This window comes from Bos indicus, chromosome 17, assembly GCF_029378745.1.
Source record: "Bos indicus isolate NIAB-ARS_2022 breed Sahiwal x Tharparkar chromosome 17, NIAB-ARS_B.indTharparkar_mat_pri_1.0, whole genome shotgun sequence".
NCBI classification, from domain to species: Eukaryota; Metazoa; Chordata; class Mammalia; order Artiodactyla; family Bovidae; genus Bos; species Bos indicus.
Genome location: NC_091776.1, coordinates 30,054,300 through 30,198,478, shown reverse-complemented (window position 1 = coordinate 30,198,478; position 144,179 = coordinate 30,054,300). Strand labels below are relative to the sequence as shown.

At 38.0% G+C, this 144,179-nt stretch overlaps 1 protein-coding gene and 1 non-coding gene across 5 annotated transcripts; both read left to right on the top strand.

Annotated features, from left to right (window-relative positions):
* The first annotated feature begins 51,395 nt into the window (after window positions 1-51,395).
* INTU (inturned planar cell polarity protein) lies at window positions 51,396-143,418 on the top strand. Of its 4 annotated transcripts, none has more exons than XM_070769141.1 (16): window positions 51,396-51,500; window positions 73,113-73,651; window positions 86,992-87,077; window positions 96,457-96,660; window positions 100,967-101,085; window positions 104,032-104,121; window positions 107,259-107,336; window positions 110,576-110,765; window positions 114,918-114,971; window positions 122,330-122,392; window positions 123,208-123,429; window positions 124,922-125,374; window positions 126,270-126,367; window positions 131,047-131,236; window positions 133,579-133,736; window positions 140,533-143,418. In XM_070769141.1, exons 1-16 carry the CDS (start codon window positions 51,412-51,414, stop codon window positions 140,642-140,644), a joined length of 2,745 nt encoding a protein of 914 aa, XP_070625242.1. In that variant the 5' UTR covers window positions 51,396-51,411; the 3' UTR covers window positions 140,645-143,418. The 4 variants fall into 4 exon arrangements, with proteins under 4 accessions (XP_070625242.1, XP_070625238.1, XP_070625241.1 ...); XM_070769137.1 differs by lacking the exon at window positions 51,396-51,500 and adding an exon at window positions 60,483-60,732; XM_070769140.1 differs by lacking the exons at window positions 51,396-51,500; window positions 140,533-143,418 and adding exons at window positions 60,483-60,732; window positions 139,494-140,503.
* On the top strand, window positions 88,871-88,976 carry LOC139176895 (U6 spliceosomal RNA). The gene has a single exon (XR_011561364.1). It is a non-coding gene; the product is annotated as a U6 spliceosomal RNA (small nuclear RNA).
* Window positions 143,419-144,179: the final 761 nt, after the last annotated feature.

Here is a 144,179-nt window from a genome sequence, read left to right as displayed (position 1 = left end):
TATTTAGTACCAATTTATATTTCAGTCATCAGTGTTTAAGAATTTCTGCTTTATCCACATCCTCAGCAATTATCCACAACCTAAGCAACTATTGGTAATGTACATTTTATTTTTTGTTATTATAATGGATACAAAACAGTGCTTCATTTTACCTCATTGTAGTTCTATTTGCATTTACCTGATTACTTGAAGTTGAGCATCTTTTCTTAATTTTTTAGTTTTATTCTGTTTCTTCTTCAGGGCAACACCTGCTCATGTTGCTGGCCCATTTTTCTGTTTGATTACTTTCCTTTTTCTTGTCCATCTTTTTAAAGGAATTAGTATATTTTAGGCAACATTTATTTGTCAGTTATACATGTTGAATGTTTAAGTTGAATCTTGTGTTTAAGATATACTTTGATAAGCAGATCTTAATTTTGTCTTTCTTTAGCAGATCTTAGTTTTAATACAAGCATTACAATTGATCTTTTCCTTTATGGGCTAATATTTTAATTCATAATATGGTGAAAGATATTTATATATAACACTGAATAATTTAAATATCATACTTTTTAATACACTACTGGATTTATAAGTCTGTTCAGAATTTTTATAGCCATTTTTAATGAATAAAATTAGCCTGCAATTTTCCTTCCTCCTATTCTCTGTTTGGTTTTTGACATCAAGATTGTACATCCTTGTAAAATAGATAAGTATGTGAAATAACTTTGTTAAGATTGCAATTATGACTTCCTTTTGCTAGATCTCAAAAGAAAAAGTCTCTGGCCTGATGCTGTCTTTGTGGAAAGATAAGTAACTACTGATTCTGAGTCAATTTCTTTACAGGTTATAAGTCGATTCAGGTTTTAAAAACTTAAGTCAGCTAGGGTAAACATTTTTCTAGGAATTTGTCCACTTTGTTTTAAAATTTATTGGCATGAAGTTGTTTGTGCTTTTCTCTAATCTTTTTAATCTGTGCTATATCTGTATTTGATATTCTCATTACTTGTGACTTTTCTCTTTTTGATAGAAATCTTGCTGTCTTTTTTATAATTTTACTAGTATTTCAAAGCATCAATTTTTGACTTCTTGATTCTCTTCTTGTATCATATTTTTAATTTTATTAATTTCTCTCTTATCTTTATTTCCTTCCTCTTACTTTATATTTATTCTCCTGTGCTTTTTCTAATTTCCAAAGTAGCCTGAAGAGGTCAATAATTTTTAAATTTCTTCCTTTATAGTACAATTATTTAAGGTTCTAAGTTTTCCATAAGTTCTCTTTTATTCCAGATCAAAATTTTCTCATTTCCAGTGATTTCTTTTTGACCAATGAACATTAGAAAGGTTTTGAAATTCCCAAATGGAAGGGGTTTATTTGGTTATCTTACTATTTCATTGTTTTATTGATTTCTAACATAACTGACTTGAAGTCAAAAATATTATATGATATTGATTCCTTGAGTTCTTGTGCTATAGCCCAGAAAAATAGTCAGTTTTTATGAATGATTCATGAGCTTGAGAAGAATGTATTTATACCAGTTAAAAAGTTCCATTTTCTAAATATGTCCATTAGATTTAGCTTTTTAATTGTGTGATTAAATACTCTATACTTTCACTAGCATTTTTTGTTGGCTTAATCTATAAATTACTGAGAGGATTATTAAAATTTCCCATGGTGAATGGTGATATTTATGAATTTGATAAATGGTTGATACACAGTAAATATAGTATATCAGTTTCTATTTCTATTAATTTTTACTTTACATACTTAAAGGTATGTTACTAGATACATTTAAGCTTGGAATGATGAATTAAACCTTTTAAAATTAAGTATATGTTAATCTATTTTTCTACGGTTTAAACTTAAATTCTATTTTGTCCAATATTTATATGGCTATACCAAGGTTCATTTCATACATATTTCCTTATCTTTTCCTACCCTTTTATTTTCAACCTTTTGGTGTCCTTATGCTTCCAATGTTGTATGTTTGTATGTATTTTGTTATCCAGTCTAGCAATGTTTCTTTTTAACTAGAGCATTTAGCTAATTTATTTTTCTTGAAAACACATATTTATTGAAAACATATATATTCAGATTTAGTTCTTATTTTGTGCTTTATTTTATCCTTCTTTTTCTGTTTCTTTTCCCCTCTTTGTCTTCTTTTGGATTAACTAATTCTCTCTGCCTTCTTTCTGCTATCCTCCTCTAAGAGCTGGAAATAAATACACTCTATTTTTCCTCTGCCACCCCATAAACTTAAAATACATACTTAATCTAACAAAATTTGAAGTTAATCAATATTTATTGTCAACCGAACAATATGTATACAATTTAGTGTGCTTTAAAAAATGATGATCACCATTGCATCCTACATTTAAATAATACCATATTGTCCAAAAGGAAAAATTAGATCAGATCAAGGAGAATCAGGAGTGCTAGGCAGAATGAGGCAGGATGCAATTTTAAATATAGAGGTCAGTTTAGGCCTCATTGAGAAGATATTGCACTCATCTCACACGCTAGTAAAGTAATGCTCAAAATTCTCCAAGCCAGGCTTCAGCAATAAATGAACCGTGAACTTCCAGATGTTCAAGCTGGTTTCAAAAAAGGCAGAGGAACCAGAGATCAAATTGCCAACATTCGCTGGATCATCACAATAAACTGTGGAAAATTCTGACAGAGATGGGAATACCAGATCACCTGACCTGCTTCTTGAGAAACCTGTATGCAGGTCAGGAAGCAATAGTTAGAACTGGACATGGAACAACAGACTGGTTCCAAATAGGAAAAAGAGTACATCAAGGCTGTATATTGTCACCCTGCTTATTTAAATTCTATGCAAGGTACATCATGAGAAACGCTGGGCTGGATGAAGCACAATCTGGAATCAAGACTGCTGGGAGAAATATCAATAACCTCAGATATGCAGATGACACCACCCTTATGGCAGAAAGTGAAGAGGAACTAAAGAGCCTCTTGATGAAAGTGAAAGAGGAGAGTGAAAAGTTGGCTTAAAGCTCAACATTCAGAAAACTAAGATCATGGCATCTGGTCCCATCACTTCATGGCAAATAGATGGGGAAACAGTGGAAACAGTGGCTGACTTTATTTTTCTGGGCTCCAAAATCACTGCAGATGGTGACTGCAGCCATGAAATTAAAAGACGTTTATTCCTTGGAAGGAATGTTATGACCAACCTAGACAGCATATTAAAGAGCAGAGACATTACTTTGTCAACAAGGTCCGTCTAGTCAAGGCTATGGTTTTTCCAGTGGTCATGTATGGATGTGAGAGTTGGACTATAAAGAAAGCTGAGTGCCAGAGAATTGATGCTTCTGAACTGTGGTGTTGGAGAAGACTCTGGAGAGTCCCTTGGACTGCAAGGAGATCCAACCAGTCCATCCTAAAGGAGATCAGTCCTTGGTGTTCATTGGAAGGACTGATGTTGAAGCTGAAGCTCCAGTACTTTGGCCCCCTGATGCGAAGAGCTGACTCATTTGAAAAGACCCTGATGTTGGGAAAGATTGGGAGCAGGAGAAGGGGATGACAGAGGATGAGATGGCTGGATGGCATCACCGACTAGATGGACATGAGTTTGAGTGAACTCTGGGAGTTGGTGATGGACAGGGAGGCCTGGCATGCTGCAATTCATGGGGTCGCAAAGAGTTGGACAGGACTGAGCAACTGAACTGAACTGAACTGAGAAGATATTTAAGCAAAGATGTGAAAGATGCAGGGTTTGGGACAACAACATACCAGTGAAGGGATCAGCAAGTGCAAAAGCCCTAAGGAAGGAACAAGGTTGGAGAGCTCTAGGAACAGCAAGGTCAGTGTGGTTGGAACAGAGCGAGTGAGGGGAGAGTACGAGAGACAAGTCAAACAAGCAGTGGAGGGTCGCCTCAGACTGGACCTTGTGGGGCATTTTAATGCCATGTGACCCTTACTCAGAGTAACATGTGAAGCCTTTGGAGAGTTTTGAGCAAAGAGGTAACATAAATTGACATTTATGGCGGATTCATTTTGATATTTGGCAAAACTAATACAATATTGTAAAGTTTAAAAATAAAATAAAATTAAAAATAAATAAATAAATAAATAAATTTAAATACCAGACCTTAGAGAACTTTACTCAAAAACAATATTTTATTTCTACTCATAATTCACATACAAATGTGTCTTACTTGGATAAAAGGAAATAAGGAAATATCATGGGAGATGGTTTTTAAATATTTGTGTTTAATGCTAATTAAACCTTTTTAATCTAAGTTTTCAGCAGCAAAACAAAAGTATAGATGATCAGGATGAAAATTATGCCCTAATTGCCCAAAGAATTCCACAACTACTCTATATTAAATATAAAACACATGTAAAATCTGCTTTGTTCCTTAACAATATATCATGAAATTTTTTTCATCCAAACAAATATATATCAAAATTAGTTTTTCATGGCTAGGTAAGGTTCTATTAAATGAATGAACTATAATTTTTCCAGCTTTATTGAAACATAATTGACAAATCACATTGCATAAATCGAGGTATGCAACATATTGATTTGACAAACTTAACATATTGTAAAAGGATTATACACAGTAGTATTAGTTTATATTTCTTACCTCACGTGATTATCATGTCCTTTTTGTGGTGAGAATATTTAGGATTTACTCTCTCCACAACTTTCAGGTATATAATATAATATTGTTAACTATTATATTACATATATCACCATCTTGTACTTTAGATTCCCAAAACTTATCTTATTACTTAAAGCTTGTGACCTTTGACCAACATCTCCCCATTTCTCCCATTTCCCAGCCCCAGTAACCACCATGTCTATTTAGGTCTTCTGCCCATTTTTTGATTGGGTTGTTTGTTTTGCTGTTTCTGAGATGCAAACAGCTTTTGTGCATTTTGGAGTTTAAGTCTTTGTTGCATTGTTTGCAGTTATTTTCTTCCATTCCATAGGCTGTTTTTTCATTTTGTTTATGTTTGCTGTACAAAAGCACATTTTCTTAGGTTTCATTTGCTTGTTTTTGCTTTTATTTCTATTGCCTTGGGAGACTGACCTAAGAAAACATTGGTATGATTTACGTCAGAGAATGTTTTGCTGATGTTCTCTTCTAGATTTATGATGTCATGTCTTATATTTGTCTACATTTTAATTATTGATAAGTAAGAATTTAGTAATAACATCTTATTTAGTGTTTTCTGACTTTTTAGTTCCTTTCTCTTTCTCTCTTCTTTGGCATTTTGATGGTGTCATGTTTAGATTACTTTCTCATTTTCTTTTGTGCTTTTACTAAAAGTTTTTTCTTTGTGGTCACTGTGAGGTTCACATATAACATCCTAGGTTAAAAGCAGTTTAAGTTGGAAGAAACTTAAATTTGAACATGTTCCAAAGCTTTATCTTTTTACTCCCTGCTCCATTTTATACTATTGATGACAAATTTTACATATTTTAATTTTATATATCCCTTAACTAATTATTGTCATTTTAGTTAACATTACTACTTTTGTAACCTTCATGCTTATTTTATAAGTGATTGCTCCACTATTTATTATATATAATAATAATTATATATCATTAATGTTATATATTAATATTGTGAGTGAGATTTTTACTTTCATGTACTTTCTCACTATTAATTAGTGTCATTTCTTTTCAGGTTAAAGAAATCTCTTTAGAATTTCTTGTGGGGCTGGTTTAGTGATAATGAACTCCAAAAGCTTATGTGGGAAGCTCTTAATCTCTCCTCCAGTTCTTAATGATAACTTTGACGGGTACAGAATTCTTGATAGGGAAGTTTTTTCCTTTTAGTTTTTTTGAATATGTCATGCCATTCCCTTCTGGCTTGTAGGTTTCTGCTGAAATATTTGCTGATAGTCTTATGGGGTTTCCCTTGTACAAGTTGTTTTTCTCTCATTGCTCCTTTCAGCATTTCTTATAAGGTATTTCCAGTGGTAATGAATTCCCTCATCTTTTGTTTGTCTGGTAAAGTCTTTTAATCGCTCCTTCATTTCTGAAGGATGACCTCACTGTTCATTCTTGGTTGTAGTTGCTTTTTTTTTTTCTTTCGGTGCTTAAATATATTACCTCACTCCTCTGTCTCTAAGGTTTTTGCTGAGAAATCTGCTGAGAGCCTTATAAGGGGTTGCCTTTAAGTTACAAGCTTCTTTTCTTTTCTGTTGCTGCTTTGAAGATTTCCTCTCGTCTTTTGTTTTTTACAGCTGTATTATAATATACCTTGGAAAGGATCTCTTTGTGGATTTGGTTTGGTGACCTATAAGCTTCCTGAGCTAGGATACCCAAATATCTTTCCAGATTTTGGAAGTTGGGGGCCACTATGTCTTAAATAAGCTTTCTGCCCCCTTCTCCCTCCCTTTGTTCTTCTGGAACTCCAGTAATTCACAAAGTGGTTCTTTCGATGATACCACATACACTTTCTTTATTCTTTTGTTTGTTTGTTCTCCTCTGACTGTATCATTTCAAAATTTTTGTCTTTTATCTCATGGGTTCTTTCTTCTCCTTGACCTTTCTGATGTTGATGCTCTCTATTGCATTTTTCAATTCTTTCACTGTATTCTTCAGATCTAGAATTTCTGTTTGGTTGTTTTTATAATTTCTATCTCTTTGTTAAACTTCCTATTTTGTTTCTGTATTGTTTTCCTGATTTAATTAAATTGTCTTTCTGTGTTTTTTTTGTAGTTCATTGAGTTTTCTTAAAACTATTTTGAATTCTTTATTGGGTAAATCACAGATCTACATGTCTTCGGGGTTGGTAACTGGGAGATTATTGAGATCCTTTGGTGATATCATGCTTCTTTGGTTTTTCATGTTCCTCTAAGTTTTGCTATCCTTACATTTAAGATGTAGTCACAATCTCCAGTCTTTACTGACTTTGGGAGAGAAATACCTTCTCTCAGCCCTGCTAAGCAGTTCTGAGGCTTTCTCAGACCTTCTGCAGATATACGTGCTCCAAGCTTCTTGCTCCTTTTGTGGCAGAATTACTAAACTTATATGCTTCTCTAATTCCTTCAATGCACCATTCTGCATGATGACGGTCCTCTTTTTTTCCCCAAAGGTGGCGCTAAACCTCAAGTTTGTCACATCTTCCTAGACCACAGATTTGGGCAGGCTTTCTACACATGCTCCGCCAAAACTTGCTTCCTCACCACTGTTGGATGCACACACAGCAAGTCAGCACAGGGACAGAGCAGGAGGAGGACAGGGCATACGGGGGGTGCCCATGAGCCAGCTGGGGAATCTGTGGATGAGCTATTCCCAGTGGCTCATGGGAGGGCTTCTAGTGGAATCCATGACACATTTAGTATTATCTGTATCTCTTAAATGTCCTTCAAGAGTCCTACCTGTCCAATCCTGCTAGTCTCTTTTCACCTCCCAGCTCTGCAGCTCATAGTTAACATGCTCTGATTCAGTATTCCGATAGGGCTAGAGAGAAATGAGCCTCTTTGGCTGATACTGAATCACATACCTCAGACAAAGACACTTTTCTTTGTGGTTGTTGTTCAGTCACTAAGTCGAGTCTGACTCTTTGTGACCCCTTTGACTGTAGCACATCAGGCTCCTCTGTCCTCTACTATCTCCCAGAGTTTGCTCAAATTCATGTCCATCGAATAACTGATGCTATATAACCATCTCATCCTCTGCCACCTCCTTCTCCTTTTGCCTGCAACCTTTCCCAGCGTTCGGGGTCTTTTCCAGTGAGTTGACTCTTCACATCAGGTGGACAAATTATCGGAGTTTAGCATCAGTCCTTCCAATGAGTATCCAGGGTTTTATTTCCTTTAGGACTGACTGTTTTGATCTCCTTGCTATCCAACGGACTCTCAAGAGTCTGCTCTAGCACCACATTTTGAAAGCAATCTTTAGTGCACAGCCTTCTTTCGGGTCCTACTCTCACATCCATATATAACTACTGGGAAAACTATAGCTTTGATTATACAGATCTGTGTTGGCAAATTGATGTCTCTGCTTTTTTAATATGCTGTGTCAGTTTGTCATAGCTTTCCTTTCAAGGAGCAAGCATCTTTTAACTTCATGGCTGCAGTCACTGTCCACAGTGATTTTGGAGTCCAAAAAAAATAAATAAATAAAATCTGTCACTGCTTCCACTTTTTTCCTTTCTATTTGTCATGAAGTGATGGGACCGGATGCCATGATCTTAGTTTTCTGACTGTTGAGTTTCAAGCCAGCTTTTTCACTCTCCTCTTTCACTCTCATCAAGAGGCTCTTGACTTGTTCTTTTGTTTATGGATGGATGCCAAAATTACTGCTGTGGGAGGGTCAGTGTATAAAAAATGAGGAATATTTTACTCTGCTGGCATCACTCCCACAATTTATTTTTAAAACACTTTTAATTCCCTTATATATTTCCCTATAAATGTTAGGTTTTTCCCATTTTTTTCTATTATAAACAACTTTTCAGTGAACAAATTTGCATTTACTGCTTTATTTGTTCCATTACTTCCTGAGTATAAACGTCTAGATGTGGTATTGCTAAGTCAATTTTCTAACTATCAAAAGCTGTAACTTTTTGAAATCTAATTGTTCATTTGACTTTCTGAAAAATGAACTAACTGTATTCTTTTGACATTCTTTTCACCACTCTGTTGGTCAATAAATCCAAGTATTATCCAAGCTGTGCTGTGACAACGGGTATTTAGCCAGGTGTGGACAGAGAAAGAACAAGTCAACTATCCCAAATCCTTTGGGAAGTGTGCATAATGGTCTTCTCTCACAAGAAAAATAAAACAGGAGAAACTGAAAGAAAATTTTGGAAGGCTATAACCTGCTATTCTTTGGTTTCAGCATTTCTGATGATTATTATGTCATTTACAAACGATGGTCCAGGTTATTCTGCTCAGATAACACATATTTCTCTTCTCCAACAATGTTAGTCTTTTATGTCTTCCTTCTCAATGTTCTTTAAAATGTTGTCTCTGGAGAAAAGAGAAGAATTAAAAACAAGGAAGAATTTCTGGCAGAACAGTTTGATCTGCACCATTAAATGTGCTCTGTCTTCTGTCTTTCCTCCAGTTTCTCCCCTAGTTAATAACTCTTCAGAAAAAAAAAATTACTGATAGAATTATTTTCCTTAATCTCTGTGTAGTTTAATTTGGAAACTTTCCTAGACCAATATCCAAAGTAATTTAGGACAAGTGAAAAAGGTGAAGTTGACCTTGACCAAAATTCAAGCAATCGCTTATGGTTGGTTCTGTCAGAGGACCTGGTGATCAGGGCTGTGGCAACAGGAGCAGCTCAGAAGGAAAGCCTTCAGCATCCTTTCACCTCCCTGAGTGGTCCAGGGCTTGCTGGTCAGAGTAGGAGGGTGGATTTCAAACAGTGGGGTGGCATCCTGAAAAGGATACCACATTGAGAATATAATGGTTTTGGTTTGTGGTTTGAGACTCAACTATTCCAACTATCAACTTGGAACACATCGGCACTTAGAAGCAATAGCATATAGCAGTCAAAAGCCCAGGCTTTGGAGTCAAGCAATGGAAAAACAGAAGGCTTTGTTCTAAAACTCAAGGAGTCTGGATACTAGAGTTTTAAGCATCTAAAAGTAAAACATTATCATCAGAAGGCTTCTGTTTAAAGCAATCTTGCTGCCAGTCAAGAGGAAGTTTGCCTGTGCCTTTGAATCATGGCTCTGCCATTTATTAGGGCTTGGATCTTGTCTAAGTTATTTAACTTCTCTCAGCCTGGGTATCCTCATCTTTAAAATGGAAATTATGAAAAAATAAATAAATAAAATAAAATAAAATAACTACCCTTGAGTTACTGTGAGGATTAAACGTGCATAGCACTCAGCACAGTGTTTAACACTGAATGCTACAGCTATGTTTAAATTATTATGATTACATATTCTTTCTAAATCACGATTGACTCATCTATGAATTCTTGATGATTACTATAGTTTCTTCTAATTTAAATATTTTATATTTAAAATACTGTGCAAGCACAAAATCTGTACCTATATTTAAGATTTAATCACAGTGCTTCAGATTTTAAAATATACATTGCTTATCAGTTAAATGTATGCCACCTTAACTAACAACTGAGCCCTCAAATTCCATTTAACTCAGTGACAAACAGAACATACACTTATGATCTCTTTCGCTGTCTCCACCTCTCTGAGCTGTTTTCCTGCAACACTATCTCTCCCCAGCACTCCCAGCCTCACTTTTCTCCTTGATATTACAATGAACACATGATACACAATCCCAACTTAGAGTCTTTACACTTGTTGTTCTCACTTCCTGGAATGTCCTTCCCCTAAATATTCACATAATTTTCTCCTTCACTGCATGCAAGTCTCCTATTAGAATGGCTTGCCCTAACCACAGCCTTCCTCACTATCAGTCTCTGTCCCCACATCCTTGGTCTATATCACTCCACATGTTTCATACATGTTTGTTCTTGTTCACGGCCCTCACTATGAATTATGTTCCATGGTGGGAAAGGTTCCGTCCCTGTTCCTAACTGGTTCCCCAGGGTCTGGATGTATGCCTGACACATAGTAGGAACTCAATAACCATTTGAAAGAAAGAAAAAGAGTAAGGAAAAAAGAAGAGAGGGAGAGAGAAAGAAAAAGAAAGAGAAAGAGGGAGGCAGGGAGGTATGAAGAGTGGACAGGGAATAAAAGAGTTATGGTTAACCTCTTTCTAAAAACATGTGTACAATCTATTGGGAGCCTTAATTACTTCAACTGACAAGAACTTTTTTTTTCCTTTTTTACCCCACCTTTATTGAGAAGAAATACTTTTAATTCAGGTGTATGTTTGAATGACTGAAGAAAAAGTAGGAAAAGAGAGGGTTTTAGGCTGAGCCTAAATTGACTCAGCTGACTTGTACAGACTCCCGACTCCAGAGGTCCTGAGTCCATCTGTCCAGTAAAGGGGAGGAAAATGTGAGCTTGGAGTCTTTAGAAGATGTGGAAGCCCATCTCCATGCTGCCTGCCTGGAGCTCTTCCCCTTAAAGGGTCTGCTCAATCCCCTTTGGACAGAAATCTGGGGGCAGGGGGCTGGAAATGGGTTTTGATGTTTCTTCTTAGTCGTTTTCATGCGTGTAAGCATGAAAAGTCGCTTCAGTCCTGTCCGATTCTTGGCAACCCCATGGACTATACCCTGCCAGGCTCCTATGTCCATGGAATTCTCCAGACAAGAATACTGGTAGGCTAAACAAAGATAAAGACTAACCCACATTACAGAAATACAATCACTTTTGCCTTTATTCTCAATAAAACGTTTTGATTTTTCCCTCAAGTTTTAAATTGACAACCAGGAATGGAGTTTATTTTGCTCTGCTAATCTGTGTGTGTGTGTGTGTGTGTGTGTGTGTGTGTGTTAGTCACTCAGTTGTATCCAACTCTTTGTGACCCCACGGACTGTACTGCCAGTCTTCTCTGCCCATGGAATTCTCCAGGCAAGGATGCTGGAGTGGATTGCCATTCTCTTCTCCCGAGGAGCTTTCCAACCCAGGGATGGAACCTGGTCTCCTGCATCGCAGGCAGATTCTTTACCATTTGAGCTACAGGGAAGTCTAAGCAAGTGTAAATTTACTTCCAGGTTCCATGGAAAATTTGTAAACAGAACTCTTTTAAAATTTGTTCCCAAATAGAGAATTGACTTTATTCTGTTCCTGCTGGCATGAAGAAGGGGCAGAATCTGGCAGAAAGATCATTTTTCCAAAGAATTTTTAGCATTATGTCTAGTACCATAGCTCTTGCCTCTTTCTATATTGTTCCTGCTAATTATTCCAATAAAGAATAAGACTTTTTGATATTAAAAGCAAAACAAAAACACAATCAAAGGAGGAATGCTTATTTTTATAGACATTTTCATATTTATCATTGTCATTTTGTCAATGATAAATACAATGGCTTGTTTTATCAACCCTTCACTGAGTGTCCTAAGTTCGGGGCTACACACCAGAAGTAATGGATATGTCTGAAGCAGTCCTGGCTTTTGAGAAGTTTTCAGCCCAGGAAGGGAAACAGAGAAGTGTAGTGACAGAGAGAAATAAAGGGTAATGGAGAGTAGTCAACAGGACTGGAAAGAGGTCGCATGTCATGCATTCAGGGGCTTATGGAGACCCTCAGGTCGTCAACATTTATCGAATGCTTTTCTACAAGGCATTGTTATATACCAAATATTCTTAGTTCTTGTTACAAAAATTCTGAGTCGCATCTACACTATTTTCTGCATCCCACTTACAAACAAGCTTATTTTTTAACACAAAATCTTATAGATTCTTTTTACATGCTAGATGCATACCTAAAAAATTTTATGCATGTTTTTTAAGTCATATGAATTTTGAAGGACTATTGTAAAAGGATGCCTGTATGATAATTATAATACATTATAAAATGTTTGGAAAACAAAGAAAAATATATACAATATGTATAGCAATAATTTCACCACCCACACAAAAATCTCTGTTAATAATTCATAGTATTACACACACATACATAAATATACATATGCACACACATGTACACACTTATGCAAACCTATACATAATACAGTCGGGATCATACACAGTATATTGTTTTGTATTGTGCATTTTTGCTTAAAAATGAAATATGAAATATCCTAAATGGATAAATACAACCTTCCCATCTGCTTATGTCTGCAATAACATATACAATCCACTTCAAGGAATTTTTTGTCATTTCTAACAAAGTAAAATCTGTGTTAAGTAATTTATCTGTTACAACTCTGAACTTTTCTCCAGAAGGCTTTATTAAAGCAGAATAGATTTGTACAAATAAGTTACCTTGAAAAATTTCTTGTTTTCACCTGTAATGAAGAATTTCTACAAATCTGAGACCTATGTTATTTTTTCTGTTTCTTAAAAGGAGACCCAGCAAGTTGTATATTCCTCCCCTAATTTATGATAGTGACCATGGCATAAAGGTTTAGACATCTTTAATAACAATTTTACACATTTATCAGCAAAATATTTAGGAGATCAGAACTGGTTTAATAGAAATAAAATGTTCTTAATCCAGCTTATTTTGAAAATTCAGGACAATCATTTTTACAACATTAATTTTTCCTATTATAAAAGTAATACATGCTTCTTGGAGATAATTTGGAAAATGTAAATGTAGAAAGTAAACAATTAGCAATAAAGTTACCACTCCAAAATATCTTTTCTAACAATTTGCTGAATATCCATTTTATTCTGTTCAAATAATTTAAAAGTTATAATCATACATTTTGTCTCATTTTTAAACTTATGAACATTTAAAAGTCCTCCATATAATTTGAAAACATCATTTGGGGCTTCCCTGGTAGCTCAGTGCTAAAGAATCCATCTGCTAATGCAGGAGACATGAGTTCAATCCCTGGTCTGGGAAGATTCCCACATGCCACAGAGCAAGTAAGCCCATGCACCACAACTATTGAGCCTGCGCTCTAGAGTCCGGAAGCCGCAACTGCTGAGTGCATCTGCCACAGTTATTGAAGCCCATACACCCTAGAGCCGGTTCTCTGCAACAAGAGAAGCCACAGCAATGAGAAACCCATGCACTGCAACTAGAGAGTAACCCACACAGCAACGAAGACCCAGCACAGCCAAAAATAAATACAATAAAATAATAAAAAATAAAAGCATTATTTTAATAACATAATACCCCTCATATAAGTGTATTATGATTTAATCTGCATTTTAAATTTCCCAGTTTTTTTCAAAAGTGAATAGATTTGTGTATAAAGTTTTTCTATGTTTAGATTTATTTCCTTGAGTTAATATGATAGTCTTTTCGGTATGTCAACCTGGCTAGGCTACAATCCCCAGTTATCTAATCAAAGTTTAATCTAGGTGTTGTTGTAAAGGCACTTTATAGATGTGATTAAAATCATAATTAACTGACTTTAAGTAAGGGAAATCATCCTAGATAACCTGGGTATACCTCACTCAATTAGTTGAAAGCCTCAGAAGCAGAGCTGAGGCATCTCTGGATAAGAAGAAATTTCTTCCGTGGGCTACAGCTTCAACTTGTGGGTCCCTGAAAGTCCCAGCCTGCCCTTCTGACAGCCTGCGCTGCAGATTTCACACTTGCCTAGTCAGCCCCAACCATGCAGAGCCAGTTCTCTGAAATAAACCGCTTAATATATATCTCCAACTAGTTCTGCTTCACTGGATGAGCCCTGCCAAATACAGGTATACCCATAGAAGTACACAAACTAGGTTAAAAATCTCACGCAATTTAAAAGTCCATGACACTATTACTGTGACTTTTTCCTTATAACTTTCTCCATGGTTTTTAACATATTTAAATGATGTCCTGCTTGCCAACTAACTTTACATAGCTTAAAAACTTAAGCAAGTAGCTGGAATCATGTTTGACTGAAAATGTGTTTTATAGCTAAGCTAAGAAAAATTACACTTAGAATCAGCCAGGTTGGTGGCACTTGTTCAATCTGTATTCTAAACAAAGTGTAACCAAGACTTGGTCCAAATCCTTTCCCAACAGAGTTGGTGTTTGTTCAACGCATCTCAGCTAACACTTCATTATCCAGGCAATCTAAGGACTGCCATGATACATTCTCTCCATTGGATTTGATTTTTTTAAGGGACTATTTTATTTATAGTATAGTATCAAACCTGTACTAAGCAAAAAGATTTCATACACACCTCTGTGCTTATATACACACATACCACCCCAGACACATTCTACTTTTAAAATATTACTTATGCATCTTGTCTAGGGGCTTCCCTGGTGGCTCATACAGTAAAGAATTTGCCTGCGATGCAGGAGACCTGGGTTCGATCCCTGGGTCAGGAAGATCCTCTGGAGTAGGGAATAGTAAACCACTCCAGTATTCTTGCCTGGAAAACTTTATGGACAGAAGAGTCTGGTGGGCTACAGTCCATAGGTCACAAAGAGTCAGACACGACTGAGTGACTAGGCACAGCACAGCACATATATAAATTATGGAGACAGAAATGGCAACCCACTCCAGTATTCTTGCCTGGAAAAATCCCATGGACAGAGAAGCCTGGCAAGCTACAGTCCATGGGGTCGTAAAGAGTCAGACATGATTGAGGGAATAACAAAGATCTTGTCTAATATGATCCCTATGACTTTTCAATTATTCCTTGTAACTTCTCTTCAGACTTCATCTAATTTTATATATGAAGAATTGTTTAAACGATTTTAGATTTAAAAATGCTATACCAATTAAAAATAATAGCACACTGATGAAGAGTATGTAAACTGACAACTGATAAAGTCATGTGTATTCTTATTCCAGAAAGTTGAACAGGATACTGCCATCACTGAAAGACTTAATCAGTGTACTGTTTTTTCCATAGAATCTATATAATTGGCTGTCTATTTAGATCAGGTATGCTACTTCATATCAACTATAATACCTAAAAACAATTATACAGAGCTTTTAAAAGTCTAAGTTTTAAAAATTGACCTCAGCTCATTTCTTCCTTCCTCCCGTTCTCCTTTTACTCTCTACTGGCTCCCATTTTAAAATATTTTTTCCCTTACCTCACTCACTCATTCTTTCTTTTTCATACATTCCTCCCTACTGACTTCCACTTTTAAAAATTCTCTACCTACCTACCTATTTATATAACTACCTACCTACCTATCTATTCAACTATCAATCATCTGTCTTTCTGTCTTTATTTTTTGTCTTTGTTTCCCTGACTCATACTTTTAAAATCTGTCCCCCACCACACTACTGCACTTGATTTTTGTCATGGCTCCTAACTCTTACATGCTCTTTCCTTCTTTAACTCTCTCCTGTACTGACTCCTCCTTTCTAAACTTATTGCCTGCCTCCCCCTTTCCCTCCTTCTCTTCCTTCCTTTCCAGTCTCCCATCTCCTCCGTCACTCTTTTATTCTCTTTCTACTGGCTTATTTTTAAAACATTCTTCTTTCCTTCTCTCTCATTTTCTATAATTTTTGTCCTATCTTACTACTGGCTTTAAAATCACCTCTCTATCCACCTAGCTATCTAATCTACCTACCTACCATCCAGAGGTCATGCTTCTGTTTTTATTTCAATTTTTGTCTTACTTCTTTTGAACCTCTTTCTCCCCATCTTCTACACTATATTTATTTTTTTTACTAGCTCCTCCTTTTAAACATCTGTCTTTCACTCTCATAGTCTCTTCATTTTTATTTTACTATTTCCCCAGCCTCTCCCCATTTTAGAATTCTCTTTTTCCTGCCTCCTCCTTTCCTTCCTTCCCTCCTTCCCTTTGTATCTCGCTTTCTCCCTACGTTCCTCTTATACTTTCTTTTAAAACTGGTTCATCTTTTAAACTTTTTCCTTTCCTTCGCTCTCTCTCCTTTCATCTTTTTAATGTTGACTTTTTCACCAGACTTTTCATATAAAACCCTTTCTACTTACCTGTCTATCCTTCACCTACCAAACTACATAGCTGTCACCCATCCATCTGTATGTTGTTCTTCAGTTGCTCAGTCGTATCCGACTCTTTGTGACCCCCACGGACTGCAGCACTTCAGGCTTCCCTATCCTTCATCATCTCCCAGAGCTTGCTCAAACCCATGTCCACTGAGTCGGTGATGCCCTCCAACCATCTCGTTCTCTGTCGTCCCCTTCTCCTCCTGCCATCAATCCTTCCCAACATCAGGGTTTTTTTCTGATGAGTCAGCTCGTTGTACCAGGGGGCCAAAGTATTGGAGCTTTAGCTCCAGCATCAGTTCTTCCAATGAATATTCAAGGTTGATTTCCTTTAGGATTGACTGGTTTGATCTTTCTGTCCAAGGGACTCTCAAGAGTCTTCTCCAACACCACAGTTCAAAAGCATCAATTCTTCAGCGCTCAGCCTTCTTTATGGTCCAACTCTCACATCCATACACGACCACTGGAAAAACCATAGCTTTGACGATGTGGACCTTTGTCAGGAAAGTAATGTCTCTGCTTTTTAATATGCTGTCTAGGTTTGTCTAGCTTTTCTTCCAAGGAGCAAACGTCTTTTAATTTCATGACCACAATCACCATCTGCAGTGACTTTGGAGCCCAAGAAAATAAAGTCTGTCACTGTTTCGATTGTTTCCCCATCTGTTTGCCATAAAGTGATGGGACTGGATGCCATGATCTTCGTTTTTTGAATATTGAGTTTTAAGCCAGCTTTTTCAGTCCCCTCTTTCACTTTCAAGAGGCTCTTTATTTCCTCTTCGATTTCTCCCATTAGGGTGGTGTCATCTGCATATCTGAGGTTATTGGTATTTCTCCTGACAATCTTGATTCCAGCTTGTGATTCATCCAGACTGGAATTTTTCATGATGTACTCTGCATATAAGTTAAATAAGCAGGGTGCCAATGTACAGCCTTGACGTACTCCCTTCCCAGTGTGGAACCAGTCAGTTGTTCCATGTTGGGTTCTAACTGTTGCTTCTTAACCTAAATACAGGTTTCTCAGGAGGCAGGTAAGGTGGTCTGATATTCCCATTTTTTAAAGAATTTTGTACAGTTTGTTGTGATCCATACAGTCAAAGTTCATCTGTATATCTTTATTTTACTGGATTATAACTGAATTCTTTTTTAGATCTCTGTCTCTCCCTGCTCTCCACTTCTTTGCTTCCTTTTTCCTCATTCCTTCCTTCCCTCCCTACCTCTCTCTCTTCCTACCCTTTCTCTATCTTTTCCTCACTCCATTTCTTTCATGGTCTCTGTCTTTCTCTTTTCTTTCCCTACCTGTCTGCATGCCTGCCTTCCTTCTTTCATTCCTTCTTTCTTCCTTCCCTTCTCCCTTTCTAACTCCTGCTCCTTCATCCTTCTTCATTTCCTCATTTCTTCCTTCCTTCCTCCTGCCTCCTCTTCTCCTTTATCCATCCATTTATGCACCCTCTCCCTCTTGTCCTTTTTCATTCATTTCTCCTTCCTTCACTCCTTTCCCATCTCCTTCATCCTTCTTTCTTCCTCTCTGTCTCCCCTTTCCTTCTCTTCCCTTCTTCCTTCCTTCCATTCTTATTTCATTTATACTACTCTTGTTTCAAAATGTTATCTTTCTTTCCCTCTTTCTTTCTTTATACTTTTTCTTTAGTGTTTAACACTGCCTTCTCCTTTTAAAATCAGTTCTTTATACCTGTATATTTACCTATCAGGCTGTCTCTATATCCAGCTGTCAATCACTTTCTGTCTTTATTTTAAAGACTTCTACTTTTTAAAATCACACATACCACACATTTGTACTTGATATTCTTGCTGATCCTTCCTCTCACTCTCACATTCCTTTTCCTTCTTTATGTAACTCTTTCCCCTACTGATTCATCCTTTATAAACATCCTTTTATTTCTTCTTCCTCAATTATTTCCTTGCTTCTCCCCCACCCCTACTCCCTTCCTTCTTTTACTAGTTCCTTTTATTTATTTTTTTAAATTTTATTTTATTTTTAAACTTTACATAATTGTATTAGTTTTGCCAAATATCAAAATGAATCCATCACAGGTATACATGTGCTCCCCATCCTGAACCCTCCTCCCTCCTCCCTCCCCATACCATCCCTCTGGGTCGTCCCAGTGCACCAGCCCCAAGGATCCAGTATCGTGCATCGAACCTGGACTGGCGACTCGTTTCATACATGATATTTTACATGTTTCAATGCCATTCTCCCAAATCTTCCCACCCTCTCCCTCTCCCACAGATTCCATATGACTGTTCCATACATCAGCGTCACTTTTGCTGTCTCGTACACAGGGTTATTGTTATCATCTTTCTAAATTCCATATATATGCGTTAGTATACTGTATTGGTGTTTTTCCTTCTGGCTTACTTCACTCTGTATAATAGGCTCCAGTTTCATCCACCTCATTAGAACTGATTCAAATGTATTCTTTTTAATGGCTGAGTAATACTCCATTGTGTATATGTACCACAGCTTTCTTATCCATTCATCTGCTGATGGACATCTAGGTTGCTTCCATGTCCTGGCTATTATAAACAGTGCTACGATTCCTTTTAAAAACTTCTTTTCATCTCTCTCACTTAGTATAATGTTTGTTCTTACTACTGGATTCTCCTTTTTAAAATTATATCTATCTAGCATCTATATAAAAACCTCTTGAAGAAAGTGAAAGATGAGAGTGAAAAAGTTGGCTTAAAGCTCAACATTCAGAAAACGAAGATCATGGCATCTGGTCCCATCACTTCATGGGAAATAGATGGGGAAACAGTGGAAACAGTGTCAGACTTTATTTTTGGGGCTCCAAAATCACTACAGATGGTGACTGCAGCCATGAAATTAAAAGACGCTTACTCCTTGGAAGGAAAGTTATGACCAACCTAGACAGTATATTAAAAACCAGAGACATTACTTTGCCAACAAAGGTCTGTCTAGTCAAGGCTATGGTTTTTCCAGTGGTCATGTATGGATGTGAGAGTTGGACTGTGAAGAAAGCTGAGTGCTGAAGAATTGACGCTTTTGAACTGTGGTGCTGGAGAAAACTCTTGAGAGTCCTTGGACTGCAAGGAGATCCAACCAGTCCATCCTAAAGGAGATCAGTCCTGTGTGTTCTTTGGAAGGACTGATGCTGAAGCTGAAACTCCAATACTTTGGCCACCTCATGCGAAGAGTTGACTCATTGGAAAAGACTCTGATGCTGGAGGGATTGGGGGCAGGAAGAGAAGGGGACAACAGAGGATGAGATGGCTGGATGGCATCACCAACTCGATGGACATGAGTTTGAGTAAACTCTGGGAGTTGATGATGGACAGGGAGGCCTTGCATGCTGCGATTCATGGGGTCACACTGGGTGACTGAACTGAACTGAACTGAACTGAAGCATCTATATATCTAATTGCCTAGCTGTCATCAATCTGCCTATTGGTGTAGTTCTGACTGACTTCTTTTTAGGGCCCTCCTCCTGCTCTGTGCAATTGTACTTAATTTTCACATTAGCTCCTCCTTTTAAACTCCTCTGTTCATCTTGCTGTCATATTCTCTCTGCTTTTCTATTTTGTCACTTTCCCCAGTCTCATCCCTTTTAAAAGTCTTCACTTTCTTTCCTACCTCTTTCCATCCCCACTTCATTCCATCCCTTTCTTTTTTCTTCCTTTCTTCCTTCTTCTTCCTTCATTCTTTCCTACTCACTCTTTCACTTCCACTTTCATTATTTACTCGTTCCTTTTTTGCACTAGGTTTTCTTTATTGGCTCCTCCTTTTAGTTTATTCATTTCCTCTCTTGCTTTCATTATTTTTTGCAGTAACATTTCTTATGCCTCTTCCTTATCAAACATATTCTTTCTTCTCCTCTTTCTGTATAGGACATTTTTCTATACCTAATCTCCAGATTCACTGGTTAAAAATTAAAATAAATGGAGAAGAAAAAAGAATACAAATAAATGTTTCCAAACCCTAAAATAATTAAAAGATATAATAAGGACACTTGTAACACTTCAGTGCTAGCTAAATTTTGAAAGTTATAGGACATATTCTAAGTCTTGAATAATGATTGTTCATTCTTTGAAAATTTCTCAGAAGTCCCCTAGAACTTTTCCAGATCTGATTCTTTATTTTTCAGGTGCCAAGATGTCTGTTGCAGATTTTAGGCTCCAAAGCTTTCCTAGTAGTAGGGTGTACTAAGACTTGCATTTTTTTTAATCTTAGCTCTGCTACTTACTCACTGTTTGACTTGGCAATAGTAAATGTCTCAGTTTCCTCATTTGTAAAATGTAAGTAATAATCCCCACCTCATAGGGTGGTTGTGAGGATTTGAAGAAATATATTCATAAAGTGCCTAGCATAGGGCCTGGCCTGCTGTAAGCAGCCAGGACATGGTTGTGTTGTGGTGGAGGTGGAGTTGACAGTGGTGATGGGTGTTGATTGCCTACAAAAGAAAATAGACAATTTCCTGAGCTTCACTAATTGAATGTGGGAGAAGGGCTTTAAGTGGTGGTGTAGTGCCTTTTGGTTGATCTGGCTTGGATTGCCCATTGGAAATATTCATTAATCTTTCAAGTTCCCTTTACTCCACACCCTCTCTAGCAATTATTATTGGTATACTTTTTTGATGATGACTATTCTGACTGGTGTGAAATGGTACCTCATTGTAGTTTTGATTTGCAATTCTCTGATAATTAGGGATGCTGAGCATCTTTTCATGTGCCTGTAGGTCATCTGTATATCTTCTTTGGAACAATGTTTATTTAGGTCTTCTGCCCATTTTTTATTGGATTGGTTTTTTTTTTTTTAATATATTTATCTGTGTAAGCTGTTTGTATATTTTTGTAAATTAAGCCTTGGTTGGTCACATCATCTGCAAATATTTTCTCCCAGTCCATAGGCTGTCTTTTCCTTTTGTTTATGGTTTTCTTTGCAAGAGCTTTTAAGTTTAATTAAGTCCCATTTGTTGTGTTTTTAGTTTTGTTTCTATTACTCTAAGAGTAATTTTTAGAAGACTTAACTAACTAAAATACATATTTTTCAAAATATGCCTGCTTTTCAGGTAATTCATCTGTAATTTCAGATAGTTTCATTATTCTAAAGCTCTACTAAATGGGAGATTAATGAGTAGAAAGTTCATGGATAGACTTGGGAGTTACCTCAATTCAACGAATATTTGTTGAGAACCTACTATGCATCAAGTCCTGTTTTGAACACTGTATGAGAATAGAAAACTATGGATAAAATACTCCTATCCTCAAGGACAGAATGTGAAACAAACATAAAGTAACTATAATATAAGGCAGGTCATAAGACCTGGCAAAACCATAAGCTAAAGGTATAATTCAGAAAAGAGGGGTCACATCCAAATAAAAACAGTTCAGTCACCCAGCCATATCCGACTCTGCGACCTCATGTACTGCAGCACACCAGGCCTCCCTGTCCATCACCAACTCCCAGAGCTTGTTCAAACTCATGTCCATCAAGTCAGTGATGCTATCCAACCATCTCACCCTCTGTCATCCCCTTCTCCTCCACCCTTCAGTCTTTCCCAGAATCAAGGTCTTTTCCAATGAGTCAGTTCTTTGCATCAGATGGCCAAAGTATTGGAGCTTCAGCTCCAGTGTCAGTCCTTCCAATGAGTATTCAGGAATATTCAGGACAAGATGGTGGATTAAAAGAATGTGTGCTCATCTTCTCATGAGAGGACTCCAAAATTGCAACTCGCTGCTGAACAACCATTGACAGGAGAATGTTGCATCCCACCTAAAAAATATACCCCACATCCAAGGAGAAGCCCCAGCAAGATGGTAGGAGGGGCAAAATCCCATTTAGAATCAAATCCCATACCCACCAGAGATGCTCGGAGAGCTCAAACAAAACCTTGTGCACACCAGGACCCAGGGACCCCACAACAGACCGAGCCAGATCTGCCTTTGTGTGTTTGAATGTCTCCTGTGGAGCCACAGGTCAGCAGTGACTGGCTGCAGGGACAGAGACTCTGGCTGCAGCAGACCTGGGTCACCCAGAGTGTGGCATAAGCCCTCTTGGAGGAGGTTGCCATTAGCCCCACCATAGAACCGCCAAGCAGATGACCAACAAACTGCAGAACAATTATACCAAAGAAATTCTCATACTTTTAAGAAAGTTCTAGGACTCACAACAAATTTCCCAACTTGGAGATCCGGCAAAGGGACTGAGAACCCCCAGGGAATTTGACTTTAGAGGCCAGTGGGAGATTGAGCCAGACTTGCCTGTGAGTGTCCAGGAGTCTCCCATGGAGGCTGACAGTTTGGCCTCAAGCCAAGCAACAGGGAGGGAACACAACCCCACCCCTCAACAGAAAATTGGATTAAAGATTTACTGAGCATGGCCCATCAGAACAAGACCCAGTTTCCCCCACAGTCAGTCTCTCCCATCAAGAAGTTTCCATAAGCCTCTTATCCTTATATATAAGAGAGCAGACAGAATGAAAACCACAATCACAGAAAACTAACCAAACTGATCACATGGATCACAGTCTTGTCTAACTCAGTAAAACTATGAGCCACGTCATGTCGGGCCACCCAAGACAAATGGGACATGGTGGAGGGTTCTGACAAAACATGGTCCACTGGAGAAGGGAATGGCAAGCCACTTCATTATTCTTGAGAACCCCATGAACAGTATGACACTGTTCATAAGATATGAAGATATGAACAGACGTGTCATAAGATACTTTTCACTGTCAAAAGATATGACACTTAGAGATGAACTCCCCAGGTCAGTAGGTGCCCAACATGCTACTGGAGAAGAGTGGAGAAATAACTCCAGAAACAGTGAAGAGAGGGAGCCAAGTGAGAACAGAGAGGGCTTAAAAATCTGCATGGATGCACCAAGAAGTTGGATAGAATTTTGGCAGGTAGCAATGGAGAAAGGTTATTTCTAGCAAATGGAACAGCAAGAGCAATGTGAAAAGTGAGAAAATGTGGCATACTATTAGAAAAAAAAAATATGCTGATAGGTCAGTAAAGGTTTGGGGTGAAACAAATTCAAGATAATGTCAGTAGCTAATGAGAAGACAAAATATTGGGGCCATCACATATCAACGGAAGCAATTAGATATGAACCACAGGATTGCAGGGTAATGTGGTTAGAGTCAAGTTTCTTGAACTTTTCCAAGGGCCCAAATGTTCTTAAAGGATTCTGTGGGAGAAACTGCCCTGCTGGCCTCATGTTATTCCCCTAAATGCCTCATTTTCTCTGGTAGTTATCAGAACTAGGAGTTGCCCAGTATATTATCAAGATTAAAATTTAAAAATTGTTCCAGATATGCCTCATTTCCAAAGTAGTTACAGTCCTCCACAAAATGTGGATAAATATTTTAAAAGATCAAATTGTATTCCGTATGCTCAAAATCACATAGTGCTTTCTTTTACAAAACAAAAGATCATTTTGTACTAAGAACCCCTGTTCACAGTTTGTTTCTCAAATTTCTTTTAAACCTATTGCCCCTTTCTAATAAACCTAAAACTCTCAGGCCATTTTAAATTCTGTTTGAAAGTTCAGTGTAAATAAACACTAAGACTACATAAAAAATAATTTTATAACTAAATACATTTTTAAACTAAGTATCCTTGTTTGGATTCTCATGTCACCACCAGCTACCTACCAGAAAACATCCCCTAACACATACACACACCAAACTCATCCACAATATTTGAAATAAACAAAAAAACACTGACTCTAAAACAGTGCCATTGCTTACCAAAAGAGTGCTTTGCTGTCTCAGAGCTAATTCCACACTCAAAGGAGGGCAAATTTATTAAAATTCCAAATCATCTACACTAAAGGAAGGAACTAAAGGCAAATAATAATAATAACAATGAAGAAACCAAAAGTCATATATTTCTTACCTTGGAATGCTAACTGATAATTTTCTAATCGTGTTTAACCTAATCTATTGTTGGGAGAAGGCAATGGCATCCCATATCCAGCACTGTTGACTGGAAAATCCCATGGATGGAGGAGCCTGGTAGGCTGCAGTCCACGGGGTCGCTAAGAGTCAGACATGACTGAGCAACTTCACTTTCACTTTCCACTTTCCACTTTCATGCATTGGAGAAGGAAATGGCAACCCACTCCAGTGTTCTTGCCTGGAGAATCCCAGGGACAGGGAAGCCTGGTGGGCTGCCGTCTATGAGGTCGCACAGAGTTGGACACGACTGAAGTGACTTAGCGTCAGCAGCAATCTATTATTCAGTTCAGTTCAGTTCGGTCGCTCAGTCATGTCCTACTCTTTGCGACCCCATCAATCGCAGCACACCAGGCCTCCCTGTCCATCACCAACTCCCGGAGTTCACTCAGACTCATGTCCATGGAGTCAATGACGCCATCCAGCCATCTCATCCTCTGTCGTCCCCTTCTCCTCCTGCCCCCAATCCCTCACAGCATCAGAGTCTTTTCCAATGAGTCAACTCTTCGCATGAGGTGGCCAAAGTACTGGAGTTTCAGCTTTAGCATCATTCCTTCCCAAGAAATCCCAGGGCTGATCTCCTTCAGAATGGACTGGTTGGATCTCCTTGCAGTCCAAGGGACTCTCAAGAGGCTTCTCCAACACCACAGTTCAAAAGCATCAATTCTTCGGCACTCAGCCTTCTTCACAGTCCAACTCTCACATCCATACATGACCACAGGAAAAACCATAGCCTTGACTAGACGGACCTTTGTTGGCAAAGTAATGTCTCTGCTTTTGAATATGCTATCTAGGTTGGTCATAACTTTCCTTCCAAGGAATAAGCGTCTTTTAATTTCATGGCTGCATTCACCATCTGCAGTGATTTTGGAGCCCCAAAAATAAAGTCTGACACTGTTTCCACTGTTTCCCCCTCTATTTCCCATGAAGTGATGGGACCAGATGCCATGATGTTCGTTTTCTGAATGTTGAGCTTTAAGCTAACTTTTTCACTCTCCTCTTTCACTTTCATCAAGAGGCTTTTGAGTTCCTCTTCACTTTCTGCCATAAGGGTGGTGTCATCTGCATATCTGAGGTTATTGATATTTCTCCCGGCAATCTTGATTTCAGCTTGTGCTTCTTCCAGCCCAGAGTTTCTCATAATGTACTCTGCATATAAGTTAAAGAAGCAGGATGACAATATACAGCCTTGACGTACTCCTTTTCCTATTTGGAGCCAGTCTGTTGTTCCATATCCAGTTCTAACTGTTGCTTCCTGACCTGCATACAGATTTCTCAAGAGGCAGGTCAGGTGGTTTGGCATTCCCATCTCTTTCAGAATTTTCCACAGTTTATTGTGATCCACACAGTCAAAGGCTTTGGCATAGTCAAGAAAGCAGAAATAGATGTGTTTCTGGAACTCTCTTGCTTTTTCCATGATCCAGTAGATGTTGGCAATTTGATCTCTGGTTCCTCTGCCTTTTCTAAAACCAGCTTGAATGTCAGGAAGTTCACGGTTCACGTATTGCTGAAGCCTGGCTTGGAGAATTTTGAGCATCACTTTACTAGCGTGTGAGATGAGTGCAACTGTGCGGTAGTTTGAGCATTCTTTGGCATTGCCTTTCTTTGGGATTCGAATGAAAACTGACCTTTTCCAGTCCTGTAGCCACTGCTGAGTTTTCCAAATTTGCTGGTATATTGAGTGCAGCACTTTCACAGCATCATCTTTCAGGATTTGAAATAGCTCAACTGGAATTCCATCACCTCCACTAGCTTTGTGATGCTTTCTAAGGCCCGCTTGACTTCACATTCCAGGATGTCTGGCTCTAGGTCAGCGATCACATCATCCTGATTATCTGGGTCATGAAGATCTTTTTTGTACAGTTCTTCTGTGTATTCTTGCCACCTCTTCTTAATATCTTCTGCTTCTGTGAGGTCCATACCATTTCTGTCCTTTATTGAGCCCATCTTTGCATGAAATGTTCCCTTGGTATCTCTGATTTTCTTGAAGAGATCTCTAGTCTTTCCCATTCTGTTGTTTTCCTCTATTTCTTTGCATTGATCACTGAAGAAGGCTTTCTTATCTCTTCTTGCTATTCTTTGGAACTCTGCATTCAGATGTTTATATCTTTCTTTCTCTCCTTTGCTTTTTGCTTCTCTTCTTTTCACAGCTATTTGTAAGGCCTCCCCAGACAGGCATTTTGCTTTTTTGCATTTCTTTTCCATGGGGATGGTCTTGATCCCTGTCTCCTGTACAATGTCACGAACCTCATTCCATAGTTCGTCAGGCACTCTATCTATCAGATCTAGTCCCTTAAATCTATTTCTCACTTCCACTGTATAATCATAAGGGATTTGATTTAGGTCATACCTGAATGGTCTAGTGGTGTTCCCTACTTTCTTCAATTTGAGTCTGAATTTGGCAATAAGGAGTTCATGATCTGAGCCACAGTCAGCTCCCGGTCTTGTTTTTGCTGACTGTATAGAGCTTCTCCATCTTTGTCTGCAAAGAACATAATCAATCTGATTTCGGTGTTGACCATCTGGTGATGTCCATGTGTAGAGTCTTCTCTTGTGTTGTTGGAAGAGGGTGTTTGCTATGACCAGTGCATTTTCTTGGCAAAATTCTATTAGTTTTTGCCCTGCTTCATTCCGTATTCCAAGGCCAAATTTGCCTGTTACTCCAGGTGTTTCTTGACTTCTTACTTTTGCATTCCAGTCCCCTATAATGAAAAGGACATCTTTTTTGGGTGTTAGTTCTAAAAAGTCTTGTAGGTCTTCATAGAACCATTCAACTTCAGCTTCTTCAGCGTTACTGGTTGGGGCATAGACTTGGATTACTGTGATATTGAATGGTTTGCCTTGGAAGCGAACAGAGATCATTCTGTCGTTTTTGAGATTGCATCCAAGTACTGCATTACAGACTCTTTTGTTGACCATAATGGCTACTCCATTTCTTCTGAGGGATTCCTGCAGGCAGTAGTAGATATAATGGTCATCTGAGTTAAATTCACCCATTCCAGTCCATTTGAGTTCACTGATTCCTAGAATGTTGACATTCACTCTTGCCATCTCTTGTTTGACCACTTCCAATTTGCCTTGATTCATGGACCTGACATTCCAGGTTCCTATGCAATATTGCTCTTTACAGCATCGCACCTTGCTTCTATCACCAGTCACATCCACAGCTGGGTATTCTTTTTGCTTTGGCTCCATCCCTTCATTCTTTCTGGAGTTATTTCTCCACTGATCTCCAGTAGCATACTGGGCACCTATTGACCTGGGGAGTTTCTCTTTCAGTATCCTATCATTTTGCCTTTTCATACTCTTCATGGGGTTCTCAAGGCAAGAATACTGAAGTGGTTTGCCATTCCCTTCTCCAGTGGACCACATTCTGTCAGATCTCTCCACCATGACCCACCCATCTTGGGTTGCCCCACGGGCATGGCTTAGTTTCATTGAGTTAGACAAGGCTGTGGTCCTAGTGTGATTAGACTGACTAGTTTCCTGTGAGTATGGTTTCAGTGTGTCTGCCCTCTGATGCCTTCTTGCAACACCTACCATCTTACTTGGGTTTCTCTTACCTGGGGCGTGGGGTATCTCTTCACGGCTGCTCCTTACCTTGGATGAGGGGTATCTCTCACCACCACCCTTGATGACCTTCAATGTGGGATAGCTCCTCTAGGCCCTCCTGCGCTCGCGCAGCCACGGCTCCTTGGACGTGGGGTTGGTCCTCCTGGCCAACGCCCCTGGCCTCGGGTGTAGGGTAGCTCCTCCCGGCTGCTGCCCCTGACCTCAGACGTGGGGTAGCTCCTCTCGGCTGCTGTCCCTGACCTCGGACTTGGGTAGCTCTTCTCGGCCGTTCCCGCTCCGTTGCAGCCTGGCACTCTCGGCCACTGCCCCTGACCTCAGACGTGGGGTAACTCCTCTTGGCTGCCGCCCTTCGGGCATGGGGTCCTCCTGGCTTCTGCCCCTGACATCAGACGTGGGGTAGCTCCTCTCTGCCACACCTAAGTGCGCCGGTCGCAGCCACCCACCTAATTTCACACTAATTTGTAATGTAAGAGACAGACTGGAAACAGTGCTGATTAGAAGAAGCCCCTGAAGTTCCAGAACCTGTTGGGGTAATTCATAAGACAGATAAACCCATGTACAGAAAGCTGAGAACCAAGATATTGTAAGGTTCGTGACTTAAAAGAGAGGCAAATGGTTTCCTTTGTATTCTCGTCTTTTAGGTTGGTAGCATTACATTACATTATAATACAATTGAGACAATTCTTAAAGTTTGCAGTTTTCCCTTATTTCACATAATTTCCCCTTGCCTTTACCTTGCTGTTCCTTGGATACTCAGATGTTCTCACACCTTCTGATGTACCTAGACACCATCCATCAATTAGATTGTCATTTCTCAGGAAAACACTGAGGCAAAAAGGTAAAGGAAACTCACAGAATGAGCCATTCTCATTTTTATAGATGAAAACACTGAGCTGATAAAGGGCAACTTCTTGCAATCAAATAGTACTTTCTACTTCTTAAAGGACGTCATGTGTATTATTTCAATTTATTTAACTCTCAGAGTTAATAATAGAGTCTTCCTTGATAATAGAGTTAAAATAGAGTCTCCTTGATCTTAAAAAGTGAGTTCCTTAGGCAGGTATGGGATATGTTAATATTTATGCTTATGATACTTGGACTAACTTGGATTCATTTTTCACATATAAATACAAAAATTAGGAATAAAAGTGCTATAAAAAAAAAAACAATGTCTGGCCCTAAAGCTAGCAAATAAATATTCAGCCTTATGTCCAGTCTAAAATAAACCTCTCCAAAGAAAATTGAAGCTTAAAGAAATTGCTTCTTTCAGTCATCTCCATAGTAAAAGTTCATGAGGACTTGTAATGGGTCTCAAATTATTTGAGCACATTTTGCTATGGCATACACACAATATTTTGAGAACTGCAATACCCAACATAATACCTGTGCATAGAGAATGTGTCCAAAAAAGAGAGAAGTTTGTTAAGTTTAGTTCAGTTCAGTCACTCAGTCGTGTCTGACTCTTTGCCACCCCATGAATCGCAGCACGCCAGGCCTCCCTGTCCATCACCAACTCCCAGAGTTCACTCAGATTCACGTCCATCGAGTCGGTGATGCCATCCAGCCATCTCATCCTCTGTTGTCCCCTTCTCCTCCTACCCCCAATCCCTCACAGCATCAGAGTCTTTTCCAATGAGTCAACTCTTCGCATGAGGTGGCCAAAGTACTGGAGTTTCAGCTTTAGCATCATTCCTTCCTAAATTAAATTGTATAGGGAGCAAGAAAATAGGTAAAGCATAAGGAAGATTGAATGGAAATAAAAGTGGAACAAGTTCAGTGATATCTTATAGTGGAAACTGTATATTTAGATTCATTTAACTCATATTACTTTTATATCATAATTTATTTTTATATTTTTTAATTATATGAGCATTTAAATAAAGGTAAGTCTAAAACTATATCAAATTTTTCTACATCAGGAATTCTCTAAAAACTGTATTTTGTATTACTTTTTAATACTAATATTTTAAATTGTTATATTTTAGGAGAAATTAAATCACATTAAAAATTAAGGATTTCTTTCTATTATAATCTCAATGTATATTGTATGTTCTTGTGCCCTGTGGCTCACTCATCCATTTTTTGGTTTTACTTTTGTTTGTTTTAGCATTCAATGGCACACTGACATAATTTAGAAAATGAAATTTTTCATTTTTATTTCTCAAACATATGAATGAATTGCATTGGAAGTGTAAAAACAAAAGTGTACAAATGTCTTTGAACAGAGCAATGAATGCCCTCTAGTGTTTCTTGCTAGAATATCAGATTTAGTAATAAAAAAAATTGAATATGCAAATTATATTTTCATAACTATTAAAAAAATAAACTCATAAACAATAAACTCTGAAGTCTATGTTTTAAATGCTACCAAAAAATGGAATAGCAAGACATTTCATTAAATGTTGTCCTACCTAAATAATAGATATTATTTTAATGTATACACAAAGGTGATAGAAATCAGAGCTGTTCATTTTTCAGATACGGGGCAGCTGACACCCCTGAAAAGTACATCCTGTCTTTCTACTACTACCTTTCTCACAAACTCCAGACTGAAGTAGTTACAGGAGACATTCTTAAAGCATCACTATACAAGTACTTAGTCACAAAACCACACTTTTCCCTGTCCATTGGTATGCATACACAGACCTTCTATCTCTGGAAGACAAAACACAATTTCCGTGAACATCTTCTGCCTCTGTTTGTGTCTCCCATTGATAATACCAATGATGAAAAGAAAAATCAGTAAAGGAACACAATTTATCTGGACCTGTCAAACTCCTGTGTTCCAGTGTGCTTTGGCTTAACTTTACACAGCAGCAACCATAACAAGAATGAAAAATGCCAGTTCCTCCATTATCAAGAACCAGTGCCTGGTCAATCTTATGCAGCATTTGCTTACAGAGAAGCAAAGGCACTAAAAAGCATGTTGGTTGGTAACCAGATCACTGCATATCATTTCACTAACTATGGAAAATCATCACAACAATCACAAACCAAAAAAAGCATTGGAAAATATTTGAGTTGAATACATCGAGTAGTGGATTTTCTTTTTTTCTTGACCAGTACCCTTTCACGTTCTTTTAGAGCACCACACCTCTTCTGGTACGTGGGATTGGTATTGCATAGAGGGCATTTTACCTTCTCAAGACCACAAGGTGGGCATGGAATGCAGCCCTTGTCAGACTTTGAGGAATATGAATCTTGGACAGAGTGAAGAGAGGATGAAAAGCTGCTTCCAAGATCCTCAGAACCACCAATTCCGACATATTTTATGAGAAATTAAATCAAGGTATAGACATTCAACTTTTCCTCAGAATCTGTGTGAGATACCAGTTATCTTATTATTTTCTCTTTTTGCTTCAGCTAACCAGAATGTGTGTGTGCTCAGTCACTCAGTCGTGTCTGACTCTTTGCGACCCCATGAACTGTAGCCCACCAGGCCCCTCTGCCCATGGGATTCTCCAGGCAAGAATGTTGGAGTGAGTTCCCTTTCCTCCTCCAGAGGATCTTCCCGATCCCAGGGATCAAACCTGGTTCTCCTATGTTATCTTCTGCAGATTCTTCATCTCTGGAAGAATGAAGCACCTGGAAGCCCATATGGCTGTAGCCAGGTTTTCTACTTTGTTAACCATGGAGCCACTGGTTTCTTAAAGTTGTTCCTTTGTCTAAGGGAGTTTGTGTGCTTTATCTTCCACAGAGGATATCTGTCTGAAAAGCACACCACATATCTAACAAACTACTGATTACTCAGACTCAGTCATCTTTATTATTAAACAATTTATATATTTTACGTGAAAGATAGAAAGTAAAATAAGGCCAATTTTGTTCACGTAAATAGTTATTTTCAAACATTTTTGTTTAAGAAAGCAAAAGTCCATGTCTTAGCATGGACTATGAAATTCATAACTCCTGTAAAAGTCAGAATACCTATTTGTTTCTTTTTTTAATATTTATTTATTTGACTGTGCTGGGTCTTAGTTGCGGCATGCAGAATCTAGTTGCCCGACCAGGGATCGAATCCAGGTCCCCGGCATTGGGAGTACAGCGTCTTAGCCACTGAACCACCAGGGAAGCCCCACCTATTTGCTTCTTTAGCAGATAATTTCACTCAGTCGGTTCAGTTGCTCAGTTGTGTCCGACTCTTTGCGACCCCATGAATCACAGCACGCCAGGCCTCCCTGTCTATCACCAACTCCCAGAGTTCACTCAGACTCACGTCCATAGAGTCAGTGATGCCATCCAGCCATCTCATCCTCTGTCGTCCCCTTCTCCTCCTGCCCCCAATCCCTCCCAGCATCAGAGTCTTTTCCAATGAGTCAACTCTTCGCATGAGGTGGCCAAAGTACTGGAGTTTCAGCTTCAGCATCATTCCTTCCAAAGAAATCCCAGGGCTGATCTCCTTCAGAATGGACTGGTTGGATCTCCTTGCAGTCCAAGGGACTCTCAAGAGTCTTCTCCAACACCACAGTTCAAAAGCATCAATTGTTCGGTGCTCAGCCTTCTTCACAGTCCAACTCTCACATCCATACATGACCACAGGAAAAACCATAGCCTTGACTAGACGGACCTTTGTTGGCAAAGTAATGTCTCTGCTTTTGAATATGCTATCTAGGTTGGTCATAACTTTCCTTCCAAGGAGTAAGCATCTTTTAATTTCATGGCTGCAGTCACCATCTACAGTGATTTTGGAGCCCCAAAAAATAAAGTCACTAGAAAATAATTTCACTAGAAAGACAATTAAACAATGATAATATAACCTGCATGTGCTATGTGCTTTAGTTAACAGAAGTTTTTTTATGTGGATTATTTCATTTAACCTTGATGACTGTAAAAGAATCAAAGTTTTTTGTATCCACATCTTAGAGATAAGATAACTGAAGCTAAAAGAGTGTAAGTGGCTTTACCAAGGTCCTAAGGGTTATCACGTTGGGAAGCCAACCCAAACACAGGTAGTCTGTCCTCCAGGTTATGGTTCTTCCCACTATACCACACTACAAAGTAGCATGAAGTTTTATTGTCCTAGAGTTGCATTACCTCTTAGTGTAAGTATCAGGGAGATGGAAGTAAACCAAGAACAGAGCAGTGGCACAAGGCCCCTGGTCACTTTCCAGGACTTGTAAGTTACTGGAGCTCAGTGGTCTTCTGTCAGGAGCTGCGAAATGTCTTTTACTCCATGGAATTGATTATTCTCTAGACTATTTCAATAATGTATGTCCCTTTTGATTGGTACAAACAACAAAAGGGTTCTAACTTAGGAGTCCAACCTCAGGTCATGGAGCATCAAAGAGTCAAGTGGCCCCACAGGACACATGCCCTTTTCCACATATGCACTAATCAGCCAAGCTAGGAAAGACCTAGACCTGAGTGTAAGATGTCAAAATCTAATTTAAGATGTAGGTAACCCAGGTACTAGAAAATAAGACAGATATCTCCACTTTCACATTTTCCATGAAACTTCTGGAATGGATACTGCTGTTAGTCTGGGATCTCCAAAGAGCAAGATCTCTACCAAAACTGGATTAAGAATTCTATTAAAGGAAAATGCTTGTGTAAAAAGAAATAGGGAGGGTGCTGGGAAAGGCTGGGAGAGTCGTCAGACTACATACAAATCTAATCTGTGAGAATAAGAGACTGAGAGACGGAATGAATGGATGGATGCACGCGAGACTGCTGTGCAGTCTAAAGAAGGTTTGGCAAAAAAAGTGGGGGAAGGCCTAGAGCCAAACTGGGCCAACAAAGGAGTCTCACCTATCTTCCAGGACAAGGTCAGCCTCAGTACATCACTGCACTCAGTCCCTAGTGGGAGCTGCCAACAGGAGGTGCAGCCTGGGCCAAACCAAGGGGTGGATGGGTCTCAAAGCACTGCAGCAGTGGCCTTCCCTCTCTAAGGAACATTGTTACTGCCCTACCACAAGGTATGAAGGGAAGGTGTAGGAGAAAAACTTTTCAAAATTCTTGAAAATGTCAAAGAGTCCTGTTTTTATCAGAAATTCATTGGTTGTTTCTAAAAAGAACCAATTCCACATAATTTGAGCACAATATCAATAGTATTACCATAAATAGAATACTGAGAAAAACATTCTGAAATACACCCTTTAGAAAACGAACAATTCTAAATCATCAACTAAAAATAATTCAGTAGTTTAGCTCAACACCAGATGGAGCTCTTTTGCTTTTTAAAACTGAAAGAGGCTGGTGTTTTCTTAATTTAATACAGGTTTAGACTGATTATTTCATAGGTCTTCAGCCATCTTTTGAAATCATTTGAGTGCATTGGCACCGTATTTGTCACACTGTAAACCTAATGTTTTTCCAAATACCATGAACTAGATCAAACTGCAATGTTAATAAAATAAAACCAAGACTAAACACATTGCTAAATCTTTAAAATAAAGTTGTAAATGTCTGCATTCTTCTAAAGGAAAGTGTTAAGAACCTAATGTAAATCTATCCTTAAAAAAACTGATAATTACAGAAAATCCTCTCCTAAATCTCTAATTTGTATAGTCATTCTTTTTTTATATACAAAATACCTTTTCTATAGGAAAAATATTTTTTAAAAAACAAGTCTTAAGTTATAAAGTATAATATTTTTAACAACTTTGCTGTGCCAGTTTTCAAAAGAAGCTAAAGGATTAAATTAGCAATGTTTATGATATAGACATGCTTTTTTGTAAGTAAATCCTAACTGTGGGAGGTATTATATTTATGTTCTGTGCCTCTGCTTCAGGGTTCTTTAACTGTCATTGCAAGGAGACAGATATAGATACAAAAATATGAGCTTTTATAATCAAAAAACATTTTTTAAAATGATAGGACTGACATAACCTTAAAGGAAGATATTTAATGGAATAGTTTGTATACCTATTCTTTCATTCATTCAAGAAATGCTTGCAGAGCTTGCTTTTGCTGAAGCTGCTTTTGTTGTTCATCACCCTGGAGCTTGAGAGTTCAGAAAGCATACAGTGAAGCAATCAGTTATACTAAAGGCTATTGTCAAAGAAGGCAATGGCAACCCACTCCAGTACTCTTGCCTGGAAAATCCCTTGGATGGAGGAGCCTGGTAGGCTGATGTCCATGGGGTCGCTAAGAGTTGGACAGGACTGAAGGGCTTCACTTTCACTTTTCACTTTCATGCATTGGAGAAGGAAATGGCAACCCACTCCAATGTTCCTGCCTGGAGAATCCCAGGGACGGGGGAGCCTGGTGGGCTGCCGTCTGTGGGGTCACACAGAGTCGGACATGACTGAAGCGACTTAGCAGCAGCAGCAGCAGAGGCTATTGTAATTAAGGAAATAGAGGATACTGTGGGAGCACAGCAAGGAAACCTAATGGCTGTTCTAGTCTAAAAGAAGGAGAAGAACCTCATAAGAAGTGAAATTTAAGCAGAGACTCCAAAGTAGGAGAGAAAGAGGCAAAAAACAAGAAGCAGAGTATTTTAGGTCAAGAAACACCTTTTATAAAGGCCTGGGGGTGAAATAGAGTAGGTCAAATTCTATAAAGTAAAAACATTTTAACATAGCTAAAATACACAGTTCTAGAGGAAGGGAGAAAAATAAAAGATTAGGAGAGATTTGTTGCCACCAGGAAGTGGAGGATCTTTTGACTGAATTAAGAAAAGTGAATTTTATCCAAGAACAATTGGTAGTATTTAGAAATCAAGGTTCTGAATTAAAAATCGAAAGGCCGTGATAACCAGCCTAGGAAACGTTCAGTGTCTATGGATAAATCTTCAATATCCCTACTAAAATAAACTGCTTAGACATGATAACTTCAGCTTTTCTTATCCATTAGAACAGTACCATTGAATGAAACACAGACTCCATTTATATAATTACTATTGACTTAAATGACTTTAAAAAGTTATACTGCCTTTCAGATCTTCTCTTTTTGGTGTAATTACATTTATACCCAAAGCACCCTAATTAAATTCACTGTTAAAGTGAAATTTCAGTGTCATGCTTTCAGAAAAATACAGTCACTAATTTACTCAAAACACTTCTGGGCAGGAAATTTCAAATGGAACAAATCTGAATTGAGCTCTAAGATAAGATGATTCAAAATACTTTGCTAAGTAGATCCATCTATGCCAAGAGATACATTCTCTGCATGTTGTGGGGCACGTTAGCTATTTTCATGTATTTCAAAGCACTGTGATATTGTTTTCAGTTGCTACGGCTTTCTTGTCAGGTGCAAAATGATTGTGAGCCTCCTAACGGTTAAAAACTGATGCACTTCATGCAGAAGGAAGAGCAAAACTTCCAAAGAGTGAATCTCTCACACCCTCCTCCACCACTCTCTATCAAATCATCTCCTTCTCTTTTGGAAAATATGAGAACTCTTCATTGTTTTATTTTTATGTAAAATCTCAATTTACTTACTTCCAAATTTTGTTTATTATATCACTCCATCATTCAATTGTTATATTTTTTTCTATCTGTGAAAAGTGTTTGGTTATTTGAGTTGAGATGAAATATATTATCATTTTCCCATTAAAATTCACAGAAATACTTTTTAATAATTGTGGTTTTACTGTGATGGTGCGGTTGTCAGGAATGAAATACTGTCACCAATCAAAGAATGCTGCTGCTGCTAAGTCGCTTCAGTCGTGTCTGACTCTGTGCGACCCCATAGACGGAAGCCAACCAGGCTCCCCTGTCCCTGGGATTCTCCAGGCAAGAACACTGGAGTGAGTTGCCATTTCCTCCTCCAATGCATGAAAGTGAAAAGTGAAAGGGAAGTCACTCAGTCGTGTCCGACTCTTAGCGACCCCATGGACTACAGCCTACCAGGCTCCTCCATCCATGGGATTTTCCAGGCAAGAGTTCTGGAGTGGGGTGCCATTAGGTGTTCATTAAAGGACAGAGTTGAAACCAAACATTTGAGACATGGCAGTAAATGTAAATAGGCTTCCACAAAGTAAGAAATTATAAAAGAGAAATAACCATTAAAACAGGATATTTTTAAGTCATGTGAGATTACTATGTAAGAAAATGAACTAGATAATTTCCCAGGAAAATGCAAGGTACTAAATTGATTCCATAACAGATAGAATGTTTAAAAAAGTGTATAGAAAAAAACAGTAAAAGTTATTACAGGACTACTGCATGTGACAGCACCAAGTACAGATGATTTCTAGCAGGTAAATTCTACCCAAAACACCAAAGACCAGGTAATTCCTAGGGCTTCCCTGGTGGCTCAGATGGTAAAGGATCCACCTGCAATGCGGGAGACCTGGGTTCAATCACTGGATTGGGAAGATCCCCTGGAGGAGGGCATGGCAACTCATTCCAGTATTCTTGCCTGGAGAATCCCCATGGACTGAGGAGCCTGGTGGGCTATTGTCCATGGGGACGCAAAGAGTCAGACACAACTGAGTGACTAAGCACCCACAGTGCATAGGAAAAGAGGCAAATCCCCCAGATTCTTTCTACAAAGTAAGTATATCCACATACGATATTCACATATGATAAAAACAGGACAAAATATTGCAGGCCAATCTTACTTATGAATTTTAACGCAAAATTCTAAATAAAATATGAGCAACACAGAACCTAAAACCATAATAAGAAAATAGTACACTGTGATCAAATTAGATTTATCCTAGTAATACATGACTGACTAGTGGAGGTGATGGAATTCCAGCTGAGCTATGTCATATCCTAAAAGATGGTGCTGTTAAAGTGCTGCACTCAATATGCCAGCAAATTTGGAAAACTCAGCAGTGACCACAGGACTGGAAAAGATCAGTTTTCATTCCAATCCCAAAGAAGGGCAGTGCCAAAGTATGTTCAACTACCAGACAATTGCACTCATTTCACATGTTGGAAGGCTATGTTCAAAATCCTTCAAGTTAAGCTTTAGCAGTACTGAACCAAGAACTTCCCGATGAACAGGCTGGGTTTAGAAAAGGCAGAGGAACCACAGATCAAATTGCCAACATTCGTTGGATCATAGAGAAAGCAAGGGAATTCCAGAAAAAAAAAATCTACTTCTGCTTCATTGACTGTACTAAAGCCTTTGACTGTGTGGATCGTAACAAACTGGAAAATTCTTAAAGAGATGAGAATACTGGGCCATCTTACCTATTTCCTATATTCTGAGAAACCTGTATGCAGGTCAAGAAGCAACTCTTAGAACCTTACATGGAACAACTGATTGGTTCACAACTGGGAAAGAAGTACATCAAGGCTGCATGTTGTCACCCTTTTTATTTAACTTATATGCAGAGTACACCATGCGAAATGCCAGGCTGGATGAATCACAAGCTGGAATCAAGATTGCCAGGACAAATATCAACAACCTCAGATACACTTTAATGGCAGAAAGTGAACAGGAACTAAAGAACCTCTTGATAAGGGTGAAAAAGGAGAGTGAAAAACCTGGCTTAAAACTCAATATTCAAAAAACTAGGCTCATGGCATCTGATCCCATCACTTCATGGCAAATAGTTGGGGGAAAAGTGGAAGCAGTGATAGATTTTATTTTCTTGGGCTCCAAAATCACTGTAGCTATGAAATTAAAGGACTCTTGCTCCTTGAAAGGAAAGCTACAACAAACCTAGACAGCATATTAAAAAGCAAAGACATCATTTTGCCAACAAAGTTTCATATAGTTAAAGCTATGATTTTTTCCAGTCATCCATGTATGGATGGGAGGTTTGGACCATAAAGAAGGTTGAGAGCCAAAGAACTGACGCCTTCGATTGTGGTGCTGGAGAAGACTCTTGAGAGTCTCTTGGACTGCAAGGAGATCAAACCAATCAATCCTAGAGGAAATCAACCCTGAATATTCATTGGAAGGACTGATGCTGAAACTGAAGCTCCAATACTTTAGCCACCTGATGCAAAGAGCCAACTCACTGGAAAAGACCCTGTTGCTGGGAAAGTTTGAAGGCAGGAGGAGAAGGGTACAACAGAGGATGAGATGGTTGGATGGGATCACCGACTCAATGGACATGAATTTGAGCAAGCTCTGGTAATGATGAAGGACAGGGAGGCCTGGCGTGCTGCAGTCTAGGGGGTTGCAAAGAGTCAGATATGATGTAGCAACTGAACAAGAAAATTAGATCCACACCTCTCACCATACATGAGAATAAAGTCCAAATGGTTAAAGACCAATCAAGTATGAAAGAAAAAAAAAGAAAGAAACCCTACAATAGTAGAAAAATCAGATAAATTCCCTTATAATCAGAACATGGGGAAAACTTTCTAAAAATGATTAGGAATGCAGATGCAACTAATGATAATGTTAAGTAAATTTGACTGCCTAAAGAGAAAAATCTTTTGCATTAACAAAAAGACTAAATACCATAAGCAAAGTCAAAGGATAAATGACAAACCAGAAGAAAATGTTTGAATAGATGTCATATACAAAGGGCTGATTTAACATGTTAAAAAAAAATCCTAAAAGCTAAAGGAAAAAAAACTGTCCCCACCATGAAGACCATGACCACAATGAAGTAGCAGAGACTAGAATTCGCTCCCATCTTAACTGAAAAAACAGACAAAACACTTGAAAGAATGGTTTTTAGACACTGAATCACAGGCAGCACAGCACGAGAGAAGCAAAACAAATGAAGCGATGCCTTTGATGGCCCCAGCTTTCTGCCTGGAGAGAGTTTCCAGGCCACAGAAGAGGGAGGAGGAACTCAGAGCCAGGCTGTCACCACTGAGTTGAGGAGACAGTTAGAATTTGGAGGAGGTTAGGGTGGGGCAGAGCACCACAGAGGAAGAAGTTGCTAGGGCAGGAGACGGCTGTGCAGCTAGAGAACTAAAGAGGACTCCTCTTGAGTCTTCAGCTAAGCTCTGGTAAGAACATGCATGTGAAGCAACCTCCTGAGGCCAGAGAAAGAACCACTGGAAAGGAGCAGATGGAACAATCCTCAGAGTTTACACAGCACTGGGAATAGTTTATTTCCCCCAAGCCTGAGTGGAGAAGCCTGAAATGTGGAATCTGGTAGAATATGAAGCTTTCATGACAGAAAGGAGGTCAGAGCTTGCTTAGGGATGGGAGTGAGGGAGGAAAAGGAGATGGATTACAAAGGATGCAAGGGAATCAGTATGTTCATTACATATGTTAAAGCTCAAAAATAGTATATTCTAAACAGGTACTGTTTATCCCATGTTGATTATTCCTCAGTATAAAACTATAAGGGAAAAAAACTTTTTGAAATATTCAGAAGAAGAGAAAAGAGACCAAAACCCCAATAGAAAAATTGGAATATAGGAGCAGACAATTTTTTTAAAAAAGAAAAATACTCTTAAACATATGAAAAGATGAATAATTTCATTTTTAAGAGAAATGCAACTCAGTGCTCTGTGGTAACCTAAATGGGATGGAAACCCAAAAAAGAAGGGATATATGTATACATATGGATGGTTCACTTTTCTGTACAGAAGAAACTAACACAATGTTTAAAGGAACTGTACTCCAATAAAAAGTAATTACCAAAACAAACACTGAAACAAAAGAGAGAAATGCAAAATGCTGATGCCATTTTTTTACTTCTCATATTGGCAGAAATTTAGGAGGTTTGCACCACACGCTTGAACTGATGAAGAAGCAGGCATTCTCAAACTTTTCAGTGGTTGACAGGGAAAAATGATACAATCCACTCAGTGGAAACGCAACATCTACCAAAACTGTGCAAGCATTTATTCTTTGTTCCAGCATTCTCACTTCTAGGGATTTACCCTAAAGATACACCTGCAAAGGTTTATTAAATGTGGCCTTACTGGTAATAGCAAAAATAAGGAACCATCTAGATGGCCATCCTTAGGAGCCTCATTGAATATGTCATTGAACATTGACATATTGATTATTATGTAACTCCAAAGTTGAATTCTAATAAAAATAAATGAAGTATGTTTTGAATTGATGACATAATTATAGAAAAAGAACTAAAGTATCTTTAAAGTACAGTAATCTGACCTTATCCTTAGGTGACACACTTTTAAGGACAAAAAGAACTGCAAGCAAATATTGAACTTCACTTCAAATGTTTGGCTTTGGTAGTGGACTTGGCATCATAACTCTAATTAAAATTTATACGAATTATAGGAAAGAGCAAAGGAATGAGTATTTGGGGAAATGAGGTTCTCTCTATGGGAGAAAGGAGATGTATATATGCAAAGGAAGAAACTTGGGGCCTGGTTTTGGAATAGGAGGTATTAGTATTTCAAAGGGGCTTCCCTGGTAGCTCAGCTGGTAATGCAGGAGACACTGGTTTGATTCCTGGGTCAGGAAGATCCCCTGGAGAAGGGATTGGCTACCTGCTCCAGTATTCATGGGCTTCCCTGGTGGCTCAGGCAGTAAAGAATCTGCCTACAATGAGGGAGACCTGGGCTTGATCCCTGGATTGGGAGGATCCCCTGGAGGAGAGGCATGGCAACCCACTCCAGTATTCTTGCCTGGAGAATCCCCATGGACAGAGGAGCCTGGCAGGCTACAGTCCATGGGGGTGCAAAGAGTCAGACACAACTGAGTGACTAAGCACAGCCCATACAGTATATCAAAACAAATTCTTTAAAAATATATATTTTCTAGTTATCTCCATTGGAAGGACATAGAAGCTAAGTGAACACACCTGTTTCTCAATGTTAAAAACTGTTCAGGGTCTGAGGTTTTATCCTGCTTGCAACCCAACAAACCAATCTGCCAGAGCTTCATGAATGCTAGCAGAATACAAGGAAGTTCTGGGTCAGCCAAGGACTCCATTATTCATAGAAACGGCAGTGGCTTCCCTGGTGACTCAGATAGTAAAGAATCTGCCTGCGATGTGGGAGGCGTGAGTTCGATCCCTGGATTGGGAAGATGCCCTAGAGGAGGGCATGGCAACCCACTCCAGTTTTCTTGCCTGGAGAATCCCCATGGACAGAGGAGCCTGGTGGGTTGCAGTCCATGGTGTCGCAGAGTCGAACACACCTGAGCCACTAAGCACAGAGTCACCATTTGTGCCAGCTGCCCAGCCCCAATTTCCACGGGCAATGTGAAAAGAACCAGGTGGTATCGGGACATGCAGGGGGTTCTATTACAGATGGACACTGAACTTAGGTAATCTGAATCTTATAGAATGCGAAGGCTATCTGGCATTTGCCCCAGAGAAAGACATTATCTTTACTATACTGGACAGGAAACAAACCTGTCCTTGGCTCTGGAGAAGGCATATCTTCTACGACTATTCACTAACTACATAAACATCTTTGTAAAGACCATCCAGAGCAAAGGGCAGTTACTGCATCATTCACAAGATGTACAGAAGCATAAGAGAACCAGCATCTAGATCTAAGTGTCTAAATATTATTCCACACTTAAAAAAAAGAAAGACTCCTTTGACAAATGGCTGATTATAAGTTTGGAGCAAGGAAGGTACAGGTGGGTCTGGCATATCCTATTATGTCAGAAAACAGGGAATCCTTAAAAATTGATGAAGACATTCTAAGGAACACGGGAGCTAGAACAATTTGAGCATCAAAGAGAATAGTTGTAGAGAGGATTATAATATATTATACATAAAAAGAACCTGCAAGACCATAGTAATCCTTAAAAGGGTGGTTGTGCCAGTTAGTAAGTGAAGGAGCAATGAAAGAATGAGAAAATAAATATGGATCATCAATGAATGCTGAAACATCTGGTTAAAAAGTCATTGAGGAATACAACACTGACAACACTCCAAAGTTTGTTCATTGATTATGAATAGGAATAATATTTACTTTTATAGAGGAGAGCTCTGACAAGCTTCACCTTAACCAAATGTTTAAACTTTACATCACCAAAGTTGAGGCAAATTGACATTATATGCCTCCCAATGCCATGCATTGAAAGCAATATCACCTATGTAGTATTCATATCAAAATGTTTAATCTGATGCCAGTCATGAGGAGACTATGAGATAAATGCAAATTGTGGACCATTCTACAAAATAACTGACTTGGACTCTTCATAAAAGTCAAGTCAAGGCCCCCACAAGAAAGACTGATAGTGTGTTCAAGATAAAATATTAAAGAGACATGACAACTGAATGCAACAATTGTTGATTGGCTTCTGTTTTTTTAAGCTACTGAAATATTACTGAACAGCTGGAAATTTGGAATATGGCCCATTTATTGATAATACTCATTGGTGTATCAGTAATATTGTGATAATAATATTGCAGTTATGAAAGAAAATGCCCTAAAGTATTAGAAATAAAACATCTGTCTGCAATTTATTTTCAAATGATTTGGAAAAACAGAGTATGAATGTCAGTTCAGTTCAGTCACTCAGTCGTGTCCGACTCTTTGCGACCCCATGAATTGCAGCACGCCAGGCCTCCCTGTCCATCACCATCTCCCGGAGTTCACTCAAACTCATGTCCATTGAGTCAGTGATGCCATCCAGCCATCTCATCCTCTGTCATCCCCTTCTCCTCCTGCCCCCAATCCCTCCCAGCATCAGAGTCTTTTCCAACGAGTCAATTCTTCTCATGAGGTGGCCAAAGCACTGGAGTTTCAGCTTTAGCATCATTCCTTCCAAAGAACACCCAGGGCTGATCTCCTTTAGAATGGACTGGTTGGATCTCCTTGTAGTCCAAGGGACTCTCAAAAGAGTCTTCTCCAACACCACAGTTCAAAAGCATCAATTCCTCAGCACTCAGCCTTCTTCACAGTCCAACTCTCCCATCCATACATGACCACTGGAAAAACCATAGCCTTGACTAGATGGACCTTTGTTGGCAAAGTAATGTCTCTGCTTTTCAATATGCTATGTGGAAAAATGCAAATTGATTCAATCTAAGCAAAAAGCATATGAATGTTCATTGCACTGGTCTTCCAACTTTTCTATAGGTTTGAAAGTGAAAACCTACAGTTGTATCCAACTCTTTGTGACCCCATGGACTGTAGTCTGCCAGGCTCCTCTGTCTATGGAATTCTCCAGGCAAGAATCCTGGAGTGGGTAGCCTATCCCTTCTCCAGGGGATCTTCCCAACCCAGGAATCGAAATGGTGTCTCCCACATTACAGGTGGACTCTTTACCACCTAAGCTAGAAAACAAGACAATAAATCACATTTCCTGGCCATTCTTTTCAGACTGTGATTCTAATCCCTTATGGACTTTCAACGTACCCATCTTTAGGATCATTTAAAGTTCTTCTTTGGAAGCATTTTCTGATTTCCTTATGATTTAAACATAGGATATCATCAAAAACTGTATGTGGAATGCTGCTGTACAAATGTCTTTGACCTAAGGTTGATAATAGCCTTAATCTTGTATCCAAGATCATTACTTTGTTTAAAATCTTGAATTTCTACACTATACACATTGAGATTATATCTTAACTGACTCTCAGATCCCTCTCCTGGCTCTGTATGTAACTGATACACATGGATATATCCAAATGTGGATTAATTTCTCATGTCTTTTCCATTATTGAAATTAAATATCCCTTATTTTTATCCATGCATATAGTTATCAAGATCTTATAGTTTATCCCATAATAACTAGAATTCCCAAAATAGCTCAGTGACAAGTGATACTTTCAAGTATAAAGATGTCACTGTCCATACCTGCTTTCCTTATTTATAAATTGTTAAACCTGTCCAGCCCTACCTTCTTCAGTTTTGGAGGCCCCTACTATTCACAGTCCTCTTGCCAGAGAGTTTTTGTTTTATGTTTTTAATACTATTCTTTACATCTTTTAAGTAGCCTACCCCCTCATCACTTTATCCCTTCATATCACTGGGAAATATCATGCAGACTTTTTGAATGATAAAACAGATTATGTATCATGTCTGTATGTCCTCATTCATATATGTCCCCCCAAATAAATATGAGCCAGATGTAATAATCTTAAATAAATCGTGCTGTCTTTCCCTTACAGAAAACATCTGTTTAAGTGTTCTAAATTCCATTTAGCCCACTGAGGTCAGTACACTGATGTTCTATGCAGCCATTGCCTTATTTCCTTTCAGGTTTCATCTCACTTCCTTAACTCTCATTTATGTGGACACATCATCTCTGTTTTAAACACTGCATTATGTCATTATTTATATTTGGGTCATGACAAACTAAAAGGTACTGAAAAAGGCACAGAGGTTTTGTAGCACTTCTGTCTACTTGATGGACATGAGTCTGAGTGAACTCCAGGAGCTGGTGATGGACAGGGAGGCCTGGCGTGCTGCAATTCATGGGGTCGCAAAGAGTCGGACACGACTGAGCAACTGAACTGAACTGAACTGTCTACTCCCAAATCCCACACAAGTGTGTGGCTCACCTCACTTTTATCTGTGTGATGCCCTCAAAGGTTCAATGAAAGTTGATACAATCCATTATTAAACTATACCACTGTCAGCAGTTGACACAATCACACAGAATCCAAGAGAGTGTTCAAAACACATTCCTGTATTCTATGACTGAGTTGTATCTTCCAACTCAAAAATTTAGGGGTGTCACCAGAGGTCTCAATGCCACTCAGTTGACTGCAGCTCTTCTGAAGAAGGGGTTACATGGCAGGGAGAGGAGTTGGTGGAACAGCCCTTCCCTATTTTGTTCTAAGGATTTACATTCAGAAAGGATCCAGATCTGGGCAAATGAAACTTGATCCACCTACCTATCATTCTATCTATCCATCACTTCACACATTTAATAAATATCAGGATGAAAAAGCTGGAATATCGGTTCAGTGACCTGGGAAATGGCAAAGGTGTATCAGTAGAGAATCAGATTAACAGGGTGTAAGTACTCCTGTTAAATGCCAGTGGAACAAAAGTGGGAAGAGACGAGACAGGGCAGAGCCTGGAGGGCCAGAGTTAAGAGCCAATTCCTGAGAAAGTGACCAGGACCCCTGGTCTTATGGGAGGCTTAAAACCAAACAAGATCCCCACCCCACCCCCCACCCCTACACTGGTTAGGAAGATGGAACAGGAGCCAAGTGATAGAGGGTTTTAGAAGCATTCTTAATGATAACACAGGAATTGCTTTACAATGCTGTATTAGTTTCTGCTGTACAACAACGAGAATCAGCTATATGTATATATAGTGAAAGATGCTCAGTCGTGTCCGACTCTTTGCGACCCCATGGACTATACAGTCCATGGAATTCTCTAGGCCTTTCCCTTCTCGAGGGGATCTTCCCAACCCAGGGATCAAACCTAGAACTCCCGCATTGCAGATGGAATCTTCACCATCTGAGCCACAAGGGAAGCCCTATGTATATATAATTTGTTGTTAAGTGAATGATGTGCATGACAAAAAGTCAGAAGTGTTAAATTGTTATAACCTTGTCATCGAGCCCTCACAGTGTCTGGAAGAGTGTAAAAAACAGGTACAGATCATTGGCAGAAAGAACACAATCTTACCTGAGTTCAATCATAAACATATTTAAGGTTCAGATAGTACAAAACACTAATTACCTATGTTACATGGGCCAGTGTGTACTCAGAAGTCCTATTTCTCTTCCTCAGTCCTCACTTATTCCAAATTTCTCCTGCTGAGGAACGCATCATTCTGGTGTCTTCTGTGGTCAAGGATTTTGCAGTCTGTTTTTGGCTCTATTTTCTGGTGCAATAGTGGTCCCTCAAATTTTTCATAAAGAAGCACCTTACTCAGCAAACAAAACTCTTCAGATTATTAATAATAACTTCAATCTATCTTTAGACTAAAAGATCCTCCTAAATGATGAGAAACTGAAAGAAGACTGAAGAAAGCTTATCTCTCTGGGTAGAGAGTAAAGAGTAGATCAAGATGCTTCTGTAATTTTTAAAACTCTAGACATCCTATATATATATTGTTCTGGGATGTAGAAAGACAAAATCATGTCTGATATGTCAAAGGCAGTCAATTACTAAGACTCCACTCCATGCTTTCACCCACGTTGTTATCTTTTTCCTTAGGCAGAGTATCCACACACAGTCACCACCTCAGAACTGCCAGGGGAGAGCAGGGCTGGCACGAACAACTGAAGCAACCAGGCATGTTAGAGAAGGAAAGAGTTTGGAAATTCTCCAGACACTCACAATCCACTTTACTTTTCTGTTCAGTGTTGAATTCCACTGTGCAGCATCCTTGCCAGGTCCTGAAAGCTCTGTTGATAAACTCCCTCAATGACAAAGAGCCTCCTCACTATGGTGAGTCTTTTTTTATATTGCACTAAATGCTATGGTGCACCGCTCCAATTCCTCTCCTCTCTGCACCCTCTCTGCCCCTTTTAGGATGGAGGCACCCCTTCCTGATCCCACTGGGAATGTCAACAGGTGAGCCTTTCAGTTGCATCTCACTTGAGGAACTGTCCTCAGCTGAAGAGAGTCACTGTGCCCAACATGACACCTCTTTTCTAGGTTGAACTGATACCAGGATACAAAGGTTTTTTCCCTTTTGCCTCAACTCAGGACACTGTCTCACATCAAGCCCATGGAATAGGCTGAGGCTTTTGTTGAGGTGGTATAACAGTTCAGCTTTTCACTCTGCCCAGTCCTGCTCCCTTCACTCTCCCTATGGTTGTTGATTCTAAGAACACTTCCCTATAAATCTCCTACATGGAGATCTCCATCTCATCTCAGAGGCAGTTTCTCAAGGAACCCAACTTGTGGTATAAAGTATAAATCTACTTCGGTATTAGAAAAGTCTACTTGTCCTAATTCTGACCTCAGAAGCTGTACTGGATAAAACAATCTCTGCCCTGCATGATGGTCTTTTGGACCTTTGAAGTTATTAAGTGCCTGAGGGAGTTTGTGAGATGGAAGAGGCACCAGAGAATGCCATAGAGTGTGGTGTCTTGGAAACCATGCCTGCCTCAGAGCTGCCAAGCACAGCTAGAGATATTCCGACCCATGGGACTAGTTGTTCCATAAACAATTTCCCATAACCAATCTTAAAAACACTCTGTATTAGTTTTCTATTATGCAAATAGTTCCTGCATAAAAAATACCACAAACTTAGTGGCCTTAAACAACACCCACTTATTGCTCACCATACCCACAGGTCACAAGTCCAGGAGGGCTCCACTAGATTCTCTACTTAGGGTCTCACAAAGGCAAAATCAGTTTCAGCGGGGCTAAGATTTTATCTGCAGGATCTGAGGAAAAACCCTCTCCCAATTTGGTTCAGGTTGTTGGCAGGATTTAGTTTTCTGTAGTTGTAGAAATCTCCATTTCTTTGCAGGCAGGCAGGCATGGACCACTTTCTGCTTTTAGAGGCCTTTCTCATATAGCCCTCTCCATCTCCAAATTGGTGAAGTCCTGTATATTCTTCTCATGCCAATCTCTCTAACTCCCTCTTCTGCTACCAGCCAGAGAAGGCTTTTTGCTTCAAAGGGCAAACAAGTAGCTCTAGATATAGCTCACTTTAAGAAAATATTACACATGTAAAATCCAGACTTATAATGAAAACACAACTGAATAGTGATCTATAACATCATAGGCTTTTCACAAAATTTAAAATTGGAAGGAAAAGTTATCTAACCCTTTCAAACAAAAGATTAATTAGTAAAAACTTAAAGTGAAATAGTAATTACCCAAAATAGTTACAAAATAACTTCTGTATATAACAGATTTATAATGAGATTTCTTTAAAAAGTAGGTTACCATGTATCCTTAAATGATACAGTGTTTCAAAATGACATGTATATCTGAGAATGGAAGTCTAAAAAACATAATAATAGAAAATTTTCACTTGCAGAATGCCAATTTCAAATTATCCTTTTTATATATTTATAGTTGAATACATCGATTCTAAAAGTAATATATATTTGCTATTTTACATTCTGAAAAAAGTACAGAAAGCATAAAGGAGAAGATAAAAGTCACTCAATTCTAATTCCAGATGTAACCATTTTTAAGATTTGGTGAATATGCATTCAATTTCCTAACTGAATGTCATTAACCATTCTATTTAAATTTCATTTTAATAAATACACATTAGTTCACTGTATGAATAGACTTTAACCTACTTAAGTTACACTAATTTTGGATATCTATACTTTTAATATATTTGCTGTGGTAACATAGTATGATGAACATTATGATCTTCATTTTTTATCATTTCCTTGGGATTAATTTCTGAATTAAAAGATATGAACATTTTCAGATTCTTGAAACTCTTGGACTCAAGGCCACTAGGCAGAGTGTAGGGCAGAACTGAGGTACCTTACTCAAAACAGAAGGATTAAGTAGAAGTCAATGTATGTTAAGAGATGAGATCTTCATTATTCACCTCTTCATTCACTTGGCTCCCAAAACACCGGCAGCCAGGATTCAAGACACTGATCCAACAGAAAAATCCTGCAGATAATGACATTTGGAAATCCTACAATGAAAAGCTAAGCCCCATTTAATAATTCTACGTCTTAAAATTAATCTATTACTCTTTATATCTGTAATCTGCAATCAGTAGTATCTTTCAACTCAAACTACATTTTTCAGCGTGTTCTCCATTTATCCACAATTATAATATCGTGCAGAATACTTTACTGCCCTAAAAATCTTCTGTGCTCTGCCTATTTATTCCCTCCTCAGGCAGTCACCAATCTTTTTACTGTCTCCATAATTTTGCCTTTTCCAGAATGCCATATGTTGGAATCATAATGTATTTTGCCTTTTCAGATTAGCTTCTCTCACTTAGGCTTCCTGTATGTCTTTTCATGGCTTGACAGCTCATTTATTTTTCACACTAGATATTATTCCATTGTCTGGATGTACCCTGTTTGTTTTTCCTTTCACCTACTGAAGAACATCTTGGTTGCTTCCCAGTGTTGGCAATTATGAATAAGGTTTCTATAAACATCCTTGTTCCAAGTTTTTGTGTGAACAAGTTTTCAACTCATTTGGTAAATACCAAGGAATGTGACTGCTGGGTTGTGTAGTAAAAGTAGGTTTAATTCTGTATGAAACTGCTGAAGTATTTTTCCAAAGTGGCTGTACCATTTTGTATTCCCATAAGCAGTGAACAAACACTCATGTTGCTCCGCATCCTCACCAGCATAGTGTTGCCAGTGTTTGTGTTTTAGACATTCCAACAGATGTGTAGCCGTATCTCATTGTGTTAATTTGCAGTTCCCTAATTAGGACTTCCCTGGTGGCTCAGATGGTAAAGAGTCTGCCTGCAATGTGGGAAGCCAGGGTTCCATCCCTGGGTTGGGAAGATCCCCTGGGGAATGAAATGGCAACCCACTCCAGCATTCTTGTCTGGAGAATTCCACGGACAGAACAGCCTGATGAGCTACAGTCCATGGGGTCACAAAGAGTTGGAGGTGACAGAGCTCCTAATATGCACAATGGCATATGATGTGGAACGTCTTTTCATACCTTGCTTGACAACTAAATTTCTTCTTTGGTGAGGTGTCTGTTCAGGTCTTTTGCCCATCTTTAAAAATCAGTTTGTTTCTTTTCTTATGTTGATTTTAAGAGTTCTTTGTATATTTTGAACAACAATCTTTTTTCAGATGTCTTTTGCAAACATTTTCTCCCAGTGTTGGCCTTTTTTCCCTCATTATCTTGACAGCACCTTTGCAGAGGAGTTTTTAATTTTAATGAAGTCCACTTTATCAACTATTTCTCTCATAGATTGCTTTTTGGTGTTATATTTAAAAAGTCATTACATGCCCAAGGTCATCTAGATTTTCTCCTAGACACTATATTCTAATGTCAAGTGTATTTTTAAAGCAAATGGACTCCAAAAAGAGAATAAAGGGTCTATACTAGGCAGGGCAGCCACTATTTTTTATTTATCGTTGTATCTCCAAAGACTAAAATTCAGTTTGGCACATGTCAAGTAATAACGTATACGATGACCTGGATGAATGAATGTAACTGGTCTTTTTAGTCAGAATGTAAACTCCCACCAATAACGGTTACCCAACTCGCTTCCCTTACTCGCTTTCTGGCCTCCCTCGGAGCAGTTCATGCCTCCGAGCCCCTCAGCGGCCCCTCTACTCTTCCTGTTCTTGGCCCTCCAAGCTGCAGGTGGTAGCCTCTTGGGGGCGGTGCGTGGACACGGATGTCCCTCGCCTGGGACAGCCTTGCGATCCGAGAAGGAAGACTGAAGAGCACTAGGCGGCGAAAGAGCGCAGCTTCGGGCGCGGGGCTGGAGACGCTCGACGGCTGGCCGCGGGCGCTCGGGACCCTGCTGAGAGCTCGATCAAGCGGGAGGGGAGAGGGGCCCAGACGGGGAAGCGGGGCGCCCCGGACTTGGTCAGCCCCAGGTGGGGTGGCGGCCGACAGAGCGCCCATCTGCCCGGGTCCTCCGGCGCAGGGGCGGTCCGGCCGCGGGCCCTGGGGTTTCCGAGATCCGCGCAGCTTGGCCCGAGGGCGAAGGAGAGGGAGGGCGCTCGCTAACACCTCAGCCCTTCAGTCCCAGGTTCTTTCGCAACGGAAGCGGGCAGCCTTTTCCTTCAGCTCTCGGTTTCCCGGCGGCGGCCCGAGCCGTGCCCCAGGCAGGCGGCGCCTCGAGCGCCCCGGGAGAGACCTCGCCGACCTCTGCGCCTAATACCTGCTGTGCGCCTTTGCAGCGATTGTTTGCAGTGGGCATGTTTCAGGTGGGCAGGGCCAGCATCCCCAAACCTGCCGCCCACAGCCTGGAGGACCTGGACTCTGTGCAGCGCGTCCTCTTACACAGGTCAGTGCTGGGCCGGGGTATTCGGCGAAAGACCTCCCTTCGTTCCCGGGGAGGATGGCGAGGGGAGGGGCGACCTTTCCTTCCGGGGTCTTGCCGGGAACGTCTCTTTTGGGATTCTTCTCCGTGCGGTCCTCCGGATGGGAGTTGAGTCCTAGCCTCCACCCCTTCCAGAATCGGGTGCCTCGGATTCACCCGATTTGGTCGCGGGGAGTCTACCTCCGCGCGGGACCTGGTTATTCACTTCACTGCAAAATACATCACTTTCTTACTATACACGGGGGGGAAAAGCCAAGCTGCTCTTTCAACACCTCTAAACTTTCTCCAGGATTAAAAAAAAAAAAAAAAGAGCTGAGAGTTTTGTTTGGATTTTGGTTGTGATCTGAATTAGAAGGAGCTACTTTTTAACGATTCTAAATTCTACGTGCCACCACCACAGACCCATATAGATTCACGGATGCGCGTCCACACACATAACTGCACAAAAGAAACGTGAGCTCGTCTCAGAAGGGTGAGAATCCCAACTTGCCGGTAAACTGCTAATGTAGTCATTTACTTTGTCTAACCTTAAACTTTATATAAAATGGACTAACAAACATTAAATCCCATGGTAACGGTAAGCGGTTTATGGAAGAAAAAGTAAGAATTCACATGGAGAGCAAATTCTCTTTCCATTCTAAGATTAAGAGAGAATGGTTGAAAGGCCAGGCAGCTAATGCTGCTTTAGTTCTAGGAAAGCCTGGACTTGGTAAGACATAATGTGGGGAAAACTCTTTTAGAAATATATCAAAAGTATCTCTTGAATACATTTGTAGGGAGAAAGTGTAAGTGGCGCTTAGTAAGTAACTGTCAGGGGGAGGCTTATGTGAGTTCTCTCATCTGCAAACGTTTCATGTGACCCTTTTAAGTCTTTGTACAAAACCATATGAGCTGTAGAAATCCTGTTCTGTTAGAAGTGTGAGTAAAGAAGAAAGACTTCGTGCAAGGAAGAAATCGGGTCTCTTCGATTTTAAAACTGTCTTCTGAAACCTGCAATTTTCCACGGTTGGTTTTCTTCTCTTCTTCCCCCTGGAGAGCCCCTGCCATAAACAATAAAATATTATCAAATGAGCAACTAAAAGGGGATTCTGCTAAATTCCCAAAGACAATTCTCCCTGCATTTGATAAAATTACAGTCCAGGAATAAGCCCCCAAAGTATTAACTAGAAATTCATTCACAGCATGACTTTGATAAAGTCAGGAGGACTGTTTGTTTTAAATGCTTAAAACTCTGATGCAACAGAATTCCTTCATGTTTTAAATGTCAGGTGCCAAAAAATTCCAAACTGACTAACACTACAGGCTTTCGGATCCAAAGCACAAACCTGTCTGAATGAACCGGGACAAAAGAGCATGTTTAAACTATAGCCATCAAAACTGAGATGATTATTTCAGAAGTAAGTAGTGGAGTGTTTCTGGAATAAACCTGCTCAGTATATGAAAAGCTACTTTATCTGAATTACAAATAACTGCTCCCACATGCTATAGGAACCAATGGGATCTGAAACTGTAAGTGTCTTTGTCAATATGATGGCTAATAATTCTCTATTTTTAACATTCTCTGAAAATCTTTCTGCTTTTGCAATACATTATTTTTGTTTTCAAACAGATTTATTTAAAAATTTCAGACATCTATAGATGTTTCTATTTCATTTAATGAAGATAGATTTTCACACAAGTTTATGTATAATCAAATGTCTTTTGCTAGTATATGCAAAGATTTGTTGAGACATAATATAATAGAAATTAGAGAAGTCAGATAACCTTTAAATTACACTCATTTATCATCACAGTTCTCAAGCTCTAGACCAGTGCATGGCCTTTGTTTTTACATCAGTCTTACAAAATTTTTATGTTTTTCCTTTAAAACATCCCTTGTAAGATAGCCACAAAATTTGAGCAGTTGCATTAAAGAAACCAGTAGCCATGAGCCATAGAAAATTTATAGACAAGAGAAAATAGAAGACTATTCTATTTTTACATCTTAAAGGATGATTCTTCTGAGTGTTTATTTTTTAATTACTTGTATATTTTCCATTGTAAATATGGTTTTCAAAATGTAAAGCGTTAAATTGCTATGCTTTTGAAAAAGATACTTCAGCCAAACAAAGACTGAAGCAAAGTGCCAAATTTTTCTCTGCATGAGGTGTTAGCTTCAAAATATGTCAGTATTAAAATGAAACAATAGCTCGGCAAAAAATATTCAGCTATTCTGTTTTTTGATAAAAAGTTACATACAGGTTGTTTGAGTCAGGGACTCAAAGCTTCATTATTGCATTTCTCAGGTATTTTACTTAAATAAAATCAATAAATATTTGTGTCAATCTTGATTATAGGAAGTACCCAAATAATATTAGCACTCAAATTTTGCAGATTTTTAAAAAATGTGTGCACAAGGTTACTCCAATTTACTCATTCCCTTGGAGTCCTATTCTGTTACATACTACATAGTTGTGGGACTTGGCAAGACAACCTGTCTATACTTTCCTGTTCATTCTGTAATATATCCACCTTACAGAGTGGTGGGTAAACTTCAGGTGATATTTAAATGCTCTATAAAATGAAAGTTCTATGAAATAAAAAGAATTCTGTTTACAAGTAATCCCTAAGAAATTAAAACAAAACACAAAAGGATACCTATTTCTAAACACTCTGAGAAAATTCAGCTAAGTGACTTTTGTCCAAAGCCTAAAGGCTAATGTATTATTCTGGTCCAGGCTAGAGTGCCAGTATTTTGATGCTTCAAAGGAAGTGAGCTAAATGTGAATCTCTGAAAATGTTTGATGACCTAAATTGGCAATAGCAAAATAAGCATCTTTAAAATACTTCAACTATCCAGAAGTCTCAGGGGTAAAGGATGTCCCATTAGATAATAATCCTGATGAATAAAATATCCTCTTAAATTCAAAAAGTAAAAACTAAAATCAGTAAGATCAAAGCTCTTTGAAAATACAGTATATATCACACACTGCTCTATTTCCTAACATGTAAGACATTAAATTGCAAAGTTTATCTCATTTAGTTCTTAGCAACCCTGTATAGTTGGCAGGGATTATTATTGCTGTCTTCAGATGAAGAAATTGATTGTGTTCACAGTCAGTTGGTTATTAGTCCCAGAATCAGGATGAGAACCTGGCTCCCCTAACTGGGGAATGCATGGCGCTTATGGATTATCAAGCATTTTCATAGTTGTTATTATTGTAGTGTTTGACAGATAGCGACTTTCTAAAGATATTACTGAGGGTACTTGACGCTCATTTAGAAGCTATGGTTTTTGTAAATCTCATGTGTTTCCCACTTTTTTCTTCATCAGCAGATTGTCAGGCATTAAGAATTTTTGCTGCTGTGTATTCCTGTTTTGATTGTCAGCTACTGATCTATGGCAGTAGAACAGTTCACCAAATTTGTTAGAATTTGTAAATGAAAATATGAAATGAGAATAGTAGGAGTAAGTGAACTGGGTTTTGGGTTCAGCTTTGTGCCATCTACTTTAGTTAGCTTTATGCTCACTTCTAGATTCTCTTCTATATTCCATTATTGTTCAGATGCAGTATGCATGATCTTAGAACAAATTCCATGCATTCTTATAGGTAGTTCAATTTTTATACAGGAAAGTGAAATTTTCCATCATAATGCAATTCTATAAACATGAGATTGCTGAAATGTTATGTATTATGAATCTATCCCAAATTTGAAAAATTCCACATTATGTAGTCTCAGGTTTTAAAATGCTATTTTGCCGAGTCTACCAGTTAATTATTCATGATTTTAAAATGACTGTGGTTGTCAGTATTACTATATAGCTCATGAATTACTATTTCCATCTTCACAATTAAGGCAATATTAATTAGTTCCTAATAGACCTCTGTTACATGAGTTTTTATCTTGCAATTAAAATTTTTTTAATGGACATGACCTCCTGTGGCCCTATTTTCATTTAGTTCTCATTGCTAGCTTATATTACTATTTAGGAAAGAGCTCTTGAACCTGCTAAAGATACTAAATATTTAATTATGGTCTTATCTGGTGTATTTTATGTCAGTATTGTATTGTTTGCCTAGTTGAGATGGTAATCAATGGAATAAGGACCTGATGTCTCATGTATTAAACTAAACATATTTGGGCCTCAGAAGATGGCTGGCTATTTGTAGTGGAACAGAAAATAAGAATATACCTAGGCCTGGGAGTTCCCTGTAGCCTACTGGTTAGGATTTTGGGCTTCACTTCTATGGCCCAGAGTTCAGCTCCTGGTCAGGAAACTGAGACCAGGCAAGCCTCCAAGTGCAGCCAAAAAAAAAAAAAGAACCTAAATCTTTTGAGTCTTTCTGCAAAGTCAGTATTCTTACAAAGTCCTTGAAAATTCTTTTCCATTCTTCATCCTCTCCAATACATCTAATGGTATCAAATATTAATTTAGTTAAATATGATATATAAAGTTAGAAATCTGGAAATCAGATTACCCTCAAATTTTAAATAAGAATTTTAAAGGATTGCTATTATTTCTTCTTCTGTGAAAGATCAGGCAAAGGGAAAACTTTTTCTGGGGAGGGGGAGGAATTTTGTTCATTAAACTTATGGAAATTAAGTTGACATAACTCAAATACTTACCTAGTGTGAAAGAACTTTTCCTAAAGATATACTTTTATGTGACACTTCTTGCCCTGGTTCAACCTTATGTAAGATAGAAGACTGAAAAAAAAAAAAAGTCATGTCTTCTAGGAATTGTCATTTGGTAGCAAATATAGATGTATTCCTACATAATTTAGATACTAGGCAGACTGGCAGTTAATTAGAACTTTATGTGATATGTTATAAAGGGAAGGTGGAAAGAGGAATTCTTACTAAGGTAGGAAAAGAGCCTGGGGAGACTTCTTGCAAAAAGTACAACTCGAAATTGGATCTTGAAGGAAAATGTAGTGTTTTGGATAAGCAGCATTCCATAGTGAGAGATCTGTGTGAGTAAATGATCTACAGAAGAGTTAAAAAAAATCTGACACTTTACGTGTTAGGTATTTTACATGCATTGACTCATTGGATTCAACAGTCCTGTGAAATAGGTACCGATATCCTAACTCACAGGTAGGAAAAGTAAAGTGTGGAGAGATTTTTCACTCAAGATTAAACCCATGATTGTTTCTAAGGCAGGGAGAGTTCTGCTGCCAGGCTCAAAACTAGGAGGTGGGAATGGGTTCCTGTTTAGGAGATGGTCAGTGGGCCTGTAAGTAGGAAGCATAGAACCAAAGGAAGGCTAAGGGCAGTTTTTCCCAAGTTTGCCTTTAACTTGAGGATCACTAGGGCTACTTTTCAAAACAGAGCTTTTCAGGCTCCTCCCCTGGAGATCCTGATCTTGTTGAAGTGGGGTAGGATCCTAAAGCTGTATGTTTAACAAGCATCTCAGTTAAGATGTGTCAATTAGTTAAGTTCGACAGTTTGATTAACTTGATTAATGTATAGTAGGAAATAAAGTCTCTAATTCCATATTAGTGCTCAGTTATTTGTAGAACTGGAAGGTATTGTTTTTAGAGACTCCACAATTTGGATTTTATTCTCTGTTTAATGGGGTGGCATTGTGACTTATGAGCAGGGTATGAAATTATCAGATGCTTATAGAAAAAAATGAAGTGTTATTTATAGTAGAAAATGTGTGCATGCATGCTAAGGGACTTAAATCATGTCTGACTCTTTGCAACCTATGGACTATAGCCTGCCACGTCCTCTGTCCATGGGATTCTCCAGGCAAGAATACTGAAGTGGGTTGCCATTTCCTCCTCCAGGGTATGTTCCCAACCCAGGGATCGAACCTGTGTCTCTTATGTCTCCTGCATTAGTAGGTGGGTTCTTTACCACTAGCGCCTTTGTTAAAATTTAAAATGTCTTTTTTTTTTTTTTTTAATTTCCAATAAGGTGCTTTTAAAATGAGGAAAGTCTAACTTTATTAAAGAGGCACTGAAAGCATTTTAATTTTAGAATGGAATCTTAGGGATTGTGGTGAGAATATGTATGTTTTAAGATGAAACACAATATAACTATTATAGCAGTTCCACCTTTTAATAGTATCTCTAATTTTAAAAGTAATACACCTTTATTTGGGTGGGGGGTACTCAATATTGATGGAAATATGTTTCTTTTCTTTCTGGACTCCACTCTCTTGAGGCTTCTGACTCCATTACTTTCCCCATCACTTTTACCTGGCAAGACTGTCTTCTAACTACTAGAGAAAATAAACACCATCACGTGGAGACTGCCTTAGCCTCCTGAGTGCCACTGGCAAGTCAGCATCCACACCTGCACCCTCCTCTGGGTACCAGCTTCAGAGACGAGGTGTTGAGCAAGGTCATATCTCTCCATCTGTTCCTTAGGTGCCATCTCTTTCTGTCATCATCCCTTTACCCATTTATCCCTTTATGAACTAGTCCCCTGTTTTCTAATATTTGTGGTATGTGGACTTCTCTTTTCAGGAAAGACTTACAGATTTCCAGGGATGACAAACTTTACTCTAATTTAAAATAAGCAGGTATAAGCTCTGTGTTTTACAGCTCTTTCATAAGATAAAAACAATTTATAAATTAATACAAATAAACTGCAAAACGAAATTCAATAGCTAGTTAACAATTATTAAAAAGCAAATTTAGAAATCAATACGAATAAAACCATTCAGATCAGATCAGATCAGATCAGTCGCTTAGTGGTGTCCGACTCTTTGGGACCCCATGAATCGCAGCACGCCAGGCCTCCCTGTCCATCACCAACTCCCAGAGTTCACTCAGACTCACGTCCATCGAGTCAGTGATGCCATCCAGCCATCTCATCCTCTGTCGTCCCCTTCTCCTCCTGCCCCCAATCCCTCACAGCATCAGAGTCTTTTCCAATAAGTCAGCTCTTTGCATGAGGTGGCCAAAGTACTGGAGTTTCAGCTTTAGCATCATTCCTTCCAAAGAAATCCCAGGGCTGATCTCCTTCAGAATGGACTGGTTGGATCTCCTTGCAGTCCAAGGGACTCTCAAGAGTCTTCTCCAACACCACAGTTCAAAAGCATCAATTCTTTGGCGCTCAGCCTTTTTCACAGTCCAACTCTCACATCCATACATGACCACTGGAAAAACCATAGCCTTGACTAGACGAACCTTTGTTGGCAAAGTAATGTATCTGCTTTTGAATATGCTATCTAGGTTGGTCATAACTTTCCTTCCAAGGAGCAAGCGTCTAACCCTAACCCTAAAACCATTAAACTTAGGATATTCAAATATACATAATTTAATGTGACAAATGAAACTACATTGCAGCTTGAAAGTTTAAATATTTAATGGCTACTGCCCAGGTTCTTTTGGGCAATATATATGCATATATCTCTCTGGGCTATGGGATGACTCATCTTTCACTACTCTTCACTGTTTGGAACATACTATTCTGTAATGACAAGATAAGTTAAGCCTTCCTCTAAGAAATCTGCTGTGGCCCTACATGTCCCAAGTTTGTTTTCCTTTGGGTATTCCATTAGAACTCTGTATTTACCACAGTACACTATATGTTATGAATTGCACATTCATCTTTCAGTCTCTACCATCTACCCATATAGTTTAAGTTGAATCTCCAGCCCTCATCCATTGAGATCATAAAATAACATTAAGATCTTTTAAAAAAATTTAACAGCTATAATAGGAACATTTTCCCATGCATTGCTTTTGAAAACATTTCTATTAACATCATAATATTGATCATACTTTATATATAAAGACATTTAACTTTTACCCTTTTGCTGAACATTAAGCTTGCTTTCAGCTTTTTATTTTTATAAGTTTTATAAATTTTATTTGCAGCTCTTATTTTCTCAGAATAGATCTCTAATACTGAATTACTCATCTCTAATGGAAAAGACTCTGATGCTGGGAGGGATTGGGGGCAGGAGGAGAAGGGGACGACAGAGGATGAGATGGCTGGATGGTATCACCGACTCAATGGACATGAGTTTGGGTAAGCTCTGGGAATTGGTGATGGACAGGGAGGCCTGGCTTGCAGTGATTCATGGGGTCACAAAGAGTCGGATACGACTCAGCGACTGAACTGAACTGAACTGAATAGCTGAATTACTGGGTGCTGAGGAGTAAATATAATCTAATGGTTAATGACTTCGCTGTTGTTGGCTTTGTTTCCTGCTACCCGTGTGACCATAAACAAGATGAATAACACCTCTCTAAGCTTCAGTTTCCTTATTTTTGTATAGAGAAATTTAGTTCATGTATGTTCATATACCCATGAATAGAACAAGTAATTAGAGCAATGGCCGAATCTAAATAAGTGCTATTATTTTGTACATTCCAAAAATAGTTGGTGCAAGTATTCGCAAAAGACAGGTAAATTTTACCTGTGTACACTTCCGACTTCGGTGATGAAAACACTTCATCAAATTATAAAATTTTCAGCTAGAAAATGAACACGCAGTTGATTTCACAATATTGGCACCAATTTGAAGCACCTCTACAACATCTGCTTGGAAGAACTGTGAAAATATTTACTTCTGTGAAACAATAAGAAAACCAAAGAAATAATGGCGCATATTTACATTAACACCTACATGGCATTGCTTAAAAGCGTCCATTCCAAGCACGTACAGAGAGGTAGAAGGTAGTTTTCCTTTACTCTAGGGAAACCCAGGCGGAGCCCATCTAAGGTTTTGGACAGGCTTTCGGCGTAGCAACAAAGTGCAAACTGCAAGAAAAATAAAAAAAAACCCAGTGGGCCTCCACTAGTTTTAGCAAGTTAAGCTGTTCCAAATGAGTGTCTTTCGGGGAGCCTAAGTGGTTAAGTTTTAGCTTCTTCCATTCTTCCCGGATGTCCTAGAAATTTTAGTTCATTGGCTCTTTTCAGTGGATCTCAGTTCTCTCCAAGAAGCTTCCCCGTCTCCCTGGCAACCTGAGCTGCCACCAATTGCAGCTGAGGATTGGTGGTCACGTGGCCCCACTCGCTTCCCGAGAGGAGGCAACATGGCGGCGCCGGCAAGCAGTAGATGCGGGGTTTGAATTACTCTGCTTTTAGCAGCGGCATCCCTGCTGATGGCGTCTCTGCCGTTGTGCGGTTCGGTTCGGAGCCCAGAGGGACTCCCTGGAGAGCCTTCATCACAAGAAGATCGTCAGGATTATGATCCTGAAGATCCGGTCAGCGGCTCGGGTTCATACTCCCCTACGAGTACAGACTCTAAGTAAGGTTCTCGAAGAGGGACAATTAAATCCATCCTTTCTGTCCCGAAAGTGTACACGTGGGCTGGGGAGACTTCGAGAGTGTTGGCGTGGTAGAGAATAAGTGTTTGAGGTTCTATAATAAGTGGGGGTTATTTGCACCAGGTTTCAGCTGTGCGATGTGAGCCGAAATGACTGTTACTGTACATTCTTTGTTATTGTAGGTTTTAAGGAGGAGGGTCTCTTTGGTGAGTTTAGTATCAGAGTATAATCGGCTAGAGTGTTCACAAAATTCTGTTCTGTCGCAGTGTCTTCTTGCTTTGGTGTCATGATCTTTGTGACTTTAATCTCAATAGTATTTAGAGTGAAGGGACACCTTCTAAGTTTGGTCAGCTATTTAAGTTATGTAGGTTTTTCTGCCGTTATAAAACTGAATAGATGTATAAAAGAAAGTAGATCAACCCTAGCCTCACCAAAGAGAACAAGCTCTCAACTTTTTTGGGGGTGTTTCTGCTTTATTTTAGCTTTCAGGGGGATGGTATTTCTGCTGTATTTTCCTATGAACTTCCATGGTTTTCTTGTTTTCTGTTTTGTGTCATAATGTAATTTTTAAATACAGAGTATCTCAAGTATTATTTCTACTTTCTTATCCCTAAAAATGATGCAAAGTTATTTTTGTTCACAGTACCCAATGCTGCTTCAGTTTTGAAGGCATTTATCCCTTGCTGCTATGGATTGAGAACTTTTTGGAAAGGTCAATTAAAGTAATTAGTGTTTGCTTGAAACAACTAGCTGTGAAACTGTTCTGGTGCCAAAGCATCAATCAGTGACTGCCATATATAGTCATTCTTAGAATGACATTTTATATGTATTTTAAAATAACAGGAGTCTTTAATGTGTATTTAGGAGTATCAGTTACTTGGCAGTTATTTTCACCCATAGGTATGTAAAACATTTTTATCATTATCTTTAAAAAGTAGGAGGAGAAAACCATCACTACTGGCTGCTTAAATGTGTTCTAGAGGCTTAATGAGGACAGATTATATTCTGGAAGACTTGAGCAAATTAAAGAATATCAAATACTTTGTGTAATCTTCTACTGTGGTCATTTAAAAAATAATTTAGAAATTCACGGCTGTCAAGCCAGGCGGCTTGAAGGGAAGTGTGGATTATGTGGAACCTTCTTTGGTCTTGCTGTTGGAGCCATAGACAATGTGAGATTCAAACTCTTGGTTTCTCTACATCTTAGAATCACACACTTTTAGTCCAGAGAGCATCTATAATCTTTTTAAGGTCACACAGTTGAGTGCTGTCAGTGGAGAAATTTAGGAGACCTGTTTTCAAAGGGGGTGTTTTGATTTTGATGAATAAATAAATGAGCTAGCCCTGTTACCTGGAAAGTGAGCAAGCTAAGGACCTTGTGTCAGAAAATGTGTTATTTCAAAGCATTTTGTGATTCAGAGAGTTGGACGGGACTGGAGCGACTTAGCATGCATGTATGCATTAGAGAAGGAAATGGCAACCCACTCCAGTATTCTTGCCTGGAGAATCCCAGGGACAGAGGAGCCTGGTGGGCTGCTGTCTACGGAGTCGCACAGAGTCGGACATGACTGAAGCGACTTAGCAGCAGCAATGTGATTCTGAATACATGTATATATGTATTATATTTTAGTTTTTTCTTTAATGGCCTTTAAATTTTCTGTATCAGTCATTTCCTGGTCACTCCATATGTCCCAGTATCTTTAACATCCTAATAATAAGACTACAGGAAATCTCAAATGTAAACTGTTTAGCTGGTCTACATTTCAAGTCCTACCAAGATACAGATTTTATGGCTGTCATTTCTTGGTGTTTAGAACGTACGAGTTGATATACTGACCTGACCAGGTAGGCTTCTGTCGGTTTTTTCCTTATGATATTTACCTCCCTAAGGTGCAGAGTCACCAGTGCAAGTGATGGCCTTCCCAGCTTGGACAGTACACTGGAACATGTGGATCAAAGATGCAGGGATGTGAACCTAAGCTTTCTCATCAAAGCTAAGAGATGAATTGCTTGTTGTCTTTCATTGCCTACATGGAGGTTATTAAGGAAGTTACGCCACTTACTGATTCACATAAAGTGTTCTGAACTTTCAAGGTTCCAGTTAATTTCTGCATATTCTTTCTGGAAATTGTCATTGTTTCTGACATGCTTTGAAACTGAAAACCAATTTGAGCTGCAAGTTATTGTCAATACAGAATTAATAAGTTTATCATTTTTTAGAGAAGATGTCTTTAAGGTACATTCTGGTTATAGTACTTTTAATAGGTACTTTTAAGAGGAAATTTTTAAATTAGTGCAGTACCTCCTAACCTGGCATATTGGCTAGTCCCTGAGGAAGCTTCAGAGGTAATACTGGAGGGTGGGTTGGGTTGAGGGAACCATTGACTAGTTTTCAGTCCTGAAATGACAGAAATACTTTACTTGGAATAACTCCATGTTTCTTTGCTTTGGTTTACAGTTATCCTACTCATTGAAGCCACGGGTTTGTGTTGGCCAAAGTTACCAGTTTTCATAAAATTTACCTAGAGTTTTGATTTTTCAAAGTGAATTGTTTATTGTTGTGAGTTTTAAAACTTTGACTGATGGGGAGAAAAAGGGATACTTTAGAAGGAGAATTCAGCTATAAAAAGCTAAAGAATGTCCACTGAAAATAAGAAGACTGACTGGAGAAGAGAAATATGTCCTTTAAACTTTTTTTCTGGGATATTTCAACATCTTTATTGAAGTGTAACTGACATATAATAAATCATACATATTTAAAGTGCACAATTTGATAAGTTTTGACATGTATACATCTGCCAAGATAATGCACATATCCTTGTCTTCCAGAAGTTTCCCTGTGTGCCTCCCCAATACTACTCATGCCTGCCTCACTCCTTACAACCACTTATCTGCTTTCTGTAGTGATAGATCAGTTTGTATTTCCAGAGTTTTATAAAAATGAAATCATACAGTATGGACTCTTTTTTTGTCTAGCTTCTTCTACTCTGCATACTTATTTTGAGACTCATTCATATTGTTGCCTAAATGTAGTTTTCTCCTTTTTATTTCAGAATAGGACTCCATTTATTTCTGAATAGGATTGAGCATAGTTATTTTGAGATTCATTTTGTTACTTAGATGTAGTTCTTTCCTTTTTGTTTCTGAATAGAATTCCTTGGATATATCAAAATTTGTCTTTTTCTTGGGTTTTAATGTGGGAAGGTGCTAAGTGAAGAATCAAAATGTTTCATTCAGAGTTGTGGTGCAATATATTATTAATAATATCCAGCTTAGTACAATATTTTCCTTTTTCTCTCCTACTCTGAACCTTGACTTCTCTTTTCTTTTAATTTTTCTTTTATCAAATTATATCGATTAAAAAGTGAAACAGTATGTAGCTAGGTTTATGATGAGATATGGTAATTCTCTGCCACCATCTCCATCTCAGCATATTGAAAAGAATTCATTGTCTGCCTAGTTCCCCACTAGTGTTGCCCATCTCATTTGCTGACCTCACTCTGTTTTTACTCAGGTCTTCAGATCTGATAAGTCTCCAATCCTGTTGACTTACTTTTCTAATATCCACCCTACCACCTCCTTCCCCTTCTCACAGGCACCGCCTTACTTAAACTGCTCGCATGTCCCTTATACCAGTGGAGTAGCCATATAACTGGTCTGGGTGCTTCTAATTTCTCCTGTTTGCTGTCTTTCTTCCATATAGCTGACTGTGTTTACTTTCTAAACTACAGTTCTAAATTGTTTTTCTTGTAGAGAACCTATTACAAAAAGATACAGTGTAGCAGTTTGGATCAAAAGTATAATTAAACACACGCATGAATATTACCAACAAAGCTAACTAAAATGAAGTTGATATCCATGTCCTTATGATCATCCTTATGATCAGGAAAAGAAGGCTGAGATTAAAAAACTTATCTAATATTTCAGGTTTGATCACTGCAGACTATTGTTCAAAGAATTCAGCCACTTCAATTACAATGAAATTTCTTATAATGTAGCCTGAAACAACTGAAACTTTTACTGATTTTTTCAGTATCCATAGCATATTTGCAATGTCAAAATAATTTTTTCAGGAGATTATTATGAGAGGCATTTTGGTTCAGTGTAATAAGTACTAGATTAAGAGTAGGGTTCTGAAAACCTGAAAGTGTTGACATTTTAATTTCATCAAGTTTTCTCTGGTTTTTAGGAATTCAGAATTAATTCTTGGGTATAACTTATTACTTTACAAGATGTCTCAAGAGTGCTATATTCTAAGGGGCAAACACTTGAAGAGAAAATAAAGGCTAAATGTATAAGCTTTTCTGTCTCTTTGGAAATGAAATCTTTGTCTGGCTGCCTTAGAAAAGACATGCTTTTCTTTAACATAAAAACTATCTTCCTGGTAACTGGGAAACTTTATGAGCCTTCATCTTTTTTAACTTTTATTTTAAAATTGAAAATATTAGAATAATTTTGTTAGGGCAGTGTAACTCCTATGTGTGATGCTATATAGTGGTTGGATGATACATGGCATTATACATTTGTCTAAACCTGTAGATTGTACAACACCAAGAATAAACAGTAACGTAAATTGTGGATTTGGGGTGATTATGATTATGAGTTTATCAATTGTAATAAATGAACCACACTGGTGAAGGATGTTGATAGTGGAGGAGGTCATGCATGTCATGGGGAGGGAGTATATGAAAAGTCGCTGTACCTTCAGCTCAGTTTTGCTGTGAACCTGAAACTGCTCTAAAAAGAAAAATCTATTAAATCATTTTTCTACTCAAAAGCTTTTTGTCCTCCCAGATAAATTCCAGATTCCTTAGGATGCTTTTTAAAGCTATTTTAGATCTGTTCTTTAGCCTCTCAGATCCATCTTTGATGATCTTCCTTTAAGTCACCTTTATTCCTACTTGTCTTAGCTCTGGCCACTAATTTAAAAACATCCTAGGGAATTCCCTGGTGGTCCAGTGGTTAGGACTCCATGCTTCCACTGCAGGGGGCACAGGTTCTCCCTAGTTAGAGAACCAAGATCCCACAAGCCATGTAACATAGCAAAGAAAAAAAGAATCCTAAACTGAGTGGTATATAAACAGTAGAAATTTATTTCTCACAGCTCTGGAGACTGGAAGTCCAAGGTCAAGATATCAACATGGCCAAGTTCTGGTGAGGGCCCTCTTCCAAGTTACAGACTGCACATTCTCATTGTATTCTCACATAGTAGAGAGGAGAAACAAGTTCTCTGTGGCTCTTCTAAGGGCATTAATTCCATTCATGAGGGCTCCACCCTTGTGACCTCATCTAATTCTAATTACATCCCAAGGGCCTCACCTCCTGATACCATTGCATTGGGGGGTAGTGTTTCAAAATATGAATTCTGGGGGAACATAAGAATTCAGTGCATAATATTATTACACTGAAATGGTCACCCATTCTCATTCCTAAATGTTCTTTTACTCCTCCTATACTTTGTACATACTTTGTTCTCTCTGTTTGAAATACCTTTTCTTCCTGTCTCTACTTGTCATCATCATTCAAGATCCCATTTAAGTGCTACTTTCTCCTGGAACCTTAATTGATCCTTTTTAGACTTAATTGTAATGGCACCCCACTCCAGTACTCTTGCCTGGAAACTCCCATGGATGGAGGAGACTGGTAGGCTACAGTCCATGGGGTCGCGGAGAGTCCGACATGACTGAGCGACCTCACTTTCACTTTTCACTTTCATGCATCGGAGAAGGAAATGGCAACCCACTCCAGTGTTCTTGCCTGGAGAATCCCAGGGACAGCGAAGCCTGGTGGGCTGCCGTCCATGGGGTCGCACAGAGTTAGACATGACTGAAGCGACTTAGCAGCAGTGGATCACAACAAACTGTGGAAAATTCTTAAAGAGATGGGAATACCAGACCACCTTACCTGTCTCCTGAGAAGCCTGTATGCAGGTCAAGAACCAGACAGCTAACTGATTCAAAATTGGAAAAGGAGTATGTCATGGCTGTATATTGTCACCCTGCTTATTTAACTTATATGCAGAGTACATCATGCAAAATGCCACAGCTGGAATCAAGATTGAATGAATCACAAGCTAGAATGAAGATTGCCAGGAGAAATACCAACAACCTCAGATATGCAGATGATACCGCTCTAATGGCAGAAAGTGAAAAAGAAATAAAGAGCCTCTTGATGAGCATGAAAGAGGAGAGTGAAAAAGTTGGCTTGAAACTCAACATTAAAAAAGATTATGGCATCTGGCCCCATCACTTCATGGCAAATAGAAGAGGCAGAAGTGGAAGCAGTGACAGGTTTTATTTTCTTGGGCTCCAAAATCACTGCAGATGGGGACTGCAGCCTTGAAATTAAAAGATGCTTGCTCCTTGGAAGAAAAGCTATGACCAACCTAGGCAGCATATTACAAAGCAGAGACATTACTTTCCCAACAAAGGTCCATGTAATCAAAGCTATGGTTTTTCCAGTAGTCGTGTATGGATGTGAGAGTGAGACTGTTAAGAAAGCTGAACACCAAAGAATTGATGTTTTTGAACTGTGGTGTTGAAGAAGTCTCTTGAGAGTCCCTTGGACATCAAGGAGATATAACCAGTCAATCCTAAAGGAAATCGACCTTGAATATTCATTGGAAGGACTGATGCTGAAGCTGAAGGTCCAATACTTTGGCCCCCTGATGTGAAAAGCCACCCACTGGAAAAGACCCTGATGCTTGGAAAGGTTGAAGGCAAAGGAGAAGAGGACTCAGAGGATGAGACGGTTCGATGGCATCACCAACTTAATGGATGTGAATCTGAGCAAACTCCAGGAGATAGTGAAGAACAGAGAAGCCTGGCGTGCTATAGTCCATGGGGTCACACAGAGTCATACACAACTTAGCAACTGAACAATAACAAGATTTGATTTCTCCAGTAACAGTTTTTCTCCTGTGTTGTTGTTGTTTAGTCACTAAATAATGTCTGACTGTTTGTGACCTCATGGCCAGCTCCTCTGTCCATGGGATTTCCCAGGCAAGAATACTGGAGGGGATTGTCATTTCCTTTTCTGGGCAGTCTTCCTGACCCAGGGATCGAACCCACGTCTCCATTGCAGGCAGACTCTTTTACTCCTGTACCGCCAGGGAAGCCCTTGTTTTCTTTATAGCAGTTTTCATTCCTCACTTTTGGCACTTGTGTTTGAGCTAGATGAAGAGCTGTCTGTCCACCTGACTTCTTTTAAAAGCACAGTAAAGTTCTAGCAGAAACCGATTTGCTAGTCTGTGTTTCCAGTTCTACCAGAGTTAGACCATATCCTTAACTTAGTGCACTGTAGACTTGCCCCGTTTAGCTGAAGTATTGGGATAGGAGATGGGGTCATTATTAGCATAGTTCCAGTGGAGATGTGTCCCTGGTGTAAAGAGTTCTTTCAGGCAACAGGTTCACAGTTGTTAGCTCACTGGCTCACCCCTTCTCTGTTGTGCTTCACATTTGTTCCAGTGGTGGCTGTGGCTGGACTGGAAGGAACACCATCAGCCCACCCCAGGTTCCCCACCTTCTCAAGCTAGCACAGATTTTATCCATTAAAAATCATTGTTTCCTTTTAGAAAACAGGGAGAAGACTTTGGAGATGAAAATTTAGATATTGCTGGTAGACAGAACATAGAAATGAAAACACAGAAAAGCATTACGCAGACCAGTCCTTACTGAACCAAGCCCCAGTGGAATCCATGATAATTTGTCATGCTGCTTTTGTTGTGTGTGGTTTTCTCTGTCCCTAGACTTGCCCTGCTGTACCTATTAGTACTATGTAACTACATAGCCACATGTGTTGGCTGCCTAGGTAAAGCATGTGTGCTTTTCCCACTAAAAGTAAAAAAGTATAACGTAAGAGGTTTGAAATTGTAGCCAAAATCTGTTTTCCTTAAGGAAATGTGCCGTGAGGGCTGGCTGTTTCATAATGTTTTTCTCATTCTTGTGGTGACCAAGGAAATGCTGATGCTATTTCACTTGGATAAAATGCTGACATTAATGCAGCTAAGGATGTGAGAGATTCCATAACTTAGAAGAAGAAAAAAAGATGTAGTATCAACATGGAATTCTTGAATACATCAATAATTGAGCAATGTATTAGCATTATCTAAAGTTTGTTTTCTTTAATATATTTCTGTTACAGCTTATGTAAGCAAACTATCTTCAAATTAGCAAGTTTTTCTCTAGGAAGAAGGCCTCTGCCCATATTTACCACATCATTTAGAGTTTGAACCCAGTTGATGTGCCATCAAACTTTGCAGGCCGACTATAAATACACAGTTATTTCTGTTTAGAGCAAAGCAGAATAAACCAAGTAAGAATCTCATTGAAAGACATTTGCACAATAACAGCTTTGCAGCTTGCACCATAGGATCTCAGAAAACGAGAGGAAAGGATATTTATGTTAATATTGATTACTGTGATTTTTATATATCATAAAATCTTAATTAAAACTGGTAGACTTAAAAATGAATCTTTTATTTTGGAATAAATTTATGTTTACAGAAAAGTTGCGAAGGTAGTACAAAGAGTTTCTGTAAATTCTTCACCCAGGTTTTCTCTGATGTTAACCTTTTACACAAATATGGTACGTTTGTCAAAACTAACATTAGTAATGTTAGTTAGTAATGTCAAAATTAACATTAGTACAGTCCTATTAACTAAACTGACTTTATTCAGACTTCACCGTTCCTCTGCTTAAGTCCTTTTTCGGTTCCCAGATCCAGTCCAGAGTATCATAAGTGAAAATCTCAAAAGAACAGTTTGAACCAAGGTCTGTGACTTCTCAGTTCATTTTCCTTTTATTATGTGTTTTGTCTTCATTTGTATACTACAGTCATTTCCTTGTCTTTATTTTTGTCTCTTACCCCCTTTTTAAAAATTTCTTCCTCTTCTTAAAAAGCAAATTATTCTGCTTAAAGTGAATTATTTTTTAAATCTAGAGGTTAAGAAAATGGATCTCATTCATTGCTGGTGGAAATGTGAATTGCTACAGTCTTTGGGTAAAAATGTATATGTATATACATATATATCACAAGTGTATATATATGTGTGTGTATGTACATATATATATTTTCCTACATAAAAGGATGGTTATTGTATTGTTGTTCATAGGCACACCCCCCGCCAAAAAAAAGTGAATGTAAAGCTTATCAGTAGGTGAGTAATCAAATTCCCTATGTTTCCATAAGGGATATAGCCATTAGGGATTTCTAAATCATGATTTTAAGTGATAAATTATACAGGTGTGTGCATGTGCATATGTGTAGGTTCCAATCACTTTTTCAAAACAAACAGTAGCAGATTTCCCTATATATATATTATATTGTTATAAGAACATAGATTTTCAGAATTTTTTTTTATTGAAGTATAGTTGATATGCAATGTTATGTATCAATATATAATTCCAGTTAGTTTCTGGTATACAGCAAAGTGAATCAGTTGTACTTATATACCTATATTCTTTTTCATATTCTTTTCCATTTTGATTCATTACAGGATATTATAGTTCTTTGTGCTATATAGCATGACCTTGTGTGGTACATAGATTTTAACATCATTTATGTCAGAGAAAGGTAGAAAGGGAAGATGACCTGTACAATAATTACATGCCCATTTATGTAAAATGAGTCTGCCTATATATATAAGAAAGGATGCATGAAAGTACAAGTTGCCAACTAGAAATCTAATCAGCATCAATTCTTTCCTCCTGCTCATCATCACATCTAATCAGTCTCAACATCCTGGTGATTTTCAAGCATGTCTCAAATGTTTTTCCTGCTTTCCGTCTCCTCTCCCATTGCCTTAGTTATATCATATTTGCTTGGACTATGGAAGCAGTCCCCTGCATGGCCTCTTGAATTTTTGTCCACCTCAACTTCTTCTATCATCCTGTCAACGTAGAGCTGTTCAAAGGGTATCTGACTTGGAAACCCTCTACTAAAACTCTTCACTGATGCTCTCTTACCTACACAACAAAATCCAAATCTTTTGCAGGGGTCCCTTGCAAAATTAGAACTCCACATCTCCTATCATTCCCCAACTCACCAACTCTACTCTGACAACCACAGACGGGCTGTGGTTGTCCACATAGACCGAGGAGACTACCCGTCAAGGCCTTTGCTCATCCTGGTACTTTTGTTTAGAATTCTCATCTCGTCCTCTGCTTCAGCCTCCCAAGCCCTCCTCCCTGGCCACTTTAAAACTCACCTGTGTGGTCTCCCTACTGGAAAGTCTCCCTTGATCCCACCCTCAACTTGACCAAGCTGGATAAACTCTCTTTTGCACTGACCATGTGTATTGTCATGAGCTCTTTCTCAGTTTCTCCTCTCCTCTGGACAAGGGAGGGAACTGATGTTTTCATCACTGTAATTCTAGTACTCAGCACAGTGCCTGGCGCTGTTTATTTGTTCCACTACTGAATGCCACCCTCCCTGGCACACTTCCCTGCTGGGATCATTAACTCGTAACCAAAAAGTGGTTTCACATTCAGATTTTAGAGAATAAGATAAATCATGTTTAGCAGGGAGGGATAAATGTTTCTTTGGGATCACGTATCTTTAATATATAGGACTTCCCTGGTGGCTCAGATGGTAAAGCGTCTGTCTACAATGTGGGAGACCCGAGTTCGAGCCCTGGGTTGGGAAGATCCCCTGGAGAAGGAAATGGCAATCCACTCCAGTACTGTTGGCCTGGAAAATCCCATGGACAGAGGAGCCTGGTAGGCTACAGTCTATGCGGTCGCAAAGAGTCGGACATGACTGAGCATAATGATGATGATGATCTTTAATATAAATAACATAGCAGATTAAAAGGGTGAGATGATAAAGCAAATCAGCTTCATTCATTTTCTAATTGATATGTATCTCGTAAGTAATTGTGTATAATTATGGTATTTTCATTGTGCCATTTTAAATTATGGTACATTGTTATCTAATTTTTTATGGCAAGGACACAGTTATTTATCAGTAGAACTGCAGAGTTATTAAATGCTGATTTCTGCAGGTATAGATAGATATATTCAAAGCAACTGATAATGGTGAATAATACACATGTGCCTAAGTGCCTAAAATGATCCACACATTGGGGACCAGCAAGGGCCAAAGAAATGTTAGTTTTGATATCTGGGGATAGTTATGCTTTTTTTTTTTTTTTTTAACCAAACATATATAGTTGAAAATTCAGTATTAATTACCAACCACAGACCAGGGCAGTGGTTAGTTTCAGAGTGAGTAATAGAATAGTGCGTTTTTTTGGATTAATTTTCACGATATTTAGAAAGAGACACTTGACTCTTAAGTTAAAAGAACCACAGTTGCTAATAATAAATACTGCAGAAAATAGAGATGTCTTATAACTGAATGATGAGGACACAGATTATACCCTTTCATGCCAACGTATTACAGTACATGTTTCTGAAAAAACTCTCTCCACATGTTAGTTTTTTTCCACTGTAACAAATTTTGCTTTAAAGTATACCAATTTGAAAGGTAAACTGTAACATAGAACAGGATAGAGTTTGTGGTTAGTTCTGTTACCTTAAGAAGAGTATTTTTGTTTTTCATTGCTGTTTCAATCACTTTAATAGCAACAATTTTGTTTTTTTCAATGTCCTACTTCCCAGTTAAAAGGTTTTTTTTTTTATAATCACATGATGGATTATGTAATATGTGGTTTACTTTTCCTGCTAAAATTGTTCATTAAAAAGAATTTTATGGAAATTTTAGGCTACAAAGTGATTATGATTAACTGTGATTGTATGATAAATTAGTTGATCTCAGCAAAGATTTTAGTCCATGGTGAGTGAATGTTCCTTTTTTTGAAACTTTATTATATAAACAAAGTCTCTTAATATTGGTAGGCTTTAGTTTTTGTTTTAGCATGTCAGCCATGATGAATAATTTCTATGCAAATAAGATGTTTTTATGTACAATTTCCAAATGTCTTACATCTGTGGACATAATTGCATAATCAACTACTAACATAAATTATTGTCCAGTGAAATTGTCTAAAGTGAACAAAAACCACACAGGGAATTAAATTTAAAAAACAAAACAGAACCTTAGATTCTAGAAGAGGGCCATCTCTTTTTTTCACTTGTTTTCTTTGCTATCACTGTGCCATTTTGATCCCGTCTCCTCCAACCTCAGTTCTTCAAGGCTCTACAAACAGCATTCTACAGTAAATAATGCTGATGCTCACAGTAAATTAGAAACAGTAAGGAGACTTTGAGATAATCAAGGAGCTTTCACCCTTCCCATCCCCCTTCACCCCAGCCCCTACCCTCATCCCCATGCTGGAAAGGCATAACTGTTTTTCTTATGTTTGGCTGCGATTCAGACTGTCTTTTTTCTTTTCCATAGTGACCTTGAGCCTGAATGGCTGGACAGTGTGCAGAAAAATGGAGAGCTGTTTTATTTGGAGTTGAGTGAGGATGAGGAGGAAAGCCTCCTTCCTGAAACACCTACCGTGAACCATGTCAGATTTAGTGAAAACGAGATTATTATCGAAGAAGATGATTACAGAGAAGGAAAAAAGTATGAACCCAAACTCAAGCGGTTTACCAAGATTTTAAAAAGTAAAAAACTTTTACCCAAGCGCTATAATAAAAAAAATAGTAATGCCAGCGGGCCAGTATCCATTCTAAAGCATCAGTCCAATCAGAAAATGGGAGTTATTGTCCAGCAGCGGCACAAAGATGTGAATATCTACGTAAACCCCAAAAAGCTAACGGTCACCAAAGCCAAAGAGCAGCTCAAGCTTCTGGAAGTACTTGTTGGGATTATCCATCAGACCAAGTGGAGCTGGAGAAGAACTGGAAAACAGGGCGGTGGAGAGAGGCTTGTGGTCCATGGCCTGCTGCCAGGAGGATCTGCAATGAAGAGTGGTCAGGTTTTAATTGGTAAGTCCTGCTGGTGAACATCAGTCCTTGTTTGCAGGGTTAATGGTTGATGATGCCTTGTGAGGAAAGGGATTAAAACAAAATTATACTGAGTCTCAACTAATTAAAGATTGCTCAATGATACTTGGACAATATCATTTGGGATATTTGGGACAGTAGTGAAATTGTAAGGATGGTGTACTGCAATGAGCAGTGTTCTTTAGACAAGCACTTTATGCACTGAATATGCATGCATACCTTATTCAGCCAGGGAACAACTTAACTAATTTTTGAGTTTTTATAAATTTTATTGCATCTTTGTTTTATTTGCTGACAAGAAAAAGAAAATTGACAGTACAGTGATAATTTAGGTTTGAATGACCTATATCCAATAACATGATACAAAAATATGTAATTTAAGAATAAAAATACTTTAAAATTGTATGTTTGGACTTAAGCACACTGAGTTCTTGGAGTGGTTTTTAAATGATTTCCTTTGGCACATTTAGCAACAGTGGTGTTACAAATAAGTTTCCTTTTATGGGCATTTGTCATAAAATATCCTACCAATTTTGAAGGGAAAATAATAAACCTATGAGTTATTCTGAATATGTGTTAAGATGAGCATTTTGTGTTGCTGATATATTTTAAGCTGTTGGATATATTTGAATTAGTAGCAACTTTATTACCTAAGATAAATTAGTTAAAGACGAGACTCTGTTGTTAATGAAACTTACAGGTATTAACAATTCTCAAAGCTGATGGTCTTAAGCTGACTCAGTCTGAGAGCTTTTGATAAAGGAGTTTTTTTAGATTCTTTAGAAACCATTTAAAATATTTTAAAAATATCTTTTACTTAAAAGTCCAACTTTTGTTTGTCATTGATGTAACAGATAATTTTTTGAGCATCTGCTAAATGCCAGGAATACAAAGGTTATACTAATGATCCAGTTACTTCTCTTAAGTAGCTCATACTGTTGTGAAGGGCTTCCCTTGTGGCTCAGCTAGAAAAGAATTTGCCTGCAATTCAGAGACCCCGGTTTGATATCTGGGTCGGGAAGATCCACTGGAGAAGGGATAGGCTACCCCCTCTAGTCTTCTGGCTTGGAGAATTCCATGGACTGTATAGTCCACGGAGTTGCAAAGAGTCCGACACGATTGAGTGACTTTCACTTAACTGTTGTGGAAGAGGTGGGTCAAAAATAAGCAGTTTCCTGCAGTGTGATAAATGCCACGATGGGGATTTGCAAGGGGGAATCTTATAGGAAGGGCATCTGTGCAAAGTGTGTGTTCTAACTGGTTGCAACAAGATCTCCATTTTCTCTCCTTAAAATGTATTTTGATACTCCTCCCATGGAGAGTTATAGTCTGAGTGGGTGTCTCTGCCCCGCCTCCCTGGCCTTGAACTTGGTTGGCCTGCGCCAGCAGCTTAATTGGTTCTGTGTGACTTAAGAAGTGGGATCGTAAACAGGCAATGCTGCTTGCCTGTCACCATTCTGTGAGGAAGTGCTTGCCTGTCACTGTTCTGTGAGGACGCCCAGGTGGCATGAAGAGGCCTTGAGTAGTAGTATTCTGGCTGATGGCCCCAGCTGAGGCCCCAGCTACCCTTCCCAATGGCCACCAGATGTGAGTGAAGAGTCTGTCCAGGGAACTCCAGCCCCAGCCACTGTCCGGCTGCAGCTACATGAGAAGCCCTAGTGAGAACCTCAGCTGAACCCCATCCACCCCAGTACCGGGAGAGATAATAAATGGTGGTTGGTGTTTGTTTCTTTTTTTTTTTTTAACTGAGATATAATTGACATATTAGTTTCAGGTATACAGCATAATGATTTTATATTTGTGTATACTCTGAAATGATCACCACAATAAGTCTAGGAAGCATCCATCTTAACATATAGTTACAAAAATGATCAGTATTGTTTGAAGCTAGTGAGTTTTTAGTGATCACTTAGGCAGTAACAGGCACCTGGAACAGGATCTAGTGCATACTTTCATTCTCTGAAGTCCTCACCTTCCTTCTGTGTAAAGTTACAGGATTGGGCCACAATATCTCTAGGGTTTTTTCTTTTAGTTCTGTGAAAGGAGGCCAGCATACCTGCTTATGAAATCCTGCCTGGTTGTTGCAGGATTGCCACCATAATTGTAGGATCCCACATGCTGGAAAACCCCAGCTCATGTCCTCTCTTTATATTCACCTGGGGCCTTTGCTGGGAATACCCATTTGGACTGAGTTTTGGACAAATTTCTAAAATTTTTGTACCCATTTCTCTTGAAACCTAACAGAGAGGTCATTATGACCAGTTAGCCTCCTGTTCCTTATTTCTTTTCCCCTGATAATCACTCCAGTCTGCTGACCCTCCTAGGAATGCCAGTTACCTCTGGGTGTGATCTTTGTGCCTCTGTATGGGAGGAAAGAGAATCAACCAGAGAGGAAGACTACCAGGGTGGGCCTACTGTTTATTGTTAAAATAATTTAAAGGTACCCGAGATGCTAGTAGTCTACTTTATTAACTTGAGTGAGGTAGCATGTATTGTACTACAATTTATGCACTTTTCCTGCATGTGTACTAAATAGCAATAAAAAGTTAGAAAGAAAGATTATAACTTACAAATAAGTAGACAAGGAAATTTGTTGAAATAAAATGATTATTTCATCTTTGGCACAGGGCAAAATGCTTGGCTCATAATAAGCCCTCAAAAACATGTACTGAATGAATAAACTATGTAAAAAGAATACATGCAGGGTTATTGTTACCATCTTTCTAAATTCCATATATATGCGTTAGTATACTGTATTGGTGTTTTTCTTTCTGGCTTACTTCACTCTGTATAATAGGCTCCAGTTTCATCCACCTCATTAGAACTGATTCAAATGTATTCTTTTTAATGGCTGAGTAATACTCCATTATGTATATGTACCACAGCTTTCTTATCCATTCATCTGCTGATGGACATCTAGGTTGCTTCCATGTCCTGGCTATTATAAACAGTGCTGCGATGAATTTAGAAAGATGGTAACAATAACCCTGTATACGAGACAGCAAAAGAGACACTGATGTATAGAACAGTCTTTTGGACTCTGGGAGAGGGAGAGGGTGGGATGATTTGGGAGAATGGCATTGAAATATGTATAATATCATATATGAAATGAGTCGCCAGTCCAGGTTCCATGCACGATACTGGATGCTTGGGGCTGGTGCACTGGGATGACCCAGAGGGATGGTATGGGGAGGGAGGAGGGAGGAGGGTTCAGGATGGGGAACACATGTATACCTGTGGCAGATTCATTTCGATATATGGCAAAACCAATACAATATTGTAAAGTTAAAAAATAAAATTAAAAAAAAAAAGAATACATGCAGGGAAAACAATTAGAAGTTAATATAAATACAGCAAAATGCTGTGGTGTTGGATTAGTGTGGGGGCTTTATGGGTGATTGTTGTCTGCTTTTTCAAGTTTTGGACTTTATGATTAAGCCCTGTAGTTTTAAAATTATATAATTTGGGAATAAAGAATGGATGATTTTTTTTCAGCATTTATTTTTTAAAATTCTCTGAGCAGTCATAGGTATTAAGCTTCTGAATAATGAATATTACCTCATAACCTAACTTACACCAGAGATATAAATCACTGCTAGGAAAGAGCCTTCGTCCTTGAATGCTTCATTGGGCAGATGCCCTCATTTATCAAGATCAGAAGTCCTGTTCCAAGTCGGGTATGTGTTCATACCCATCAGTGGACAATTGTAATGTCATGGTGAGTTTGCTAAATGCAAAGCACCTTGCTCAATTGCACAAGGTGCTTCTGTGGTGGTAATTCCTCACTTGTTTATCTCGCGGTGACGTGCACACTGCAGTCGCCCCACAGGCAGGAGGATCATGAGAGCTTTGTCCCGATCAGTGCAGCTTGCTCCGGGTGACCTGCCCTTGTCTCATTGGAGAGTGACCCACCGTTGGCTAAAGTCCCTTGAGCAGCACACTGAGACTGGTGACTCCTCTTTCTTTTCACGACAGCAGAAATCTGTTCTATTCTCACTCTTCTTTGCTGGTTTCTTGGGGGTTTTGCTCCCTTTCTTGGTGCCATTTTTGCTGTTCAGGCTGTCAAGGGCTTGCATGTTTATTTTTATATTTCTGTTAAAGTTTGACAGATAATAGCTCCTGAACCACCTGTAGCAGGTCCCCATCTCGGTCAAGAGCAAGTAGAAGTTCTCCTTTTATCTACATCCTAGAAACTGGCTATCATCTGTGTTTTTTTTTTTTTCTTCAAGATTATTATTCAGGTCATTTAAAATTAGGTGTTCTTTTAAGGATTGGGAAGGATAGGGTTAGAAGAAGTACACATTGGTATTCTAGACCCTGCATACCCTGAAGACTATTTCTGATGAAGAATAAACAAAGTTTTTATTTCAAGTTCTTTTTGTATCAACTTCTGATATGCTCCCCTGTGGTCACTAAATAGATTTGTTTTATATAATATTTGTGCTGTTTTGCTTTTAAATTTTAAAAAAATTTTGGAAGAGCTTTTTGATTTACTTTTAAAAATCATTTAAATTGAGGTGTTACTCTATAACATGCCCAAATCTTAAATGAATACTCAGTGAATTTTAACGTATCTATATACCTTTGTAACTACAACCCAGGTGGGTACCCATATGCTCCATGGTGCATCCTCCTTATTGGTACACCCACCAAAGATAATCTTCTAAAAGTCAGAAGTTTTCTAGCAACAGTTGATTTCACCTCTTCTTTAGCTTCATGTATATGGAAGTATATGGTGTGTATTCTCTTGTTTCTGTTTTCTTTAGTTTATAGTCTATGAGACATGTGGATGTTGTCACTATGTAGTAATCCATTGTATGAATGCATACTATTTATTTTTCCATTCCACTGTTGACAGACATTGGGGGTTTGCAATTAAAATATCTGAAGCTCTCTTTTGAAAAGATAGCTTTGGGTTTTATGAACATGTCACGTATGGATGTGAGAGTTGGACTGTGAAGAAAGCTGAGTGCCAAAGAATTGATGCTTTTGAACTGTGGTGTTGGAGAATACTCTTTAGAGTCCCTTGGACTGCAAGGAGATCCAACCAGTCCATCCTAAAGGAAATCAGTCCTGGGTATTCATTGGAAGGACTGATGTTGAAGCTGAAACTCCAATACTTTGGCCACCTCATACGAGGAGTTGACCCATTGGAAAAGACTCTGATCCTGGGAGGGATTGGGGGCAGGAGGAGAAGGGGATGACAGAGGATGAGATGGCTGGATGGCATCACCAACTCAATGGACATGAGTTTGAGTGAACTCTGTGAGTTGGTGATGGACCGGGAGGCCTGGCGTGCTGTGATTCATGGGGTCGCAAAGAGTCAGACATGACTGAGCGGCTGAACTGAACTGAATGTGTGATTTTACTATCTAATCTTTGGTAGACTGTTATTTGGTATACATTTTTGTCTTCTCCCATTATAGTTGTAACACTTTGATATTCTTTGTTTTCCTATATTTACAATCCCCAAGTAAAATTACTTTTATTTGTTTGTTTATTTTTGACTGTACCGTGTGGCTTGTGGGATCCTAGTTCCCCGACCAGGGATCAAACCCAGTTCCCCTGCAGTGGAAGCACAGAGTCCCAACCCCTGGACCTCCAGGGAAGTCCCCATTTCTATATGTTTAATGAAAATAACTCGACTTACTTGTCTCTCTTCTCTCATATAACTTATCCCCCATATTTTTACCCATGGTACTTGATCCACTAGTAAAGACACTGAAGCAGTGACTTCATTGGAAAGAGAATTTTAAGAGATTTTAGGCCCTTGTAGAGAGAGTCTGGTGCAGTTACTTCCCTCCATGGGTGAGCACCAGAGGTGTCATGTTCCTTATCCAAGAGCAGACAGACAGCCAGTCAGTGATAAAGCTGGAATCTATGGGTTGTGAATTCTGTTCACAGAGCTCTTTCACTTAACCATGTTGCTCACTTGAGTGGGTGGGGAGTGCCAAAAGATTTCCCTTTGAAACAAAAAAGAAATGATTTAATCCTTTCAAAAATATAATTGGGAAATAAGCTACCACAATGTACTGTTTAATCCAGTGAATCCATTTTGAAACATTTGTTCTCAAGAAGTCATCTATAAGACACACCTGCAAGCCATCCCAGCAGATCAAGTCAGGCCCACCAGTCTAAAATCTCTTAAAATTCTGTCTTTCCAATGAACTCACCACCTATTTTTGTGCAGTCTGCAAACTGAGAATGGTTTTAACCTTTTTCAATGGTTAGAAAACAAATCAAAAGAGTGATATTTTATGACATATGAAAACTTTATGAAATGCAGACATCAGTGTTCATAAATAAAATTTTATTGGAACACAGCTACATTTATTTGTTTATTGCTACTTTAAAGCTACAATGTCAAAGTTGAAGAGTTGCAACAAAGACCATATGGCCTGCAGAGCCTAATGTATTTACTGATCTGAGCCTTTTCAGAAAAAGTCTGCTGACCCCTGATGTAAAAAGAGGAAAAACTATGTGCATGAAAACATTTGTTGAAGCATTTTTTAGTTAGAATAAAAAACAAAAAACATGAAAATGTCAGGCCAACAGTATGGTTATTTAAATTGTAATTTAATAATTATAAATTATTTGTTATTTGACCATTAAAGTTATAATTCTAAAAACTATATAACCAGCATAAAAAATCTTATTCCTTGAGAGATTTAAAAGGAAAAAATAATTCCTGATGACTCCTTTGTGTAAACAGAGGTAAAGACTAAAAATAATTTTCAAAATTAATCATGGCTATAGGTGACTCAGCTGGTAAAGAACCCATCTGCCAATGCAGGAGACCCAGGTTCAATCCCTGGGTTGGGACGATCCCTTGGAGAAAGGAATGGCCACCCACTCAAGTATTCTTGCCTGGAGAATCGCATGGACAAAGGAGCTTGGTGGGCTACAGTCCATGGGGTTGCAAAGAGTTGGACACGACTGAATGACTGAACAACGACAAATAGTACCATAAATAATTTATAGTCATCAGTGGTTTTTCCCAACATTTCTGTAGTATTATTTTCTGTTTTAATGAGAAATGAAAACCTCACAATTTTTCTTATCCATCGTCTTCTGAGAATATGATATTTTAATATCATATTAAATTTTACATGGGCTTCCCTGATAGCTCAGATGGTAAAGCGTCTGCCTACAATGCAGGAGACCCAGGTTCCATCCCTGGGTCAGGAAGATCCCCTGGAGAAGGAAACAGCAACCCATTCCAGTATTGATGCCTGGAAAATCTCATGGACCGAGGAGCCTGGTGGGCTACAATCCATGCAGTTACAAAAAGTCGGACACGACTGAGCAACTTCACTTCACTTCATAATATTAGTAGTTATTATTACTTAATATTACTTAATAAATAAGTTATTATTACTTAATATTCTGTACAATATTAGTAGTTACAATATTTGTGCTATCATTAGTCAAGGAACTCTAGAATGGTAGGTTGGGAGGGACCTTAATTTTCTCTAGTTTAGTGCTTAAGTATTATAGTTGAGGGATTGATATTGAAGTTAAAAAATATAGTAGTTTTTATTCTCTCAAAACTTAAGATTTTGTCAGTAAATGCATTAACTTTAATGAATAAAATGGCAGTACATAACTGCTTAAAAAAGCAGATGCTTTCCCCTCTTAAGTCAAATTCAGCTTAATTTAAATGAACAATTTAAATTCACAATCTGATCCCAACCCCCCGTCTCATACGTATTTTCCAGTCCTCCTGTACATTAAATACTCACTTCTAACAGGACTGATTTTTTCTTTCGCCGGTGACCTCCAAAGGTACCTTGTATATCCATCTGTTCTTTAGCATTCTTGGTCTCTGACTCTCATTTGGTGCTTAGTCAAGGTTGCTTTATATTGTTCAGTGGGTATATTAATTTCCTATTGCTACTGTGACAAATTACCAGACCTGGTGGTTCAAAACAGTACAAATTTATCATCTTACAGTTTTGGAAATCAGAAGTCTAAAATGTGTTTTCCTACACTACAGTCAATGCATGTGTCCACAAGGGCTGCATTCAGTCTGGAGTCTCCAAGGGAGAACTCCTTTCCTTGGCAAGCTTCTAGAGAACTCCTTTCCTTGGCAAGCATTCCTAGCCTTGTGGTCCCTAACTCCACCTTCAAACCTGGCAGTGTAGCATCTTGAAGTCTTTCTCTGACTGACTTTCCTGCCTCATTCCTTTAAAGATCCTTTGATTACATGGGACTCACTTGATTAATCTCCCAATCTCATGTTTCTTAATTACATCTGAAAAGTCTCTTAGCTATGTAAAGTAACATATTCACAGATTTTAGAAATTAGGATGTAGACATTTTTGGAGGACTATTCTGCCTACCACAGTGTGTGTTTTTTATTTTGTTTTATAAGATATGAGTATTATTTTTTTCTTTGCAGTAGTAATAATATATGCTTATTGTAGATCATTTAGAAAATGTAATAAAACAAAGCAAAGAAAAAGTCCAGTCACCCAAAGACAGCATTTTCGTGTGTGTCCTTTCTTTTTCATACATTTATGTGTAATAATTTTGTTCAAAAGTAATTTCTTAAATTGTGTATTCATTTTGCATATAATGTTAGTGGAACTGTAAACTAACTTTGGCATATATATTTCCATAGTCCCTGATGCCTAATGTAGTTAGTATGCTTCAGTACACATTTGTCATTTGATATAAGTAGATGTTGAGAAATTGATGGGTGTTCTGAAATAATAAACTTTACATTGAGGAATTGACTTAAGCATTATGATAAACTAACCTTCTCTCTGTAGGTTTTATTTGATTCTTGAATGTATCTCTTGATAAACTTGGTAGATTTTCCCTCTTATTTCTACCCATCAATAATCCTCAGACTATTGCTTATTTAACAGTTCAAACCAATTCATGCATTTCATTTCCTTTCAGCCTTTGAGATGGCACCATGCATACTAATGACTCCCATGCACTTGTTGAGAAAGAGCTTTCCTGGGGCACAGGCTGCCCACTGCAGTGATGTGATGTCCAGGAAGCCTGCCACCTCTGACTCACCTCATAGGAGGTGCTCAGAAAAACACAAGGAAAACAAATATCTGGGAAATGGAAAGGAGATACAACTCTTTATAGAAAGAGACAGTTTTCTACTAAACATTTTAAAATATTGTGTACATACTACAGTTGTTCTAGGATTAATTTTCATGTCTTTTGTGATGATTCATGTCTCCTAGTTTTAGAGGTTTGCTGGACATGGTGCTTTCAGACTACACTTCCTACAATACTCAACTACAGAACTGTATTCATTAGGGTGTGGGGTGGGGGGGAGGAAAGGAGTCATTTGTGACATTATCAGGTGGTTTTAGTTTAAAGGAACAAGTTTTAAATCGTTTCACTATTTAAGTGTCCTGAGGACAGAATAATCTACAGACAGTAGAACTCATGGTTGGTATCATCCAGAAGTGGTTTTGTTTTACATCAGTACTCCTGTATTGTGTTCAAATTCCTTCATCTTTCCCTTGCCCCCCCTTCCTTCCTTCCTTCTCCCTCTTTTTCTTTCATTATTTTCTTTCTTTCTCTCCTCCTCTCCCTTTCTCCTTCCATTCCTTTCTTCCTTTTAAAAATCAGTATAGGTATAAATAATGTTATATAGTATACTTATTTAATCTCTTGTTTAAAAATAACTAGGGGAGTATGTTGCTTTTTTATTTTTCCAAGTTGAACTAAAGTTGGAAATTTAGTTTGCAAGTTCTTTCTTTTCTTCCAGTATGATTGAGATATAACTGACATAAAGCACTATAGAAGTTTAAGGTGTACAGCATAATAAATTGACTTACATCATAAAATGATTACCATAATAAGTGGTAATGTTTAGTGAGTATGCATCATTTCATATAGGTACAAAGTTAAAGAAGTAGAAAAAGAATTTTTGTGTGTGATGAAAACTCTTAGGATTTACTTTCTAAACACCTTTGTTATGTAACATACTGGAGCATTAATTATACTTATGTCGTAATTACATTCCTAATACTTATTTATCTTATAACTGGAAATTTGTACCTTTTGACCAACCTCATCCAATTTTCCCCTTCCTGGCTTCCCTGCCTCTGGTAACCACAAATCCATTTTCTTTTTCTATGAGTTTGTTTGTTTGTTTGGTTGGTTGGTTTAAACCATTTATTGCCTAGTACAATGCTTTTTTTTTTTTAATTTTATTTTTTAACTTTACAATATTGTATTGGTTTTGCCATATATCAAAATGAATCTGCCACAGGTATACATGTGTTCCCCATCCTGAACCCTCCTCCCTCCTCCCTCCCCATACCATCCCTCTGGGTCGTCCCAGTGCACCAGCCCCAAGCATATCCAGTATTGTGCATGGAACCTGGACTGGCGATTCATTTCACATATGATAATATACATGTTTCAATGCCATTCTCCCAAATCATCCCACCCTTGCCGTCTCGCACAGAGTCCAAAAGACTGTTCTATACATCAGTGTCCTTTTGCTGTCTCGTATACAGGGTTATTGTTACCATCTTTCTAAATTCCATATATATGCGTTAGTATACTGTATTGGTGTTTTTCTTTCTGGCTTACTTCACTGTGTATAATAGGCTCCAGTTTCATCCACCTCATTAGAACTGATTCAAATGTATTCTTTGTAATGGCTGAGTAATACTCCATTGTGTATATGTACCACAGCTGTCTTATCCATTCATCTGCTTATGGACATCTAGGTTGCTTCCATGTCCTGGCTATTATAAACAGTGCTGCGATGAACATTGGGGTACACGTGTCTCTTTCCCTTCTGGTTTCCTCAGTGTGTATGCCCAGCAGTGGGATTGCTGGATCATAAGGCAGTTCTATTTCCAGTCTTTTAAGGAATCTCCACACTGTTCTCCATAGTGGCTGTACTAGTTTGCATTCCCACCAACAGTGTAAGAGGGTTCCCTTTTCTCCACACCCTCTCCAGCATTTATTGCTTGTAGACTTTTGGATCGCAGCCATTCTGACTGGCATGATATGGTACCTCATAGTGGTTTTGATTTGCATTTCTCTGATAATGAGTGATGTTGAGCATCTTTTCATGTGTTTGTTAGCCCTCTGTATGTCTTCTTTGGAGAAATGTCTATTTAGTTCTTTGGCCCATTTTTTGATTGGGTCATTTATTTTTCTGGAATTGAGCTGTAGGAGTTGCTTATATATTTTTGAGATTAGTTGTTTGTCTGTTGTTTCATTTGCTATTATTTTCTCCCATTCAACCTGCCTGACTTCAGGCTCTACTGCAAAGCCACAGTCATCAAGACAGTATGGTACTGGCACAAAGACAGAAATATAGATCAATGGAACAAAATGGAAAGCCCAGAGATAAATACACGCACATATGGACACCTTATCTTTGACAAAGGAGGCAAGAATATACAATGGATTAAAGACAATCTCTTTAACAAGTGGTGCTGGGAAAACTGGTCAACCACTTGTAAAAGAATGAAACTAGAGCACTTTCTAACACCATACACAAAAATAAACTCAAAATGGATTAAAGATCTAAACATAAGTCCAGAAACTATAAAACTCCTAGAGGAGAACATAGGCAAAACACTCTCCGACATACATCACAGCAGGATCCTCTATGACCCACCTCCCAGAATATTGGAAATAAAAGCAAAAATAAACAAATGGGACCTAATTAAACTTAAAAGCTTCTGCACAAGAAAGGAAACCATAAGCAAGGTGAAAAGACAGCCTTCAGAATGGGAGAAAATATTTGTTTTGTAAGTGTAAATGACCTACAGCACTGTGTTGGTTCCTATTATATAGCATAGTGATTTGATATTTCTGTACATCTCAAAATTCTCAACTTTTAAGAAAAGTTATGAGGTTGCTCAAAGTGCTATAATAGTGAACCATCATGTCAGACTTGGTGGCCAAACCCAATGCCATTCTCAACTGAATGGCATTTCTTGAGCATCTAAACCTAGGCAGGTCATTGCAGGCTCTCACAGGGCTGGCCTAAGAAACTCCTGCTCACTCTGCACTTTGCCCCTTTCCCGTATGACAGCATATCAAGGAAACCAAGGAACGAAGGCAGAGAGAGGAAGGGAGAACAGCAGTGGGCAAAGTAATGTCAGTTTCACCTGTTCCCCAGCCCTCATTCGCAAAGGTCATCATGAAGAGGAGCAAGGGACACCTACACACAGTAGTGGGTTGCTTTAAAGGAAAGGAACTTGAGTTTAGGAAGCCTAAATCTTTTATAAAGAACAATTATTAATAATAAGACACTGAGGGAGAAGTTATCCTTATTATTCCGTACTTTTGCTCTGGAGGGAGACACTATTTCATCCAAAACTGTTCTCTGTACAATCTTGAAAAGATAATTCAGAACAAAGACTTTCAGTTCCTTGGCTTGTAAGATACAGAAAAGCATGAAAGGTCAATAGAGAGTTGTCTGACAACACTGTTTTATCTATATGCCTGTTTGTTTTGTCTTCTCCAAAGAATATTAAGCTCCATATGTATGGAGATTTTTGTCTGTTTTGTTCATTCTCTATCTGCAGTGCCTACAACAGTGCCTGGCATACAATAAGTGTTTGTTGGATGAATTAATGAATGGTTGTAATTATTTAATGTATATCCTATCAGTAAGAATGATGAGAAAAAATAACCTTGTTATGTGTATTGCAGTTCACTGGTGTTTAGATATTACCTTCATGTTTTGGGAGTAAATTTCCAAATTTAACACTGATCTTTATTTTATTAAAACCACTTGATTTGATAATATACACATTTAAGGGAAAGCCATGGAAAAGGATATTTTAACTGAAACATGCTGTAGATTTTATTGTGGTTGGGGGCTTTTGAAACAAAATGCTGTGTGTAGACAAAGATCAGTAATAACAGTGAATACCCAGCATTTTGAGTTTGGATGTACCACATGGATTTAATTAAAATTTCAGCTGAATTTTTTTACTGTGTGGGTCTAAGTGTTTAGATTCAATTTTGTTAAGTGTAATACTTGCTTAATGCTACAAATTTTCCATTTGTCCCTTGGATTGATATAATTCTCCCAATTGTAGAAAAAAATAAGAATATTCATCTCTTTAAACATTCATAAGTTATATTTAGTTATGGTGCAGTGTTGTGCTGCATTATAGTTTAAGAGTGGGGTGGCAGATTAGCTCTGCCACTAAAGAGTTTTATAATCTTGAGCAAGTCCCTGAATGTCTGCACCACATTTTGTACTGCACTTGGAAGGTCAGATTAGATACTTTTTAATGTTCCAACTCCAGATCTTTTTCAGTTTTGGATACTCGCACAACTGTCTTTCATTGTGGTCATGTTTTCAGGTGATGTCCTCGTTGCTGTGAACGACGTAGAGGTGACCTCTGAGAACATAGAGAGAGTTCTGTCTTGCATTCCTGGACCTATGCAGGTGGGCGTTCTTTTTCTGTGTTTTGTGATGAAATAGGTGTGTCTTGTGCTATTTTCTTTTTATAAAATTCTGAGAAGAGTCATGTATAATGGGTGAGTTATACACTAGAATACTTTAAAATTTTTAGCTCTCAACATTTTTAGCTTTTGGAAATAGTTCTAAAAGGAAAGAGAAATATCTGTAAGAACAATACTAAAAACATACATAATAACCAACTTGCCATTGTAAGTACCATACATATTGATGAAAATCCAGTTTCTCGAGAAGTCATTTTTAACCAGTCATGGAATTTTCTATTCTGACTTATTAAAATCATAATTTCTATAAAGTTTTTAAAAATGTGGTTTAGTTTTGTTTAAACACTATACTCTTTTCTTGATTTTTACGTTATCTAGTTTAGCCTTACTCCTAAGCTTTTGTTTAGCCACATAATGAATTATTTTTCATTCCTTGTAAGGTAAAAATAAATTTTTTCCATAATATGTTATTTTGATACTCTAAGCATTGACATTTTGTATTATAGATGACATTTTTAGGTCATTAGATGTATTTTTAAGATGCCGTACCTCCTATTCAAGAATGTTCTACTCTTGTTAGCATGGGGAATTGGCTTTCTCTCTTTAGAGGGGTAGGAAGGATGATATGCTTTAGAAAGGTTAGCGTATCCATCAGGCAGTAAAAGAAGGAAGCAGTTTTTAGATTTATGGGAATGAAGAACAGAATGCCTAATAAATCAGAATCATACCTGCATGTGATTGAGACTGTGAGGTAACAGGACTCATTACAAAGTTTCTTGTTTTCTAAGAAGTAAAATTTTGTTGTATTCACTTCCTTCTCAAAATACACACACATGCGTGTGCACACATACTTTGAACATACACATACACACACGCACACAGATGCTCTGTAAACTAAGCTGTCTTTGGAAATGCAAAATGAAAGTGCTGGAATAACTATGATAGCCAGTGACCAGCCATGCCTAGGAGTGGTTAGACAGATGATGCTGTTTGAAATGAAAAAAAGAATCTGGCAGACACCAGGCATGGAGAAGGAAATAGTAACCCACTCCAGTATTCTTGCCTGGAGAATCCCATGGACAGAGGATCCTGGAGGACTACAGTCCACGGGGTCACAAAGAATCGGACATGACTGAGTGACTAAGCACAGCAGACATAGTGCTGGAGCAGAGTGTGCTGGTATCCCCTTTAGTTGCTAGATGTGGAGAGGAACAAGGGTGGGCCAGGGGTACCAGAGCACCTCACTGGGCTCAGACAGGAGCTACTTACCGGTCAGTAATGAAAAATCACAGGATCTTAAAGCCTGACACAGCGTCATCCAAGTAAAGTGGCTGCATGTGAGCCCCGAATGAGGGCTCCTCCTTTCTTGCCTGTGTCACTTGCAGGCGTCCGGACAGTACTGCCAGAGTTCAGCCACATCTGTTCTGCCTTCACAAAAAGTTATGTTTCCAGTGGAGTCACATTATTCTTACAGTTAATTAATACACAGCATTTGCAAATTTGGCCATGCACAGTTGGCAGAAAAAGGAAGAGAAAGAAATAATGATTTAAATATTTTGGACCAATTTCACCCACCATTTCCATGTCCTTGTTAAGCATGAAATAGGAGTTGTATATCTGCTGCTGCCCAGTTTGCCATTACAACTGCATTAAATGTTCTGTGTTTAAACATACGTTTATATATATAAACCGTGTATATATATTTATATATTTTTTTACAACATTATTCTTAAGTGCCAATTCTTATATCTTGTCCCCAAATGAGGAAACAGCAGTCCTCACTTCAGCTGTGCATATACTAAAATTGGAATGATACAGAGACAATTAGTATGGCCCCTACACAATGATGACATGCAAGTTCAGGGAAGTGTTCCTTATTATTTGAATATCCAGTATGGTCAATAAATAAATAGAATTAAAAATTAAAAAACAAAATGAGGAAACAGCAAAGATGGACGAAACACTGTTGTGGGTCAGAATGATCATATTGAGAGAGTATGTTGAACTCCAGCACGGCCTTGCCTGCCTATTGTAATTTCAAGGGGATTTTGCCTGTATACAGCCTGAGAATTGGGAAGGGAACTAGAGTTTGTAGGGTGCCAGGAAGTATGTTGGTGCTTTGCTAATAGCATTCCCTTTGATAATTTCATTTGTTCCTCCATAACAGTCTGTATTAATCTCCTGTTTTACACATGAGAGAAAAAGACTCTAGGAGAGAATTAATGATTTGTCCAAGATTACAGAATTAATAACTCAAAGAACTGGAGCCAAAACTGACTCCACAGCATGATGCTCCGATTGCACGCACAGCCTGGTGCGTCTTTGTGTCTGTATGCCCTTGTTCTTGCCACACCTAACTGCAGTGGACTTGTCTCAGAAAAAGCTGTTCTACCTAGTTTGTACCTATGGCATTTAAAACGGTGATTCAGGCAGTAAGAGAAGAGGAATGCTGATTTATAAAGATACCTTGAAAAGTGAAAGTGAAAGTCACTCAGTCGTGTACAACTCTTTGTAATGCTGTGGATAGTCCATGGAATTCTCCAGGCCAGAATACCGGAGTGGGTAGCCTTTCCCTTCTCCAGGGAATCTCCAGGCTCCTCAGTCCTTCTCCAGGGATTCTCCAAGGCAAAAATACTGGAATGGGTTGCTATGTCCTCCTCCAGGATATCTTCCCAACCCAGGGATCGAACCCAGGTCTCCCACACTGTAGGCGGATTCTTTACCAGCTGAGCCACCAAGGAAGCCCAAAGAATACCTTAGGAGACTTTATTTTAATTTTGGAAATAACCAACAGTAGCATGTTAAGCTTATACTCAGGGTATAAAAATAGCCTGAAATGCTTCTCATCATCCAGCAGAAGATGCCCCGGGAGAGAATGTAATGTGGCAGAAAGGTCACTGAGGAGAAGGAGGGCAGATCTCTATTTAAACCTCGCTCTGAGCAATTTTCAAAAGTCTTCTGGGTTTCACTTTCCTCATCTATAATCAGAGGGCATTTGTGAGAATAAATCTCTGAGCCCTCTTCCACCTCTACAGTTCTGTATTTGAATTTTAAATAAGTTCTGCTATAAATAGATTCAGAATACCAGCATGAAGTCCAACAGCAAAGCCTGGACACTAGGTGAAGCACAGGGAGACCAAATCATTTCTCTTAAAGCTAGGTTTTGACATTCTGCAAAACAGCTACCTTTGATTCTTCAAAAATGTTAATGTCATGAAAGAAAAAAAGGCTAGAGAATTGTTTTAGATTAAGATAGACTAAGCTAACATACAACTAAATGCAGCAACTCTTCCTTTTTTGATCCTCTAATGCAATTGGGAATAGCTTTATTGGGACATTTGGGGAAATTTGAATATGATCTTTGTTAGAGAAGAGTATTGTGTGTCATATCCCTAAATGTCATAATTATTTTTGGTCTTGTAGCCTTAGGAGATACGTACTAAGGTACTTAGCAGTGAAGTATTAAAGTAGCTGCAAGTAGTTCTCAAGTAGTTCAGGCAAAATTATTTTTTTTAATAGAAAGAAGGTGAGGATATAAGAAGAGGTGGGTAAGACAGGGGAGAAAGGAGGGAGGAAGCAAGTGTGGCAAAATGTGTTAAGAAAAAAATGGCTGTAACTGAGTGAGGGGACGGAGAAGGCAATGGCAGCCCACTGCAGTACTCTTGCCTGGAAAATCCCATGGATGGAGGAGCCTGGTAGGCTGCAGTCCATGGGGTCGCTGAGTCAGACATGACTGAGCGACTTCACTTTCACTTTTCACTTTCATGTACCGGAGAAGGAAATGGCAACCCACTCCAGTGTTCTTGCCTGGAGAATCCCAGGGACGGGGGAGCCTGGTGGGCTGCCATCTATGGGGTTGCACAGAGTCGGACACGACTGACCTGACTTAGCAGCAGCAGAGTGAGGGGAATGTATGGGTGATCATCGTACACTTCTTGCAACTTTCTGTAGGTTTAAATTTTTTTAAATAAAAAGTTGTAGGTTTAAAAAAAATGTTTCAGAAATTCAAAATGACAAGAACGAAGGTGCCAGTACTCTTCTAATGACTGATTTGTGTGATCTTGATCTGTTGCCACATCTCTGTGTACTCATTCATTCAACCAGCAAGTGATCATGCAGGTAGAACACCATCCCCCCACCCCCTGGCTTCGTCAGGGAATTTGGGTCCAAACATTGCAGTTTTCACTTCCATGCATTGGAGAAGGAAATGGCAACCTACTCCAGTGTTCTTGCCTGGAGAATCCCAGGGACGGGGGAGCCTGGTGGGAGGCCGTCTATGGGGTTGCACAGAGTTGGACACGACTGAAGTGACTTAGCAGCAGCAGCAGCAGCAGCATTGCAGTTGACCAGGACTGATTGCGTAAGTACCGGGCCATTGCTGGTTTTCCTGAAACTTTGGAGGAATCCAACCCCTTTTCTGGAAGACCAGCCTGTAGAACATTACTTCTTAGGCCTATGAGAGGAAAAAAGGCTTCTTAAAGGAGATGATACTTGAGTAGAATATTTTGACTTTTATTATTTCCTTGTTACACAAAAGTGGTGCTCATATATATTGTGGAAAGATTAGGAAGTAGACAGACACATTTTTTTTAAAGTATTTGTAAATGTTTTTTCTCTCAGAACCCAGAAAGTAACTAGTCAATGTCAGTATTTTAAAGAAGATGGCTGATGTGATCAGATTTGCATTTAGGAATATATCCCTCTGGATGGGACTGGAGATTGGGAAACCAGGTGCTCAGCTTTATGATAGTCCAGAAGAGAGGGGGTTATGGTCTGGGCAAAGGCCTTGGCTGTGGATACGGAGGAGAAGAAGCAGGTGAGAGGTGAAGTAGGTGAGAGGTAAAGTATGCGGAAGTAAAGAGGACAGTACACTCTGCAGGAGATAATGGAGTCCACGGTGCCTTCCAGTTTTTCTCTTGAGTAGTCCCGTGATATTGTCCAAAAGAGGAGGATCAGAGAGAATTTGCTGAGCCAAGTGGACTCAATTCCTTCAGACTTTTGACTAAGGACTATTCAGAGCATCTGCCAGACAAAGGAGAAAGGATCAGACACATGGAGAGCAGCGAAGACGTTGTGAGAGAGAGACGCGGACGATGAGGCAGAAGTGAGCCTGGAGTCTGGCTGTGCAGTCCCGCGTGTGGAGAGGCTGGCATGGCAGGCAGCTAATGGGGAAGGGAGCGTTGGCTGGTTTGTTTGGCAGAGGCCAAAGTAACATTGCTTGTTATACGATGTGGAAAGGAGAGGATAATTAAAGCAGCAAGGTTTTGGAAGTGGTGAGTTATAGAGTGCATGTCCTTGGACTTGAGAATAAGGTACAGCATCCCCTGAAGGTGTCGGGGGGTGGAGGGAAGGGAGGAGGAAAGAAAGGCTTGGTAAATTGCACAAATAAGAAAACCTTTTGAGAGAGACAGGAGATGATGAAACTGGTCACAGTTTAATGTCCGTGGAGGAACAATAGAATACCTTTTCTTTAGGAAGCTTCACATAAACTCAACCGAAGAAAACCCTTTTTAAAATGAGAAGTTTCATATAAACTCAAGACAAAACTTTTCTATAAGAAGGTTGATATAAACTATCTTATATTAGATGTTACTCAATAAAAGTTTTTTTTTCCTATAAAACATATGATATCCTTAATATTTACGTATGTCAACCCCTTTTAAAAAATAGTGCTTAACTTTTAATTTGGTTATCTGTCTCACCCTTTTATGGTTTTATCAAAGCAACCAGATTCCCTGACATTTATAGCTACTTAGCATGTATGCTTTTCAAAATATCTTGCTAAAGTGTAATTATCTTTGCATTATGGAGCCGGCTTTACTTACATCAGAAGAATAGTGGCTAAAGTAGTTCCTTAAAGAATGTTAACGGGTGGTTCTGTGGTGTGTGTCTTCTTTGAGTTTTTCTCATAGTGAGGAGAAAACTTGTTTTCAAGTGTGTGTCTCTTCACCAGCATAACATACCAGTCTTAAATTTTAGGTTGTTGTAGCTGTCTAAAGTAGAATTGGTAAATTTTTATAAATCTACCAGCTAATTTCCTTTGGTCATACCCTATCTTTTGACCTCTCCACCCCTGAGAATCTGAGCTGGAGAAGATGCCCCTCCTGTTCACAAGTCCATTTCTTTCTCTGAGCACCTCTCACAGAGAGACGCTCCATCAGACCCAGCCCGCCTCTGTGACGCCTGCTCCCTGAGGTTGTCACTCATCCCCTGCTTGCTACAGTCAGATTTCTCACCCTCCATTTCACTCATATGACCAGCTCCACCCTAGAGCCCAGTGCTGGGGACAGTCTTCACAGCTACCCTCTCTAAGGGTACAAAGTCTGCACTAGAGATTTCCCCAAATTCTAAAGATTTCTCACATTTCCAAGGAACACCACCAAAGACTACCATATATTTTCTTTTGGACATTCCTAAATCCTTATTCTCAGATAAAAGAACACCCTAAGTAACAAGCCATTTTTGCTTCATCAGGTCCTCATTCAAGGATTTAATATATTTATGCTTCTGCATGCTCAGTTGCTCAGTCGTGTCTGACTCTTTGCAAGCCCATGGACTGTAGCCCTCCAGACTCCTAAGTCCATTGAATTATCCAGGCAAGAATACTGGAGTGGGTTGCCATTTTCTTCTCCAATATTTATGCTTATTTTTATATTTTTATTTATATATACATATATTGAGCATTACGTACTAGAACAGATGCCACCCTCAGAACATAAGTCTTTCAGGCCATGTATTGGTTCCATATCGCTTGTTTGGATCAAAACCACACCAAATATTCTTTTTCGCATCTTTCTAAGGTCATTTCTGAAACAGTGTCTCTTCAGCTTTTCTTCACCTCATCCTTCTTATCCTTATATTAATTTTTCAGATAACTCTTGAGTGTTCCTATATAGGATCTCTAACTTGTTTATATTTTTGTTTAGCTTACTTAATATTCCAACACCTCCCCCACTGCCCAGTTATACTAGTGTTCTACTACCTTTGGGTTTTTTTGGCCATACAGCATGCAGATCTTAATTCCCCAGCCGGGGATTGAACCTGCATACCCCCTGCAGTGGAAGCATGGAGTCTTAACCACTAGACTACCAGGGAAGTCCCTAGCCTTTCTAGATACAGTGTTCTAATACCAAGGGCACATTTTTCAGCATCAAGTTTATAGAACACATTGCAGTTAGTAAGGGTTGATCTTTTCCATTTGGAATATTAAATGTTTTATAACATGAACATTTGGCCTCAGAAAAATTTCATGAGGAACTTCTCCCTTCCTACTGTCTAGCCATGACTTGGTTCATCTTAACTCTGAATATATGCATATTGATGAATTTAGACCTTATGTCCCTTTTCTGCTTGTTAGTAAAATAAATCTGAAACTTATTTTAGAAAGGATGTTTATTTAACTAAATTCACTGTAGGTGTGTGTGTGTGTTAGTCACTCAGTCGTGTCTGACTCTCTGAGACCCCATGGACTGTAGCCTGCCAGGTTCCTCTGTCTATGGAAATTTCCAGGCAAGAATACTGGAGTGGATTTCCATTTCCTTCTCCCGCATTGCAGGCAGACGCTTTACTGTCTGAACCACCTTAGGTAGACAAAGATAACTCAGCGCCCCTGAAATATCAGACAGCTACAGATAAGCAAAATTGAATGCAACCATAGTCACTCTTTGCCAACCAAAAAAGAAAGATATCTAGATAGTTTTTCTTTTGGAAAGTTTTATTCATCGGGTAGATTTATTTCACAGTATAATACTAACAATAGATAGGCTGATGGGATTATGAATTTTTTTAAATAATATGCTTATATTTTTATGAGAATATATATATTTAAGACTCATTTTTTAAAATGACAGTGATATATTAGTATTTATCATATATTTAAAGTTGGCCTTGAAAACAGTACCTCTTTTAATAAGTTATTAAAAATAGGGATAATTACTGCCTTGATAGTAATTTTTAAATGTTTCCTCTCAAAATACAACTTACTGCATATAAACAATTTTATCTGCTTTTAAATATTGAAGAGATTTCTTTTACCCCCAGTTTATTGAGGTTTGATTGACAAATAAAAATTGTATCTGTTTAGATTGTACAGTGTGATGATTTAATATACATATATCATCCAGACTTCTGTATTCTTGGTCAAGCATGAATTTATTTTTTTATTTTTAAAATTTAATTTTAAAAAGTCATTGCACTTTAATGTCTAAATTTAAAATTATATAGATTGTTATGATTAGAATGTCCTGACTTATCTGTATTCTGATAAGATTTTAAACATTAAGAATATTTTGTGCCTATGTAGCTTGTGATGATGTCCTTGCTACACAAAATTAACTATATTTAGTGACGACTTCTTTTAGTCAAGATACACTGGTGCTTCTTCAAGATAAGCAAGTTGTCTTTGGCCAGCTGGCATTTAGACACATATCTCCTTTTTCAAGGAAAGGTAATTGAGAAGTGGAAGCTACCTTTCAACGACTGGAAAATGGCCACATTCTGGACTCTTACCAATCTTATTTGACATCAAGCCATGAAATTAAACTATCTTTATAAGATAGATAATCTTCTTAGGGCCACAGTTCAAGATCCAGCATGTTGATAAGTTTTTGTTCTTGTTAGCCTTTATTTTAAAGGACCACAAAGAATATCTAAGAGAAGAATATTTGAATATCACCATTTGAAAGGAGAGCTAATTTTGGTTGTATGAGGTTGCTTTTAATCCTGAATCTCTTCCTGCCAGTTTCCGCAGATGAGTCAGTGCTATTAGTATTTGTAATGTAGTGTTACTCTTTATTACACTGTCAGCTTATACTAACTTTTGTTTTCCCGTGGCATATCTTGTATTTGTTGTCAATATTTCGAATACAATGTGTGTGTGTTAGTCGCTCAGTCCCACTCTTTGTGACCCCATGGACTGTAGTCCATCAGGCTCCTCTGTCCATGGGATTCTCCAGGTAAGAACACTGGAGTGGTTTGCCATTTCCTCCTCAAGGGTATCTTCCTGACCCAGGGATCTAACCCACGTCTTTTATCCTCCTCCATTGGCAAGCAGGTTTTTTACCACTAGCACCATCTGGGAAGTCCCTAAAATACAATGACTATGTTTAAATTAATGAACTTAGGTACAGAGATTTATATGTTCTTACTCAATAAATGTTTGTAATAATATGTACCAGCCATTGTCCTAGGAGCTGGAGATACAAATAAAAATAGAATACACAATTCCTGCCGTCAAGGAGCCCATACTCTACAGTGATTTTTTTATGCATACTGGAGTGAATGTGCATGTACAGAGTCTTCTTTGTGAAAACCACTGCTGATTTTCCCTTGTTATAAAATCAATACATTTTAATTTTTTAAAGGTGAAACTGACATTCGAAAATGCATATGCTATGAAAAAGGAAACAACTCAACCAAGACAGAAAAAGGCACAGTTGAACACAAGTGATCTAGTCAAACTTCTGTGGGGAGAAGAGGTAGAAGGTATCCAGCAGAATATTCTAAACACTCCTCACATCGTTATGTACCTCACGCTACAGCTTGACTCGGAAACATCAAAGGAAGAGGTGAGTGTCTTTTCAAAAGTGCAAAGGGAAAAAGTAAGGACAAGGACGTTTTTGTAGACTTCCAAATGTATGGTAAGTTTCCTCAGCCATTCTGTGTCTTGTGTTTCTGGTATCTCTCTTCCACACAGCAGTCTTCACATTGACAAGCTCAGTGAGCCCATTTATAGAGATTACTAAAATATTTGAATTTGTTTCTCCTTATCTTCTTTTAAAATGTCTATTTGAACTGCTTTTTCCATGATATTTTTTAACCTATACTTGGTTGCTTGTATCATTATTATTCTTGCTGTATGTTCTTATTTCTGTTTTCTTGTGATTACTCTAAATATTTTCTCATGATATTTGTCTTAATAGATTCTAAAGTTAAACACTACCTTAACTCTTTTTCAAAATAATTCAAAGCCCTTAGTACACCTTAACTCAGATTTTCCCCTCTTCACATACATGCTATTATCATCAGTAGTTAAGTGCCATCATTTTTTAAAATTCTACAAATTGAGCATAATTATACTACTGATACTGCTGCTGCTGCTAAGTCGCTTCAGTCGTGTCCGACTCTGTTCGACCCCAGAGACGGCAGCCCAACAGGCTCCCCTGTCCTGGGATTCTCCAGGCAAGAACACTGGAGTGGGTTGCCATTTCCTTCTCCAATGCATGAAAGTGAAAAGTGAAAGTGAAGTCGCTCAGTCGTGTCCGACTCTTTGCGACCCCATGGACTGCAGCCTATCAGGCTCCTCCATCCATGGGGTTTTCCAGGCAAGAGTACTGGAGTGGGGTGCCATCACTGGGGTACTATTTATTATTGTATTTTATATATTATAGAATGTATAAATTATATATCATAAAGTTCATATTTTATGCGTCATATTTCATACAGATGAATCATCTTTAATTTGCATGTATGTTTACCTTTTTTTCATTCACTATTCTTATCTCACCTTATTTGATTATTTTTCTTCTTCCTAAAACTTATACTTTAGGCATTTCTCTTTCACTGAATTCTTTTTGTTGTTATTTATCTGATGCTGCCTTTTTCACCCTTCTTGAGAGGTAGCTTTGTAATCCTTCCTGTAATACTTCCTTTATAAGTCTTCTTGTGTCGCTAAGAAGATGAAGTCAACACATGGCATTGGTCATGCCAACTAAACAGAAAATTTTTTTCTCTAATCTGTTTGAAGACAGTATTTCTTTGTCTTCTGACTTGCACAGTTGATATTAATTAATGACTCTCCATTATTCCTTTTCAAGAACTGTTGTATTTTCTGTGTTCAGTTTCTTGCTTCTGCTGTGTCCAAACTGCTTTTTAACCTCTCCGTGGTATTTGTTTGTTTAAACAGTCCCATTTTTATTTTGAGAAACTCCTGAAAAGTTTTTAACTAATTTACATGCAAATCTGCTGGACTATTCCTGATAATCACTTGTTGCTTGCTTGTCTTAGTGATTCTTTACTTTCTCTAAGCATCTCATACAGATCTCTTCTCCTGATGGGGACTCTGACTTGTGGTGGCTTACCTTGTTATGTTCTAGGATATCACTGACTAAACTTGCTGCTTGATTTTTATCTTTGGGCGTCCTTTGGTTCTAAATGGGGAATACCTTCCTGCAAGGAGAATTTGCTTCTTCTGCTTCTGTCACTGACCTAGGGCACTTCAGCCTCACCCAAAGGTTTGGGTTTAACATGATGGTCCTAGGCTCAACTCACCTACCTAGCTATTGGCCCAAAGCTCAGTGTCCTGACCAAAGACATTGTATGTATCAGCCCTCAAGACAACCTGCCTCTGTCCTTCTGGCCTCTACTTACCACTCCCAGCTGAGGCCCGAAGGAAGGCTATGGAGAGGATATCATTGGAGACTTCTCTAGTTCTTTTATATTGAGCAGTTCAACAAGTATGTTTTGGCCATGAATCTGGTTGTTTTACAGCACAAGGGTCTCACAGCACCTAGTGTACCATAATGCTTTAAGCAGAAGTGAAATCAAAAAAGTTTTTACCGGGACTTCCCTGGTTAAAACTCTGAACTTCTACTGCAGGGGTGCAGGTTCCATCCCTGGTTGAGGAACTAAGATCCCACGTGTTGCAAGATGCTGCCAAAAAATAAATAATTAAATAATAATTTAAAAAAAAATTAGAAGTTTATACCTAATTTATATTTCTTTCGTTTTGAAATCCTTGCAGTCTATACTGTCAATGACAAGTCCATTTTTATTCAAAGTGTATATTTCCTTGTGTTGCTTTTTCATATGTCAGAATTTAGCCAATAACTGAACCAGAAAGGAAGGAATTTACTTACACATATTTTTATAATTTGCTGTGCTCTGAAGAATACATGGAGACCTAGAGGTGATAATTCTAATTTCTTGCACATATTACTAGCCCCTTGCATCTTTAGAACAAATGAGAAATTTAACTATGTATTAAATAAAACACACAGCACATTTCTGAGCTGGTAGCACCCTGCATCTTTCAAGGTTGTCTTGGAGTAGGATAGTGCTGAGGCCTTTTGTCATCCTCGCCTTTCTTTCCATGGGAAAGTGTGTCGATGTTTCTCTAATGAACAGGTTTCGGTCTGATGACAGCCCTGTATCAACACTGTCATTAGGAGAGGCTTTTTATTCTTACTGAACAGAGTAGAAGCTGCTGCAAATACATGCTACTAACAAGTGCTTTAAAACGCAGCTAATTAAGTTGGTTAGGAGCTGTGGCGGTTGCCAGGTCTTGAATAGTGAGGCTTTGTGGGCTGGTTGCTGCAGAGGTTGAAGCAGAGACTTTCTCAAATGACCTTTGTATTCTGGTATTACTTATTTTACAATTAAATGTCATAGGGTCATTTTGTTTTCATGAGTTACATATTTAATAACAGCTTGTTTTCTTCAAGTTACAAGATTTGGACTTAAAAAAAAAACTAATCGAAGACTATATGGTTATTTGTTTAAAGTGGTGTTGGGTATTTGGCTAAATACTATAAATTTGTTTGCCAGTTAAGGTTCAGATTTATTAAGTGGACATAACAGAAGATCTTAACGGGTGTTTGACTTAATTTCTAGAGATAAAATGTTTTGTGATTACTTTTACACTAGAAATACTACCAGAAATTCAGGTTATTAAGCAGGCTGTATTTAGCGCACATCTTCCATAGCAGTTTGCATATATTAAATGTGCTTGGTAAGTATAAAAAACAGATGTGTCCAGTTTGTTATTATTTATATTTTATCCTAATATGGAAGTTGCTAAGATGGACTCCAAGCCACATAATTGTTTCTTTTAAAGAGAGTTGAAAGCAAAGTGTAGAACACTCTTTAGAGAGAGAACAAAAGAAAAGATACAGCATTTTAAAAGTTTGAGTTTCAATCATGGTTATATTAATATTTAAGAATATTGTCATTGAATATCATAAGTGGAAATTACTCTGAATTCTCTATGGTTTCTATCTAGAAATTTTTATTTTGCTTGCTTCTAATTTGTTATAGAGAAAAATAGCATTTTGTTTTAAGTAACAGCAAAAAAGTGAGGTACAGATTGAGTCATCTCTTCATGGAAAAGTACTAACAATGCACATCCTGGTTTTGAAATTTATTTAATTTTATGAAAATATTTGTGTCCTGAGAATATACTCTTCTTGAAAACAGAAAACTATTAAGCATTTTTTGAATAGTCCTATGGATTTAGTATTTTCCATAATTTAAAATGTCCCTTTTAAAGGTTGAATTCAAATTAATTTATGATGGGCAAATGCTTTCAAGTTGAAACAGAAGATTTTATAGTATCGTTAATGCTTCTTTCTTCTTATCTACATGACTTTAATTTTGTATTGTCACTTTGTAAGTTTAATTACAGCTTTGTGTTTAAATAAAAATTTTATGTTTTACCAAAGATGAAGCTTATCTTTTAAAAGTCGGTAATGAAAGTAATTAAAGACTCCTTGTTTCATTTAGTGTCTGTGTGCGTATGTAACCATAGGAGATAAGAGTATCTGTATAATGAAATATAAATGTTAGTATTTAAATTTATTGTAAAAGAGATTAATATTTGAAGCATTGCTGGTAATTGGTTTTAACTATTCCAACTAATCAGTATTCTACTCAGCATATATATCATGACCAATTTTGATAGTCTAACTTATTTTAAATGTGTATATGTGTTAAAATTCCAGGCATACTTTTCTTCTTATGTTCGCATAAAACTCCCACTGAAGCTGAAAGGAGTCATTTTTGTTTTTTCCTTAATTCGAAGTCTATACTTGGCATGAAAAAAATTATTGTTGGAAAATTTCAGAGGGATTGATACTTCTGTTTCTTTTCATTTAACAGCAGGAAATCCTTTATCATTATCCAGTTTCTGAGGCATCTCAGAAACTCCAGAGTGTGAGAGGGATATTTCTCACACTCTGTGACATGTTGGAAAATGTAACTGGGACACAAGTTACGAGGTAATAATTGACTTTTGTGTAGCTTTAATTCTCTTTCTTTCAAGTTCTTTACCTTGGTTCTGACAAAACACTAATGCAGGTATCTGTTATACAAATATGTTTGTATCTATAATGGAAATATTTATATGGCAGGTATGATATCTATGGATAATTTCTTTCTCACCTCAGTTGTTTCTACTACTCATCTGTTGAAAATTATATTCTCAGTACAGCTGTAGATCTGGGTGTTTGGGCACACTTTACATAACAAAATTAGACTAATGACCTGCATTTTAGAATTTTTTCATAAATGTGATCTCTATTAAGCATGGCATTATGATGAGTTTTGGCTTTTTAATGATTGTATCTTGATTATTAACTTGCTCGACAATAGCTTTGTGTTTGGTAAGGATGACTGAATACAAATTTTTCATATAGTTCAAAATGTTTTGTTCTTAAAACAATGGTAGAAAAACACACAATATATATACACTTTAGAAAAGAGTATTCAGAAGGTGATATCATCTATAATATTTCCTGACTTTGAAATTTTATAGTTAACTTGTGGAAAGAGGGGGTTCAAAGTTTTTGAGTTTTTTTTTTTTTTCATGAAATAGATATACAGATTATAAACTATTTTTCTTGATATTTCAATAGTTTGAACTTTACCAAAAAAAAGTTTATCTCAAATTTTATGAGCCTTTCAATACTGATACAATATCAAGTTGGATTTTCTAAGCTTTAGCTTTTCTTTTCCCATCTTCTGATTAAAACGACACCTTTAGGATTTTATTCTTTATTGAAGTATATTGTTGGTTTACAATGTGTTAATTTCAGGTATACAGCACAGTGTACACACACACACACATCCTTTTTCAGATTCTTTTCCCTTTGTAATAGGTAATTATAAAATATTGAGTATAGTTTCCTGTGCTATACAGTAGGTCTTTGTCTAGGATCTTAATAGATAGGATCTGCAAGCTAACAGGAAGAATTTTTTGTTTTTCTAAATGACAGTGATATTTAACTCTGGGACTATATACACTATATACATATAGTGTATATATAAAAGATTATTTCAGTACAGAATGCTAGTAACTGAGGCTCCATTTAGAATATATTCACATTTGTAAACCTGGAGGAGGGCATGGCAACCCACTCCAGTATTCTTGCCTGGAGAATCCCCATGGAGCCTAGCGGGCTGCAGTCCATGGGGTCACAAAGAGTTGGACGCAACTGAGCGACTTAGTACAGCACACACATTCATAAAAGCATGTCATAGGCATTTACATTTTTTTTTAATAGTTTTATTGAGATATGGTTCATACATCATCCAATTCACCCACTTAAAGTATACAGTTGGATGGTTTTTGGTATTTGCAGATGATGTGAAACCATCACCAGAGCCAGTTTTAGAACATTTTTATTATCTGAAAGAAGAACTCTGTACCTTTCAGCAGTTCACTCACCTACCTACCCCCAAGCCCTAAGCACCCACTAATCTACTTTTTGTCTCTCTAGATTTCCCTATTCTGGACATTTTGTAAGAAAGAAATTGAAGTATGTCATTATTTGTGACTAGCTTCCTTCTCTTAACATGTTTTTAAGGTGCAGGCCTCATTTCTAATCTTTTTAGTAAGAAGATGTGTTTTAAGTTTCTTGATGTGGATTTTATTTTTCTAGATACTTTAGATCTTTGATATTTAGATATTTGTTAGATAAGATGTGGATTAGACATGTGGAGGAAGCAGCTTCCCTGGTAGTTCAGCAGTAAAGAATCTGCCTGCCAATGTAGGAGATGCAAGTTCAATCACTGGGTTGGGAAGATCCCTTAGAAAAGGAACTGGCAACCCATTCCAGTATTCTTACCTGGGAAATTCTATACACAGAGGAGCCTGGCAGGCTACAGTCCATGGGTTGCAAGAGTTGGACGTGACTTAGCAACTAAACCATCATCAGATGTGGAAAACTAAATATATATAGGAAAAACTTTTTTGAAAGAGTATGAAGATTATTATTTCAGGAATGCCTTAGCAACATGTGTCTTTTGTTGCATACAGTTTTAAAACTATAGTAAAATTAATTATGACTATAATCTAATATTTGTCTAAAAGTACATGCATTTTTAAAACTTTATTAAGGCAAAACTAATATCCTTTTTAAAATCTCATATACTCATCTACTATATTATAGAAAGTACACTATGTCCTGGGACTCAATAGATAAAGATTGATGGGCGTATTTTAATTTCAAAGAAAACACCTTCTCACCACCTCCCCACACTATAAGATTGAATCGTATTATGTATCCATAGTTTATTGTTGTATCTCTCTTTAGAACACATTGTTTTCTAAATGAATTGAAATATAATTGAAGTATAGTAAATGGCACATACATAAACTGTGTAATTTGATTGTTTTTGACATTGGTATAGACCCTGAAACCATCACCATCATGAATATATCTATCACTCCAAATGTTTCCTTGAGAATACGTTTAAATCTGACAACATTTTGGTTACTTATTTACGTGTTCCATACTAACTGATCATGTTTTGAGCCTGGGACTACATCTTACTTCTTTGTAATCTCTTTTAGTAAATTAGGTTCATAAATAGATAATCAGTAAAAATTTGTTAACACACTGAGATGGAAGCTTTCTTCTTTAAAAAATGTGTATATAGTCAATTAATGTTAGCAAAAGAGTTTCAATAGTTTTTTGCTATAATGAGTCTTTTGTTTGACCAGGTTATTGTGAGCTTTTTGAAGTATGTATTTTAGAATATGTTTATGTTGTACAATTCCTTGCCTTTTCTGTGTGGCAATTAGGTATATGCCAAGAAACTTGCTTATTAAGCATGCAGTTCTTAAATCATAACCATATGTAATCTTTTCTAAATGACTGTTTATAATTTTATGACATTTAAAGATATTGTTAATTTCATTTTGACTCTGTTTTTTTCCTTAGCTCATCCCTTCTTTTAAATGGAAAACAAATTCATATAGCTTATTGGAAAGAAACTGACAAGCTGTTGTTAATTGGCCTGCCTGCCGAGGAGTAAGTTGGGATTTTTGTTTACCTTAAATTCGTTTCTAAAATACTGCTGATAAAGTCTGTTTCATTAAAATGATGACACTTTGGTCAAAAGGTCAATTCAGGAAGTTTTACAATTGAAAGGTTTGCTGCACTGGTTTAATAGCTACCTGTGTTCATTTGGTGTGAAGATTGCAGAAAGGCACCAGGACAGCCCACCTAGATTAATCAGAAAGGCTGTCAATACCGTTTCCTCTAAGATGCGACCAGTACAGAGGTGGCTGAGATCAGCTTGTCCTCTGCTCAGACTTTTGACAGTATCATGGTTTGGATTTTGCATATTTACAGTTTTTATTCTTTTTCCTGTTGGTGATTTTGAAGAAGTAAAGGTCAGCAGAAAGATGTTTTGCCTTGATGTTGAGCATCTTTGACCAAATAATGAATTTTTAACTTTAAAGTGATTTCTTTAATGGTATGTCTTATCATGGTCCCCTTCTTAACTTTTTTGTAAGAATTTTGAAATATATCTTATTTTACTATTAATAGTTGGCTATAAGAATGGGCTGACATTTAGCTATATATGTATTAGAAGTGAGTTACTAAATCCAGCCCACACTCAAAGGCAACAGTATCAAACAATGTGTGGACTTGTTTTAACACCACAAACAGGAACTCCAAAGGAGGCTGCAGTGAAAAATATTAAAATGATTGTGTTTTAAAAGGGTCTTTAGTTTTGGACAGAAAGAGAATCAAAAATGTTCACATGAAGGGATAGTGGTGCTGTTACATGATGGTTCTCTTTAACCAGCTAATGTGCATTTTTCAGGCTTCCCAGGCGGTGCTAGTGGTAAAGAACCCGTCTGCCAATGCAGGAGACATAATAGATGTGAGTTCAGTCCCTAGGTCAGGAAGATCCCTGGGAGGAGGGCACGGCAACCCACTCCAGTATTCTTGCCTGGAGAATCCCATCAATAGAGGAGCCCGGCAGGCTACACTCTATAGCGTCACAAAGAGTCAGACACGACTGAAGTGACTTAGCATGCATGTGCATTTTTCTGTCTAAAAAAGGACTATAACGAACCCTGCTAGGAGACTGCCCTATGCCATGGGTTGTATAATGAAAAATCGAGTTGTTTTCACAGTATCAGTTCAGTTCAGTTCAGTCTCTCAGTCGTGTCCGACTCTTTGCGACCACATGAATTGCAGCACGCCAGGCCTCCCTGTCCATCACCAGCTCCCGGAGTTTACCCAAACTCATGTCCATCAAGTCGGTGATGCCATCCAGCCATCTCATCCTTTGTCGTCCCCTTCTCCTCCCACCCCCAATCCCTCCCAGCATCAGAGTCTTTTCCAATGAGTCAACTCTTTGCATGAGGTTTCACAGTATGGGTTTATACAAATTGGAGAATATCCAGAATAAGATGCTTTACAGTGTACTGGCAGGTAAAAGGCAGGGTAGTGCCTTTGGACTTTTGTAGTAGCCCAAAAGGGAAAAGATACAGATAATACAGGGGTAAGATAAGGTCGTGTGGGCAGTTAGAGAGCAAAGAGGAAGGCCCAGCTAAAGAAGTGGGCAGAGGCTGCTCTCCCACGTTCTGATGTCACCGTATGATGCCACCAGTCACATTTAGGCAGCTAGAGACAGTGTCCAGAGGTTTTGCCCTGAAGCCAAAAAAGGACTGTCACTGCTGAGCTCTGGATCAAGGTTTTGCTCTATAAGGAGATTATGCTCTAGCCATTTTCTCAGTCTTTATGACTGGGGTGGGGCTGGGGAGGGGGCCTCTCCTAAATTCTTATGTCATTTCCTTCCTAGAGAATTTGGCTTGTTAAGTTAGAATAAATTGGAAGGTCCTCCTCCCTCTCTAACCTGAGCTTCAAGTCAGAAATAGTCCCAGCCACCTCTTCACCCAGCTGTCTTACTGCTCATATCAACCGCTCTGTAGCAGACTCTTTTCCTTTGTTTCATCTTGTTTCACATGACTGTGAAAGGTAGTTGTTATTGTTCTCATTTGTTCTGATTGGGAAATAGAGTATTGAGAGATCATGCACGAGCGCCTCCTCAATGTGAGTTTGTACATCTCTGTATCTCCAACATCATCCATGTGGTTTGTAACTGAACTGGTGTCCCTGGGATTTTTTTCCCTTGTGTGTCTTAATGCCACCGTCTGTATGTTTCTTTCTTCATCACTGTACCTTTTACAATCAGGATGAGAAAAGCATCGCCCCACAGAGGACAGAGTGGGGCCTATACTCTAGTAGTAACATGCGTTTTCTTGGTGGGGAGATCATCTTACTGTGATGGCTGCAGTGAATAGTGAGGACGTAACCAGGAAGACAGTGTAGGATAGTAGAGAGAATAACTTTGGAGCCCACCAGCAGGTTCTATTGGAGAAGGAAATGGCAACCCACTCCAGTGTTCTTGCCTGGAGAATCCCATGGACGGAGAAGCCTGGTAGGCTGCAGTCCATGGGGTCGCACAGAGTCGGACACAACTGAAGCGACTTAGCAGCAGCAGCAGCAGCAGGTTCTTCTCCCTGGGTTCCCTTGCAGAAGTTACTTCTTAAACCTCAGTTTACCCATTGGTGTAATGGGAATAATAAGACCTGCTTTGTAAAATTCCTACAAGGCTTCAACAAGAAAGTGTTAAGTCCATTTCTTTCCTTTCTCCTACTTTCTTTCCTTTCTCCTACTTTCTTTCCTTTCTCTTTCATTAAGGGGTATCTTTTTGTCACAAGAGTTAGAGGTTCAGTTGAGATTTTAGTATTACTGGAAAGTGTCAAGAATTCACTTTTGTTTCTATGGGCCCAGATATTGTACCAACTTCTTAAATGTATTACTTTTATTTAATCCTCAAAATGAACCTGAGAACGTTTCACGATTATGGTCCTGTTGTACATAAAGGAAATTAAGTCCTAAGGGGATTAAATAATTTCCATGTACGTGGTGATATAAAAGTTTGTACTTGACCCATGTTAGTACCCCAAATGTAGACATCAGAGTTTTTGATTATGCAGGAAACAACCATTTTACACAGCTGTACTCAGTTAACATACATACTTTTCACATTTTTCATATATGTATAATGTAAAGATCTGCTTCTTTTGTTATGAAATCAATTGTCTATGTTATAAATGAACAGATGTTATTTTGCTTTTTTTTAGAGTACCTCTTCCTCAGCTAAGGAATATGATAGAAGATGTTGCCCAAACCATAAAATTTATGTATGGTTCTTTAGACAGGTGAGTACTTCTTTGAATTGAATCTCACATTTTAAGTATATGATTCCAAATTACTTTTTGTGCTTAATAGTGTTCTTGGTTATCAAGTTAGTTGTTTGTTTTCTTATTTTCTCATCCTTCATGTCTGGCTTTTATTTTACAGCTATAGGCAGGTTTTCATTTGATCCAGTGCTTTTTCTCTTTTGATCTCATAATCAAAGAAATATCAGTGAAATAATAATCAGTGAAATAAAAATCAGTGAAATAATCTTTGATTTTTACATCTTACATCACTATTTTGTGAAATAAATTACAATTTATTTCAATTACATTGTGATTTGATATATTTTCGTAGGGGCAAATGTAAGAGCATTTCTTCAGAACAGATACAGAAAAGAGTAAGAAGATTTCAAATAAGTTTTTTGTGTTTTCTTCTGATTATAAGACCATTGTCAAATTACTATCCTAAAATGTGATATTTTTCCTTAAAAATTTTTTTTAGTAAAAAAATGTGCTATTAAAATAAATAAAAGACACAGTGGAGAAGGTAATTGACTATTTATTTTCATGTATATTCCGTATATTGGGTTGGCCAAAAAGTTCATTTTTTTTTTCCCCTCAAGATGTTACAGAGAAACCTGAATGAACTTTCTGGCCAACCCAATATTGTCTATATAATATGAATATACACATTCTTTTTTTTACATGTGAGTTCACAGTGTGCATATTTTTCTGCTTCTTGCTTTTTTAACCTCGCAGTATGTGCTACATCTTTCTTGATCTTAAGGAGGAAATTTGAGGTAGTCATTTAACATTTGAACATGTAAAATTATGAGTGAGAAGTAGATTTTTTTTTTTCTCTTTGGAGGATTGTTGTTAATTCCCAGTACTTCAGAGGGCTAAAATGGTACCTTTAATTTAAAGCCTTAAGAGTATATCAATATAAAAATTCCAAAGACAGTTTATACACTTTTCCAAACCATAGTAGTATCAGCTTTGTTGTCACTGTTCTCAGAGCTGCCTAAAGGAATTTTCTGTGATGATGTCATCTGGAGAAATTGTCTAATTTGCACTGTTTTCCTCCAGGTGCCTCTTAGGAGACACCTTCTTCTCAAATCCAATTACGTATTAGCATTTTCCAAATGTGTGAACTACAAAAGGCTGGGCATTCATATATAGTGCTTTTACCTTTTACTAGTAAGAAGAATGTTAACCAATGAAAGTAAGGACTCTAAAGGTGGTTATAAACTGCCTCCTTAAATTTATACTAGATGAGCAAATATTGCTATGCTTTACCCTAACTGAATCTCTATTTTCAAAAACTAGAGATGATCAAAGATTAAATTCCTGTAATGAATTTTGTATATGAAGATAAAGCAATTGGAGTTGTTCTATAAATTCCAGTGAGTAGGTTGAGGGCCACGGGATTCTTGATTTCTCTGAATTTCATCTGGATATTTAGCTTCCATTGATTTGGAAGCATCTCCAAGTTGTCAGCAAATTTAAGCAGTTTTTTCCTTACCCAAGTTAGAATTTGAAAGGCAAACTAAAATAATAAATGTCAAGATCCACTGAATTCTTGAAACCAAGAAGCAGTATGGATCCATGATATTAAGTCATTTTGCAATAATTTTTTAATCACAAGTTTTCTGATTATGAAAGATATTAAAGGCCCATTGTGAAAAATTATGAAATGACTAAAAAGTCCAAAACTTAAATTACCACTTGTAAGTTGTGAGCTGGTTAGTCCTCTGTAAGTGACAGAAAACTGATTATACCTTTACAAAGTTTAGAGTTGTGATCAAATTAAAGATACGTTTCCTTCATCATTCCCAGCCAATTCATCAGCAAATCCTAATCAACCTGTCTCCAAAATAAATCTCAAATCCATCCGTTTCTCTCCATCTTCACTATTAACCCTGTCCGACTAACTACTGCTGTGGCTCATTGCTACAGTAACTTCCTGATTACCTTGCCTCCATTCTTGCCTCTTTAATTTCCAAAGTTAGAATGACCTTTCTACACTATTATGTGGCTCCCACATACCTTTCTGATTTCAGATCTCAATCCCCTCTGCCTTTCTGTACTGTTCTGCAGGCATCCTGGTCAAGCCTGTTCCCACCCTGGCTTTTGTACTCTTCCATCTCACTAGACCTTCTTGACATCAGGACCTCAGCTTAAATGCCCTGTTCCTTCTCAGAGATCCTCCCCTAACCATTTGATTTAAAATAGCCAGCCAGTCACCCCACCCATTCAGACAGTCTTGTTCTGTGCTTAGTCCTTTGTACAAGTTCATGTTTTACTTTTTGATCATTTATCATCATTCTCCAGTAGAATGGGAGCTCCAGGGGAGTAGAGACTTTGTCTTTTGTCTTGATATTTTTATTGCTGTACCTCCATGCATGAGAATAGTGCCTGAAACACAGTAGGCACTCAAGTAATTAGTTGAATGAAATCAGTGAATACTAGTCTGATATATTAATGGTATATATATATATATATCAGTTATTGTGTTATCCAGTAGTTTATACCACTGAATGGTTGTAGGTAATGCTATACTACTTTTACATCACTGAAACCAAGTTTTTGTTTTGTTTTGTTTTTTAGTTTTTAAATAGCTGTGCCTTCATTAGCAAAGAGGGGAGGAAATAACTTAGGCTAATCCTGTGTTTACTGTATACCAGTAAGTAATAGGCATAATAAGTACTTGCTGTATACTAGGTACTTTTCATGAGAGTTAGATTGTATTATCCCTATTTTTACAGTTGGGAACAAAAGTTCAGAGAAAGGTTAGATGATTTTCCTGAGAGATCTACCTAGTGAAAAGCAGTGATAGGGTTCAGTCAGATCTGTTCTAGAAGCTCAAAATCTTTTTGTTATCCTATGCTGACTGAAAGATATTGGGAGTTGTAAATGGTTGAGAAATAAAAGTGAAAGCAACTTACATTTTTTGCCAAAAGGGTACTTCAGCCCATTCTGTTTAGATACACCACTTGTGTTAGCCCTGTGGTTTTCCCATAGGGCACCATGCACCCTCTGCCTAGTGCATTTGAGAATAAAGTTTTAGGGTAAAAAATATTGACAGGGTGACTTTCTTTATATACTCCATCAGTAACATTATGGCTATAATTCTTATTAAGAAGGGAGGAGTGAGGAAGAGAACCTGTGTAGTTGGGCAAGATCCAGTCCCTTTAGGTTTGTACAAGCGATGACCACCATTTCCGTGTGTTGTTCTGACATTACAGCTCTTGTTTTTTCAGTGCCTTTTGCCAGGTTGAGAATGTTCCTCGTTTGGATCATTTTTTCAGCTTGTTTTTTCAAAGAGCACTTCAGCCCACTAAACCGCATTCGAGTGCCAGTCCCGGCACACAGCAGTACGATGCTTCCAGTGCAGTGCTCTTAGACAATCTCCCTGGAGTTCGGTGGCTCACACTTCCCCAGGAAATTAAGGTACTCTTAGGTGTCATAAATAAGAATCAGAGCCAGTTGCTTTATAATTCTTTATTTTCTCTTTTTTTTTTTCTCCCCCATAGGCTTTTTGTTATTTTCAGGATTGCAGGTAAGAGTTAAAAGGGCAACTAGTTGATATGGTAGGAGGTCCAGTGCAGTGAACTTTTTCTTTCTAAATAAAAATTAGTTCTCTCATTTTACTTTAACATTCAGACTTTGTTCAAACTTGGAATACTTTTTGGAAATCATAATTATATGTGTGTCTTACTTTTTAATTCTGTGGTTTTGATTTTATAATGCAGGGTTATTGAGTTAGGTGGATGAAATGATTGGCTAACAAATATTCTTAACTAAAATACAAACTCCACAAATAATACCAAAATCTTTATTTACATGCTTCTAAGTCACTTCAGTTGTGTCCGACTCTGTGCGACCCCATAGACGGCAGCTCACCAGACTCCCCCGTCCCTGGGATTCTCCAGGCAAAAACACTGGAGTGGGTTGCCATTTCCTTCTCCAATGCATGAAAGTGAAAAGTGAAAGTGAAGTCACTCAGTCGTGTCAGACTCTTAGCGACCCCATGGACTGCAGCCTACCAGGCTCCTCCGTCCATGGGGTTTTCCAGGCAAGAGTACTGGAGTGTGTGCCATTGCCTTCTCCATTGTTTACATGAGCATCTGTAATTACCCTTAGCCTTGTCCCATAGATAGCTCACCCAAAGGTAATGTTCATGAGGGTTATCAATGAGATTTTAGTCATTTCTAGATCCAGAATAACTTTATGGACTGAAATGACTGAATGAAGACTCATTTCAGACATATTCATCAACAACAGTATATTTAGCCACAGCATTTGTAACAGTATTAATGAGGCACCATGCCATAGCAGTTCCTTGTCCATGAAGAAACTCAAGCTATGTTGTAGTAAAAGCCCAATTCAAGATTCTGCTCTTCATGGAATTCTACAATATATGATCAAATAATTATGCCTTTTGACAGTTTAATAATAATTTAAACTGATATATCAGTCTCTTTACTTAGTTTTCTTATCTGTAAAATTGGAACAATAATAGTATCAACTTCATAAAGAAGTTATAATACATAAAATGCTTAAGAGTCATGCCTTGCACATTGTTGTAATTATAGTTGTGAAATTAGTATTATATATTGTATAACTGGAGGGAGTTGAGGGGTTAGAGCATGTTTAAAGGAAACTTTACCTTCTGATATTCTTTTTTGTCCTTGCCTCTGTCAACTGCCTCCTGCTGCCTTTTTTAACCAAGGCCAATGATTATCATTTTCCTAAATCATTTCCATACTGAAAAGTATGAAATATAGAATTCTACTCCCATCAATAAGAGACAGAGTTTAATTAGATAACCTTAAATTTAATATAGAAAGACCCTGGTTCCAAAGTCTGCCTCATGTCCATTCTGGGGTCTTTTTTCTTCTGAAAGACACGAGATCCATTGTCAGAGGTGCCATCGTCTCTTTCCTAGAGTAGGAAATGGCAACCCACTCCAGTTTTCTTTCCTGGAAAATTCCATGGACAGAGGAGCCTGGTGGACTATGGTCCACAGAGTTGCAAAGAGTCAGACACCACTGAGCAGTTAAGCACACACGCTATCATCTCATGAGTTTTGCCCAAGTTCTCTCCCCTAAGACTCTCTTCACTTAAAGAAATGTTTTCTCCACAAAGTATATCGTCTCTTCTGTGAGAGTAGAGATATAAGACTAAATGTTTTTAGGGGAAGTATATTTAGACTTTGGATATATTAAGATTAAATATTTTCCTTCTAAGAAGTTTAAGACATTTAAAAATATAGGCTACTTCAGTCTTATAAATTCCATGTGAAGGCTTCTTCCTGTATTCAGATTTCTCTTTTATTGACATTATTCCCCTTAGCTTAGCATATATTTGATTAAAAGGACTATATACTTTTTAAAAATATACTAATTTTTAATTGAAGGATAATTGCTTCACAGTGTTATGTTGGTTTCTGCCACACATCAACATCAATCAGCCATAGGCATACATATGTCCCCTCCCTGCACTGTCCCTCCTACCTCCCACCCTGTATACTTTATTTTTACCAGCCTAAGACAATATCACACTGAGAAATCACCGTGTGAACTGATGTATATTCTGTAATCTTTTGACTCAAATTATACCTGTTGCTTTATCTCACCAGAGCTTTGGTTGTACTTGTACTTTCTGAGTCTGACATTTCTATATGGAGGTCAGCCTTTACTATGCCAAGTACTCAGATGTGTGCTGTGCTCTGGGAATCCAGAAAAGTCCTTTGGATGCTCACAGTGTAGTTGGGTAGGTGGAACTTCTACACAGGAAACAATGAGGATATAGCTGAGACGTTTTCACATTTTGTAGTCTGGTTAAGAGAATTAAGAATAATATTTTTGGAAAGAGATAGATACGCTCTGATAAAGTGATCTAAAAGTCTCTGATGAATGTAAAGTTTGAAATATATGGTAATCCTTGAAGTTTTTGTTTTTGTTTTATCAGCAGACTCAAAGAACTCAAAAGCTTTGCTTTTCCCTTTGACATTTCTTACTGTGATTAAAAACTGTAGGATTTACTGACTATATATATTCCAATGGAAAACAATAAGAAATTTTGTGCCTTGAGAAATCTAGTTAAAAACATATAGGTGTGTGAGGTCGTTTGTACCTGATAAATTTTAGGTGGGAATAATTGTTTTTAAGTTGGAGAAAAATATACTTGTTCTGAGTTTAGTATATGGTGAGGTTGCACTTCAGTTTTCTTTCCCAGGTGTTTGAGAATTTCCTTATTTTATATGTCAGACTTTAAAAAAAATTTTTTTCCCTAAGATACACTGGAGTAATTAAGAGAAAAGATATTTTACTTTTTCTCTTAAGCAGTATGAAGAAACAATTACAGTCACCTTGTGTTTTAGACTGTAGAGTTCAGTAGCAGGAATAGCAACCTGTTTAACATTTCTGTGATCAGAAATCTTAAGTAGGTAATTTTCTTTTTGTCCTGTAGTTTTTCACAACAGAAACTATACCCACAAAAAGGAGAACATGAAGTATTTGCTAGATGCAGAAAAATGTAGGTCACAAATGAGTAATAAGTCACACTGTGTGAAAAGCATTGAGAGGCATGACTAATGTTTCCAAAGCTTCTGTCATCTCAGTAAGACACAGTTTGTGAAACGGTCCTGCAGAGAGTGCCCTTGGCCTTTACAAAAATAAAAAACAAGGATTATTTTCCACAAATACCATACACGCTACAAACTTTAACTGTCAATAGTTTTCAGTTTATATATATGCATTACAGATTAAACCTCAGATTAAATATATTCTGCTTTAAATTTTTGAATGCTTTAGGGAAGGACAAATACATGAAAGAGTTCAGGCAAATTCCATAGGAACAGAAGCTAAATCCTAAGTAAGAGATTTTTCTAATAACTCTGTAGGGTGGTTAAACTGTGCCAGGTTCCAGGGGAACACTTGCTTTCATGATTTAATCCATGAATAAAGATTAACAGTCTTTTTATACAAAAGAGTTTAAAGGCAAGAGACAGGGAAGAATGTTGATATTTTCCGAGATCCAACTGTTGAGAAATATATAGAAAATAGAAAAATAGACAATTCATAATATATTGGCTATATCAAGATTGATTTATTTTACTCTTAAGATTTTTATAGGTTAAAATTTTTTCTGACAAAACTGTAAAGCAGCTTTGTAACTTCATAAATTAGTTTGTATTGAATACAGAGTGAAGCCCATTTTACAATAATTAAGATGTAAGTGAAAAATGCCTATATGTAAAATACACTGATTTTATTTTTGTAATTGCAAAGCTTAAAAGCAAGATGTTCCATTTTGGGACATTCCTTAAATAACACAAAGGAGAGAGAGATATTTATTTACTTCTTCAAGTAATTATTGGAGGACGAAATGGCAACCCACTCCATTATTCTTGCCTGGAGAATCCCATGGACAGAGGAGCCTGGTGGCCATAGTCCATGGGGTCACAAAGAGTCAGATACAACTGAAGCAACTTAGCACACACAAGTAATTAAGCACTTTTATATGGCCAGTACTAAAAAATAAGTAATATAAATTAAATGTTTGTGTTACAGTTTCTTTTTTTTTTTTTCTGTATAGTTGGAATTAGACACAGCATTGAGTGACTTGGAGGCCGCAGACTTTGCAGAACTGGTAAGAGAAGCAGTGGATTTTAGGAAAAGTTGTTTATTTCTTATTTTGTAAATCAGTCATTATTCTAAGTATTTTCCAAGGAGGCATGTAATAATCATTATATGCAGTATCATTTATAACTGGGCTTTGAAAGAAAGACCATATATGTTATAGTGATCGGTAGTATGGTTTTTTAATCATTTAAAATAGATACATATTTCCTAGCTCTGTCTAGTGAAATATATTTCCTAGCTCTGTCCACTAGAGCATCACTAGCACCCAGGCCATTGTGTATAAATAATATTTTTCACTTAAGGCAACCAAGATTGCTATGAGAAATGGCTGAATCCAGATTTAGGGCTGAAAATGTACAAGATAAGCTTGGCAACATCTTGTTATATCAGACATCTAGGAAGCTTTCAAAAATTACTAGGTTTAATTTAAGGTTCAAGTAATTAGGAGACAACTTGAAGAAGCTCCCACTTGAACATCTATAAAGATAATAACTGCATTGGATTGAAAGAGAACCTATCAGTTACAAGTGAGTCAAGAAAATCAACCAATGTCAGTATATGGATCTTACTTGGATTCTGATTCAGACAAACAAAATATTTTAAAATGTGTATGAGTCAATCAAGAACACATAAACACAGATAACTGGATATTAGGTGGGAATAATTCCTTAGATGTGGTAATGATATTCTGGGTATGTATTTTTTTTAAAGTTCTTCTGTTTTAGAGATACATTCTAAAGTAGTTACAGATGAAATGATACAACATCTGGAATTGATTTAGAAATAATTCATCAGGGAGAGGGAGGAAGGAGAGAGATGAAACAATGTTAGCCACGTACTGGTCTTTGTTGAAGCTGGGTGTTGATGGGTACCTAGGAGCTAATATATTATTCTATTCTATTCTATTATTCTATTCTAATATATTATTCTATTATTCTGTTCTATTAGTATATGCTAATGTTTTCAGTAATGAACGTTTTTTTTAAAGTAAATGGGACATTAGGAAGTAGAAGCAGTGAGGCTGGGTCATTCTTTAGCAGATTGCTGTTGAAAGTGGGGAGAGGTGGTTCACTTGAAAGGTGGCTTAGTCTTAGCTAAGATCCAGAGCAAATGGAAGGGTATTTTGTTTGTAAAAAGAGTGGAAATTTAAGCAAGGAGAACTGTTCGTAGGATGTATGTTTTTTCACCAATGGGGGAAAAAAAATTAACTGGATACTAATATCATTAGGAGCAGTTTAGATCCAAAGTATTAAAATATGTAGGTTTTCAGAACCTAGATTTGTAAGTTTAATTAAAACTCTAACATGTGTGTTCATAGAACATCATTTTAATGAACAGTGGAACTAACTGGTTAGAAAAAGATCTGTTGGGATTCCTTGTCTACAACATCAAGACACAATACACAAAAGAAAAAAGTTGATAAATTGATAATGTAAAATGATATAATTGTTTGGAAAACAGTTTGGAAGTTTCTTAATAAGCTAAACATCTGTACTATGGACATCACTAGATGGTCAATACCAAAATCAGACTGATTATATTCTTTGCAGCCAAAGATGGAGAAGCTCTATAGAGTTAGCAAAAACAAGACCAGGAGCTAACTGTAGCTCAGATCATGAACTCCTTATTGCCAAATTTAGACTTATTGAAGAAAGTAGGGAAAACCACTAGACCATTCAGGTATGACATAAATCAAACCCCTTACGATTACACAATGGAAGTGACAAATAGATTCCAGGGATTATTAGATCTGATAGAGTGCCAAAGAACTATGGACGGAGGCTCATGACATTGTATAGGAGGCAGTGATCAAGACCATCCCCAAGAAAAAGAAATGCAAAAAGGCAAAATGGTTGTCTGAGGATGTCTTACAAATAGCTGTGAAAAGAAGAGAAGCAAAAGGCAAAGGAGAAAAGATATATCCATTTGAATGCAGAGTTCCAAAGAACAGCAGGGAGAGATAAGAAAGCCTTCCTAAGTGATCAGTGCAAGAAGTAGAGGAAAACAATAAATCTCTTCAAGAAAATTAGAGATACCAAGGAAACATTTCATGCAAAGATGGGCACACAATGAAGGGCAGAAATGGTAGGGACCTAACAGAAGCAGAAGATGTTAAGAAGAGGTGGCAAGAATACACAGAAGAGCTATACAAAAAAGATCTTCATGACCCAGATAATCACAATGGTGTGATCACTCACCTAGAGCCAGACATCCTGGAATGCAAAGTCAAGTGGGCCTTAGGAAGCATCACTATGAACTAAGCTAGTCAAGGTGATAGAATTCCAGTTGAGCTATTTCAAATCCTAAAAGATGATGCTGTGAAAGTGCTGCACTCAATATGCCAGCAAATTTGGAAAACTCAGCAGTGGCCACAGGACTGGAAAAGGTCAGTCTTCATTCCAATCCCTAAGAAAGGCAATGCCAAAGAATGCTCAAACTACTGCACAATTGCACTCATCTCACACGCTAGCAAAGTAATGCTCAAAATTCTCCAAGCCAGGCTTCAACAGTACATGAACCGTGAACTTCCAGATGTTCAAGCTGTATTTAGAAAAGGCAGAGGAACCAGAGATCAAATTGCCAACATCCAATGGATCATCAGAAAACCAAGAGAGTTCCAGAAAAACATCTACTTCTGCTTTATTGACTACACCAAAGCCTTTGACTGTGTGGATCATAACAAACTGTGTGAAATTCTTAAAGAGATAGGAATACCAGACCACCTTACCTACCTCCTGAGAAATCTGTATGCAGGTCAAGAATCAACAGTTAGAACTGGACATGGAACAACAGACTAGTTCCAAATCAGGAAAGGAGTACCTCAAGACTGTATACTGTCACCCTGATTATTTAACTTATATGCAGAGTACATCATGCAAAATGCAGGGCTAAATGAAGCACAAGCTGGAATCAAGATTGCCAGGAGAAATATCAATAATCTCAGATATGCAGATGACACCACACTTATGGCAGAAAGCGAAGAACTAAAGAGCCTCTTGATAAAGTGCAAGAGGAGAGTGAAAAAGTTGGCTTAAACCTTAACATTCAGAAAACTAAGATCATGGCATCTGGTCCCATCACTTCATGGCAAATAGATGGGGAAACAATGGAAACAGTGACAGACTTTATTTTTTGGGGCTCCAAAATCACTGTAGATGGTGACTGAAGCCATGAAATTAAAAGACACTTGCTCCTTGAAAGAAAAGTTATGACCAACCTAGACAGCTTATGAAAAAGCAGAGACGTTACTTTGCCAACGAAGGTCTGTCTAGTCAAAGCTATGGTTTTTTCCAGTAGTCATGTACGGATGTGAGAGTTGGACCATAAAGAAAGCTGAGCGCCAAAGAATTGATGCTTTTGAACTGTGATGTTGGAGAAGACTCTTGAGAGTCCCTTGGACAGCAAAGAGATCCTACCAGTCCGTCCTATAGGAAATCAATCCTGACTATTCATTGGAAGGACAGATGCTGAAGCTGAAACTCCAATACTTTGGCCACCTGATGCAAAGTACTGACTCTTTGGAAAAGACCCTGATGCTGGGAAAGACTGAAGGTGGGAGAAGGGGATGACAGAGGATGAGATGGTTGGATGGCATCACCGACTCAATGGACATGAGTTTGAGCACACTCCGGGAGTTGGTGATGGACCGGGAGGCCTGGCGTGCTACAGTCCATGGCGTTGCAAAGAGTCGGACACGACTGAGCAACTGAACTCAACTCGACTCATTGCTATCTAACTTCCCAAGAGAAATGAACTCTATGTCAATACAAAGACCTGTAAACAAATGTTCATAGCAGCTTAATTTTTAATAGTCAGAGACCATTCAAAGAATCAATGTCCATCAACAAAGTATGATATATATATATGCAATGGAATAATACTCAGCAAAAAAAATTGGCAACAGTTTTGATGTAACTGTTCTATATCTTGATGTTGGTGGCACTTACACATCTGTACACATTTGTCAGAACTGGCAGAATAATTCACAGTTTTATATTAATTTAAAAAAAAGAGGGATCTATTCTAAACTTTTTGTGACATTAAAGATTTAATGTTATATTTTAATTCTGTGTTCTTTTCTTTAGTGTTTTAAGATTATTATTAAGGTATAATTTATATTAAATAAATTTTTTGTGCCCTTTTATAGCCAGTCCCTTTCCCTACCCCCAGTCCCTGTAACCACTGATCTGTTTACTGTGCACATGGTTTTTGCCTTTTCTGGAATGTCACATAAGTTGAATCATATGGTAAATAATTTGCATCTGACTTTTTTTAATTAGGAAGTTTAAATATTCAGTTTCACAAATATTCCATGAGTACATTCTTATGGGGAAATGCAAACAGCAAACATAAAGCTAGCATTTTGCTTGACCCTCATACATCAAAACCAGCCCTGTTCTCAGAGCTACCCATTGTTATCAGTTGATGGATATTCTTGGTAACCTTGTATTTATGATCTTACATGGAAGTAATTCTGTCTGAAATGTTCAGTGTAGATGATACTGTCATACTGCTAGTAGGAATATAAATTGATGCAACCTCTCAGGAGAACAATCTGGCAATATACATTAAAAAACATATATCCTCTGGTATAGGAATTCAACCTCCAGGAACTTTTCAACTAAGGAAAATATCACGGATGTACACAAAGATTTTCTTTCTAAGAATATTCTCCACAGCCTTATTTATACCCTGAAAAATTACTGGAAACAAAATACTACATAAGGGAATCTGTTCAATAATATTGCCATTGAAATAATGTTTAGAAAACTGTCTACTGACATGAAAAAATATTCAAGATCATTTTCTGTGGAAAAAGCAGGGTCCAAGACAACAACTACAGAACCAAACAAAACCCCCAAAATACCAATTGTTGGCAAGAATGTAGAAAAATTGGAAGCCCTGTGCACTGTTGGTGGGAATGCAAAGCAGTGCAAATGTTATAAAACACAGCATGGTGGTCTCCGAAAAAAATAAAAAACAGAACTACCACATGACCGAGCAGTTGATATACTCAAAAGAATTAAGAGACACTTGCAAACCCACGTTCACAGTAGCATCATTCACAACAGCCAAAAAGAGAAAGCAACCCGCATTCACCAACAGATGAACGAACAGACAGAAATTATGGATAATACATACTGTGAAACATGACTTAGTCCCCCAAAGGAAGTAAATTTTGACATATGCCTCAACAGGGATGAACCCAGAGGACACCACAACACAAGCACATCACAAAGGCGAACAAGCCCATCACAACAGGATAAAATAGTGCACGATTTCCCCCATTGTTGTTGTTTACTCACTCAGTCGTGTCCAGCTCTTTGTGACTCCATGGATCGTACCCCATCACACTCCTCTGTCCATGGGATTTCCCAGGCAAGAATGTAGGAGATGCCTAAAGTAGTATATTCATAAAAACAAAGTAGAAGAGTGAGTGTCAGGGGCTGGGGGAAGGAAGGGCGATGGAGAGTGGTTGTTTTATAGATACTAAGTTTCAGTTTTGCAAGAGGAAAAAGTTCTGATTTGGTTGCGAACAGTGTGAATTGTGCATAATGCTATTGAGCTGTACATTTAACAGTTATTAAGACAGTAAATTTTGTTATGTATATTTCACCATGTAAAATTTTTTAATTAAAATTCTTTCTAAAAGTTTACCTACAGTGAAGCCAAAGAGCTTCCATACCCTCAAAAAGCTTCCAATAAATTTATTAACACCTCATTCTTAAGTGTGAGGACAGTAAAGCATCACAGGAAATATCTTTGACATAAAAGCAGTCAAAACAAATGAACAAGGATGAGTTTGACTTCTTTCACGTAGCATAATTTATTTGAGATTCATTCATTGTCTGTATCAGTAGTTCAGTTCTTTTTACTGCATACAGTAGTCCATTCCCCAGTTGAGGGATATTTAGGTTATTTCCAGTTTTCCTTAGGTTTTGTTGTGTTGTTTTTTAATTATAAAAGTAATGCATGCATATTGGGTTTAAAAAAAATGCAAGCATGATTACTAAAAACACATATCCTCCTTCCTCATCCCTCTCCACCAGTTCCATCCCCAGTTGTAACTGCTCCAACAGTTTGGAATGTATTCTTCCAGACTCTTTTCTGTACACATACATGAAAGTGAAAGTGTTAGTTGCTTAGTTGTGTCCGACTCTTTGCGACCCCATGCCAGGCTCTTCTGTCCATGGAATTCTCCAGGCAAGAATACTGCAGTGGGTTGCCATTCCCTTCTCCAGGAGATCTTCCTGATCCAGGAATTGAACCTGGGCCTCCTGCATTGCAGGCAGATTTTTTTACCGTCTGAGCCACTGGGGAAGCCCATACATACCCCTGTACAAGCCAATACATATGTATATACCAGGTGGTGCTAGTGGTAAAGAACCCGCCTTCCAGTGCAGGAGACCTAAGAGATGTGGGTTCAATCCCTGGGTTGGGAAGATCCCCTGGAGGAGGGCATGCCATACACATATTACATATATATATGGGCTTCTCCAGTGGTTCAGATGCTAAAGAATCTGCCTGCAATGCAGGAGACCTGGGTTCAGTCCCTGGGTTGGAAAGATCCCTGGGAGAAGGGAATGGCTACCCACTCCAGTATTATTGCTTGGAGAACTGCATGGACAGAGGAACCTGGTGGGCTACAGTCTATGGATCGCACAGAGTAGATGCACTGAGCGACTTAGCACACATGCATGCCTATATATACACACATACATACACATACCATTGGGGGTGCTATTTTTTTATTAGAAATTCTAAACTTTTTATACAAAAACCTTGATTGTCTTGTTCAAGTATTTCTGTAGATTTATAAAAGAGGAATTACTCAAAGGGTATGTGTATTTAATTTTTTTTACATACTATTAAACCCCAAATATGTTGTACCAGTTTGTACTTTCAAAAATAGTATATGGTAATATCAAATATTTTAGATGATCCCTTTCAATCCCTCTTAGGGTAACAAACATTATGTTCTACTCTTAGGTGTCTCTATTCAACAGTATTTTATAAGAATCAAAAATAAGGTTGTTTTCAGTCAAAAATAAATACATAGGCACCTTATGCCTCAATACAAGGACCTATGTTCAGCAAACTGTATTCATTATCTTGTAATAACCTATAAAGGAAAAGAATCTGAAAAAGAATGTATGCGTGTATGTGTAACTGAACCACCTTACTGTACATCTGAAACTGTAAATCAACTGTGCTTCCATAGTAAATATATAAATACCAAAAAGGAGAAACTTCAGTTACTAAGGGATGTAATGTCCATTATAACTGTTGTAGCTTAACTAGGATATTTTTTAAATCATAAAAAATATATATACATATATAAATCCACTGTGGTTTTTCCCCCAGTCTGAGGATTACTATGACATGAGACGGCTATATACAATTTTGGGGTCTTCTCTATTTTACAAGGTAAGTTAAGCTTGACTTTTAAATGTTGTACTGTTCTGTGAACAAACCTAAATTTTCTCAAACTCTTACAGACATGAAAAATGCATTTATCTCTTTTCCTCTGAATGTAGGTACAATAAAATCTGGATCTTAAAACAAGACTTATACCTAATATTTATAAATACATTAAATATTTCAGTTTCATTTCATTTTAAAGCATTTACAAATTTGTAAGAAAGAAACAGTACTCAAAAGAATCAAGTGTATATGAGAAAAGAGCAATACTTTATTTCCTTTTGCAGTTGTGTAGAATTTTCCCTTATCTTCGAAAAGTAACTGTATCTTATTGATAAATTTTCTAAAATGAGGTAGTTAACTTCCATGTAAAGCAAGTTAAGTTTCAATTTAATTCAAAGTTTCAATTCATCAAATGAATTTAAGTATTTTAATTTTGTATATTTTTAAGCACAGAATTAAACATATTGAAAGAGAATCAGACAATACAGAACTGTAAGTGTGAAAAGTCTCGCCCCACCTCAACTCATACTTCTCTGCTTTTCACCTTCAGAATTCAGTTCTTTGTAATTTTGCCAAATTCTCAGACTAATACTACTTAGAGGTGATCCTGCTTTATGCTAAAGTCTATTACAGACCTAAGTTATTATACATACTTGATGAATAGTTGGAAGAAAACATTTTTGTTATTTCTTTATTCCACTTAAAACTGGAATATTTTAAACCAACTGAAGAAATACCTGTAAAACTCTAAAAAATATATTATAGGATTATTGCTCTATGTCACTAATCAACTTCTATTTTCTGTGGTTCAATTTAAGGGGTATTTGATATGCAGTCATTTGCCTAAGGATGATCTTATTGATATTGCTGTATACTGTCGCCACTATTGCCTACTGCCTTTGGCAGCAAAACAGAGAATTGGTCAGTTGGTAATATGGAGGGAAGTATTTCCTCGACATCACCTCCAGCCTTCTGCAGACTCAAACACTGAAGTCTTTCAGGAACCCGAAGGGAGATATTTTTTGCTAATCGTTGGCTTGGTAAGTTTACCTTCGTTTCTTTCTTGGGTTTGTTTGTTTTTGCCATTTACTGATTGTCTAAATAAAGATATAAAAATGATCATTTAAAATTATAAGCATGTCAAATACTAGTATTCAAAAAAGTTACTCTCCTTTATTTCTTTTATTTTATATCCATTTAATACTCATAAAGAAATGGTAATGAACCCCAAGATAAGATTTTAGCAGGTTCTTAAGATTTTTTTGTTCCCATTTCTTTAAAACCAGAGGTTTTATCTTCTAGTTTGTTTTGGGAAATAGAAAGACATGAAAAGGATATAGAATCAGAAATGATAAATATGTGATTGAAAATGAAAGGATACCACGGATGAAGGCTCTTTGAAGGCTACCTTAGGGGAGTTCATGTGCCAGAAGTGGCAGCTGATGGTGTATCAGGATAAGGCAGTGTGAGATTTGTTTTCAAGGGTCATCAAGTAGCCTTGATAACTAAGAAGAGGAGGGAGGAGTTTTTAATAACCATCACATAATTATGCCACATGCCCATATCTGTTTGTTGTTCAGTCGCTAAGTCATGTCTGACTCTTTGCCACCCCATAGCTGCAGCATGCCAGGCTTCCCTGTTCTTCAGTATCTCCTGGAGTTTGCTCAGACTCATGTCTATTGAGTTAGTAATGCCATCCAACCATCTCATCGTCTGTCGTGCCCTTCTCTTCCTGTCCTCAAACCTTCCTAGCATCAAGGTATTTTCGAATGAGTTGGCTGTTTGCATCAGGTGGCTGAAGTATTGGAGCTTCAGCATCAGTCCTTCCAATGAATGCTCAGGGTTAATTTCCTTTAGGATTAGACTGGTTTACTGTCTCCTTGCTGTCGAAAGGGCTCTCAAGAGTCTTCTCCAGCACCACAGTTTGAAAGCATCAGTTCTTCAGCACTGTTTAGTATTCATAAATTTATGCATGCCTGTTACATACATATATTTTCATGTAGCTAAACCTGTATTAGCAGAGACATTACTTTGCCAACAAAGGTCCGTCTAGTCAAGGCTATGGTTTTTCCAGTGGTCATGTATGAATGTGAGAGTTGGACTGTGAAGAAAGCTGAGCAACGAAGAATTGATGCTTTTGAACTGTGGTGTTGGAGAAGACTCTTGAGAGTCCCTTGGACTGCAAAGAGATCCAGCCAGTCCATTCTGAAGGAGATCAGCCCTGAGATTTCTTTGGAGGGAATGATGCTAAAGCTGAAACTCCAGTACTTTGGCCACCTCATGTGAAGAGTTGACTCATTGGAAAAGACTCTGATGCTGGGAGGGATTGGGAGCAGGAGGAGAAGGGGACGGCAGAGGATGAGATGGCTGGATGGCATCACTGACTCAATGGACATGAGTCTGAGTGAACTCCGGGAGTTGGTGATGGACAGGGAGGCCTGGCGTGCTGCGATTCATGGGGTCGCAAAGAGTTGGACACGACTGAGTGACTGAACTGAACTGAAACCTGTATTAATTTTTTTTTTCTTATAGAGACATTACATGTTATGTGTACTATTAGAAGCTGGAGGCTGTGCATCCAGAGCCATTGGGAATCCTGGACCAGATTGTATATATGTGGATCAGGTCAAAACAACTCTTCACCAGCTGGAAGGGGTAGATTCCCGCATAAATGAACGGCTAGCTTCTTCTCCAACCCCCTGCTTGTCTTGTGCTGACTGGTTCCTCGCTGGGTCACATGAAAAATTAGATAATTTAACCACCTCACCTATCCTCAGTAGGCTGCACGGTGCTTCCAGGGTCGCAACCTCTCCAACATGCAGAAGAACTCTTTTCAGTGACTATTCCTTAAAGACACGTAAGCCCAGTCCATCCCGAAGTGGAGGGCCTGACAGTGGTCTTGAAGGTGAAGGTGTCGGTCTGAGCCCCCACACTACGGAATCTCAGGGTTCTCATGGTTCAGAAGAAACTGGGGCCTTGCTTAAGGTATGTGTTCATTCCTATGTGTACATTCTAGGAGCTAAACTGTCTCTCCAGTCCTTATTTGTAATTTCAAGGGAATTTTTAATGACAAACCCTTCTTCATTTGTACTAGTGGTGGTTTTTGTCACTGTTGGCAAACCAATGACTTAGGGCCAAGAGAGAAAGAAATACCAAGTAATAAAACATTAGAGAACTGTCACGTCCTTGCACATGTGTTACTGCGGTTCCTGCTAGCATAGGATAAGCCAAGAGGTACAAGTTAGCATTGAAAATGTTTAAAGGAAATGTTGGCAGGAAGGGGGACCCCTTCCAGGGTCCAAGAGGGGGCTCTTGTCTAACACCTGGAAATGAATTATCTGAAGAGACACATGCTGATGAAATAAGAGACTTTACTGGAAAGGGGCTCCCTGACAGAGAACAGCAGGCAGCAGGGTAAGGGAACCCAGGGAGCACTTCTCTGCCACATGTTTTGCAGTCTCAGGTTTTATGATGTTGGGGTTGGTTTCCGGGTTGTCTCTGGTCAGTGATTCTAACTCAGGATCCTTCCTGGTGGCGTGTACATCACTCAGCCAAGATGGATTCCAGCAGGGATTCTGGGATGTTGGTAGGACATATGGACTGGTGTCTCCTCTCTCCTTTTGACCTTTCCCAAATTCTTCCAGTTGGTGGTAGCCTGTCACTTCTGCATTCCTTACTAGGACCCCTCTTGTCAGATAACTCATGCAAGTAGTTAACTACTGTTGTCTGGCCAGGGTGGGTGGTTTTGATCAGCCATTCCCCTAACAGAAACATTGAAAATAATAAGTAGTTCTCCTTGAAAGATTTCTAGTTTTACATTATATCTTCTGTTTGATTTCCATTCTTAGATATAAACAGATCTACTTATAATACTTTTCAGGTCACTAAAAAGAAGTCTGCTCTTCCAAATCCGTTTCATTTGGGGAACCTGAAAAAGGACCTTTCAGAAAAAGAACTGGATATATATAACACAGTAAAGTAAGACACTTCCTTGTTTCATTCTTTTTCACTTAACTCTCTGTCTTCGAGGAAATTTTACAGTGAAAAAGTGCAGTTCCATAACATATAGATTTTATTCAGCAAATATGATATGTCTTATATATGAAAGAAGATAGCTATGCTATTTCCCTGATATTTTTCATTGTGCATCTAAGAAACATAAGAAATAAAAAAGACAAAGTAGTATTTCAAAATGTAAAAGTTTCCATTTATGTCTCTTCCACAGGTAGCCTCCCTTTTGTGTGTCTAATTTTTAAATTAGTTTACTGTTTTTAGACTCTCATGGATGCTGTGGTTTTATAGATACTCCTTAGCTCTGAGTACTCATTCCCAGTGCTTGAGAGTGTTGGTTGCTAATGGCTCATAGTGAAGTCCCCCTACCCTGGCCTTGTCCAACTTGGAAGTTTATTAACTCCGCCAATCTTACAACCTCTCCCTAGGAGTAACATCTAATGACTAACCGATAAGTGAGTACAGGCTTAGCCCCTATTAAATTCAACAAAACTCTGAAAAGCCATCCATGAAAAGCCATCCAAGTTTCAAACATCCTGGCAGTATCTGCTGAGTCCTGCAGTCCTCAACTGGAGCTCAGTTCAGCTTTTCCCTCTGCTCAGTCCTGCTTCCTTCTTGCTTACCCCCACAGCTATTGTCCCCAAAAGTCCTCCCTAATAAACTTCCTCCCTGCATATCTCCCTATCAGAGTCTAGAGCCAGGGAATTGACCTATGACACCCTCTTTAGGAAATAGGTAAAAGTAAATAGGGAATTCTGATGTGAAAGGTGCTGAGTGGGAGGAGCATGTTTAGAACTTAATCTGTCTATAATTATTAAAATATGAACTGTTAAAAATTCACTTCTTGTTGTGCAGCAGCTATTATGTGGTGACTTGCAGGGCTTCCTTCCTAAGCTTTGTATGGTATTATGATAGCATGCATCAGAGAAGGCAATGGCACGCCATTCCAGTACTCTTCTTGCCTAGAAAATCCTATGGATGGAGGAGCCTGGTGGGCTGCAATCCATGGGGTTGCTAAGAGTCAGACTCGACTGAGCGACTTCACTTTCACTTTTCACTTTCACACATTGGAGAAGGAAATGGCAACCCACTCCAGTGTTCTTGCCTGGAGAATCCCAGGGATAGGGGAGCCTGGTGGGCTGCCGTCTATGGGGTCGCACAGAGTCGGACACGACTGAAGTGACTTAGCAGCAGCAGCACACTTTCATTAGAGCAAGCAGACATGTACAAATCGAATTCACATTAAAAGAAAAAAAGAGCTGTTCAATATTACTCGGACATAAAAAGGAACACATTTGAATCAGTTCTGGTGAGGTGGATGAACCTAGAGCCTGTTATACAGAGTGAAGTAAGTCAGAAAGAGAAAAACAAATATTGGGGATTTCCCTGGTGGTCCAGTGACGAAGACTCTGTGCTCCCAATGCAGGGGGGCCTGGATTCGGTCCCTGGTCAGGGAACTAGATCCCACATGTCACAGCTGAAGATCCTGCATGCCGCAACAAAGACCCAGTGCTAACAAATAAATAAATTTTTAAAAATATTGTATATTAACACATATATATGGAATCTAAAAAAACAGTGCTGATGAACCTATTTGTAGGGAAGGCTTAGAGACACAGACATAGAGAACAGATTTATGGATACAGCGGGAGAAGAGGGTGGGACGAACTGAGAGAATAGCATGGAAACATATACATCACCATGTGTAAAAATACGTAGCTAGTGGGAAGTTGCTGTTTAACACAGGGAGCTCAATGCAGCACTCTGTGACAACCTAGAGGGGTAGGATAAGGTGAGGGGCTGGGAAGAAGTGAGGGGACATATGTATACTTAGGGCTGATTCACATCGTTGTATGGCAGAAACCAACACAACATTGTAAAACAATTACCCTCCAATTAAAAATAAATTTTTAAAAAGACATTTTAGAGCTACCACCTTCTTAATCATTGAAATGTTTTATATTAAGTTCATATATATGTTTCACAGAGTTGTCAGGAAAAACTTTTTTCATAAAGTCAGGGCAAAAACAAGGTAATTTGTCTTCATAAAATAATGCATTGAAAATCTAACGTGTTAAAATTTGGAATTTAATGTGATGTTTAATATATTATATTCACTAAAAATTTATAACACATTTTAACATCTGAAAAAATAAATTCTTCTGCAATGAAAAAAAAATATTTAGTAGTTAAAGAAAATTAGTTATTTTAAAAAACAAAAATATTTTTTAAACAAAGAAATCTAAATCAAACCTCTGGTGGAAGCCTGTAATAACTTCCCCAATCCCTAATCTTCCATTTAACAAAAACTACTGCTCTGAATTTTTATTACCTCTGTATATTATTTTAATATGTATGTATATATATGTTATTTGGGCTTTATATCTTGGAAAATATTTTGGAAATATTGGAAAAAGGTTATATTGTATTGGAAATATTGGAAAAAGGTTATATTGTAACAATATAAATTTATAATTGTTTTTAAACATAAATTAATATGTGATGTAAATCATAGGCTCTCCTATTTAAAAGGATGCTACAGAGGCATATTTATTCTCCTTACTGACATGGAAAGATGTTCAAACTATATAGTTAATTTAAAAAGTGTGATATAGACCGGGGTGTAATATACTATCCTAATTTGTTTCGTAAAATAAAAATATATAATATACTAAATAATATGTGGAAAATATTCCACTCAGTAAACAAGTCTTATCCATTCTGCATTCTAGTAATTCTTGAATCCACCCAGCACCTAATAATTGTACCCTAGTTCAAGCTCCTGTTCTCTCACCTGGTTATACTGCAACCAGTTCTCAATTCCCATCCTATCCTGAATCTATCCTCTGCTATAGGAGTGACCTTTCTGAAGAACAAATCCGATTTAATCTGCATGTTTTAAAAATAAATACTTGTCCTTCCATTGGGTAATTGCTTATTTGATGATTTTTAAACTTTCAGTTTATACACTGAGTGAGTTAATATACACTGAGTTAATTTATGATTTTCAAGAACCAGAGGTGCTCATTGTGTTGTGGGATTGTTCTGAGAGAAAACTAAAGAAGTTAATATAAATTTTAATTCTAAACCTCCCTAAATATGAACATTACTAATAACTTTTTAAAAGAATCATTCCTTTTCTGTACCTTTTCTTGAATATGAAAACCTCAGAATTAAATGGTATGTTTTCAATTATTTTCTTTTTGAATAATTACAGTTTTTGTATTTTGATTATTTTTTACTTAATTGAAAAAATACCAGCCACCAGTTGTTAATGAACCCACCACCCTATGGAAAAGTATGAGAAAAATTTATAGATGATCTCCTTCCCTGCCTATCTTTGGCCTCTCTAAAGAAAACCAAAACCATTAGTTAGTGATAAAAAGTTATTCTGATCTTGCTGCCTAATTAACAGTTTAACAGGAGGCGCTGATGGGGGATTTTGGTCCATATGTTTACAGACTGACAATCAGGAAAAAGCAAGGTGTAGTAGAGCAGGCCTCAGAATCAGCTAAGCTCTGACACTGAGCTGTGTGACCTCAAACAAGTTAATCCAAGTCCTCTGAACATTGATTTTGGTTAAAATGAGGATGAAGTGAAGTTGCTCAGTTGTGTCTGACTCTTTGTGACCCTGTGGACTATAGCCTACCAGGCTCCTCTGTCCATGGGGTTTTCCAAGCAAGAGTACTGGAGTGGATTGCCATTTCCTTCTCTAGGGGATCTTCCTGACCCAGGGATTGAACCCAGGTCTCCCACACTGTAGGCAGGTGCTTTACCATCTGAGCCACTAGACTCCCAAAATGAGGATAGCAGTAGTTACTGTCTTACAGGGTAATTATGAGAATTAAGCCTAAGATATTTTAAAGCACCTACCCTGGCACACAGAGGGCATTCGGTATATGATAACTATTACCATTATTTCATTGTCACTGCTACTGTTCTTTACTCTTCTTACCACTGGTAGAAATAAGCAGTACTTATAGGTTCTGCTGGAGTCTCAAACCCCAGTAGGGGAAGAAAGGATAGAAAAGAATGGAGAAGTGAAAATAGTAAGAGAACATGTAAGAGACTGTAATGATGAAAAGTAGTGGAATACTTCTAGTAATGCCATGGATTCTAGAATGTCAACTCAGCTTTGTAGTTGGTAATACTGATTTTATTTTTCTTCAGGATGGTCCATTTGACTGTCATAGTAAGAGACTATTGCTACTAAGCTACTAACTGAAAATCTTAGTTTGTTGGAATGTGTTTTTGTATGTGGTGCACCCTAGACTGATACCTTGTTTATGGCTTGTAGATATCTGGGCCAGACTCAGGCTGAGTTATTCATTACCAACCATGGAAAAAGAGGGCTTTAGCCAGTTTGGGTTGTTTAGCAAGGGGATGATTAAGTTACTTGCAAATGAATTAGTGTTTATCCTTGAATAACATGTAGTATTTGCCTCCATTAAGGGAACTGATAAATAACCCTAGCCTGTATTTTAGATAAGGAGGAAGTGGGAATTTCAATGTTTGGCCTAGTTTTTTTTCCCTAATTATACTAATGTTCTATTGTAGTTAGAAGCTTATTAGACATCTACAAAATTCAAAACGAAGCAACATTTTTAAGTTTACTCTAATATCTCTCTAATTCCTTTTTTTTCAAGATTGACATCTGGTCCTGAGAACACACTTTTCCATTATGTTGCCTTAGAAACAGTGCAAGGGATCTTCATTACTCCTACCCATGAAGAGGTGGCACAGCTGAGTGGCTCGATCCACCCTCAACTGATAAAGAATTTCCATCAGTGTTGTCTCTCCATTCGTGCAGTTTTCCAGCAGACGTTGGCTAAAGAGGTAGGGCACTGCTATAAATATAGCTCTCTGTCAATTTTACTTCTAGATCTCTAAATATTCTGTCTGAAACTCTTTAGCAATAACTATTTTCATTTAATTTTTTTAATAGTCATTCCATCTAATTTGAATGCCAGAGGATTATATTCACTGTACTTAACTTTAAAACTTTCTTTCATAATTCTGAGTTTGATGTCCCAGATTACTGTTTCAGGAAATGGTGGGCCTGTGTGTTTCTATAGCAAAATAGAATATAGTAGTTTGTAATGTAAACTTGCCTCCCATATTTGATATCTGTGATTCAGCCATTATTTGGACATTTATCTCTACCATTTTGTAACTGAAAATTTTTTACGTTTTCAAAGGCAGGATAAGGTATCTGGAATATAAAGGAATAAAGAACAGAATTTACACAATAGTGTTATATATGTTTTAGCCACTTGGTTGGTTGCTTGCTTGCTTTTCAATCCAGAATGAAGTTTTATTTAATATTGTACCTCCAGAAAAGTAGTCATGTTGTATACAATTAAAATCTCAATTACATAGTTTTAATAGCAGGGAAAGATAAGTATTAAATTTCTTGAGAAAGATAAATATATATAAGTTTATTTGTGACTGGTCAAACATCATACTGCCAAAAAAACAAAATAAAGAAGACTGGAAAATGAATGTAATGTGTATAGCAATACATGCACCAAGGTTGCTAAATTTGTGAAGAACTTAGGTGTAACGGTGGAAGAACATTGGGCTGGGAATAAGGACTCCTAGACTGGGCCTCAACTTTTCCTATTTCCTCAGTTATAAAGTGAATGAGCTGAATTATATAATCTCTTAGGACTCATTCAGCAGTGAAACTCTTTGTCTTATAGGATTTCTTCTTCGAGCTACCAGAAATTGGTATTCGGCAAAATGTTATGTTTGACTGTGTATCTCTGTGTGCTTTGCATTCTTATGCTCCTCCTTTCCTGTTTAACATACTAATAGATTCTGTAAGGTTCATTTCATTAACTTACTTAGTAATATAAATTAGCCTTTCCCCTATTATTTAAACTTAGAGGTACCTACCATTTTCCAGATACTACTCAAGATGCTGGGGATACAGCAGTGAACAAAAAGTCTCTTTCATCATGAAGTCTATATTCTAGCAGGGGAAGCTAATGAATTAGCAAGCAGTTTAATATATCAGGTAGGGTAAGTTTCAACAGCAATTATAACAAAACAGAGTCAAGGATGAGAGGTAGTGGTTACTATTTTGAAAGATCCCTCTGATCATGTCAAGTAATATTTGAACAAACACCAGAAGGAATTGAGGGACAAAGCCATGTGGCAAATGTGGAGGCTGAGCTTCCAGACAGAAGGAACAGCCAGTATACAGCCATGGAGGTAGGATGGCTGAGAGCGCGCAGGAGCAGCCTGAGTCGGGAGGAGAGCAGTAGGAGTTGAGATGGCAAAAGCAGCAGGACTGGGTCATGCAAGGCCTGATAGGCTAAGGACCTTTTGAGATTTATCCGGAAGAAGATGGGAAGTTCCTGGGTAGTTCTGGGAAGAGCAAGGACATGTTCCTTAGTTTTCAAAGGATCACTCAGGCTACTCTGAACAAGCTTGCAGGGTAGATAGAGAGGGTGGTAGGCAAGGATCTGTGGAAATTCTCAAAGCAAGAAATATCAGTGGGTTTTGGATCTTGCAGATATAATGGAGGATGAGGAGGATGAGCCAAAAGGATTTGTGTCTTCAATAAGCATTTTGAAAGAAGAAGAATCAAGGATCACTCCACTGTTTTGGCCTGAGCCTTACAGAAAGTCTTTATATTCCAAGTGGGTCATTGGTTTACTAATGATTTTATCAGTGAGAAATTTAGAGAGTATGCTTCAAAGGAAAAATACTACTTTAAGTGTATGTGTTTTAAATACATTATAAAATCATCTACTCATTTAGTAACTCATTAGTAATCTATTCATTAAGCATCTACTGTGTACCCAAACACAACTGCTTTCAAGGAATACAGAGATGAACGGCATATAGTCTCTGCCCTGGGAAAAAGATTCTAATGTACTGGGGAAGAAAAACCTATAAACTGCTAATATAGTATAAATATTAATAAGGTGAGGCTGTGAAACAAATGTGTCCTTGGAGAGTCAAGAGAAACTTTATCCGTGAAGTCTCTTGTAGGAGACGGCATTTAAAGTATGAGGAAGAGTGGAAATTTTCCTGCAGGTAAAGAGAAAGAAGAATGTCATTGTGGGCACTTATGGTATTAGGATCAGCCAGTTCAAATCTATATATGAAAACATTTAAAGCAGCACTATTAATACCAGCCAAGACTAATAATACCTATTAATTTACAGAAAAAGAAAGCACTAAATGGTAAAGATCATTCAGGTTCAACAAATTCAGTGTCTTCTCTGAACCCTGTGAAAGAACATGGTGTATTGTTTGAATGCTCACCTGAAAACTGGACTGATCAGAGGAAAGCACCACCAGTTATGGCTTACTGGGTAGTAGGGTAAGTGGAAGAAAATATTTTTAAATGTTAAAAAGGGGGTAAAGGAGATAAACATTTTAAGATATAAGCATGGATTTATTGCTGCTTGTAATGCAGAAGATGTGGGTTTGATCCCTGCGTCAGGAAGATCCCTTGGAGGAGGAAATGGCAAAACACTCCAGTATTCTTGCCTGGGAAACCCCATGGACAGAGGAACCTGGCAGGGTACAGTTCATAGGGCTGCAAAAAGTCAGACATGACTGAGCAACTGAACACAACACACACCATGAGTTTATTAACATAATTCTAATATTTAGTGTATTTTAGAATTCTGCTTACTAAATAACGCCTTTAAAATTCTTCCCAAGTCTTTTTTTTTATCCAAAAAAAAAAAAAAAAAACTAATTCACTTATCTTACAACATTGTACTAGTAAGACACTAAAAGGTAATGAGTTCATACCCATTGCTATTTCCTTCTGTCTCTAACTTTTTTCTCTCCCTCTTTCCTCCTTTCTTTCCCCTTCCCTTCCCTCTCTTCCCCCTGTCCCCAACCAGCTACAAGACCTGGCCCTATCTGTCCCCCGGCCACCTCTGTGTTTCCACCTCCTGTCGCTCTCTTCCTCCAGCCACTGTGCACAGCCACACTGGCACCAGCTGAACTCTGTTCCTGCTGTTCCTTCCATGTGGGATGTTCTACTTAACCTTTGCCTATCTGGCTCCTCGATATTCAGACCAGTGGTATCATCTCCTGTCAAAGAGACCAACTGTCATCTCTCTCCTACATTAAAGTTATTCTCTCCCCTATCACCCCTTTAATTTTCTTGTTTATCATCTTTCTGTCACTGGAATGTCAGTTTTATGAGATCAGGAATTGTATCTGCCTTGTCCCCCACTGGCACAACACCTGACACAAGTCACTTGATAAATATGTAAGGATTAGTAAATGGAGCTGTGCTTGGCAAAATATATGTGGTGATGCTTAGGTGGGCTGGCAAACACAAAGAAAAAGACACAGTCATTGCATCTGATGATCTTACATCCAGCAGAAGAAATATGAAACATGCTTAAATATCTATGTACTTATGGATGAATATTCTGTGGAGAGAGAGAGACAGATATAGCTGGCTATATTTTAACTTTTTTTAAAGGTCAGTCTCCCAAGGCAATAGAAATAAAAACGAAAGAAGCAAATGGGACATAATCAGACTTACAAGCTTTTGTACAGAAAAGAAAAACATAAAAAAAAAAGAAAAACAGAAAGACAACCTATGAAAAGGGAGAAAATATTTACAAATTATGTAAACAACAAAGGCTTAATCTTCAAAATACACAAACAGCTCATACAACTCAACAACAAAAAACCCAATTGAAAAATGGGTCAGTTCAGTTCAGTCGCTCAGTCGTGTCCAACTCTTTGCGACCCCATGAACCACAGCACACCAGGCCTCCCTGTCCATCACCAACTGCCGGAGTCTACCCAAACCCATGTGCATTGAGTCAGCGATGCCATCCAACCATCTCATCCTCTGTCGTCCCCTTCTCCTCCTGCCCTCAATCTTTCCCAGCATCAGGGTCTTTTCCAATGAGTCAGTTCTTCACATCAGGTGGCCAAAGTACTGGAGTTTCACATTCAATATCAGTCCTTCCAATGAACACCCAGGACTGATCTGCTTTAGGATGGACTGGTTAGATCTCCTTGCAGTCCAAGGGACTCTCAAGAGTCTTCTCCAACACCACAATTCAAAAGCATCAATTCTTTGGCGCTCAGCTTTCTTCACAGTCCAACTCTCACATCCATACATGACTACTAGAAAAACCATAGCCTTGACTAGATGGACCTTTGTGAACAAAGTAATGTCTCTGCTTTTGAATATGCTATCTAGGTTGGTCATAACTTTCCTTCCAAGGAGTAAGCGTCTTTTAATTTCATGGCTGCAGTCACCATCTGCAGTGATTCTGGAGCCCCAAAAAATAAGGTCAGCCACTGTTTCCCCATCTATTTGCCATGAAGTAATGGGACTGGATGCCATGATCTTAGTTTTCTGAATGTTGAGCTTTAAGCCAACTTTTTCACTCTCCTCTTTCACTTTCATCAAGAGGCTCTTTAGTTTTTCTTTGCCTTCTGCCAAAAAGGTGGTGTCATCTGCGTATCTGAGGTTATTGATATTTCTCCCAGCAATCTTGATTCCAGCTTGTGCTTCTTCCAGCCCAGCATTTCTTATTATGTACTCTGCATATAAGTTAAATAAGCAGGGTGACAATATACAGCCTTGATATGCTTCTTTTCCTATTTGGAATCAGTCTGTTGTTCCATGTCCAGTTCTAACTGTTGCTTCCTGACCTGCATACAGGTCTCAAGAGGCAGGTCAGGTGGTCTGAAAAATGGGTAGAAGACTTTAATAGACATTTCTCCAAAGAAGACATACAGATGGCCCGTAGGCACATGAAAAATGCTCAGCATCACTGATTATTAGAGAAATGTAAATCAAAACTATGATGAGGTACCACCTCATACCAGTCAGGATGGCCATCATTAAAAAAGTCAACAAATTCTGGAGAGGGTGTGCAGAAGAGGGAACACACCTACACTGTTGGTGGGAATGTAAGTTGGTACAACCACATGGAAAACAGTATGGAGGTTTCTCAGAAAACGAAAAATAGAATTACCATATGATCCATCAATCCCACTCCTGAGTATACACTCAGATAAAACTGTAATTCAAAAACATACACGCACCTCTGTGGAAACAACCTAAATATCCATTGACGAATGAATGAAGAAGATGCAGTATGCACAACGGAATACTACTCAACCACAAAAAAGAAAATAATGCCATTTGTAGCAATATGGATGCAACTATAGACTATCATACTAAGTGAGGCAAGTCAGAAAGGGAAAGAAAATACTATATGGTATCACTTGTATGTGGAATTTAAAATATGGCACAAATGAACCTATCCACACAACAGAAAACAGACTCAGAGATCATACTTATGGGCGAGGGGTAGGGGGAGAGAATGGATGGGAATTTGAGGTTGGTAGATGCACACCGTTACATTTAGAATGATCAACAACAAGGTCCTACTGTATAGCACAAGGGACTATATCCAATCTCCTGGTATAAACCATAAGGAAAAGAATACTATAAAAAAAGATTGTATATGTGTAAAACCGAGTCACTTCACTGTATAGCAGAGATTGACACAACATTATGACATTGTGACACCACTGTACTTCTATAAAAAGTAAATTAGGACAGTGCCTAGTGAAGTTAGGTGACTTTTACACCTTTTATGATGACTACTTTTGGTGGAGTTGAAATGCTGTTTTCATTCTGCATTTGTGTAGTTCGGTGCTTTGTTCAAAGTTAAGTGTTTTCAGAAAAGTATGTTTTGCATGTATTTTTTTACAGTCTAAAATTTTGACTGCTGAGAAGTTTCTATTGTACAGAACTTCATTTAAATGGTTTTTCTACTGAATCCAGGGTATTCTGAAGATTGAACCCTGTGTGTAAAATGCTACCAAATGGCAAAAAGCAACAATAAAGTTTGGTTTTTACTTTTCTTTCTAACATATCAATGCTTAGCAGAACTATTCAGATTAGATTGTCAGTAGTAAATTAAAGACAAAAATGCCCGTTCTCCTCGAGTCCATGAAACATACCATACTTAATATACCTGCAATTAAGTGATAAAAATTACGCTCTGTAACTCTATACTGCTAGTGTTAAAAACTAAAGATCTTTCAATACAGCAAATGCTTAATGCTTATATAAATGTGAATTTGTCAGCCTTTATGTAATCTGTATTATATATAGCAGGGAATAAGATGAGTTACACAATGTATGCCTTAAAAAGGCTATTTCTTAAAGCTGTTAGAAGGGGCTAATGGTATTTCAATTAGTTATCAGCAAGTGACAATACATTCCACCACAAATGTACTCTTGTTCTTCTAGCTTTTAAGACTTTATGGAAAAACTGGGTGCTTCAGAGTTTTGAGAAAAAAGAAGGGAACACTACACCTGTGTTGTGGATGATCTGAAGACTTTGCCTGTTCTTTTTTTAAATATTACTTTCAGGTCCTTTGCTTACCAAAGGAGGCCCAATTTCACTCAAATGTTTTGAGAACTGTGTTTAAATAAACGCAAATGAAAAGACTAAAAAAAAAAAAAAAAAGAAGTAAATTAGGTAATACAACCACACACTCTGGAAATTCTGAAAAAGGGGAGGAAATCTGAGATTACAAAGAAAAGCTAAGAGATTCCATTTGATCTGCTTTAGGAAACGAATTGGATTTGGATAGCACATTCTAGGTAAAGGATGGGATGAATAAAGACCCAAACAAGGGAAATCACAAGGCTTGGTTGTGAGTAGACTGGTTTGCTAGGATGGTAGAGGAATGGCATATACAAAGATGAAGTGAAAGATAAAACTAGAAACCTGTTAGGATCACTGCAGAGAGCCTTCAAATATTGAACTACTGATAGTTCTTTGAGTTGGGGTAGAGAGTTGGTGGAGGAAGGAGCACAGAGTTGGGTGGTACTAATGTTACTCGACACCTACCATGTAGTACTAAGCTGTATGAGAAATGCTTTACAAATGTTATCCAAAGCAGTAATTCCCATGTGCTGATCCACAGGATTTAGAATCAGCTGAGTCACATTAACCAGGGCTTCCCTGATGACTCAAATGGTAAAGAATGTGCCGGCAATAGGGGAGACCCGGGTTTGATCCCTGGGTTGGGAAGATCCCCTGGAGAAGGGAATGGCTGCTGCTGCTGCTGCTACCCAATCCAGTATTCTAACCTGGAGAAGTCCATGGTCAGAGGAGCCTGATGGGCTACAGTCCACAGGGTTGAAAAGAGTCAGACATGACTGATTGAGTCACTTATTAAAATCAGAAATGCCTGTACCCCATCTCAGACCTACTGAACTAGAATCTATGGGAGTGGAACTCTGTATGTTTAGTAAACTCACTTGTGATTCTGATGTATAACCAGCCACGCTTGGGAGCATCAACATGATCTAAACTCAGTGTATAGTGATCAGCGCTGTGTTATTGGAAGATCAAGCTGGGAGCCAAATGGAATGGTGTGGACATGAGAGAGAATAGAGATAAGAAAACCAGTTAGGCACACGTGCAGGTGTATGCTGCTGCTGCTGCTGCTGCTAAGTCACTTCAGTCGTGTCCAACTCTGTGCGACCCCATAGACAGAAGCCCACTAGGCTGCCCTGTCCCTGGGATTCTCCAGGCAAGAACACTGGAGTGGGTTGCCATTTCCTTCTCCAATGCATGAAAGGGAAAAGGGAAAGTGAAGTCGCTCAGTCGTGTCCGACTCTTAGCGACCCCATGGACTGCAGCCTACCAGGCTCCTCCGTCCATGGGATTTTCCAGGCAAGAGTACTGGAGTGGGGTGCCATTGCCTTCTCCGATGCAGGTGTATAGTAGAGCCATAACTACATTCACAACTGGAATTGAAAAAATCAATAGGTGTTGAATTATGATGATGCTGATCTATGCAGAATAGAGAAATTAAAGGAAGTCAGAAATGGTTTAATGTTTTGTATACATTAGTATTGATTAAAAAGACTAAAATTTTAACTTTAAGAAAATCTAAGTTCAATGTTAATCCCAATTCGATGTCTAATAACTATTGTACTTAGAATGATGGTACATCATTGACTGTATAATAATAATAACTAACATTTTAAAATTAAGGAATATGACTATAGAAATTTTTACACTCTGAAAAAATAAATGTAATTGACCTAATGCAGAGTACATCATGAGAAACGCTGGGCTGGAAGAAGCACAAGCTGGAATCAAGATTGCCAGGAGAAATATCAGTAACCTCAGATACGCAGATGACACCACCCTTATGGCAGCAAGTGAAGAGGAACTAAAAAGCCTCTTGATGAAGAGGAGAGTGAAAAGTTGGCTTAAAGCTCAACATTCAGAAAATGAAGATCATGGCATCCGGGCCCATCACTTCATGGGAAATAGATGGGGAAACAGAGGAAACAGTGTCAGACTTTATTTTTGGGGGCTCCAAAATCACTGCAGATGGTGACTGCAGCTATGAAATTAAAAGATGCTTACTCCTTGGAAGGAAAGTTACGACCAACCTAATAGCATATTGAAAAACAGAGACGTTACTTTGCCAACAAAGGTCCGTCTAGTCAAGGCTATGGTTTTTCTAGTAGTCATGTATGGATGTGAGAGTTGGACTGTGAAGAAAGCTGAGCATCGAAGAATTGATGCTTTTGAACTGTGGTGTTGGAGAAGACTCTTGAGACTCCCTTGGACTGCAAGGAGGTCCAATCAGTCCATTCTAAAGGAGATCAGTCCTGGGTGTTCTTTGGAAGGAAAGATGCTAAAGCTGAAACTCCAGTACTTTGGCCACCTCATGCAAAGAGTTGACTCATTGGAAAAGACTCTGATGCTGGGAGGGATTGGGGGCAGGAGGAGAAGGGGACGACAGAGGATGAGATGGCTGGATGGCATCAGCGACTCGATGGACTTGAGTTTGAGTGGACTCTGGGAGTTGGTGATGGACAGGGAGGCCTGGCGTGCTGCAATTCATGAGGTCGCAAAGAGTCGGACATGACTGAGCAACTGAACTGAACTAAACTGAAGGCATAGATTATTTAATTATAAATCTAGCTGCATTTCCCCCTAAATCTGTAGATTTAGACTAGTGATTGAATTTATGACTTATTCTTTCAGAAACCAAAAAAATGTAGTAAAATATATTGGAGAGTTGGAGTTTTTTCCTTCTTGGAATTTCTGAAATTAATATGTTCTTTTTCTCTACAGGAGACTCTTTCTTCATCCCAAACTTCAAGAACTTTATGTCTGTTTTCATGACTCAGTTACAGAAATTGCCATTGAAATGGCTTTTAAACTGTTCTTTGGATTAACCTTGTAGCTGTATTTTCTTGATGCATAGCAACACTGTGCATAGACCATCAAGCAGGGTTAGAACTGCTGAGATCTGTTCACAAAGAGATAAGGTTTAACTTATTTTCACTAATCAATACTGAGCATAAGGCTGATGAAGACTGAGATGATACGCTGCTGGATTTGATGCACTAAATCTTATTCTGAGACTTTTGAAGAAAATACTTGATCAAAATATGAAAAAGAGATTGTTAACTTATTTTCCATTTTGGTATATAACATTAATTTATTTACTGATTTGAAATAATGTGATGTGTTTTATGTAAAATTAATATAAGAATGTTTATCTTGGAAAAATACCCAATTTTTTGTGTATTTTTATCAAGACTAATATTGATATCTGGCAAAATAATCATGAAATTGGGAAGAGATGACCAGGTTCTGTTACTAATTAGTGTTGTGACCATGAGCAAGTTTTTGTACCTCTCTGAGCTCAGATTTTTCATGTACAAATGAAATGATTGCTTTGAGGTGTCTAAAGATCCTCTTCAGTAAAATGTGCAGTTTTCCCCCTCTAACCTATTGTTTGGTACCTAAATTATTTGTAATGTTGAGCACTGATTCCTTCTTAGATCAGATATGTTTCTTCTGGGTACTTTAGTAGACACCTCACTGTGGGGGAAGAGAGGAGTGAAAATTAAACTGACTTTTTTATTTATTTGATTTTCTTTACTCATTCAGGTCAGTTCTATTTTGACTAGGATATATATTTTTAAACTATTTGTTCATATACTTTCATTGTTTTTCTCTTTTTTGAAATATGTTCAGGTATACACACATTTTATACAAGTTCACAAATTTTAGGAAAGTTGTATTAAATCTTTTTTAAAAAACCCTATCATGTTGAAAACACTGAAAAAGTTAATTAAAGAAATTCTATGGTGACTTCCAATCAATACAAAGTTTTGCCTTACAAATCTGGATGTATTGGGTTTCCCCAAAGGGGTACAATGAACAATAATTTTTAATTATTTAATGAACAATAATTTATTTAACCATGAGTAGAGAAAGAAAGTTACTAAGATCAGAATTTTCTTTAGCTGTCAGAATTTGGCAGATTGAAAGGAAGGAAGAACATGACAATTCTTAATTGACATTTACCCAGTGGATTCTCCTGAATTCTCAGATGCCCCCATGACTTTATAGCACTGGGTTCTCTCTTCGTCAGGATTTACCTTTCGAAGGCAATTTACACCAGCACATCTAAAGCCAGTCTCTGCCTTTCCCTACCTCAAGCATGAGACCTCCAGCTTAATCAGAATTAACTGAAAAACATAGTGGATGCACCATTTTAAATATTTGGTCTTAGAAGAAACACTATTATCCCTCTGTCATGAGTTTGAGATTTCCCCCCAGGTGTTGAAGATGCAAACCACTATACCTGTCCTATTAGTGATTTGTGGGCCTTAATTTTGGCATTCAAAACAGAGCAAGAAACTTGGTAGAAAATGGCTTGCAATAACCTCCCCTTCAGATTATAATTTTAGTCAAATGATAGACTCTTTACTACTGTCTTAAGACTGCTTGTGCACATATATAAGTATCAAAGTATTGTTTAAGAGTATTTAGTAAATGTCTTAAATTTCTTGATAATGTTCCCTCAAACACCATGAAGCTATTTTTAATATGGAGAATTATTTATAAATGCAGCCATGGATCACCTCAGATTTTCAAACAGACTGAACTTTGGACTTACCATTAGGAACTTTTTGTTTCACTTAGTGAAATTTTGATCTGTTGAACTGTTTTCCTGGTCTCAAAGAATCAGAAGACCACTATTTAATAACTGAAATAAAAAGACAGACTACTGATCTTATATAAAGCCAAGTCCTGTGAAGTACTGCAGATGTGCTCTGTAATGTGCATGTTGCAGAGACATTGTATTTTTAAGAAAGAAAACCAAACATTATCTTGGCTCTTATCTCTAAATAGATATCAAAATAAGTGTGGTAAGTACTGTAAACTTAGCTGCTCATTTTTCCATATATGTTCAGATTCACACCTGAGAGTAGATGCGCCTCACTGGACAATAAGTGCCTGTCTGCAACTTTAAATAAAGAGGGACATAGAATGCTTTTGCAGGTATAGAAACATTCTTAGGTTGGATTTTATCATCCTGCAAACGTTCTTTTTCACCAAAGACTGTAATGCAAAAGACTGTATTTCCAGCATTAAAAAAAAAAAAAAAAGCAAGTGCTGTCTTACCACCATCATATATTTTTTAGTCCCATCCCCCCACAAAATTACATTTTAGATTTCAACCCCCATTTCTCCATTTCTCTTTTTTGTCTCTTTGTTTGTCATGTTAGAGAATTTCTCTGTTTGTGCCAAGGGACCTCAAGGATGATGCATACTGGCAAGTTAGTAAATTGCAGTCCCTGCTTTTTTATATTTCTGATACAAATGGGAAGAGCTATGAAACCAATTTACTAGGTTTGTGCACTTTGAACATTCTTGAAAATAACATTGTGAATAATTATTGTTGTCTGTGTGATTTCCCTCTAACTAGTGCCTGGCACACATGATGTGCTATCAAAGTGTTAGCAGCTGCTACTACTACTACTACCACTACTTATTATTCAATATCCATTGGTTGAAAACAGTGGAGTCATCTAAATCATACCCTCTACTGTACAAAATGTTGGAAAGCTAAGAAAAATTATTCAGCACTAAACACTTTTAAAATGAGGATTTATACTTCGAATATTTTCAAATACTTTAATAAATATTACTAAAACTTTATATACTGTACTGCGTGGAAATTAATTTTTTAGAGTTGTACTTCTATATCACTGAAGTTATTTTTGCACTATATTGACAGTTTTTAATAAAGATGTGCAGAGGTTTGTTTGCAGTTGTGTTGACTTTTTGTCCATTCATCCAACAAACATTTATTACGTTTCTGCTCTGTACCAAGCACTGTTCTGAATGCCAGAGATACAGCAATGAACAAAACAGCCAAAAATTGCTACCCTCATGGAGCTTATGTTCTAGTGGGAGAGGTAGACCACAAATAAGTAAAACAAAAGCTAAAAGAGTGAAGCAAGAAAATGGAGTATGAAGTGTGAGAGACAGGGTGGCTAGGGAAAGGGTTGCTTGGATGGCCTCAGATCTGCAGTAAGTGGGGAAACTAACCAAGCTGATTCCTAAGGAAAAAGTGAACAGTGCAAAGGCCCTGAGACTCTCTATTTTTAATATCAACATATAAATCACCAGAACTTTTTTCATTCAGTAAATCAGTAAATAAAATGCAAAGCAGCAAATTAAAATAAATATTTGCAGCTTAATCTATTGAAAAGAGATGATTCAGAGCTCTTTAATAGGGTCAAAAAAAAAGCTACACTTCTAAGTACTTTCACTTTTGCTGTCTTCTAACAAAGAATATATGTCAAAAGTAAGCTTGAGGATATCATAAAGGAACATGCTATAAACACTGTTAACTACAGAGTCACGTCAGGGGAGGGCAGAAGGGGGGGGCAAAAAGGCAAGGGAGAGAAAATTGC

Bases quoted from the DNA above. Each gene is read 5' to 3' on its own strand.
- INTU (XM_070769137.1), top strand. From the start codon at position 60,587: ATGGCGTCTCTGCCGTTGTGCGGTTCGGTTCGGAGCCCAGAGGGACTC. The intron at 73,652-86,991 runs GTAAGTCCTGCT...TCATGTTTTCAG, and splicing joins GAGTGGTCAGGTTTTAATTG to GTGATGTCCTCGTTGCTGTG. The intron at 122,393-123,207 runs GTAAGTTAAGCT...GTTCAATTTAAG, and splicing joins GGTCTTCTCTATTTTACAAG to GGGTATTTGATATGCAGTCA.